This window comes from Dermacentor variabilis, unplaced genomic scaffold (assembly GCF_050947875.1).
Source record: "Dermacentor variabilis isolate Ectoservices unplaced genomic scaffold, ASM5094787v1 scaffold_16, whole genome shotgun sequence".
Lineage (NCBI taxonomy): Eukaryota > Metazoa > Arthropoda > Arachnida > Ixodida > Ixodidae > Dermacentor > Dermacentor variabilis.
This window is the reverse complement of record NW_027460324.1, coordinates 1486163-1630341: the sequence shown is the minus strand read 5'-3', so window position 1 is coordinate 1630341 and position 144179 is coordinate 1486163. Positions and strand designations below refer to the sequence as shown.

The 144179-nt window shown below is 47.3% G+C and overlaps 2 protein-coding genes across 2 annotated transcripts in view; both read right to left on the bottom strand.

Moving 5' to 3' along the window:
• LOC142568094 (uncharacterized) overlaps positions 1-5820 on the bottom strand; it is a 350446-nt gene extending 344626 nt beyond the window's left edge. The window contains exons 1-2 of the mRNA XM_075678185.1: positions 5518-5820; positions 470-594 (exon numbers count right to left, since the gene is read on the bottom strand). Coding sequence (XP_075534300.1) covers positions 470-594; positions 5518-5820 — 428 coding nt within the window. The remainder of the gene's footprint in view (positions 1-469; positions 595-5517) is intronic.
• A 17908-nt stretch (positions 5821-23728) lies between these two features.
• LOC142568093 (uncharacterized) lies at positions 23729-142434 on the bottom strand. Its single transcript, XM_075678184.1, has 2 exons — positions 142238-142434; positions 23729-23957 (listed from the first exon to the last, which is right to left on the bottom strand). The coding sequence occupies exons 1-2, from the start codon at positions 142432-142434 to the stop codon at positions 23729-23731; spliced, it is 426 nt and encodes a 141-aa protein (XP_075534299.1).
• Positions 142435-144179: the final 1745 nt, after the last annotated feature.

Sequence of the window (144179 nt, the reverse complement as noted above, 5' to 3'; positions counted from 1 at the left end):
CGTCACTTGGCGCTGGGTTTTCAGTGTGCAACACGTGTGGCAAAGCGTCATTGCACCACCGATAAGGCGCCGCAGCGGTGCTTGGGCTGGATGCCGTATCTTGGGTATTTATGTGTCCTAGTACTCCCACTCCCAGGGTTCTACTAGGACACATAAATACCCAAGAAAGTGGATGGGGAAACAGCACCTTGGTAGCTCAATTGGTAGGGCATCGTACGCGAAATGCGAAGGTAGTGGGTTCGGTTCCCACCTGTGGCAAGTTGTTTTTTCATCCACTTTCCTTTACATTATTTTTATCGTTTTTTTATTTCATTTATTAAGCACAAGCGATTTCCCCATGTTGTCCTTGGTGTCAGTGTTTGGTGGCTTCTAATGATGTGACTAAATAAAATCTGGCCCCTCTGCTAACCCCCTTTCTCCTCGTTTATATATGTATATATATATATGCGCATGGGAGGCGCCCTCTCACGTCTGCAGCATCGACTGCGGTCCACTCCAGGTGACGTTGCCGTCGTCCGAGTTGCACAGGCAGTTGCTCGCGATGAGCGGCACGAACGTGGCCATACCGGTCTCGCGGGCAGGGCTGCGGTACACCTGCGAACAGCGTGGTCGGTGGGAGAGAGAGAAACAGAGGCTGTTTATTTAAATGGATCACGGAGAGTTATGCCTTTGGCGCGTCCGGCATGCTACTCCACATTGTCACGATGAAAAGTAAAATGATGTGCACCATACACGTATAGCGCACGTCACAGGTACGCAAAAAGCACAAAATAGACCACCGAACACATACATGGCTAAGGTGTCTGATTTAGATCAGTGTCTCTAGGGAACTCGAAGGTGTTGGAGAGAGCCGGGTGGAAACAGGCGTCGCGGAGGCAGCGTTTCGCTGCCAAACATATGCCGTTGTTTGCCATCGATACCCTCGTATGCGCTCCACAAGAGGGCGAACCGAGAGAAAGAATTTTCGCGCGTCCCAGTCATATAAAGCCAATAGACAATGACTGCAAGGAAACGGAGATTAAATTACTTGCTTCTTTACTTGAAACGTACAAATCATTAAGTGGAAGAAAAAAAAGACTAATTGCCGCAGGTGAACACCGAACCAATAAGTTAGCATTACGAGTGCAGTGTTCTTTTGTCACTTATACATTTCAATTAAAAAGAAACATCAGTTTATTCATTGCCTTCCTTGGTTTGTTTGTCTGTTGGCTTCATTTTATTGTGACCTATTTTCCGTGTACATACTGCAACACACTCGGTAATATTTTACCAATACTACTGTTCGCAGCCATCCCCTGCTAAATTGTGTGTATAAAGGCTCGGATGTGGTTCCTCTGTAGCCTCCGTAGCGGTTGACCGAATCTGATTTCTTTTTGCGGTCACCGCCCGGACTCGAACGGGGTTCGCCTTCCGACGCTCGTCTGCCAAGCAAAGTGACTTTACGCTAACACGATGAGGCCTATAAGTTAACTCAAAGTTAAAGGCAGATAAAAGGAAAATATTAGGACCGTCTATATGTAAATATTTAGCTTATGTAATAATGACTTCGTTAATCGTAGCGAGAACGGAGCTTTTTGTCAGTGAGAAAAAGGCTAAAATTAAAAGTAGGAATGGCGCCACCTGCTTGAACTGCATGACCTCTCACATGACAGAAGTTGTAGCTGATTCACAGAGAGTGGCAGAGAGGAGGTGACGAGGAGATTACATCCACTTGTACCGTCTGCGCGGGTGGTTGATATCTAGAAGTAGCATCAGAACCTGAGACGGCAATTTTCTACGCAACAGTGATTTATTGGCACACAGGAAGCGATGATGGGCTTCTAGACGAATATGCCTTCGCCATAGCCTCGAACTGACATTTTCCTTTAGTGCCCCCTTAATATTCGGACGATGGGGTTACACGTCTCTATGAACGCCGTGAAGGAGTGCTCCAGTTTATTTTGGCCACATGGGCTTCTTTAGCTGCACGCAAAAGGACTTTACCAGACTGCTTTTTTTCGCCGTCCGCCGTCATCAAATGCACGGCCTCCGGCGCCGACAGTCGAAGCCTCGACCTCATGCTCAGCAGCGAGATGTCAGGGCGCATAAACTGATCACAGCCGCGGGTGTTGGACCCAACTCGACCCCCTCGTCGGCCATTGTGTGCACGAAAACACAGTATTGTGCCGATTGTGACAATGAGGTGCACGTTGCTTCGGATTCTAGGTCGTTCACGAGCAAGCATTTTGAATTTCAATCCAATTACAATTCAATTTTATTTTCCTTTGAGAGGTAGCTTTCGTGACTGAAAACCACCTTTCGCAGCTTGACTCGGTCCAAAAACCCGTTTTTAGGGTATACCAGTTGACGTTAGCCAAGCTGTTCAACGAAAAAAAGATATAGCAAATAGTGCAAGATGCGATTTTAAGTTCTACGGTGTTCAGCTGTCAGGCCTTTGAAGAACGAACACCGTAGGTCTGATAACTGTATCTCACATCCGTGTTCTTATTCTTTTGTTTTTTGCGAAGCAGCTTGACTAACGTCAACTGGATCACACGGTACATAGAAACACGACGTTCTCGGGCAAAACAAAAATGATGCCGTAAATACCGAATAAAAATCGTAAAGCGATAAATTCTTCAACATAATTTTGCTGCGTCCAAGGGTGAAAAAGAGACGCGGCGAACGGAAGGGGATGAAGAGAAAGACGGGGACTGGACTGCGTTCATTTGAACCATCATAATATACACAGAGTCTGTGGTTACACATTCTTGAGCATAGCATCCATGATGCGCATGCAAACTACGGCAGAACTCATCTCACGATGGCTGTCGACAGTAATGCGATTAGCACTCGTCTATGTAGTAACACACCGTATTAATGAAGCAATGCTTATTTTATAATCTGCAGTGGTCACTCTGAGATTTCCGTCGTTTCGCCCACATGTGGCATACTCTGACATTGTCTGCCCCCCTTTGCTATGGCACTCGATTGCCAAGGTTGCCGATGAGGATGGCTGGATCACGACGACGCCTGCGCAGGATCCACTCCTCCGGCGGCGGCCCGTGCCCCGCATTTTCGTCGCTCTTTGCGCTCATTGGACCGATGTCGACTACACTGCATTAGAAATCTTACTTTCTGCGCTATACAATGACGTCTACCATTATCGCCTAGCCTGAAGAGTTACCTGACGGCAATCAAAAAAGTGTGAGCAGAAAACGGTGTTCTTGCCGTTTTTACAAAACTGTCCAACATAACAAAACAAAGCTTGCTGTGACGTTAAGTGAAATATTATACAAGGCTTCTATGAAGAGATGTTCCGTGTAATGCAATTATAAATGGCGAATAAAAATTAGCAATGGCGAAAAGGGGCGAATAACCGGTGGTGCCGTGGCGCGACGAATTATAGACGAAGGTCACGTAAGGCAACGCCAGGTCCCAGTTACGGTGGTCAGATGAAGCGTACTTTGAGAGATGTCCGTGAGGGTGCGATTTAGGCGCTCGGTGAGGCCATTTGCTTGGGGATGGTAGGAAGTGGTCAACTTGTGTTGCAGTGAGGAGGAGCGCAAAAGATCGTCAATTATGCGGGACAAGAATGCGCGGCCTAGATCTGTGAGCAACTGGCGAGGAGCGCCGTGGCGTAGAATGACATCGTGAAGTAAAAAATTGGCATCGTTAGTAGCAGTGCTCTTGGGGAGCGCGCGAGTGATTGTATACCTGGTTGCATAACATATAGCAGTGGCGACCCACTTGTTACCGGATTTTGACTCAGGAAAATTATCGAGAGGGTCTAAATCAACACGGAAGAATGGGTTGGTCGGGATGGAGAGCGGATGAACAATCCAGCAGGGAGCGCGGCAGCTCGTTTGCGGCGTTGGCATTTCTCGCAGGTGCCACGTTACGTAGGACAGACCAGGTGAGACCGCGCCAAAAAATGTGCCGCTGTACGCGAAGGTCACCAGCAGTCGGTTCGTCGCAGAGCTCATGTAGGACCGTGGAACGAAGATGCTTAGGTACAACGAGAAGCAGCTCGGGGCATCTGGCTGTACGTTACGACGGTACAGTGTGCTCTTCAAGAGGACGAACATGCGCAGTGACGCGCTGTTAGGTGTCGATTCCAAACGGTCAATGAGCGATCGCAAGGAAGCATCACGACGTTGTTCGCTACCAATCTGGAGAAACTTAGACATATACATGCTACAGGGGCTAGGCTCAACGTCTGGTTGGCCAACAGGGTAACGCGACAAGCAGTCTGTGTAAGGATGAAGGTGGCCAGACTTGTAGGCAACTGATTAAAACTACTCCTAAAGGCGCAGCGCCCAACGACAGAGTCGTCCAGTAGGGTCCTTCAGTGAAGCCAACAGAGAGCGTGATGGTCAGTGACAACACGGAAAGGTTGGCCATATAAGGACGGAATTTGGAAACCACCCTGACAAGGCCAAGGCACTCTCATTCTGTAATAGAGTAGTCGCGTTCAGATAGCGAAAAGACACGACTGCCTTATGCAATAACACGATCAATGCCTCGTTGGTCGGCAAGCATTTTGGCCACTTGTTTGTGAATCACTTCGCGCTCTGATGCAGACACACGGTAAGGCCGACGGAAAATGGGCAAAATATTACCAGTGTTGATATGCTGGGTGACAATCTTAGTCTAGCCCAGGAGTCGATCACGGTTGTCCAAAATGTCGGTATGTGAGGCCAAAACCCAGCAGAGAGTGTCGGTCTGGTCAGGCGAAAGGCCTGATTCAATAATTCTTCGAAAAATCGTGTCGTCAGAATCTGTTTACCGGAAAATTTCAACTTAATCAATATCAGTTATTGCGACAACCTTCACGTCCTTGCCTGTTACAGTGTTGACTTGGGCACACGACATCTTGTGGGGCCACACTTGAGGGATCAGACTATAATTTAGGAGGGGAAGGACACACAGCTACCTCCTATTGTGGTGATTGCATGGGGCACAGTAATATTACGCGTCAGCCGTTAGTGACTAATCGGAGTGATATACCCGCTGTCTGCAACGAGAGGGGTCTGTGAGAAAGACACGTACGTGACAGCTCGAGGCGGTAGGCGAACAAAAGCTGTGGGGCTTAAGTGGCTGACGGGCGTGCCACAAGCATCTGATAGAAGAGGAAGATCGACGCAGAGTGTATCAGAAGAACAATAAGTTAAGGTCGAGTGGGCCGAAAGAAAGTAAAGGCCAAATATAAAGTCACGTGGGCAGCGAGCAAGGACGGCAAAAAGAACAAGAGTTCGACGACCGTCAATGCTGACACGGGCAAAGCACATTCTTTTACTTGAACAGCACCACCATCGGCCACACGTATTGTCTGTGTTGCACACAGTGTCATAATCTCCTGCAGGCGGCGGCGTAAATAGGCGCTCATAGCAGGTGTGCGCCAGTATCAATGAGGGCGGTTACAGGAACAGTTTAGATTATTACTTCTAGGAGGCTATGGCGAGTCGGTAGCACCAGTAGACGATTCAGAGGGAACAATGACATTGCAGTTTCACCTCTATAAGCTGCCCGATCTACTTTTTCGGCTGCGAGCGTCCAGAGAAGCTCGGCGAGGAAGAGTGGCGAGGCTGGCGGTGAGTGTGATCGGCGGCGTTGCGGTGACGGGGAGAAGCGGCCAACAGCAGAAGTGGCGTCAGAGGCGCACGGGAGGTCGAGGAATAGCAAGTAGAGGAAGCAGCAGCAGCTGAACGGCTCGAAGGGGTAGGGAGCATGGAGGTCGTCTGGCGAGGTGTGCAGGTCCAACAGCGAAGGCAATAACGAGCAATGTGCCCGGTCTGAGGCCAGACGAAGCATATAGGCTGATCGCCGGGCGTTGTCCATTGCGTAGGATTGCGGAAGGGCAAAGGAAAGGTGTAGGATCGTCGAGTGGTGCACGTGAAACAAGGCTGAGGATCAGGACGAGTCAGTGGGCACGTTGATGGAAGGCCGAGTTTTGCAAACTCCTGCCTGGTTACAGCCTCGATGAGGGACACCAATTGGCGGAGACGGGCCACTGGCGGGCGTTCTAAATGCGCGACGTTGAAAAGTTGCATGAAAGGCAGCTTCAATTTCGCGACAAACAATGCACGTGCTTCATACGATGAAGTTGCGGTTGTATTGGGCAACTGTGTGAATAGCATACACAGTGGCTCTTTGCATGTTCCCAGCATGAAAATTTTTTAGCTACTATTGGAAACATTGTTTCTGTACTCCTCCGATGTTTGTGATCTGCATAGATTTCTGCCACCAAACCTCCAATCGCCTGTTACTAATCTCTATTGCGGACATGTTTACTTCCCCCTGCTATCCCTGAATCTAAGGCTTCAAGGAGGTCAGAGGAGCATAAAGCGACAGCTTGGTATATATTTTTACGAAACCAACACAATTCAGCACAGTCGGCACTCTTTGATGATTGTGTCGACGGTATCAATGTTTCTATAAACGAGCAGGTTAAAAGCATCGTCGGCAATACCTTTCAACACATGAGAAGCATTCTCCGACTCAGGCGCGTCGACCTGGCGGCAAAGAGCGATAACGCCCTGAATATAAGCGACGTATGACTCGGTAGATGTCTGTGCACGAGTCGACAGCCCCTTCCACAAGGAAGCTGCCGACAAATGCTGTCACCGAAATGGTCGCGGATCTCTTTGAGAGAGTCCCAGCTTGTAATGTCCGCATCGTGCGTCTCGAACCACACCCGTAGTGGGCCATCGATGTCAAAAAGTACGTTGGCGAGTATAAGGCTCGAATGCCACCTCTAGCTGGCGCTGATCTGTTCGTAAAGGTGAGTGAGTGAGTGAATGAGTTTATTTCTCCTGTTTACAACAGAAAGGAAGCAGAAGCTAAAGGCCATGTGGCTTGACAGAGGCTTCTGCTCCCACAATTCGGCACGCAGGCCGTACGCAGCAACATGTATCATACATACGTACTGAAATCAACTGGAGAGTCGCGAGACAGAATATTATTTTCGTGAAGCGAAACATGTATACAAGAAGTATGAGAAACCAACAGGATACTCAAAGTACGATGCATTTTGTTTCAGACCGACCACAACCAGAAAACAAAAGAAAGAAAAGACTGACAATTTATACTGTGGTTCTAATCAGACAAACTCAATATTGTTCAGAATGAGAAAATTTTTGAATGATTTATTTGAATATTCTATAATTTCATCTTCAAAATCACGTAAGCGATTTAGTAGTGAAGGTGCCTGGTAACTGACTAGTTGTTTTCCGTAAATGGTTCTTATTTTTGGTGTTCTCATGTTATGTTGTCGAAGGCTGTAATGCGGATTGGTGGGTACATTCAAGATGTACTGTGATTTGTTTTGTTTAATCTATTGCAGGAACTTGTAGTAATACACCTGGTTTGCCTTAAACATAGAATGTTTCATAAAGAATGGTGCGGTTCTCAAGTTTTGTACAGGGCCCTCGCATGCGCGTAAGACTTTCTTGTAGCACTATCAATTTGTTATAATTTTTTTGCGAAGTAGTGCCCCAAATAATTATGCAGTAGGTTAATTTAGAATAAAAGAGTGCGTAGCATAATGAACTTTTTAACCGTGGAGGAACCAGAGTACTCAGTCTGTATAAGCAACCAACAGTTCTGCTTAGTTCGATAGCAAGTTTGTGGATGTGCATGTTCCAGGCCGAATCCTCTTGGAACCACACACCCAGAAATTTTTGACATTTTACCTGCTCTATCAGCCCATCTTCAAAAAGAATAGCCGCATTGCAGTTACGTGGTTTATTAGCACGAGCAAATATCATATATTTTGTTTTCGAGGAATTCATTTGTAGCTTATTATGTTCTAACCAGCAAGAGAGTTGCTTCAGGTAATTGTTAACTTTAATTTCGAGCTCTGTTATAGTAGCAGCGTTAAAGAATATGTTAGTATCATCTGCATACATAACTAATTCAGGAGACTCGGGGATGTCACACAGATCATTATTATATACTATAAACAGAAGAGGTCCAAGTATTGATCCTAGTAGAACACCCGTTACGATTTCCGCGTGAGATGAAACATCATTATTTATACTGAGATATTGATAGCGATTGGTTAAGTAATGTCGTAAAAGTTCCAATACGATACCTCGTACACCGCACTGTTCTAATTTGCTTATAATTAAGCTGTGGCCTACAGAATCAAAGGCTTTCTTTAAGTCTACAAATAAACCTAATGTGTACATTCTATTTTCAATATTTGTTATTATCTTATGTTTGATATTAAGAAGAGCTGCTTCAGAAAATTTATTGTTTTTGAAATCCATACTGCATGCCACTAATTACTTACTTACTTACTTACTTAACATACTTACTGAAAAATTTTTGTAGTCTAACATTCAGGGCACTCTCGAACACCTTTGATAGAACAGGTAAGACAGATATCGGCTGGAAATTTGTGATTAAATGTTTATCACCTCCTTTGTAAACAGGGCATACACGTGCTATTTTTAGAGAATCAGAAAATATACTGCTTTCAAACATTCTGTTTATGATGTGAACGATGACAGGTGCAATTAAATCGGCAATATATTTCATTGGTACTGGTTTCACATCATCATACCCAGCAGAGACGTTGTTTTTTACTTTAAACAGCAGCTGCACAACTTCAGCAGGTGTAACAGTTGTAAGTATCAGTGAGATAGAAAGACTGAATTTATTCACTATAGATGTGGCCGTGGGTTCCCCCCTGTCGGCACACTGGGTACTGGAGACGAAATATTCATTGAGAGCAGCTGCTGCTTCTCTGCCTGTCAACCCGCCAGTGGCTGTCTGTATGTTTATCTCCGTGTTCTGTCTTTTCGTAGATGTTAAGTCTTTAACTTCATTCCAAACTTTGCTAGGGTAATTTTTTATTTTAGCAAATAACCGTTCATAGTACTTAATTCTTGCTTCCTTTAATTCCCTGTTGACCTTATTTCTGTATCTTTTGTAATCAGTCAACAATTGAACATTCCTGCATTTCAAGAACAAGTTATACATTTTTTTTTCTTGTTATCATTTTTAGAAAAGCCGTATTTATCCAGGGTTTTCGTATTTTCTTGCTCCTCTGATTGCACAATTCCAACGGAAACGCTAGGTCGTAGCACGTAATCATTTTATGAAAGAACAATTCGTAAGCTGCATTTGGATCTTGTTTTTCAAATACCGATGACCAATCTGTTGATAGGTTCAGAGCACGAAAATTTTCTAATGCACTTGCGTGAAAACTGCGAAGCTGTGCTTTTTCTCCTCCTTCCCCTGAGCGCGTAAGGAATGAAACAAAATACAGGCAGATGATCACTTATATCAGCGGATAGCAGTCGCGCAAGGCAGTCAGTTGGGTGAACATTGGTTATGCATATATATATCAAGCAAGGTAGCCGTTTGCGCCGTTAGCCACGTGGGTTCCGAGATTACGTTTGTGCACATGAACGAATTGATGAGACAAGGGGCGCTATAACGTAAAACTATTCCAAACTATTCTATTCCATTTGTGCTATCAGCCCTCCGCGATTGGTAGAGTGAGTGAGTGAGTGAAAAACTTTATCAGCTCTAGATTCGCTGGTCTTCTGCGGTCTTCAGATGGAATCGTCCATCTTCTAGCACAACGGTCGGTTGCCCTTAGTCCAGGGCTCCGCTGGATGCTGCTGCCAGTTGTGCTCGCCGAATCAGACCTTATTGGTCGACCTGGCGATCGCTGGAGAGCACTCCCTCCCATTGCTCCGCACTCGCGTTTGGTATAACGGGTACCACGTCTATCTTCTGGCATGCCCACGTTATGTGATACAGCGTGGGTGTTTCGTGGCACCAGGGGCATTTGTCATTGTATGGTGTGGGATAAATTTTGCTGAGTACGTTTAGGTTCGGGTACGAGCCCGTTTGTAGCTGCCTCCACGCGACAGAGTCCTCTCTGCTAAGGGAGTTGTGCGGTGGTGGATACCGCTTTCTGCAGCCCTTGTAGTAATTTAGTACCGCCGAATAGTCTTGGGGTACAGGTTCGGTCTCCTCGAGGTCGCCTACGTTGGATGCTCGGTAATAAGTGTACCCTCGAGCTATCCTGTCCGCGTCTTAAAACTTTTTTGAACCGCCCCCACTTCACTTGTCTGTCACGCGACGTCACGAAAACCGCGATACCTCCCTATCTGATATGATGTCTACACGCTGATTATGCATAATTTGACCGAAAAAAGAAAAACAGTTATTTCTGATTCGACACCTTTTCGCCATTAGCCCCCGGCTATTGGTCAAGAGTTTTCGGGCCGCACCCACTTCACCTGCCTGTCACACGACGTCACAAAACCGCGAAAACTCACGGCGTCAAAGTGACGTGTACGCATTAAAGATGCATTAATATGCCGAACAAAACTGAAATTTCTTCTGAATAGCCACAGGTTGACCCGTTCCGAAAGGAATAAAAGATGGCTGCCGCCGATTGCTCGGGCGCTGGCTACTCGCACCTGCCGGAGAGCATGGGTTTATAATAATCTTCTTGCGTGGCCGTGTAACGTTTCCGAGCACTTTCGGAACGTTTGCGACCTCGTTCTGCCAACTCTTCTTTGCTGAGGATCCCTTTTAGAGTTATTCTTAGGCTTCCGTTGCATGCCGCCGCGATTTTCGACCAGCCACTGCAAGTTAAGTAAGGGAAAGCGGACCAATCGCAGACGCCGGTACCACCCTCTTCATCCGGTTATCGATTTTCAGTGCACTGGCTCTGCCCCATAGAATCCCTCTCCACTTGAGTGCTCTCCTCGCCTCTTGCCCGCCAATTAGATACAACAAGCCGCTCAGTGTAGGTAATGTTATTCGTTTTTTTTTCAAGCAAACAAAAGTGACCTCTTATGAACGAGGTGAGCGTTTGATTGGTCTGTTCAGACAACCCTGCGGGTGACTGCCCGGAGCTTGCGTCGGTGTTTACGCAAATTTGACGTAAGGAGATTGGACTAAAAACATATTGGAATAGTTCTACGTTATAGGGCCCCTGCATACTGTCTAGATGATATGTCGTCCGACAACATATCTATATTTACGTCACCCATTATGATAAAGGGGGAGGACGAATGGCTCAGGAAATGCAGTACCTGTTCTAGGAAATCAAAGAGCGTCAGTTTGTTTCCCAACGGTGGGCGATACATAACCCCAACTGTGACATATTCTAAGCGTACCATTACACTTTCTACATTGTTCGTTACAAGCGAAAATTCTGAAATTACCTCATGTACAAGGCACTGTTTAACATAGACAGCCACGCCACCTCCTCTGCACTTTGTTCTTACTAACCCATGGTATGTGTAATTTTCACAGTATGGGGGGGTTATCATTCACAATAAGCCATGTTTCACAATACAATAAGATGTCAAAATTGTGGACGATTGACGCAAATAAGCAATTCAGTTTGTCCTCATTGTTTTTTATGCTCCGCACGTTTAGGTGAAACATTTTTAGCAGTTTACTGGTATGAAACAATAAGTTATTGAAAGACCGAACATCATATGTGCAGTTCATACGGTGAAACTAACTGTAATAGAAAAGAAGAACGAGAAGCAAGCCATGACGCTCACGTTGTCATCTTATCAAAGTCTTCCATACGGGCGATTCGAGCAGCTGGCGAATTTTCGCCCCTGCGTACGAACACCTTGCCGCCAGCCGTCCACACGAACCGCCATCTCAATTCCTTCTTCCTTTCTACTGCGGCACCAAGAAGTTGTTTGCCATACCATGTGAGGTGTTCGTTTATGAACACATTTGAGGACGATTGAAAGCCCAGTGTCATTTATTTATTTATTTATTTATTTATTTATTTATTTATTTATTTATCATACCCTCAAGGTACGGTTGCACATTGCAGAGGGGAGGGGCAAAGTAAGTAAATACAGAGGCAATCACAAAATAAGGAGGGAAGGCAAACAACATGGCAAAAAACATCGTATACAAAACAAGAATGGTAAATAGAAACTTGTGAGCGTGGCAAAAATACATGGCGGAACAAAATAAAGAAAGGAAAGAACATACGATATAAAAATACAAGCAATAATGTAAAACAATGGCATAAAAGCAGTTATTATACAGAACAAGCAAACGCAACAATTGTATCCATTCTTCTTTTTTTAGCTTTGCTAAGGAAGGCATTCCTCTTGGTTCTGCGGACAAACCGAACAATGATATTTGTTTCATCTGTCGGTGGCACTATGTCGGTGGTAGCCACGAGAAGATGTGGCGAAGCTATCGATCGTGGTTGACGAATATGACGAAGCGGCTGACTCAAAATATGACGCTCTGCTGCTATTGTAGGGTCTTGAACACAGTTGGCCGCTATAGGAAGAGCTTGCGGACAGGGTTCTTCATCGCATATAGCTGGGACGGGCGGCGTGAATTGCGTAGAAGACAGTTCTGCTTCATTTTCACTGTCAGCAGAATCAGGTGACAAAGCAAGCGGGGTTGCTTGTAGGTTCACAAAAGCTTGGTGGAAGTACGGCGGCCGAAATGGCTTGATTTGGCTTCAATGTACGATTCTCTCATCTCTTCAAGATGTACTGGCAGCGGGGCAGTTGCTCGACGAACCAGGAAAGTGACGGGAGTCTTTTGATTGACAATCTTATAGAGACCTTTGAACGCGGAGGCGAGCTTGGCTGTGCCGTTTGTAATAGGTTTATGGCGCTAAAACGAGACGTATTGTTCAATGTGAAAAGTGGCATCCTGATGTGACTCATCGTAGTGACGTTTTCATTGTTGTTGAGCACGTACCGGGTTGTCCTGAGCTTCTGCACGACGGTCTGTGAGATTCAGTAACCTTGTTTCAAAACTAGTTATGTATGGACGGCGGAATTTGTCCGTAGGCAATCTGGGAACATACCCGTGCAATAGTTCAAAGGGCAAAAATCCTAAGTGTATTGATCGTGGTGTTGACGGCGAAGGTAGCTGCAACCAGTTTTGTTTCCCAAAGTGTAGGTTCAGCGCTAGATATTCTCTTGAGCACCGAGACGAGAGTTGCATCGCTGCGCTCAACAAGGCCATTACTTGACGCACGGTAGAGAACAGAGAAATGTTGTTGAATGCCATGAAGTCTGAGGAAGCATTTAAATTCATGGGGATCAAAGGCAGGGGCGTGATCTGACAAACAGTCATCATAGACGCAATACCGATAGAATACAGAATACAAGTGCTGAATTGCTCCATTTGTGTTCGTTGTGGAGACAGTACCAGGTACTATGAAGTGGGTAGCAAAGTCGATGACGTTCAGGATGTACTTACCGCTGTCGCCGATAGGCATTACAATGTGGTCCATGGCAATCAAATTAAATGGCACTTCAGTCGTTGACATAAAGCACATTTTCCCACGTTTCTTGCGGTAGGGCGGTTGTAAGCTTGACAAATTTGACAGCCTTGCACATATTGAGTCACCGTAGAGGGCATGTGTGGCCACCAATAGCGATCTTGCAGCTTCTTATGTTTATGCAACAAAATCAATAACAAAATCCCAATAAAGAAAGGCGTCAGGCAGGGAGATACGATATCTCCAATGCTCTTCACAGCGTGTTTACAGGAGGTATTCAGAGCCCTGGATTGGGAAGAATTGGGGATAAAAGTTAATGGAGAATACCTTAGTAACTTGCGATTCGCTGATGATATTGCCTTGCTTAGCAACTCAGGGGACCAATTGCAATGCATGCTCACTGACCTGGAGAGGCAAAGCAGAAGAGTGGGTCTAAAAATTAATATGCAGAAAACTAAAGTAATGCTTAACAGTCTCGGGAGAGAACAGCAATTTACAATAGGCAGCGAGGCACTGGAAGTCGTAAGGGAATACATCTACTTAGGGCAGGTAGTGACGGCGGATCCGGATCATGAGACGGAAATAATCAGAAGAATAAGAATGGGCTGGAGTGCGTTTGGCAGGCATTCCCAAATCATGAACAGCAGGTTGCCGTTATCCCTCAAGAGAAAAGTATATAATAGCTGTGTCTTACCAGTACTCACCTACGGGGCAGAAACCTGGAGGCTTACGAAAAGGGTTCTACTCAAATTGAGGACGACACAACGAGCTATGGAAAGGAGAATGATAGGTGTAACGTTAAGGGATAAGAAAAGAGCAGATTGGGTGAGGGAACAAACGCGAGTTGATGACATCTTAGTTGAAATCAAGAAAAAGAAATGGGCATGGGCAGGACATGTAATGAGGAGGGAAGATAACCGATGGTCATTAAGGGTTACGGACTGGATCCCAAGGGAAGGGAAGCGTAGCAGGGGGCGGCAGAAAGTTAGGTGGGCGGATGAGATTAAGAAGTTTGCAGGAACGGCATGGCCACAATTAGCACATGACCGGGGTTGTTGGAGAAGTATGGGAGAGGCCTTTGCCCTGCAGTGGGCGTAACTAGGCTGATGATGATGATGATGATGATGATGTTTATGCTTTGCATTCATATGTCCATTGTCGTCGTGAGCCATTTCAAGAATGGGCTGGCATAGCTTAGAGGGCGCAACAATGGTGTTCAGATCGGACGGTCTGCAATAATACAGGATGCCATCCACAATGAGGAAGTCAGCACCTCCTTCACTGTTGGTTAACAGCTGTTGTCGTATGGATGAGCATTCTTGGTCGTCTTGTTGAAGCTGATGCAGCGTTGTCATGGAATCAAATTTGACGCATGAAATTCGGGACAGCCTGTCGGCAACAACATTATATTTCCCTGGCTTGTGTTGAACTGTAAAGTCAGATTCGACCAGGTCCGTCAACTTGCCCGTAAACCGGCGGGAGGGCTTAATATTTGTGGTGATGCAGGCCACAGTCCAATTATCCATCTGGAGGAAAAACTTCCTGTTTATGAGGTATGGACGGAACTTCAAACCAATGGGACATGAACTGCCACACATTCCCAAATATTGCTGTACAAGTTCTTTTCGGTAGCTGAGAGCCCTCGGCTGGCATGCTCGATGACAACCTCATGAGCGCACTGGCGTTGAGCTAGCACAGCACCAAGCACCACGGCAGAGGCGTCGTTGTCACAGTAGTTGGGGCAAAAGGGTCATAATGACCAAGAATGGCAGCTGAAGTTAATGCTGTTCGACGGGCTTCGAAGGCAGATTCACAAGCTGGAGTCCACTTGAAGGTCGCACTTCTGACAATTGCCTGAAGAGGCGCTGAAAGGTTGGCAAAGTTGGGGATGAATCTCCTATAAAAGTTTGCTGTCTGTAACCAGGATAGCACTGACTTAGCATTCACGGGCACGGGCATCTTCAAAATTGCTTCAATTTTCGCCGTGTTTGGTTGCTTGCCTTCTTGGGAGAGCACATATCCCAGGAATGTCAAGGATGGGACTGCAATCTGGCAATTGGCGAGTGTGACCTTGAGGCCACTTTTCAGAAGGAGACTAAGAACTTCCTGTAGCAAGTCCTTAAGGAAGTTGGTGGCAAACAGAAGGATATCATCAAGGTATATGCGGACGCCACATTTCGCATGTCGCTGCTTCAGTAGTCGAAAGATGCTTTGCATGACTTTCTGAAAGGTTGCAGGGGCATTCTTTAGACCAAAGGGCATCCTAGTCCACTGAAAGGTGTCATGGTGTGTAATGAACGATGCCTTAGGCTGATCTTCCTTACGTACTCGAATTTGCCAGTAGGCAAATTTCAGGTCTAACGATCCGAAGAGGGAACATCCAGCGATGTCGTCCATAATATCCTCAGCACGCGTCAGCGGCTGGGCAACGCTGATGGTTTGCTTATTGAGAGGAATGTAGTTTACGCAGAGGCGCTTTTTTGGTGCCTCTTGAAACGACAACTGCAGGAAAGGCCCATGGGCTTGAAGATGGGATGATGATATTTTTCAGAGCTCATTGGTTTGTTGCTCAATAAATGTTCTACCATCAACAGCATAACGGTATGGTTGTCGGCTATACGGCACGGCTCCAGGGACAAGATCAATGGAATGTTCAGCTCCCTCAAAAACACCCAGGTCATTATTGTCAGTAGCGAGGAGCCGCATATGTTGCTCAAGCACTTCCCGGATGACAGCTGCCTCTCCTGTGGTGAGCTGTCTACCGATTTTTGCCCCACGCCGGATATAGCTTGTCTCATTTGTTATGGAGTTGCCTGGACAGTGGTGGGACTCGCCGACACTGTTCTCAAGTATTGGTTCACGGCATGCCAGGGACAGCCATGGCGGTTGGTTGTTATCTGCAAGGGGATCGAGCTGTAGGCCTCCAGTGGTAAAGTGCGTTGAAGCCAACAAGGGCTGGGTGTGTAGAAATACGGCATTAGACATTCTTACTAAAAGTTTTTCATGACAGAATAGAACCGTCTTTGTGCGTGGGTAGTGAAGTTCTGTGAGTTTTAGTGGCTTCACAACGAGTTCTGCCCGAGCAGCTTTAAACCAGTCTTCTCCGAGGAATCAAGGGTAGGAGGTTACGGGGAAGCACTGTCACATCTACAATCGCAGAGATGGGTCAAAGTGAAATGCAAATCGACATTATACCTGCGGGCATCACTGTACCTCCCGCCCCTCCGACAGAGGAGGCTTTGTCTAAGGTAACAAGGCAGACAGAAATGGCCGCAGTATGGGAATGGCTGTTGTCTGGGAGTCTCTAGCGTGTAGCTCGCTATGCAGGGCGCCTGACAGCCAGGTGGCCTAACTGTCGGCAATTGAAACACGTCGCTGTTCTAGGGTCTTGGCCACTACGGTATACTGGTGCACCCTACTGAACCGAGATGGCCGCAACCTTGGCTTCTCCGTCGTGCACGGGCATGTCGGCAATGCAATGGCGCGGGCGTGAAGGCGGTGGAGTGGCGGGCTGTTGCCTGGTGTGGAGGCCGCTGGACTGTATTCTTCGATGTTGAAGATCTAGGCGGCTAATCATGCTGCGACTTGTACTGGGGCTCGGCAGGCAATGGGCTGGAGTAGGGCTGCATCTGGGCATGCTGAGCGCATTTGTCGATGCACGTCGCCATAAAATTGCTTACGGTAGTGGGTTGGCTGGCAGCGATGGCGGCAATAACGTGCTGCCCACGTAAGCCTTGAAGACGCTAGTCGATCTTCTGGCCCTCGGAAAGCTGGACAGGGCATTGTTCCACCAGTCGCAATTTCGCAAAGGCGTATTGGCGGAGATTCTCACGGGCGTGTTAGCTAAACTTGAGGAAGCGCTCCTTCCACTCAAATGAGGGAGAGCTCTGAGGACAAAGTCTTCTTGAGCGCGTTGCTCCATTCCTGCCATGTCACATACTGGTGGCTGCATGTCAAGTGCCAATTGTGAGCTCTACCCTTCAGTTTGCTAGAAGCGATGAGGCGAGCAGTGGTGTCATCCCAACAGGCGAGTTGTACTCGACGTACTTCGTGAAGCCATGCGTTGACATTTTGTCTCGAGGATTCGTCAAAGTGTGGAATCGACACTGAAAGGTCGCACAATATCGTTACAACTGTCGGAGGCGGGGGCAAGTGCTCCATCAAAGCCGCGAGGGCTTGAATAGCGGCGGGATCAACTGAAAGGCTTGCGGCCGACGGCGTGTAGTCGGGAATCGGACTCGGTTCATGGTTTGCTTGGATATCGGCGTGCAAGCGCTGAATAAGATCGTCTTTCGTACCGGACGTGTTCAAGTTGCGTCTTTTGAGTTCTTCTCTGGGAAGCTCTACGCTCAGGCGAGACATGCTCGCCGTGTGCAATTCATGCCAATAAATTCCAGGCATAATGAAGTATGGTTGTGGCGACAGCTAGCTTGAGTCGAACGCCGGAGTAGGCTTAGCTTTGTTTCAGAAGTTTGGTCGGCATTGGAGGCTGACCGGGCTTAGATGTGTTTCAGAAGTTGTAACGGCGCCCTAGGTTTGGCTTAAAAAAACGGGTCGAACGGTGCAAAGGCTTAGAAGGCTGTTCATGATGATGTTAAATGGCTTGGAAGGCTTCGATTATCCGCTAATGGCTTTGGAGGCTTTGGTTACCCGATTATCGTTGGCAAAGGCGGGCTTGATGAGATGCCAAGATACAGATGTGCAGTTGCTGAGGCTGGTCGTCGACTGCGCCAGATGTGAGGCTCGAGGGCGAACGACTGAAAGCACACGGGCACTGTCTGTTGGTAATTACATGTTTAATAACGACAGTAACGGAAAACACGGCGGCGCAACTGTGCGACGCTCGCACACGCACACAAAACGGTCATTCCACAGTCAACGCGCCCAGTTCTCTGCAGTTTCTGCTGGCGTCTCACCAGGCGCCCTCTAGTAGGTTGAGGACGAAATAGTAAACGGAGTAGCTGCTGGTACTGCCATCTGTCTAGAGACACAGAAGATAGGCAGTGCGGGATGGCTGACACCTCACACGACGTTCCGGCACCGAGTGACATGATCGGAACCGTGGTGAATGAAGTGGTCGTTGCGGAGCTCCGTGATGGGTACAGGGAACAACCACTACCTCTACCACAACGTTTTTACGTGAAACTACACGGGTGACTATTTACAATGTATTTACAGTTAAGCACAGCAGCAACCAAGATGGTGGACAGCCTCCACACCAGACATCATCATCATCAGCATGATCAGCCTGGCTACGCCCACTGCAGGGGAAAGGCCTCTCCCATACTTCTCCAACTACCCCAGTCACGTGCTAATTGTGGCCATGTTGTCCCTGAAAACTTCTCAATCTCATCCGCCCACCTAACTTTCTGCCACCCCCTGCAACACTTCCCTTCTCTTGGAATCCAGTCCGTAACCCTTAAAGAACATCGGTTATCTTCCCTCCTCATTGTCAGTTATCTTCCCTTTCATGTCCTGCCCATGACCATTTCTTTTTCTTGATTTCCACTAAGATATCAGTAACTCGCGCTTGTTGCCTCACCCAATCTGCTCTTTTCTTATCCTTTAATGCTACACCCATCATTCTTTCCATCACACATACCCGTCTTCTTTGTCGTCTGCTACAGGCAGACGATTCTGTCTCTCTCGGATTGTGTTGGCTTCGTAAACACATCTACCCAGCTGTAGGTTCAGGCTGCTCTGGCTGTATTGTATCAGACGCGCATGCACTCTATGCATGTGCCTTGGCCAGCATGCTATCTGTAACACGTGGCTGTTATCATGCAGCCGCTGGTACACTATATATGTTGGGAAGCAATCCCGAATAAGCGGTCTTCTTCTGGTTGCTTTCACCCTGCGTGTTCATTGTTGGACGCCTGAACATGGTGTCAGAAGTGGGATCGCCCTCACGTATGCAGTAACACGCTGGTAGAAGAGGCGTTGCTGTGCAAGGGCACGATGGATTTAGGGAAGCCACCGCAGCCGCTGGTGCTGTCCGGTAGCACCGCGAAGAACTGGAGCCTCTTCAGGCAGCGGTTCGAGCTGTTCCTACAGGCCACGGAGCCGCCGAAAGAACCACGGACGCAGGGAGCTAAGACCGCACTGCTACTCACCGTGGCCGGAGAGGACGCCCTAGAGGTATTTAACAATTTTTTGTTCTCGAAGAAGGAAAACAAGGAAGATTATGAACCAGTTGCTAAGAAGTTTGACAGTAGCAGAACGAAGTGTACGAACGGTATATCATCCCCTCAAGAACGCAAGTTGAGGGCGAACCTTTCGAACATTTTTCACGGGACTTGAAGAGACTTGCACGAAGTTGCAATTTTGGAAGCCGAAGTGACTCCATGGTCAGGGACCAGATTGTCTTTGGAACAAAGAATGCGATGTTGCGCGAAAAGATGCTGAAAGTTAAGGACCTTACGTTACTGAAGGCGGAGGAAATTTGCAAAGCTGAAGAGCGTATGCGCCGAGCAGAACAATGTATGGGCTCAAGTGGAGAAGCAAGTAGCACAAATTAAAACGCGCCAGTAAGGCAAATGTTCAGCTTGTGAACAACCCGTACAAGGTTCGGAGCATGACGAGGCTCAAAGAGAACAGGAAGTGGTTCAGATCAAAGCACGCAGGCAGTTCAAGTGTTCTAAGTGTAACCGCGTCCACGAACGTGGCAGATGACCAGCATTCGGCAAAACATGCTTTCGGTGCCGTGGCGTTGGCCACTTCTCAGCCTGTTGCAGAAAAGGTTCTCAAGTGAGCGAAGTACGTGACCAGCAGGAAGAATTCGACATCCTCGACGTCAGCACAGGCAACAGAGCCGATTGGGTCGTCCACGCGAGAGTGGCTTCCCAACTAGTGTCTCTGAATGTAGACACAGGCTCGCAAGCGAATTTGTCGCCTTACTCCGTTTTCGAAAGACTCAAAGCGAAGTCTGCTTTAGGAGCAATCCCCTCCGTCCTCCGCTCGTACACCGGCGACGTTATAAAGCACATCGGGGTCGCTACGCTACAAGTGGCTGTGAACGACCGAAGTGGGCATTTCGACTTCTTCATTTTAAAGAAGAGCAGCCAAGCCATACTTGAGCTGTCTGCAAGCGAAGCGTTAGGACTAGTGTCTCGTTCTGTCAACGCTGTGCACACGAACAGCACTGACCAACTGGTCAAGGAATTTCCCGAGCTGTTTCAGGGCATCGGCTGTCTAGCACGCCAGTACCACATGGTTCTGCGGGAGGATGCAACACCGGTAGTCCAGCCGGTGCGACGGGTGCCTTTGGTGTTGCTCGAGCCCCTGTGAGAAGAACTGGATCGGATGGAACGTGCTCGAATCGTGGCCAAAGTCAGCGAACCGACGGACTGTGTGAGCCCGTTTGTTGCAGCACGCAAAAAGGATGGGGAAACTGCGCATATGCATTGACCCGAGGCGAATTAACGAGTGCCTAAAGCGAGGGCATTATCAAACTCCGCGACGAGTAGACATTGAGGCTGAGCTTGCCGGTGCCGCTTTTTTCGCTCGCATCGACGCGTACTCGGGCTTTTATCAAATCCCCTTAGAGGAGGCTACGCCAAAGGTGTGCACAATTGGAACGCCTTTTGGACGCTACCGTTTCTTGAGATTTCCCTTCGGCGTTGCTTCGGCGCCTGAAGTTTTCCAGAGAACTATGAATGAAATATTCGACCAGGGGTGCGCATCTATATCGATGGCATACTTATATGGGGGAGCACAAGGGAAGAGCACGATACTCGCCTCCGCACAGTCTTGCAACTAGCTAAAAAGGCTGGCCTAACGCTCAATGCGGGGAAATGCAAATTCAGTCTGACCGAAATTGACTTCTTGGGTGATGTCATAAACAAAGACGGAAAAAGACTTAACCCCGCAATGACCACAACATTAAGTGAAATGCCTCAGCCAAAGGACAAAGCCGGCTTTCACAGAATGCTCGGGGTCGTGAACTATTTCGGAAAATACATACCGCATCTAGCAGAAAGGACGACGCTCCTACGAAGCCTCATTAAAAGAGACACCGTTTTTGAATGGTCCGAAAACCACTCCAAAGAATGGCAAGCTGTCTGCGACACATTGAGCAGTCCACCTTTCCTAGCCATTTTCGATCCTGCGAGGGAGACGAAGGTCGTTGCAGATGCTTCCAAAAATGGGATTGGTGCTGCCCTTCAGAATTATGGTGATAGTTGGCGGCCGGTCGCCTATGCATCACGCACAATGACTGAGGCTCAACAAAGATACACGCAAATAGAGAAAGAAACGATGGGCATTACTTTCGGTTGTGAGAAATTTTTTCATTTCGTTTACGGCCGCAAGTTTGTAATTGAGACCGACCACAGACCACTGTTAGGAATTGCTTTGAAAGCCATTGGCGACGTGCCACCAAGACTGCAACGGTTCTTTCTGCGCTTGCTAAGGTACGATTACATTCTTTACTTTGTCCTAGGCAAACAACTGCTCCTGGCCGATATGCTATCAAGATCATCGCCGGCCGTTCCAACCGACAAAGATGACTTCACTGATGACGTTGACGTCCTTGCAGTGGGCGTGACGTCGGAGCTGGTAAGCAAGAAAATGTTTGATCAACTGGCAGAAGCGACGGCCGCTGACCCAGACTTGCAGACAGCGTTGCGGTAACTAAGGAACGGAGAATAAATTGAAGGGTGGATGAAACCATTCGGTCCTGAGATATCAGAAGTCAAGGGCATTGTTATGAAGGGGACCAAAGTCGTCATACCAAAGGCTATGAGAGCTGAAATACTCGGTCGCATTCGTGAAGGTCACTTAGGCATAAATAAGTGCAAAGCGAGAGCCCGTCACTTGGTTTTTTGGCCGCGACTGAATACCGACATTGAAAACTTGGTCAAGACCTGTTCTGTTTGTCAAAAATACGCGTACAAACAACAAATCGAACCAGTGGTGCTTAGGCCGATCCCAGACCATGCCTGGTACAGGGTAGGTGTTGACATTATTATGTACGGCGGAAACTCCCACCTGTGCGTGTTTGACGCGTTTTCAAACTTTCCTGAAGTCGAAAAGCTAATCGACACAACGACGTGCACTGTCATTGCTACACTTAGCTCAATTTTTGCAAGGTATGGAATTCCGTTGGAAGTCTGCACCGACAACGATCCTCAGTTTTCATCTCATCAATTTGCTTTGTTCGCATCCAGACACAAATTCAAGCATGTGACGTCGAGTCCGAGATTCCCACGATCCAATGGCCTCGCCGAGAAAGGAGTCCAAATTGTGAAAAGAATAATGAAAAAGACTGGCGAGCTCAACGAGGACTTCGGGGTGGGTCTACTCGGCTAACGCTCGACTCCACTAGCCGAAGGCCGGTCCCCTGGAGAACTCCTCCAAGGCAGGAAGTTACGCACTCGGTTACCAGACTTCGTGTCATGCTCCAGTCAACTGACGTCTCGGCGCCAACCACGCAGCCAAAGGCCATCCAAAGGGAAAAACCTGCCAGCACTCAAGAAAGATGCCGTTGTACGAGTACGAGGGGATGCATGGGACTGCAAAGCTCGAGTCATGGGCCTGGTGGCACCAAGGTCTTATCGCGTCCTTACAGAGGACAACAAGGTGCTTCGACGCAACCGACAACATCTTCTAGCCACACGTGAGCCATTCCGGCGTGACTTAACGGATGATGACTCTGAGAGTGAAGACATTTCCCAGGAAAGCGCAGGAGCACCACAGTTTATAACACAGCCCGCGCAAGCCCAGGAAAACGCTGGAGTATCGCAGCCTACAACCCAGCCCACCCAATATGTGCCAAGGCGGTCCACCCGACAAAAGCGACAGCCCAGTCGTCTTCACTACGACCAGGATTTCCACCAAGTTTCCCGTATTGTGCTCGCAGACTTTTAAATATTGCACTGAGGGAGATGTATTGTATCAGACGCGCATGCGCTCTATGCATATGCCTTGGCCAGCATGCTATCTGTAACACGTGGCTGTTATCATGCAGCCGCCGGTACACTATATATGTTGGGAAGCAATCCCGAATAAGCGGTCTTCTTCTGGTTACTTTCACGCTGCGTGTTCATTGTTGGACGCTGGAACACTGGCCTCCTCGAAGCATTAGGTTCAGGGATACCAGGGGGATGTAAACATATCCGCAATAGAGAATAGTAACAGGCGATTGGAGGTTTTGTGGCAGAAATCTATGGAGACCACAGACATCTGATGCGTACAGATACAATGTTCCCAACGGTAATTGAGAATGTTTGACGCTGGGAATTCTGTGTGTGTGTGTTCTTTGAAAAAAGAAGATAGGCAAAATAAGAAGACCAAGAACTGGTGGCGAAACCCACAGGCCCGTTTCAAAGGAGTCGCGGATAGCATTCATTCACCCAACTATCCTAGCTTTCTTGTCTGCCTAGCGCTGTACCTACCGTCATGGCCCACCACAAAGCTAAAGCTTCCACACTTCATGACGTGAGAGCGACACCGAAAGGAAGCCTGCGTTTTCAGGTCAGCCTATAAATGCTATTAGGCGGGTAAGGCAAGCTGCATACGCACCACCCCGAAGCCTCCGCCAGCGCGAATATTCTCTGTGCACCAAGGCCTTGGACGGGGAACCGCGGGTCGGCCAGCCAGTAGACGGCGGGGCAGCGAGGCGGCCGCCACCGCACCGCCTGGCGACCCCGCTGCTTCCAGCCCGCCCGCCTCGTCGTCCATCAGTGGGCCCGCGTCACCAAACCGGTACGCCAGAGCGCGCCTGCAACGAGGAATGCAAAGTATCTTTAAGAATGACTTACCCAAAGTTAGTGCCCACATGCACACAGACATTTCCTGGGGGCGGCCTTGCTAAGCGTACTGAAGCCGCACAATGACGGCAGATGGATCACAGTATGACCAAATCTGTAAAGGGCGCCTCACCTGGCCCCAAAGCAAATTTTGCTTATACGCTTGAAGTTGTTACGTGTCCTCTAGGGAGCGTTGTGGCGCAAAAATTCTTTAAATCGCCTTATTAATGGCCGATGGAAATATTTCAGTGTCGCGAACCCATGCTTTCATGAGGCGAGCTCGACTACCAAGCCAGACACTCTCTCCACGTGCCCCGTCTAACCTCTGCAATCGAAATTCCTTCCTGGCGTTCTCCCATATCGGACCTCGAGGATCGCGTGACGCATACAACACGGGCACCGCCTTCATTTTTTTCTACTCCCTTTTTTGCGGCGTCGTACACTTCAGCTGAAGTCCTCGCACGCGAGCTGCTGTGTTTGTCTCGTTTCGTGCAGGGCACGATTTTGCGCGCTGTGCACGAGGACACTTGACTAGTGGTATACGTCGGTGCTACACGAATACTGAGGCACACCCAAGCGGACCACAGAGCATGATCGTGCGCGGCAACACGGCAGAAAATTTAATAAAGCAATGAAGGGGGCTAGTTGGTGAACGTTCATGGTTATATTGCGCTCAGTTTTACAAACACGATACTAAGGAAGGACAGGACGTGGACGGACGAAGCGCAAACTACCAACTGTTTGATACTGTTAAAGAACGCGCTTATATACAAGGAGATATGGTGCGGGGGGGGGGGGGGGGGCTACATATAAAAAGATATGACAAGGTGACGACATGTGATTATAGTTTGGGTCAGGCATACATCCTTCACATGCACCCGTTCGCCCTGGCGAACTCGACCTCAGCTTTGATAAGCGCGATGGACGGAGTGCTTACGCACGTCTCTTTTTCTTTAGCTATCGCAAGCGCCTCCCATATTTCTCGCTCCGTTTTTGTTTTTGATGTTCCGATGACTGTGGTGCTTTCTATTAGCGGAGAGCATTTGCACTGTTTGCAATGTGCGGCCAAGTTGCTAGGTGCTGTCAGAAGCTGGCACGTGTATTTGTGCTCCCGTAACCTATCGTTTAGACAACGTCCAGTTTGCCCAATGTATACTTTCCCGCAGTCTAGTGGGATTTGGTAAACAACTGAAGTAGCGCATTCCACGTACTTTTTTGCGTGCTTAGTCTGACAGACCGTACCATTAGGGTTGGCCTCTTTGGATCCTGCGTTCACCTTCTTGCACATGCCTTTTAGTTTTTGCGGGGCGGAGAACAGAACTTGAACGTCATGGCGTTGGGCTGTCTTTTTTATCCGATGTGACAAGCCAATGTGACAAGCCGATGTGGTGGTGCAAATCTGTGAAAACTTGTTGCCCGAAATCAGAGCCAACAGGAAAAGGCAGAAAACACAGAAAAAATTGAAAAAACGCGTGGTGTTGCCTTACATCCATGGCTTGTCACATCGGATAAAAAAGACAGCCCAACGCCATGACGTTCAAGTTCTGTTCTCCGCCCCGCAAAAACTAAAAGGCATGTGCAAGAAGGTGAACGCAGGATCCAAAGAGGCCAACCCTAGTGGTACGGTCTGTCAGACTAAGCACGCAAAAAAGTACGTGGAATGCGCTACTTCAGTTGTTTACCAAATCCCACTAGACTGCGGGAAAGTATACATTGGGCAAACTGGACGTTGTCTAAACGATAGGTTACGGGAGCACAAATACACGTGCCAGCTTCTGACAGCACCTAGAAACTTGGCCGCACATTGCAAACAGTGCAAATGCTCTCCGCTAATAGAAAGCACCACAGTCATCGGAACATCAAAAACAAAAACGGAGCGAGAAATATGGGAGGCGCTTGCGATAGCTAAAGAAAAAGAGACGTGCGTAAGCACTCCGTCCATCGCGCTTATCAAAGCTGAGGTCGAGTTCGCCAGGGCGAACGGGTGCATGTGAAGGATGTATGCCTGACCCAAACTATAATCACATGTCGTCACCTTGTCATATCTTTTTATATGTAGCCCCCCCCCCCCCCCGCACCATATCTCCTTGTATATAAGCGCGTTCTTTAACAGTATCAAACAGTTGGTAGTTTGCGCTTCGTCCGTCCACGTCCTGTCCTTCCTTAGTATCGTGTTTGTAAAACTGAGCGCAATATAACCATGAAAGAAAATTTAAGTTTTGGAGTCTGCGCGCGCGAATGCACGATGTGGGAACAAGCAGACCGAACGGAAGTACATCTCTCTTGGTGCGATGCATAGTAAAACAAAAACATGCAAACATTTGGTTTTTGTGTTTTATTATTTCTCTAAGATTTGTTTCGTCTATTCTAGCAACATAATACACAAATAACAGATGTTGGCTGGAATAATCTCGAAGTCACGTGTCACCACGAACGACGTGACAGCGCGAACAAGTGTGCGTAAGCGTACTAGCACGTGTGCGTCATCCTCAGGCTTCGAGCGCAGCGGCCGCGAGGAGAAGGGAATACAGCGTTCGTTTTGAAATTTCAGATTTTTCTGCGGCGCGTAGCGATGCAGATACGACTTTGCAGATACGATCGTTATCGCGTACCGCATGTGCTGCGCTTGTCAGCTCAATATGGCCAGACCTGGTGAGGGGCCCACCGTGGCCGAAGATGTCTCTAAAACCAGCATTGCGGCAAGCGCACTTGTCTTCGAAAAGATTGCAACATTTCTTTGACTCCACAAAGAATATATATATATATATATATATATATATATATATATATATATATATATATATATATATATATATATATATATATATGAAGTTCAGACGGACAAGCTTTCGCGGGTTTCGAACCTACGGGCCCACTCTCACAAGGCAAGTGTCTAACCCACTGGGTTAAACGCCTACTTCTTTGTTTTGTTATTGCGTGGCAGTGTGTGTAGTGTCACAATAGGTTGCATTACATTTAGACACATCACAAACAGATGCATACATGCTACGTAGTCAAATGATCGAAAGCTCAAAAATTCAGGTAAACAAACACAAACGTCCAAATTTGAAATCCATTCAGGAACCGGATCAGTGGTTGCAACCACAGTACCCACTTGAGCAGCCTCTTCTCGAAAGACAGACCTTGTCGAGCTAGGTGGCTTGGCATGTGCGTCTATCGTTCGGCTCCTCCATAATGAACTAAAGCAGCCACACTTGCACAAGGTGAATATATCCAAAACACATTGACACGTGTACTTCTTTATCTCTATCGGGTGACCGTCTTTCACCGCCTAACAAATGTTATCGCACAGTGCAGGACGCGATTGCATGTATCGCAAGTTTCCCGAAAGTTATCGATGGTCTTATCCGCTGTCTGTTGTCACCGCACCTTGTGTAAATTGATTTCATTGCACGACGCGAATTATGTAGAAATAGAAATAGAAACTTTGTTGTAATGGAAAATATTTGAAGGAGGGGTGGTTGGAGCCTCTAAGTACAGGGCCCCACTGGCCTCTGCCGCCTGCCTCACCTGGCTAATTAGGGACCTTTGTCCTGCCAGGTCGGAGCGGGTGAGCTGTGCCTCCCACTGCTCCATTGTGTTGCTGGTATTTCGCCTATGAGGGTGCTTAGTACACTCCCAGGTTATATGTATTAGGCTAGGTATGTCTCCGCACCAAGGACAGTTGGCCCTATAACGAGTGGGATACATGGCGTTTAGCAATTTTAAATCGGGGAATACCCCGGTCTATATTTTACGCCAATCAGTAGCCTCTTCCCCGCTAAGTTGTGGGTGAGGCGATGGGTATTTTCTGCGGACTACTACTTTCAGCGAAATTACTACGCACTATCACCTGGGTAGGAGGACTTGTCCTCACCCTCACTGCAAACTGGCTAGACCTCTGGCGTCCACTTTACGCATGCTTCAGACGCAGTGCTATCCAAACCTGGCCCTTTTCCACACAATCACTCCAGAGGCTTTCAGCTGTACTTGCCCCGACTGTGGGGCTGTTAGCAATTTGGCACACATGCTCTGGCGATGCCCCTCGTTACAGGGACCCAATCGCATCACAGAACAAGAATGGAGCTCTGCCATCCGGAGCTCAGAGTATGCACGTCAAACTTGGGCGGTCCAGAGAGCCCACGATGCGGCGGTTAGGCTCGGCCTACCCGTCCCCACGTGGGAGCGGCCCGCAGCTCTGCCCTAGGGCAAAGCTTCTCAGGACCTTGTTATTAAAGTTCTTTGTCTGTCTGTCTGTCCGCGCTGATGAGCAAGGATCTCTTTGGCATTTAAATTTGGGGAAGTTTGTGAGGGATAGTGCGGGTTGTTGGGGTTAGAAGAGGACGCCGTCGCTCGGTTAGTGAACCCTCGAGCTAACGCGTTAGCCTTTTCGTTCCCCTGTACCCCCACGTGGCCCGGGCACCAGAGTAGGCGATGATGGTGGTTGAAGGATTTGGGGATTATCGCGAGGCTAGCCGCAGTCACGTGCCCCTTGAGAAACATGCGACATGTCTCCTGGGAGTCCGTGACCACGACCGAGTCCCTTTGCGAACGCTCCGCGTGAGCCAGTGCGATCGCCACTGCTAATATTTCAGCCGAGGTGGGGGATCCCGCCGTGGCTGACGCGGTAATTTGCTGTTGGCTGATAGCGTTCCCGACTGCCAGGGCGTACCTCCTTTGGTAGCGCTGCCCGGTCGCTTCTGCATACACCGCTGCGTCCGTGTTGTACGTGTTGTACTTATGGTTATTAGAGTACGCTGATTGAATGTGTTGTGCGCGTGGTTTGCGTCTTTCTTTGTTGTACTCGGGATGCATATACTTTGCAATTGCGGCTACTGTAATTTTGGATCTCATCGAAGGAGGTAGAGGTACGGCCTGCTCTGTGAGATAAATGGGGTATGGTGGGATATTGCGTCTAGCCAATATTGCCCTACCAATTTTTGTGAAGCTGAGGCGCTCCCTCTGTCGCATCAGGGTGGCCTGCCTCAGTTCGTCGAAAGTATTGTGCAATCCCAAAGCTAACATGCGCTCCGTTGAAGTACACTTAGGCAGGCCCAGAGCAGCTTTGAAAGCGGTTCGGATTATTGTGTTAGCCTGCTTTTCCTCCTCTCTGTTCAGGATTTGGTACGGTAAGTCATACGGGATTCGACTGACCACTAAGGCCTGTACGAGCCTTAGGGTATCGTCTTCTCGCATTCCCACTTTTCGATACGTCACGCGACGTATCATTTGGGCTATGTTGTGGGCTGTCGATTTGAGCGTCTTGAGTGTCTGTAGTGCTCTCCCGTCGCTCTGAAGCCACAGACCCAGGACGCACATCGTGGGCACCTCTCGGACTGATTGCCCCTCAACCACCATGGTATACGATCCTCTGGATTTGTAGCCTTTCGCGTGTATCCGGATGATCTCAGATTTTTCAGGTGCGCACTTCAGGCCACTCCATGTAGAAAATTTCTCCACCGCTAATACTGCGCTTTGGAGCGTATATTCCTTATCCCCTAGTGAACCTCTGCTCGTCCACAGCGTGATGTCGTCCGCGTAGAGCGTGTAAGGTCGGGTATCCGATCCAGATCGCGCTCGAGGCGACACATCGCCATGCTGAAGAGAAGAGGAGATAATATAGCTCCTTGAGGTGTTCCTTTCTCAGGCATCTTAAATAAATCCGAAGTGATTTGGCCAATAGTGATGCTCGCGTCGCGGTTGGAAAGAAACGCTCTTAAGTAATTGTATGTGCGCTCACCACAACCCGCGAGTTCGAGTTCCTCTAATATTGCGGAGTGCGAGACGATGTCGAAGTCTCCTTTGAGGTCTAGTACTAGGACTAGTCTCTCGCCGCCGTACGGTATATTAGTTAGAATTTCCTCTCTAAGTAGGAGGATAACGCGTCCTGGAAAGATAAATCCGTGCGAAATCCTATCATGGAGTCCGGGAACCAGCTCCGCCCTTCCAGGTATTGCTGCAATCTGCTATGGATAACCCTTTCATAGAGCTTACCCAGGCAGGACGTGAGCGACAGCGGCCGTAGTGTATCTATCGAGGGATTCTTTTTTGGTTTGGGGATCATGATTATTTTAGCCAATTTCCACTCTTGGGGCAAGTCTCCCATGGTCCAGCACTCGCTATTGAAAATCTTTGTTATTTTCGCTAGGGCTACCGAATCCATGTTTCGAACCATTGCATTCGTGATCGAGTCTGGGCCCGGTGCCGAGTTTTTAACTGCGGATTGTGCCGCCTCATACACTTCCGCGTACGTTATTTGTTCGTCTAATTTAGGGTTCGCCTCCCGCGTATTGTTTCTTCGCGTACAACAATCCCGTGGCAGGTGAGCGTCCTATGTACTTTTTCTGAAGAGCATGGACTAGATCTTGGTCTGTACCTTCGAAGTTGTCTGCTATAATTTGGAGCTTCTTGTTATTCTCAGTACGCGTGCTCATCGGGTCTAGCATGCTTCGTAGTATTCGTCACGTATTGGTCGTTCCCAGAGTTCCTGATAGGGTTCCACAGAACGTCGCCCACTCGTTCTTAGCGAGCTCGTTGGCGTGGCCTTGGGCTTGCTCTGCCAAGAGAGCGATGCGTTATCTGAGGTGTTTGTTTAGACGTTGTCTTTTCCACCTCTTGGCCAGTTTCCGCCTCTCTTCCCATAAGCTGACCAGGTGAGAGTCTATCACCGGCACCTCCGCTGTACGCTCAATGGCTTTAGTGGTGTCCCCGTGTGCTCGTCGAAGGAATTCAGTCCATCCTCGAATGTTGGTCGGGGCTGTATCCGACTCCTCCAGCGCTCTCTGGACTTCTCTATAACGAGGCCAGTCAGTTAATTTAGTCATTCCTATTGTTCTCCGTATGTTGGGCGTGGAGTGCGCTACTCGGATTATGTCGTGTTCGCTTCCCAGGTTTTTGTCAAAGGAAACCCATTGTGCGTCTCTGATGTTAATTGTAAAGGCACGGTCGGGCGCCGTGTCTCTGTTGACGCTGTTACCCGTGCGCGTCGGTTTGCCTATCTGATTGATGGCCCGTAAGCCCAAGGCCGTTGCGGTGCGCTCGAGTAAGAACCCTTTGGGCGACGTTTTCGCGTATCCCCATAGTATCCCCATAGACACGCGAGTCCCAGCGATTACTCTGGAACATTCGATGACGGATGTATAAAAGCCAACGCGCTTGAGCCGCTGATTAAATTTTCGACGATCGCCGAATGTGTTCACCGCTATCGTTGTTCTTTGAGTGTAACCTGCTTTTGAGGGCGCAAGTTAGCCCAATAAAACGCTAGTTTCGTTAATCACTGTTTTTCTGCCTTGTGCACCGTCACTATTACGTGAGAATATGAATGTGTTGTACCGGCGCTACAAAACAAACGTCAAACTAGAACAGTTTCTGTCAAGGCATTTTTGAAACATTTGGTGATGGCGGAATAAAAGCCGCGATCACCGAATGCGACATGTATAGCCAACTTGGAGCATCGTAGACATCAGGAAAATACCGCCTTAGCGAAAATTTAATACCAAACACGCCACGTCCTTGATGCATTTGGGCGGTCGCGGCATGTGCCTTCCGTTGGGGTGTTCCTTCACCTAACGAAATGCAAACCATCTCTAACGGCCCAAGCGCTTCATTACGCGCAACACACACAGATAAGCAGTCAGTGAGTTGATAAGGATGATAACGATTGATGAGGGGTTGTATGGATCTCATCGCGGTTGATAATGGTTCGAAGCGGATGGATAAAGTGATAAAGAGTGATAAGGGCTTATAATGGTCGGAGCAGTTCTCATAAGGTTAATGAGCACTGATAAAAGCCGCTGTGGTTGCTTAGTGACTATGGTGTTGAGCTGCTAAGCACGAGGTCGCGGGATCTAATCCCGGCCACGACGGCCGCATTTCGATGGGGGCAAAATGCGAAAGCACGCGCGGACATAGATGTAGGTGCACGTTAGAGAACGACAGGTGGTCCAAATTTTCGTCCGAAGTCCCGGAGTCCCCCATTGTGGCGTGTCTTATAATTAGATCGGTGTTACGGCACGCAAACCAGACAATTTCATCTTCAATTTAAGCACCGATCAGGCTCGGATCAAGCCTGATAAGGTTAATGAGAAGCGACAAGAGTTAGATCACGTCCTATAATGTTTATAAGGACATATCATCATCATTATCATCAGCCTGGCTACGCCCCCTGCAGGCAAAGGCATCTCCCATGCTTATCCAACTACCCCGGTCATGTGCTAATTGCGGCCATGTTGTCCCTGAAAACCTCCTAATTTCATCCGCCCACCTAACTTTCTGCTGCCCCCTGCTACGTTTCCCTTCTCTTGGAATTCAGTCCGTAACCCTCAATGACCATCGGTTATCTTCCCTCCTCATTACATGTCCTACCCATGCCCCATTTCTTTTTCTTGATTTCAACTGAGATGTCCTCAACTCGCGTTCGTTCCCCTACCCAATCTGCTCTTTTCTTATTCCTTAATGTTACACCCATCATTCTTCTTCCCATAGCCTCTTCTTCTTCTTCCGCAATTTCTTCTTCCGCAATTTAAGTAGAACCCTTTTCGAAAGCCTCCAGGTTTCTGCCCCGTAGGTGAGTACTGGTAAAACACAGCCGTTATACACTTTTCTTTTGAGGGATAATGGTAACCTCCTGTTCATTATCTGAGAATGTCTGCCAAAAACACCCCAGCTCATTCTTATTCTGATTATTTCAGTCTCATGATCCGGATCCGCGGTCACTACCTGCCTTAAGTAGATCTATTCCCTTACCACTTCCAGTGCTTCGCTACGTATCGTAAACTGCTGTTCTCTTCCGAGATTGTTAAGCATTACTTTAGTTTTCTGCAGATTACTTTTTAGACCCACCCTTCTGCCTTGCCTGTGCAGGTCAGTGAGCATGCATTGCAATTGGTCCCCTGAGTTACTAAGCAAGCCTATATCAACAGTGAATGGCAAGTTAACTCTTATCCCTAATTTTTCCCGATCCAGGTCTCTGAATACCTCCTGTAAACCCGCTGTGAATAGCGTCGGAGAGATCGCATCTCCCTGCCTGACGCCCTTATTTATTGGGATTTTGTTGTTTTCATTATGGAGGACTACGGTAGCCGTGGAGCCGCTATATATATTGCCGCGACGCCATCTGTGCCCAACCACGCTGACGACGAAGACGATGACCTTGTGTGTGCAAGCGAGGGTGCTAGAGAAGAAGCCTAGACTGAACGCTTGTTCTAATTGTCTAGATTAAATAGCGCTCTCCGCTCTTGCATCAAGTGAGCCGGGACACTGTTGGAGGTGCTGGGTATCGCATCATTGCCTAATGATAGGGACGACTCCTGCGAGTAGCCCTGCATCCAGCCCTTCAAGACATTATCCCCGCGTCGAGACACCTGTGCACCGCGCAAACCGCCGCCTACAAGCTCTGTGCCCGGAATTCGGTCTCTTACAACGAACTTCGTCAGCGACCTCACCGACTCAGGAAATGGCTCTTGCAAGTCCAACACAGGTGACTGTCCAAAACAATCTAGTCCCCACAAGCTTCCACGGTGACACGTAGGAAGACGCCGAAGACTGGCTGGACCAAAACGAACGAGTAGCTAAGGTCAGTCAGTGGCGTCGCGGCATTCACGTCGCGTCGCGGACCAGAAGCTTTCCAATGTGTACTTCGCTCTTGAAGGTAGCGCAAGGGCGTGGTTCCAGAACCGCGAGGCACATTTGACAACGTGGGACGAATTTTGCCGTCGGCTACTTGACACCTCCGGAAGCACTGATCGCCGAGATAATGCACAACGCCTTGTCGAGTTGTGCATTCAGAAGCCCAACGAAAGTGTCTCCATGTTTGCCGAGGACATGTCTCGTGTGTTTCGCCGCGCGGATCCCAACATGCCCGATTCGGAGAAGCTGAGCCATCTCATGCGCGGCGTCAAAGAACAGCTATTCGCTGGTCTCGTGCGTAACCCGCCTACAACAGTGGAAGAATATATTAAGGAAGCCACAGCAATCGAGCGGGCGCTCCAGCAGCGTTGTCGGCAATACGAACGCCTCACTAACGATGCGCCTGCAGGAGCCGCAGTACTCACAGTGACAGACCAGACCCCACTACGTCAACTGATAAGAGACATTGTGCGCGAGGAGATTGCGAAGCAAACTGTGACAGCGAAGTAGTTTACAGTTACTTCTGTCGCTGAAGTTGTTTGCCAAGAAATGCGGCAAGCATTAGCATCTCCAGAGCCACTCCCTGAACCGTGTCCCGAGCAGCGCTTCGAGCCACGCGCATATAGCTGCGCAGACGCTGCCCGTCGCCCGCTTTCTACGTGCCGGTGGACCAGTACCACCAGCGGCCACCTATTGCTGCCTGGATACAGAGGGAGCATTTCAGGTTACCCCAGTTTTGCAGGACCGACGTATGGCGCACTGCTAATCGCCGACCATTGTGTTTTCACTGTGGGGAACCAGGGCACATTTATCGTTTTTGCCCTCATCGGCAGGGTGGTATCCAGGAAATGTCACCTGCCACTCCGCGCCAGTTTCCAGAGAGACATCCACGCTTCGACGACAGTGTCACTCGGGAACAAGGCAGCTCAGCTAATCTTCGGTCGCGCTCGTCGTCTCCATTACGTTAGTCTTCGCCGAACCGTCGCAGTTTCGCCGGCGTGGTACGAGGCCGCTCTACAAACCCACGGCAGGGAAACTGAAATCAGCGACCTCTGGGGGGAAGGTTGCAAGTCGTGGAATCGCCGAAAATCCCCCATTATTACTGGGAAACGAGCAGAGCCACCGGGAGAAACGGGACGCCGATGAATTTGTAAGTGCCGACTTACTCTTAACGATTGATGGGCACGACGCGACAGCTTTAGTTGATACTGGCGCAGACTTTTCGATAATGAATGGGCAGTTGGCAGACCGGCTTAAGAAAGTCAAAATGCAATGGACGGGCCCTTATATTCGAAATGCCGGGCGCCAGATAATGGTACCTACAGGAAAATGTACTGTACGGCTCCAGATAGGAAATGCAGCTTTTGTCGCCGCTTTTATGATTTTAAGAGTGCTGCAGATCACTCATCCTTGGAATGGACTTCTTGCGAGAGTACGGCGCCGTGGTTAACATACGGGACGACGAGATTACCTTGTCAACTAGTACAGACACAAGCCAAGACGAATAGCACCGACGTACATCGTTACGTGTCGCCGGCGACGACGTCTGCATACCACCACTATCATGCAGTCTTGTCTCCGTAAGTTGCGGAGAACAGTTTAGCAAGGACGGTGTAGCCGACCAACTAACTGCACTTCTGCTCCATCAAGGTGTTGCCATCGCTCGGGGTATCGTCAACCTAATCAGCGGTCGCACAGAGGTACTACTGACAAATTTTACCCATGAACGTCGGCACATCAGTAAAGACACCGATGTGGCATAGTTTGACGAAATTGACCACGTCCAACACCGCTTTGCTGTAAAAGAGGAATCAATCACGGATACGCTGCCACATACACCCGTCGTCAATGTTGACCCAGGTTTAGCGCCGCAACAGAAACAAAGGCTCAGAGAACTGATTGACCATTTTAAGAACTGCTTCTCTACAACATCCCGAGTGCGCCAAACACCACTGACGAAACGCCGCATCATTACGGAGGAAACAGCAATACCCATCCGACAGTATCCGTATCGCGTGGCTGAGAAAGAGCGTGAAGCAATACAGCAGTAAGTCAAGAAAATGCTAGAAAATGATGTCATCCAGCCGTCGAAAAGGCCTTGGGCATCGCCCGTGGTACTCGTTAAGAAGAAAGATGGCAGCCTGAGGTTTTTTATCGATTATCGCAAGCTCAATCGAGTTACGAAAAAAGATGTGTATCCCTTACCACGCATCGACGATTCCCTCGACAGGCTACCACATGCACGTTACTTCTCATCGATGGACTTAAAGAGTGGATACTGGCAAATAGCGATCGATGAGCGGGATGAGCGGAAAGACTGCGTTTGTGACGCCTGATGGGCTCTGTGAATTCAAGGTTCTCCCTTTAGGTTTGTGCTCCGCCTCAGCCGCGTTCCAAAGGCTAATAGATACTGTTCACTCAGACCTTAAGTGGAAGACTTGTGTAGTATCCCCCATACCTAGACGATGTGATTGTTTATTCGGCCACATTTGATGAACATCTCAGTCGGCTACGGTCAGTTCTTCAAGCCATACGGTCCGCTGGGCTTACCTTAAAACCTGAAAAGTGCCACTTTGGCTACGAAGAACTACAGTTTTTGGGCCACGTTGTAAGTCACACAGGTGTCAGACCTGATCCTGAGAAAATCGCAGCCGTCGCAAAGTTTTCAAGGCCTACGGACAAGAAGGCAGTCAGACGCTTCCTGGGCCTATGCGCATATTACCGGCGATTTATTGCGGGTTTTGCGCGCATCGCCTCACAGCTCACCTGCCTAACCAGAGAAGATATCACGTTTGTGTGGGGGCGAGGAGCAGGAGGCGGCATTTCACGAGTTGCGGCACCGCCTACAAAATCCGCCTCTTCTTGACCACTTTCACGTGGATGCGCAGACAATGATCCACACCGACTCCAGCAACGTGGGTCTAGGCGCCATCCTAGTTCAGCGTTAAGACGGCGCTGAGCGAGTCATCGCTTGCGTGAGTAGAACACTGTCACGTGCCGAGTCGAACTACTTCACCTCAGAGAAGGAATGCTTGGCTGTAGTATGGGCCGTTACCATGTTCCGCCCATACATATACGGCCGCCCATTTCAAGTCATAAGTGACCACCATTCTCTCTGTTGGTTGACCAACATGAAAGATCCATCTGCACCTTTGGCACGCTGGAGCCTACGGCTTCAAGAGTACGACATGACAGTGGTCTATAAATCGGGAAGGCAGCACTTAGACGCTGACTGCCTTTCCAGTTCGCCGATTGAGTCGTCAGGCCGAGATGATGACGAATACGCTGGCTTTTTCGGGGTTGTTGGTTCGGCCACCATCTCTCAACAACAGCAAGAGGACCAAGAGCTCGCTTCACTAAGTGATTTCTTAGAAGGCCGCAGCAAAAACAAGCCCAGATTGTTCTCAAGGAACTTGTCATCATTCTGCATACGCAACAGTGTTCTTTTTAGGAGGAACTTCTCTTCAGGGAAGAGATATCTACTGGTCGTCCTACAACTCTCCACAGTGAAATCTTGCTGGCCCGTCACGATGAAGCTACCTCGGGCCACCTAGGCTACACAAGAACATTAGCACGGATCAAAGAGAAGTACTACTGGCCATAGCTCGCAACACAGGTGAAGCACTACGTTCGAACGTGCCTTGACTGTCAGCGACGAAAAGTGCCACCTACGAAACCTACCGGACTATCACATCCCGTTCAAATGCCGGAAAGGCAGTTTGCACAAATTGGGATGGACCTTTTGTGCCCATTCCCAATATCAACTGCCGGAAATAAGGGAATCAGTTGCGACAGATTACCTTACGCGTTATGCAGAAACCAAGGCACTTCCGAGCAGCACAGCAGCCGAAGCTGCACTGTTCTTCATTGAAACGTCGTCCTGAGGCACGGTGCTCCAGCGGTCATCGTAACCGACAGGGGAACCACGTTCACGGTTGAACTTTTGCGAACTGTACTCACCCTCAGTGGCACGGCACACAGAAGGGCGACAGCTTATCACCCGCAAAGCAATTGACTTACGGAGGGCCTCAACAAGACTTTCGCAGACATGCTGTGCATGTATGTCGATGTGGAACACAAGAACTGGGACCAAATATTACCCTACGTAACGTTTGCTTATAATACGGCTCGGCAAGAAACAACAAGAATGACGCCATTCAGTCTCCTCCACGGTCGAGAAGTGGCTACAATGCTGGATGCTATGCTTCCTCATGATTCCAGCGATTCCGCGACTGACGCCGCAGATTTTACAGAGCGCGCCGAAGAAACAAGACAGCTTGCGCGCATTCGCATAACTTGCCAGCAAGACCGTGATGCGCGACGTTACAATCAACGCCATCGATGCGTCGTCTGCAAGCCCGGCCATAGAGTCTGGATTTTGGCTCCAGTACGCCGCCGAGGCCTCGCGGAGAAACTTTTGCGCCGATACTCCGGACCGTACAAGGTTCTACGACGCCTTAGCGACGTCAACTATGAAGTCGTTCCTGACAGCTAATCCTGCTCCAGGCGCCGTCAGGACCTGCCTGAGACTGTGCACGTGGTGCGCATGAAACCTTATTTTGCTGAATGACATGGACACTCGGCTGGTCGGCTAGACACAAGGTGCCACTCGCCGAGCATCGGGACGATGCTCCTCTGAAGGGGGGCAAATGCGCGACGCCATCTGTGCCCAACCACGCTGACGACGAAGACGACGAGCTGGCGTGTGCAAGCGAGGGGGATAGAGAAGAAGAAGTCTAGACTGAACGCTTGTTCTAATTGTCTAGAATAAATACCGCTCTCCGCTCTTGTCTCAAGTGAGCCGTGACAATATCTTTCAGTGTTTTTACATATGGCTCGTTTACACCCTGATTCCGTAATGCCTGCATGACTGCCTAGGCTTCGACTGAATCAAACGCTTTCTCGTAATCAATGAAAGCTATACATAAGGGTTGGTTATATTCCGCACATTTCTCTATCACCTGATTGATAGTGTGAATATGGTGTATTGTTGAGTAGCCTTTATGAAATCCTGCCTGGTCCTTTGGTTGGTGGAAGTCTAAGGTGCTTTTGATTCTATTTGCGATTACCTTAGTAAATACTTTGTAGGCAACGGACAGCAGGCTGATCAGTCTATAAGTTTTCAAGTCTTTGGCGTTTCCTTTCTTATGGATTAAGATTATGTTGGCGTTATTCCAAGATTCCGGTACTCTTGAGCTCATGAGGCATTCCGTATAAAGGGCGGCCAGTTTTTCTAGAACAATCTGCCCACCATCCTTCAACAAATCTGCTGTTTCCTGATCCTCTCCAGCCGCCTTACCCCTTTGCATAGCTCCGAAGGCTTTCTTTCCTTCTTCCGGCGTTACTTGTGGGATGTCAAATTCCTCTAGACTATTCCATCATCCATTATTGTCGTGGGTGCCACTGGTACTGTATAAATCTCTGTAGAACTACTCGTTATCCTCGGGATGTTAGCTTTAAAGGGTTAGTGCAGTGAGGTCGCGTGCGGGTGTTGTCGGTGGCGGTTGGTTATAAAGGGAGAGACTTCAGAGGTAATGAGCGCTGTCGCCTGGCGTCTGTGAGCTTCGTTCCCAAGACGAGGGGACAAGAGTGGAAGAATGGGAAGGCGGTCAGAAAAGAAAACAAAGAAAAGGGAAAGAACAGGGGGACACCAAGACGAAAAAAAAGAGAAAGAACAAGAAAAAGAAAGAAGGGGGCATGGGAGGGCGTTGGGGAAGCGAGAGGTTAGGGAGCACTCAGGGGCGTCGTTGGCGTCGTGTTGTTGTGGCATCAGAAGAGCCGGTCAGACGACCAGTGCGCGAGTAAGACAAAAGACCAAAAAAGAAAAAAAACATGAGTTGAAAGAGTGACTTGAGAAGCATAGCAGCAATGCGTCGAATAATTTTGAAGTAGCTAAGATGGCGACAAGGAGTCGGCAGTGCAATGTATATGGTGACTGGAAGGCGGCGGCATGGTCTTTCAAGAGACATAAGCCCCAGTCACTCAACGTAGGTGTCGTTACTGCAGTATACAGAAATGGCGATACCCTGTGTGGCTGAGGCGCCGAAAACGGCATACTGACATCTGGGACTTCGGAATGTATGGGTGAGGGTGTTTCAAAAAACATATAAAAAAGAGAGTGGGGAACCGAAACCGGAACAACCGAAACCGGGATTTGGCGCCGGCACACTTGCCGACATGACGCTAATGCCGCTGTTGCTGGTGAAGGTACCTTTGGTCCTTGTCTCAGCGGTTCGTCTCGAAGCAGCGGAACACGGGGCATGGCCTTTTTCGTCCGAGCTCTGGATAACGTCTGCAATATCTCGGCTATCGTCGACCCGTGTGCATGAATCATCATATATCGTTGGCAGCATGCGTGGTGCGAACGGTGGATGGATCAGCGAGGACCAACAATCGACTTCGACCAACAGGCCCCACGTGATGCCGATAAAGGCTATATAGACACGGCACGATGGCTTCGTGGGATTTGGAGCCGGCCCACTTGCCGACATGGCGCCAATGCCGCTGTTGCTGGGGCATGTTAGTCATTACTATCCATCTGAATCGCAGAAGCTAGTGTGTGCGTTGCCGGCTCCTCCCACGATGCCAAGCGTTTGTAACAAAAATCGCGGATGCAGCATGCACAGATTGCATCTGAAGGGATTCAGTTTATTTTACAACAGAGTGCTCTACTTTATTTTGTTATTAATACTGGCGGGGGACGTTGAACTAAATCCAGGGCCTACTAACACGCCGGAGATGGAACTGCTGCAATGTTTGCACAGTGGGCAGGAAACTTTAATTTCAAAGTTAAACGGTATTGAAGCCAGGTTCGAAAGGAATAAAAACATGCTGACGGAAGTGAAAAATAATCTTAGCCGAACTCAGAACCAGATAAGGGACATCAGTATGATTGCTACAGAACAGGCAGCTATAATACGGCATCTCATGGACCAGGTAAAAGATTTTAAGAAGAAAACAAAAGATCTAGAGAATAGAAGTCGCCGGAAAAATCTTGTTTTTTATGGTGTTGAAGATAAACCCTCAGAATCATGGGATGAATCCGAAGCTATGGTAAAGAATATTTGCAAGACGAGCCTTGGAAATGAACTCGGGTCTCTGGAAAGGGCACACCGCTTAGGACGCTATAAAGAAAATAGAAAACAGATCGATTATTGTTAAATTTTCCTTGTACAAAGAGCGTCAGGCAGTGCTTCTTAATGGATGGATGGATGCAAACTTTAATGAATGTCCTGAGGTACGCGACTCAGCGCGCTGCGGGCCGCTCCCACGTTGGGACAGTCAGGCCATGCCCGACCGCCGCATCGTGGGCCCTCTGGAAAGCCCATAGTTGCGCCCCAGCATCGGGGCTCTTGATAGTGAAGAGCCACTTGTCCTCATTGATTTCTTCTGTGCCTCGTAACGAGGGGCAACGCCAGAGCATATTGTCTAGGCTAGCGATTTCATCGCAGTGCCTGCAAGAACTAGTGGCCTAGGTGTCGGGATAAAGCTTGTGGTATAAAGCCGGGCTGGGATACGAGTCTGTTTGTAATAATTTCAGCGTCAATGCGTGCGCTCTATTTAACTTCTTGTGTGGAAGGGTAAAGTCTCTCCTGCCGAGATAAAAGTGCTGAGCAATTTCTTTGTATGTGGTCGGTTGATCTCTGCTCTCCACCACTGCGGGCTGGCGTTGGAGTTCTCCATGGTCGCGGAAAACGAGACCTCGCCCCTTGGAGGGGGCCAGCTCGTTGAGGTTTGTGGGGCTTCCCATGATGGATCCCATGTGAGCGGGGAACCGCGTGAGGGTATAGGTGGCGATGCTTTTGCCATCGATGATGTGACAGGCTTCCTTCCACACAGCGCCAACGCTGAAGGCGCGGATGGCTGCCCTGGAGTCGCTGAAGGTATTAGCATGTTTGTCGTCCAGGAGGGCCAAGGCAATGGCCACTTGCTCGGCCGCACGCGACGACGTGCTTCGTACCGAAGCGGCGTTAACGGTCGAACCCCCGTGATTGATCGGCACTACCGTGAAATTGTTGCTCTTGCCATACTGGGCTGTGTCAATGAAGCAGCTGCCGCCAGGGAGTTCTGTCGCGTGGCGTAGGAGCGCCACCGCCCTGGCCTTCCTTCTTTCTACGTTGCGCTCGGGATGCATATTGCTAGGGGCGGGCGATATGATGATGTTATGTTTCTGCTTTCGGAAGGCCCTGGTAGGCGTCTTCGACAGTGGCCGGGGGGACGCCCATCTCTATTAGGAGTTGTCTGCCTGCCCTGGTGCAGGAGAGCCTGAGGATCTGTGCCCTATCTTGTGCTTCTGCAATTTCTTCCAGGGTATTATGAATACCCAACTGCAGGAGTCGGTCGGTGCGCGTGTAGTTTGGTAGTCCGAGCACGCTCTTGATCCCCCTCCTTATCATGGCATTTAGCTAGTCTCGCTCGGCCCTCTTCCAGACGTGCATGGCCGCTACGTACGTGAAATGGCATAACAAGAAAGCGTGGACTAGCCTTATCAGATTCTCTTCGTTCAGGCCTCTCCTTCTGTTAGCTATCCGCCTAATTAGACCGATGACGCTATCCGTCCTCTTTGCTAGTTTGTGAATGGTGATGCTATTCGTGGCCCGCCTCTTCGAGTGTCATTCCCAAGATTCGAATGGACGCGACTTTGGGAATGGTTTCTCCGCACTTGGTGTAGAGATTAATGTCAGTTTCAGTGGGGGGTTTCCAGTTCTGTGGCTTGCGGCCCTTTCTAGTTGGGCTGTAGAGAAGCAGCTCCGATTTCCTTGGGGAACACCGGAGTCCCGTGTCGGTTAGGAAGCGCTCTGTAGTGGCAACGGCTTCCTGGAGAGCGGCTTCGACTTGTCCGTCCCTGCCACCCGCACACCAGACAGTGATGTCGTCAGCATAGATCGTGTGACTGATGCCTTGGGCCTTGCCTAGGTATCTCGAGAGGTCGACCATTGCGATGTTGAAGAGGAGCGGTGAGATGACTGACCCCTGGGGGGTGCCTCTTCTGCTCAGCTCCATTTTCTCCGATTACAAATCTCCAGCCTTGAGGATGGCGCATCGTTTGCGCAAGGAAGACCTGACGAAAGCATGGAAGGACGAGCCTAGGTCGAGTTTGGAGATGGCGTCGAGAACGAAATCGTGACGGATGTTATCAAAGGACTTCTCTAGGCCCAAACCAAGGATGGCTCTCGTGTCCCGAGTGCAGCGTTCCAGGATTTGGATCTTGATAACCTTCATGGCGTCCTGGGTGGAGAGGCCTGGCCTGAAACCTATCATGTTGTGAGGCAAAAGGTCGTTGGTCTCGATATACTCGGCCATTCTGTTATGGATGGTGTGCTCGGCCACCTTCCTCACACATGACGTCAGTGAGATAGGGCGGAGGTTGTCCAAGCCCGGCGGTTTACCGGGCTTTGGGATTAGTATGACCTTCGCCAACTTCCATTCTTCCGGTACAATTCCCTCCTCCCAAATCCGACTTATCTCATCGGTGAGAAACTCCATCGATGCGTCCTCTACGTTTCTGAGAGCCTTGTTGTTAATGTGATCAGGGCCGAGCGCTGACCTACCATTGAGGTCATGTAGGGCGTGGCGGATTTCAGTGACTTTAAAGGCTCGTCCAGCGCGGAGTTCGGCTTCCCTTTGTATGCTGGGTATGCCGCCTCATCGGCCACAGTTTTGAGCGGCTTTTTAATGCTAAAAAATTTAAGGATTCGCAGTACAGCGTAGGCGAAGATTACTCACCTGAAACAAGAAGTACTAGGAAGAAGTTATGGGAATACGCTTAAACCTTGGCGGGCGTACAAGTTGTATCCATCCATACGCTAAGGCAAAAAGAGAGGATAAGAACAATAAAGTGAAACTGAATTTTGACAAACTGATTATCAACGGCAGGGCTTTCAGGTGGAATGAAGACAAAGAAGAGGTCATCCCATTGCGTAGGCCGTGGCAGACCAGAATAAAGCAGAAGTACCAATGTCGACGACTCGTTGCTGTGATAGTGAACTGCCGAAGCGTAGTTAACAAAAGCGCCGAGCTGTCTGGGTTGATAGAAAGTGCTGACGCTTATATAGTCTTTGGCACCGAATCTTGGTTAAAGCCTTCAATTGCTGATAGTGAGCTGTTTCCAGAAAACTACGCCGTCTATCGCAAAGATAGGCCCACTGCAGGTGGGGGGGGGTCTTTTTGCTTGTTCATTCTTCATTGCAGTCTTCAGCAATTGATTATAAGTGCAATGCACTCGAGTCTGTATGGTGCGAGATAGTCCTATCTGATAATTTCACGTTCACTGTTGGAGTGGTTTATCACTCGCCCAGCTCAGATATGAGCACAGTGCAACCATCATATGAAATTCTCACCGAGGCTTCAGCTCAGACGATACTTCTTGGGGGGGGGGGGATTTTAATCTGCCTGGGTTATCTTGGTGCAATAATACGTGTATAAGTTCTGGCGGGCGTATGAACCTTGCGATGAAAAATATCGTAGACACGTTTGGTCTTATGCAGTACGTTACCGATCCTACTCACAATGACGCTGTGTTAGACTTGCTGTTTTGTGACTCGCCGGATTTCGTAAGAAATGTGACTGTCATTCCGGGAATTAGCGACCATCTGGCTGCTGTTGCCGGGATCCATAAAGAAAAAAACCGCGCGAAGTTGTCTACGAGTAGAAGGGTCTCCTTTTATGACAAGGGTGACTTCGATGCAATTTCTGAGAAACTTCGTAATTTCTTTTCTGTTTTCAAGTGCTTATCTGAGGAGAGTAATGTACATGATATGTAGGACAATTTTAAGAATATGTTACTCGAGCTGGTAAGCGTACATATCCCCAATGTTGATTCTTCACGGCTTAAGAAGCGGAAACAGCCATGGGTAACAACACATATACTAAAACTTATCAATAAAAGGATGAGGGCATTTAAAGCACTCAAGAAAAGCAAAATCAGCTGCTCATTTTTCAAAACTACATACGATTACACGCGAATATAATCTAAAAATAGGAAAAGCTAAAGATGACTACTCCACCGAGCTGAGCAACAAAATGAAATCAAACCCTAAAAGGTTTTGGAAATACTTAAAATAGCGTGGTTCAGATTCCTTCGGAATACAGGAGTTAAATTATAATGGTAAGGTAATTATGGAAGACTGGGATAAAGCTGCGTGCCTAAAAGACTTTTTGTTCGGTATTCTTACCCAACCACACCTGTCATATTCATCCACCTACAACGAATATTTCGCCTATGCTTCCTGTTGGGCTCAGTGTTAACGGAATTGAAAAACTATTGAAGGATATTGATGTGAGTAAATCTAGTGGTCCCGATGGAATTTCCCCACGTGTGCTCAAACATTGCGCGGTGCAAGTTTCTATGTACCTTTATTTAATTTTTGAAAAATCTTTATCGACAGGTATTTTACCACATGACTGTAAAATTGCCCACGTTGTTCCGATATATAAAGGTGGGTCTAAAAAAGACGTTGGTAACTACAGGCCAATATCACTTACGTCTATCCCGTGTAAAATACTTGAACATATCTTATATAAACAAATACTAAATCATTTAACTAAGCGTAAGGTACTAATTAACGAGCAGCATGGATTTCTTAGGAGACTATCTTGCACAACAGAACTAGTAGAGTTTTATCATGACGTAATATCCAGTGCAGATGCAGGAGGACAGGTGGACGGTGTGTTCCTGGATTTTCGGAAAGCCTTCGACACGGTATCGCATTCACTCTTATTGTTTAAGCTTAATACCCGAAACATTGATGCAACTGTTTTTAAATGGATTGAATGTTACCTTTCCCAAAGAAGGCAATGTGTAATACTGAATGGAAAATACTCCGAATATGCAGATGTTACGCCAGGAGTCCCACAGGGCTCCGTTCTGAATCCGCTATTATTTTTCATGTACATTAATGATATTTCTGCCGGAATTTAATCTTCTATGCGGTTGTTTGCGGATGACTGTGTTATGTACAAAAATTGCCCATCACAACGATACAATTGAACTTCAGAACGACTTATCACTTATTCATGATTGGTGTACTAAATACTTTGAACATAACAAAGTGGTACATCTCTTATTTGCTAAAAAGAAGAAACCAATTAAGTTACGATATCATCTGAACAATGTACTATTGAAGCAAGGCAGTAAGTATATGTATTTAGGTGTGCTACTGTCGTCTGAATGTTCGTGGAAACGTTAGGTAGACAGTATCATAGCCAAAGCTGGTAAAGCTGTGAATTTCATTCAGAGAAACTTGGGATGTTCCCATGCGAATTTAAGACGTATGGGATATACAACTTGTGTTCGACCACTCTTAGAATATGACTGTGTTGTGTGGGACGCCCACGAGGTAACCTTCATTGCCGCTCTAGAAAAACTACAAAACCGTGCTGCCAGGTTCGTCTTGTGGCGGTACGGAAGGAGGGGGAGCTGCACTGCAGTGAAGGCTGAGCTAGGATGGGAATCCTAGCTCAGCCTTCATTGCCCTAGCTCAGCCCGCCGCAATAAACTGAGATTAAAATTTCTATATTCGATTTCCTATAATAAAGCTGGAATTAATAGGGAAATTTACCTACAGAAACCTTATTACATTTCAAAACGAACTGATCATAGTTGCAAAATCCTAGAGTGCCCTGCCAAGACGAACATGTATGCCAATTCATTTTTTGTTCGAACAATTAAACAGGGAATAGGCTGACTGAAAAGCAAGTGCATTGTTTCAATGAAGATGTATTTTATTCCTTGTTGTAACCCCCCAGATGTAACGCCTTTGGGCACTGCGGGGTAATTGATGAATAAAGAATAAAGAACAAATAGGAGGGTGACGTGCGCAGAAGCGGGCGGGGGCAAATGTACATGGGAAAAAGGGGTCCTACAGTTGATATAAACGTAAAAACACGAAAGAGTACATTAAACTGAGTAGTAGGCAGGAGAAAATTTTCGAAATAGAGAAATAGGTTAGGTTAAGAATTAAGGTTAGCTGGTTGCATAATGTCTTTTGTCTCTTGGTTCATGATATGAGAATTTCAGATTTTAGTTACCGCTTTGAAAGATTCTAAGTTGACACGTGCCAAATTAATTTCCGTCCGTCGAGTGTAGGCAATTAAATTTGTGTATGAGGTATGATTTCGTATATTTCCTTTCGCGAGGGGAGCGTAAATTTGTTTGTAGGATATAGAGCCTTGCTTTGTCAAATATATGACCATGTTCATTAAAGTGGCTGGCTACTGCTTAAGGTAAAGTGTGTTTTGTGTCCGCGTTTTTTGCCACTTATGTTTAGCGTTGTTCATATTTACGTGTACAGTTTTCTTTTAATTTATTGCGACTCCGCTTGAGATATTTTCCCTATTGTTTATACCTGATGTTTTCTATACAGTTTCTTATTTATTTTTCTGTTACCTTTGTTTTTTTAGCTGATGTATGGCACTTTCCCATCGCTGTCTCCCTCCCTTATGTAATCTCCCTGAAGGGGCCCTTAAGGAAATAATCATTGATGATGATGATGATGATGACGCCGACGACGACGACGATGATGATGATGATGCATGAGGCATAGAGTTTCTCACTATAACACATAGAGGGAATGATGATGATGATGATGATGTATGGGGTTTTTTGGCGCAAGGGCCAGGTATGGCCAAAGAGCGCCATGTCTGTGCTAATGGGTTTGCAATGTACTTATGATTACTATGAAGTTGGTGCGACGTGGCTGTAAAGGGGCCTTAAAATATACGCACTAAAGTGCGCAAAATCTACATAATAAAATTATGGCGATGACGTATGACTTGTACTATGAACATTTAGATGCATTTAAAGAGAATTATACGATAGGTAAAATATAGCAGATTATAAGAAATGATAGAGCACTACTGCCTCCTTAGGGCTCTTGAAACACAAGGGCCTGGAGGCATGTGCTATGCAAGACAATTATCGCAGCGGCATCCTCTGGAGAGAGGAGGCGCTACGAATGCATGGGGCTAATAACATCTAAGACTACATCTCTGATGAAACCTAATACTGTGTCTGCATTAAAAAGCGGCTCTGGACCAAGAAGCATTGCAGGATGAAGAGGAATGTGCTGTCGGTATGCTAATGAAAAATGTCTCTTTCTCTCAGATTCGGCTTCCCGACACTCCAGGAGGACGTGGAGTACGGTCAGCCTCTCCCCGCATCTACCACAAGTTGGAGGCTCACTTCCGGTGAGTAGAAAATTATGGGTGCCAAACGTGTGTCCTATTCTGAGACGACACAATAGGACATCTGTTCGGCACGATTTTGTAGTAGAGGGCCAGAATCCTAACTGTGGTTTTATCAGGTGGAGCTTATTATTCGTTTCCGCGTCCCACATGCGTTGCCAGTGGTCCCGCAATCTCCTTCGCAAGAAAGGCCTCAGATCTGTGACAGGCACCGCAGCGGTAGGGTTTACAGTTTGCGATGCGATTGACGTGGCCAGCTCGTCCGCCAGAACGTTACCCTCAATGCTCCTGTGGCCAGGCACCCAGCATATAATGATACGCTGGTTAGATATGTACGCTTTACACAAGACGGTGTAGAGTTCACTAAGTACAGGATTTTTGTGTGTATAGACTGACATCAAGGCATTCACGACGCTTAGGGAGTCTGTATAGATCGCTGCTTTTGGAAGTTTTGATTTTCTTATATGCTTCACAGCAGAGAGTAATGCGTAGGCCTCAGCCGTAAATATGCTTGTTTCCGGATGCAGTACGTCGGATTCCGAGAAGGATGGGCCGACGGCTGCATAGGATACCCCGACATTTGACGTCGAAGCGTCTGTGTAGAACTCTGCACAGGAATGCTTGTGCTGGAGTTCTAGGAAATGCATTCTGATTTCGGCCTCAGGAGCGTGCTTTGTAACTTGAATGAAAGATGTGTCGCATTGTATCAGCTGCCATTCCCAAGGAGGTAGCAGCTTGGCTGGATGCATTAGGCGAAGCTCGGGGAGTGGGACATGTATCTCATCACTAAGCTCCCTCACTCGAAGCGAGAAAGGCTTTCTTACAGAAGGACGATTATGGAAGAGTGTAGTGCAGGTCATATCGTTAACAGTGTTAAAACATGGATGTTGATGATTGGAGTGTATTTTTAGGAAATATGTAAGGCTGATGTAAGTTCTCTGTAGATGGAGCGACCATTCATTTGATTCCGCGTATAAGCTTTCAATCGGGCTTGTTCTGAAAGCACCAGTGGCTAAGCGGATACCTAGATGGTGGATAGGATCTAGGATCTTTAGTGCGCTCGGAGCGGCAGAGTTATATACGACGGCACCATAGTCCAATCGTGATCGAATTAGGCTCTTATAAACATTCATCAGACACTTCCTGTCGCTACCCCATGTTGAGTGGGATAGAACTTTAAGCAAGTTCATTGTCCTTAGGCATTTTTCTTTAAGATATTTAATGTGCTGTATAAAAGTGAGCTTGGAGTCAAGTATAATACCTAAAAATTTGTGTTCTTTGTTGATAGGTATTTGATGTCCACTCAGTTGAACACAAGGATCTGGAGCCAGGCCTCTCTTTCTAGTAAAAAGAACACAAGAGCTTTTGTGGGGGTTGATCTTAAATCCGTTTTCGTCAGCCCACTTGCAAACCTTGTTCAGGCCCTGCTGTACCTGTCTCTCGCATACTGCGAGGTTGCAGGATTTAAAGCCTATTTGTATATCGTCGACGTATACGGAATAAAAAATGGCCGGTGGCAGTGAAGCACGTAGTGTGTTCATCTTAACAATAAAGAGTGCAGCTGAGCACACCTCCCTGGGGTACACCAGTTTCCTGCGTAAAAGGGCGTGACAGTGCATTACCGACTTTTACTCGGAAGGTACGGTTGGACAAATAGCTTTCTATTAGGGCGAGCATATTGCCACGGATGCCCATTCCCGACAAGTCTCTCAAGATTCCGTAGCGCCACGCTGTGTCGTATGCCTTCTCCATATCGAGGAACACGGATAGGAAATATTGCTTATGTAGAAAGGCGTCGCGAATGTTTCCCTCAATGCGCACAAGGTGATCAATTGTAGACCGCCCTTCCCTGAAGCCACACTGAAAGGGATCAAGCATTTGGTTTAATTCCAGGAAATGTATGAGTCGCCGATTAACCATTTTCTCAAACAGCTTACAAATGCAACTTGTGAGGGCTATCGGGCGGCAACTTGACGCCAACGAAGGATATTTACCTTGCTTCAGAATGGGAATCACAATCGCTTCTCTCCATGCAAGTGGAAGATATCCAGCAGCCAAAATAGTGTTAAAAAGTGCAAGTAAAGTCAATTGTGTATCAGTGTGTACGTTCTTAATTATGTCGTACATAATTCTGTCAGGTCCTGGTGCAGAGCTCTTGCATGTGATCAAGGCAGCTCTTAGCTCGGCAATGCTAAAGGGACGGTTGTAAGGCTCATTCTCTCGACCTTTTCTTGGTAATGGCTTACGTTCTTCTGTTTCTTTGTGTTTGAGAAAGGATTGTGTATAATTTGTTGGACTTGACACGCTCTCAAAATATTCCCCAAGTGAGTCGGCCTGGTCTTGCAGTGTATCTCCCTGTGTGTTTACCAGGGGGAGTGAATGTGTTTGCCGCCCTCTAATCCTATTTACTCTGTTCCAGGCTTTGGCCTCATCCCTAAACGAGTTAATACTTGATAAAAACTTGTGCCAGCTTTCTCTTCTGGCCTGTCGGCGGGTTCGCCTGCCTTGGGACTTTATTTTTTTAAAGTTCATAAGATTCTCTGCAGTGGGAGAAGCGCGTCGCAACCCCCACGCCTTGTTCTGATTCTTACGGGCGATCCTACATTCGCTGTTGCACCACGGCACACGTCGTTTGCATGCCAGACCACTCACTTCGGATATGCATTTAGATGTGACATCTATTATGAATGCTGTAAAGAATTCGACTGCAGCATCAATTCCTAACGAAGACAATTCAGCCCATGAGATACTAGACAGAGATCGAAATTTCTCCCAATCAGCTGTCTCAACCTTCCATCTAGGAGCGTGCGGTGGATATTCATTTTCTTTCGGTGATCTTAGCAGTATAGGGAAGTGGTCGCTGCCGTAAGGGTTGTCGGTAACTTCCCATTCAAGTTCAGGCAGTACAGACGGGGAGACTATGCTAAGGTCTATGGAAGAATAGGTTCTATTTGCAAGAGAGTAATATGCGTTTCCTTTTTATTCAACAGACAAGCACCAGAAGAAAAGAGGAACTGTTCGAGAAGACGTCCTCGCGCATCTATACGAGGGTCGCCCCACAGGTAGTTATGTGCATTGAAATCGCCAAGAACAACGTAGGGTTCTGGCAATTCATCAATAAAGGACTGAAATTCATGTTTGCTTAGTTTATAATGTGGGGGTATATAAAGTGAGCAAATAGCGATAAGCTTGTTTAGCAGAATGACTCGAACCGCCACTGCCTCAAGGGCCGTTCGTAGCTGCAAACGTTGACAGGCTATGCTTTTTTGAATTATAATTGCAACACCGCCCGATGATGCGAGAGCATCATCGCGATCTTTGCGAATAGTAACGTGTTGTCGAAGAAAATTTGTGTGTATTGGTTTTAAGTGTGTTTCCTGTAAACACAGCACTTTCGGATTGTGTTTATGGATAAGTTCTTGCACATCATCGAGATTCCTAAGAAGACCTCTGACATTCCATTGAATGATTTGTGTATCCATATTTAAAGAAAAAATTGTGCTGTGTTTACGGAAATGGAGGTGATGCCGCTTAGGTTACTGAGCTCTTTCGAGGCCCTGTAACGGGGGTTGTGCCCTTTCTGGAGCGTTCGAGGGAGCCTCGCCGCTCCTTAGGCGCTTGGTGCGCCTTGAGAATAGGTGTAGTGTCCATTGCCTCTTGTGAGGCGCCGGACACGTGCTCTTGCGAGCGAGAAGTTACCAGGGAGAGTCCCGCCTTGGAGGGCAAGACCCCTGCGCCCGCCAGCCCGGAGGTCGATGGGGCTCCCTGGGGGATTTGGCTGCGCCGGCCGTTGCCAGCGCTGGAAGGGGCCTGGGAGGTTGAGGCAGCCCCGGCTGCGCCCACCTTCGGGGTCGATGATCCCTTCTCCTCGGTTTACGGAGCAACCCTAGCTGCAACCACCGCGGGGGCAGATTGCGTAACTGCCGACTCACTGACTGTGGGTCGGGCAGCCGCTGGAAGCCTTTGTGTCGCTGCCCCCTGGCGCGTCACATCGGCAAAGCTTTCCTTGGGTAGGTATGAAACCCGCCTGCGTGCCTCTTTGAAAGTGATATTTTCTTTTACTTTTATGGTTACTATTTCTTTTTCTTTTTTCCAAGATGGGCAGGACCGCGAGTACGCGGCATGCTCGCCGTCACAGTTGACGCAGTGTGGGGTATTCTGGCATGTTTCAGAGGAGTGTTCGTGTTCACTACACTTGGCACAAGTCATCCGCCCTCGACAGTTCTGTGAGCTGTGGCCGAACCTTTGACACTTGAAGCATCTCAGGGGATTTGGCACATATGGCCTAACACGAATCTTGAGGTACCCGGCCTCGATGGTGTCGGGCAGAACACTAGAGCCGAAAGTAAGTATTAGGTGTTTTGTCTGAATTTCTTTTCCTTCCCGCCTAATCTTAATTCGTTTGACACTGACGACGTTCTGATCACTCCAGCCCTCCAGGAGTTCAGTTTCAGATAGCTCTAGCAAATCAGCATCGGAGACGACGCCGCGCGTGGTATTCATGGTACGGTGTGGGGTAACTGTAACCGGAACATCGCCAAAGGACACTAGTTTAGGTAGTTTTTCATGTTGTTTCTCATCACGAAGCTCCAGTAGGAGATCGCCGCTTGCCATTTTCGACGCTTTGTAGCCAGGTCCAAAGACTTCAGTCAGGGTTTTCGATACCAGAAAAGGTGAGATTATTCTCACCGTCTTTCCAGATTGATCAGAGTGGACGACGTGAAAGCGGGGAAAGTTACATGTTCGGTTGCCCGAAAATTGAAAGACTTCGGTGCGCCCTCGTTTAGGGGGGCGATCAGGAAATGGGGGAAAAGAATTTTCCATGAATAGGCATAATAAATTCGGCAACAGCGCCGACCGCCCACCATCGAGCCCAACGAGGGGACGCGGCAGAGCTTGCATGCAAGTCTGCACTACGCCAGTCGTACGCCGCCACTATAACCAAATATGGTGTACCCAAGGTTGGATAGCCACACAGGGTTAACCCTTGCCGCCAAGAAGAAGGAAGTAAATAGAAGAGAGAAGGAGACAGGAAAGGTGGAAAGTAAGGGAAAGACGAAGGCTAGAGGGAGAGAGAGACAGGAAAAGGCAACTACCGATTTCCCCCGGGTGGGTCAGTCCGGGGGTGCCGTCTATGTGAGCCGAGGCCGAAGAGGTGTGTTGCCTCCGCCGGGGGGCCTTAAAGGTCCAAACACCCAGCATCGGCTCAACCCCCAGGACCCCCATTTCCCCAGACACGGCTAAGCCGCGCACGGCTACACGCGGGAGGGTCCAACCCTCGTGTGCTCGGGTACGTGGTGTCGCAACACACCAAACGCCTGCTGACGCAGACGCCCCTGCGGGGAACACATAGAGGGAAATCTAGCGCCACCGCCTATGGGAGTTTCTTAAGGAGGCACCGTGCCATCACGGGAATGACGGTATATGTGTTCGCGAGGCTCGTGTTGGCTGATGTTGTAAGAGGCTTCGTCTAAAACGTGGATATGGCTACACAAATTACGCGTTCCTAAAGCAAAATCTTAATAGAATGTTTACATTCACACAAATCGCATCCCTACTCACCTACAATGCATGACCAAGCGAAGGAATGCAAGACCAGATGACAAACTGTTTCAAAGCGAGCGCGAACCTTGTCGTCTGTTCTCCAACTTTAGCGCCCCTCTGATACTTTTTATGTAACATATTGTTACGGTGGAAAAGAGGACAAAGTCGTCGGCGGTAAAGCCGACAAAGTGGCAACAGCCTCTCGGGGTTCTGCGCTGCTGTATATATACGCATCGTGTAAATACATCGTGTATAGTTGATACCCATGAAAATTTAGTGGACGTGCGGAGTACGCGTCTTCGCCACGGAGCTTTGCAGCAGACGTCTCACCCAGCCTGGGACCATCCTTCCAGTGGAAGGCACCGCGTCTGCAGCTACAATGCCGACTACGCATGCCCAGTACGTTGCTCTACCTCAGCCCCATGACTTCAGCAGGTTCACCGGCCTTGAAAGTGTTGACATAGAAGAATGGTTGAAGATGTCTGAGCGCGTCGGCAAGGTGAGCAGGTGGCATCCGACCATAATGCTGGCCAATTTCGTGTTCTACGTCGACGGAACACCGCTTACGTGGTTTTACACACACGAAGAAGAGCTAACCAGTTGGGACTTGTTCAAAGAGAAGCTGTCGGACGTTTTTGGCAATCTGACCGGTCGACAACTAGCCGCCAAGCAACAACTCGCCACGTGAACCCAAACTGCTGCCAAGTCCTATGTCTCCCACATTCAGGATGTCCTAGCACTCTGTCATAAAATCGACACGTCCATGCCAGAGGCGGACAAGGTTGGACACATTATCAAAGGCATCGCGGACGACGCATTCAACCTTCTGGTCTTTAGAAATTTATCGACAGTCGACGCCATCGTGAAGGAATGTCGCCGTCTCGAGCAGGCGAAGAGTGGCCGTATATACAATAAGGTTACACGGCTTCCAAATACTGCAGCGACCTCTTCCTGTACCGACCCGACCGATCATCTCGCTCGCCACCACCAAGCGAAAACATCACCCGAATTGTACGCCTCGAACTCAAAGCAGCGTTTCCTGCCTCAACAGACGTCTTGGAACAACACTGCTGAGACGATATCGCTGATCCAGTCCGTGGTCCAGCAGGAAATCATTAATATGGGTCTTCCCAGCGCCTGCTCATTGAGTCGCCCTGACACCCCCCTACTCCTATGCCTTGGTCCTATCGCAGTCCACCTCACAGTGTCCATTATCCCTACACTACCAGGAATCCATCGGACTGGCGTACACCTGACGACAGACCGATCTGTTTCTGCTGTGGCCGAATCGGTGACGTTTCTCATCACTGCTGGAGCCGTTGTCCGTCCCCTCCTCGAACCACCTTCCGTAATGCAAGGTCGCCCCGAAGTTCCTCACCTCGTCGCTTCTATGGCGCTTCCGACGCCACTATGCTCGCTCGCCCTCGCCTCAACGTCGTCAGTCACGTCCACCCCAGCTTCACCGCTCGCCGCCGCCGACCTACCCAGGACCTTCCCAGCAGGAAAACTAGGCAATGCGGCACCTCGAGGTGGTGCTGTAATGTCGCATTCGCCGCAAAATCCTCCTTTGACGCTGTTTACGAGAAATAACCTTCTTGAAGTCCAAGTTGACGGCACACCCGTCACAGCCCTCATAGATACCGGAGCACCCATGTCGATTATGACCAGCCGCCTACGCCGCTATTTAAAGTAAATTGTTACGACTGCCGTTACTCGCTTCGTACGAATCGCCGACGGTAGCACGGTGACCGTGGTCGGAATGTGTACTGCACGTGTGAGCATTTCCGGCCGCCATACTGTCGTCGCTTTCACCGTGCTTGACGAATGCCCCCATGACCTCATACTAGGCCTAAACTTCCTCTCCGCACATTCAGCGCTCACCGATTGTTCCTCAAACATTGTGCGTCTTGACCTGCCTCTGTTGGTCGTTCCTCCGACACCACACGAAACTCGCCTAAGACCGACTGATTTTGTTCACGTTCTTCCATAGGTCTACACATAAATCGAAATGTCGCCTTCTGCGCCAGTACCCGATGGTGATTACATCTCCGCTCCCATAACTGACATCGTTCTCACCCACAACGTTGCCGTTCCGCATACAATAGTGCATGAGGGTCACAGACAATCACACGTATCTCCCTGTGGTGAATTACGGGCTCGCTAAGCAAATTCTGCCGAAAGATATCACCCTGGCTACAATCATCCTGTCGAAGTTAGTTGCGTCGAGACCTTTGCCATCGACGCGGCCTGTGAGCCTTTCCGGTCTGCTAAATGTACTGACAACAGCATTAGGAAAATGATCGCCCCGGATCTCACTCCTATAGAGGCTGAACAGCTCTGCAGTCTATTGCTTTCCTACAAGGATATATTTGACCTGAACAACCTACCCTTAGGCCAGACGTCAGTTGTCAAACATCGTATACATACAGGCGATAATCCACCCATCCATCGGTGACCCTACCGAGTGTGAGCTTCGGAGCGTCACGTCATCAAAACGGAACTTGACAAGATGCTAGCGAAAGACATCATTTAGCCATCGTCAAGTCCCTGGGCATCCACTGTCGTGCTGGTAAAAAGAAGGACGGTTCATGGAGATTCTGCGTCGATTACCGCCACCTCAACCGCATAACGAAGAAGGACGTCTACCCGCTGCCACGTATCGATGGCGCCCTCGATCGCCTATACGGGGCACAGTATTTTTCGTCCATCGACCTGCGGTCCGGATATTGGCAAATCGCTGTCGATGATCTAGATCGGGAAAAGACCGCCTTTATAACGCCTGATGGTCTTTACCAATTCAAAGTTATGCCTTTTGGGCTATGCAACGCTACGGCTACCTTTGAGCGTATGATGGACTCATTACTCCAAGGATTCAAGTGGTCGACTTGGCTCTGCTTTCTAGATGATGTTATTGTGTTCTCGCCCTCATTAAGCACACACATTGAGCGCCTTTCAGCTGTACTTGCCGTTTTTTGCAAGCCAGGTCTACAGCTCAACTGCGAGAAATGTAACTTCGGCCCCCACCGTGAGATTACTGTTCTCGGACATGTCGTCAATGCGACTGGCATCCGACCGGACCCAGAGAAAATTCGCGCTGTAAAAGAGTTCCCTGTTCCACAGTCCGCAAGAGATGTCCGAAGTTTTGTGGGCCTTTGCTCTTACTTACTTTCCTTCTTTATTTATTTATTTGTTTCCATTGCTAAAATACAATGTCGGAGGCTAAGATAAAAGCTGCAGTGAGGCAGCTTGAGGTGCCCTTAGCACCCGTGTTACATGGTGGCAGTGAGTAGCGCCATCGACGATACGCAAAGAACATTACATATAAATATTAATTGCAATCATCAATCAATTCAAGAGAATTTTCTATAACGGAACAAACAAAAAGGAACAAAGAAATAGGATAAGGACAAATAGAAGCAATGCAGATAGTACGCACCACCACATTACATACACTTGGCAATACGTAAATAAAAGTGAAAATCGCGTACACTTGACGATGCATAATTAAAGGTGAAAAGATACGATGGTCGATTAATATTGGAATAATTAAGGAAAAGAAAAGGACAAGCAAAAATTATGTCATTACAAACATTTAACAAGACACACATGTGAATACAAGTGAAAAAGAAATTACGCTAGATTCATTATTTAGGAGAAGGTTCTGATAAGTAACGACAGTTCTGAACGTGTTATGTTATTGATGTCAATGCCAGCGTCATGTAATGAATTAAGCAGTCTGGGTAATTTATTTTTCGTCATTTGCAAACCGTAGTTGGTTCTTGAGGGGGGTATAGACCAATATTCTCCGTGATGGGTGATGTAGGTAGCTGTATTTCTTTGCAGACAAGCAATTTCATTAAATATGCTGTTTTCATACGCTGTCTTCCGCAGCTTTGTTAAAGATTTTGCCACGATAGCACGCCCTCTCCCAGATCTCCTGAAGAAACGTGTGCCGTTTTCATGGGGATCCTCTCAGGCCACCGCCTTTTCTCGCTTTACCATCATGCTCACCAACCCACCGATTCAAGGACATTTCGTTACTTCAGCCCCTACAGAGGTGTGAACCAATGCCAGTGGCCACGGAATCGGTGCCGTCTTGGCACAAGTTCAACACGGCCATGAACGAGTCATCGCGTACGCTAGCCGTCTTTTGTCACCAGCGGAGCGGAACTACTCTATTACCGAGCGCGAATGTTTGGCCGTTGTGTGGGCAGTGGCGAAATTTCGCCCCTATTTATACGGCAGGCCCTTTTCTATTGTAACGGACCACCACGCCCTCTGTTGGCGTTCGTCCTTAAAGGATCCCACAGGGAGGTTTGGATGATGGGCTTTGCGGCTACACGCGTATTCCTATTCGGTGGTGTATATGTCTGGTCGCCTACACAAGGACCCCGACTGTTTGTCGCGTTGTCCTGTACACACGCCCGCCAACGCCGACATGGACGTTTCCGCAAATGTTCTTTCCATTCCCCAGCTTTTGGACGTGGCCAACGAGCAACGCCATGACGCTACTTTGAGGACCCTCATTGACAGAATGGAATATGCTCCTACTGAGCCATCGTTACGGTGGTTCGTTCTCAATGACGGGATATTGTACCGACGCAGTTTTCATCCTGACGGTCCACCCCTTCTCCTAGTCGTTCCTCAACACCTCAGCTCAACCGTGCTTCAGGAGTTTCATGACGCCCCAACTGCCAGACACCTTGGCTTTGCTCGCACTTACGACCGCGTGCGCCGCCGCTTCTACTGGCCCGGCCTCGCACGCTCCGTACGGCGGTATGTAGCTGCTTGCAAGCCCTGTCAACATCGCAAAAACCAGCAACGCTTCCTGCCAGGTACTTGCAGCCGATCTACATTCCACCTGAGCCGTTCTTTCGCGTTGGTTTGGATCTCCTTTGCCCTTTCCCTGAGTCCAGCTCCAGCAACAGGTGGATCGCTGTGGCTACTGATTACGCGACGTGCTATGTCATCATTCGGGCACTTCCCACGAGCTGCGCAAGCGACGTCACAGATTTCGTACTCCGGAATATCATTTTAGTAAATGGCGCCCCACGACAGCTCCTTACGGACCGTGGCCGAACTTTCCACTCCCAAGTCATCGCCGATATCCTACGATCATGTTCTACCAAGCACAAACTGACCACCTCCTTTCATCCCCAGACCTACGGCCTTACTGAGCTTCTTAATCGGACTATTACTGACATGCTATCGAAATACGTTTCACACGACCACAAGGACTAGGATGTGGCGCTGCCCTACGTCACCTTCGCCTATAATTCATCATGTCATGATACTGCTGTGTATTCCCCCTTTTACTTACTTTTCGGTCGTGACCCAGTATTACCATTGGACGCTTCCCTCCCCTTGATACAGGATCCGAGGAGCGAGTATGCCCGCGACGCCATCGCCCACGCTGACCATGCGCGCCAGCTTGCCCGTACTCGTCTGTTGGCATCGCAGGAATTTCAACGACAGTCTTACAATCACCGCCATCGTGACACATATCTTTTGCCAGGCTCTCGTGCTACTTTGGTCCCCTTGCCGCCTAGTGGGGCTCTCCGAGAAACTCCTCCCGTGCTACAAAGGCTCTTACCGTGTTCTACGTCAAGTGACCAACGTCACTTACGAGATGATCCCCGAGACCTCCGTCATGGCACCGGGTTCCACATCACCTGACGTCGTACACGTCTCTCGGCTTAAGCCGTACTATGCCCTTACCGACGGCCCTGTCTGAAGCACCGGGATGGTGCTTTTTCTGCAGGGGGTCGTGTTACGGTGGAAAAGAGGACAAAGTCGTCGACGGTAAAGACGACGAAGTGGCAACAGCCTCTCGCGGCTCTGTGCTGCTGTATATATACGCATCGTGTAAATACATCGTGTACGTAGTTGATACCTGTGACAATATAATCGTGCAAGCAATAACACGTTCTCATAGTTAAGCAAAGCATGTTTTTGTGTAATAATAAAGCAAGCCAAGACAGCTTTTCACGTGCTGTTTTAGCAGTAAATGTATCGTTCTGACAGACGGAACGGTGCTAGCCAAACGCGTCTTCAAGGTGTCCTGTCTCTCCGAGAACGATGCCAATCCGAAGTCACAATATACCGGCATTCCCATGCATACCACAGCGCAGCCGCGCCAGATTTCCCTCTAGGTAATGTAGTGGGAAACTCTATGGCATGAAGTGGCTAAAGAAAATACACACACAAACAACTTGTCACGAAAACAAGAGATCCTTCGCTAAGTAAAAAACTGGGATTATAGTTGGTCAGTGCTGATTAGGAACTTTTTGATGTCTTTCTTAAATTTCTTCTTAGGGAGATCAAACATGACACTTAAAGATGAGTTATTGAGAACGACTGGAATCTCGTAATCGAGCTTATCTTTGCCGTAATTTGTCCTCGTTTTAGGGACCAATTTTCTGTGTTGCCGAAGGGGGTATTTAGTAGGAGGGCGTTTTGGTGAAGCGGAATACAAACGATTACGATGGATGTACTGGACGACCCCCTTTTCCCATGTACGCTTGCCCCCGCCCGCTCCTGCACACGTCACCCACCTATTTATTATTCCGGTTTCGGTCCCCCCCTCTGTTTTCATTTTTTATAAGTTTTTTGAAACACCCTCACCAATGCATTCCGCAGTCCCAGATGTCAGTATCCCTCTTTCGGCGCCTCAGCCGCGCAGGGTATCGCCATTTCTGTATACCGCCGTAACGACACCTATGTTGAGCGACAGAGGCTAATGTCCTTTGAATACCAAGCCGCTGCCTTCAAGGCACCCCATACATTGCACCGCAGACTCATTTTCGCCATCTTAACTACTTCAAAATTACTGGACGCCTTGCTGCTATGCTTCTCAGGTCGCTCTTTCAACTCATGTTTCTTTCTTTTTTGGTCTTTTGTGGTACTCGCGCACTGACCGCCTGATCGGCTGTTCTAATGCCACAATAACATGCCGCCAACGACACTCCTGAGTGCTCCCTAACCTCTCGCTTCCCCAACGCCCTCCCATGCCCCCTTCTTTTTTTCTTGTTCTTTCTGTTTTTCCTCTTGGTGTGCCCCTGTTGTTTTCTCCTTTTCTTTCTTTTCTTTTCTCCCCGCCTACCCACTCTCTCGCTCTTGTCCCCTCGTCTTGGGAACGAAGCTCACAGACGTCAGACGACAGCGCTCATTACCTCTGAAGTCTCTCCCTTTATAACCAACCCCACCGACAACACCCACACGTGACGTCACTGTACTAACCCTTTAAAACTAACATGTCGAGGATGACGAGGCCGCCTTTGACGAAGATACGTCCTCCTATCGAAACGTTGGCCTGCCTTTCAGAGGCACCATATACCTGTTTACAATCTTTATACCACAGTGTGCTATTCCATATGTCAGCCTCTTTCTTGATTGTAGAACTCCTCAGTCACTTGAACTATCTCATCGATATTAGTAATGGTATTGCCGGCTTTGTCACTTAGCGCATATATCTGATTCTAGCCTATTGCTAGTTTCTTCTTCACTGCCTTTAGGCTTCCTCCGTTCCTGAGAGCATGTTCAGTTCTATCCATATTATACTTCCTTATGTCAGCTGTCTTACGCTTGTTGATTAACTTAGGAAGTTCTACCAGTTCTTTTCTAGCTGTAGGGTTAGAGGCTTTCATACATTGGCGTTTCTTAAACAGATCTTTAGTCTCATGCGATAGCTTACTGGTATCCTGTCTAACGAATTTACCATCGGCTTCTAGTGCACACTGCTTGATGATGCCCATAAGATTGTCGTTCATTGATTCTACACTAAGGCCCTCTTCCTGAGTTAAAGCCGAATACCTGTTCTGTAGCTTGATCCTGAATTCCTCTATTTTCCCTCTTACCGCTGTAAGATTTTGCAGTCGTAGTCGTAGGGATGAACTTGACCCTTCGTCGGGACTTAGGCGAGCAGGGTTTATTTGCAGGATTTACATCTCAGACAAGACATATCGACAATCTAGCGTGACTCCCATATAGAGCCCGCAAGACTAACATATAGCAAACAGCTTACGAGCACCCAGCTCACGAGTACATTTCGAGCATGAAAACGAGCACTCAGCTCCCGACGACGAGCACCCTCTAGCAGCCAGCAAACGCTGCTTATAAGCACTTGGTCCCCCCTCGATTCCCAGTGGACGGAAACGTTCGTCCAGTCATCGTTTGACGTCACCGTTCGACGTCACCGTAGATGACCCGTCCTTTTGTAGGAGGGCTCACAAACACGTGTTGCACAAGTTTCAGTGCCGCACACACAGGTGTAAAGGTCCGGAGCCGACGTCAGAGGGGTTTCGTAGAACTCTGCTTCGTCGCGGGTGGTGCGGCCGAGTACCACATTCCAGAGCTGACCCTGCGCCACGTGGCTGCCGGTTTATTCGCAGTTCTCTGAAGTGTGCCCCGTCCGGTTGGATAGGAACACGTGCAGCGGGCTGAAATAGCTAGCACGTTGTCACCCCATATGACCATTCCTAACAGCTCCTCCATGGCCCGGAAAATCTCGCCTGGCCAGTGCTGGCAACCGCTCGGCGGGAAGAGAATGGCTGGCGAGCAAGACGATGGCTTTGCTCTTAGCAACCACTGCGTACTTGGAATGCCTTCAACCATCCCACAACAACTGGCACAGAAGAGTCGACCTGGCAACACAATAGCGCTCAGCGTTCAAACGCCCGGAATTAGCTGTTAACCTACCAGGCTTCCTATCAAAATTTCAATGCAAGTCACTCAACTGGAAAACCCCAAATTATGCCAAAAATTTTGTGCCGCCAAAGCGAGCGTTCACGTTCCTCTTGAGTTCGACCAAACCCGACCGCCGCGCTGTGCAAGAGTAAAGGTTTACGCAGAATTAAACCGAAGGCCCTCAAACACCAATACCCAAACATAACTTAAGCAGCCTAACTTAGCGAACAGCCTGTTCTTATCCTATCACAGGGGCGACTTACCTCATGTACTGTTGCCACTGAACAGTCTGGCCAACTCCACAGGTACGTAGATACAATCGCGCTAGCTTTGTGGTCCCTATTCCGAACACGTGCTTGCGTCATACACAAAGTTTTTATCACGCTTACTGACATTTGTTCCTTTAGTCCACACCGGACACGTTCCTTAACCGATCAACCAAACTTGCGTAACTTACGGAACACAGAGGAACCTTTGAACAAATGTGTCTTCTAACAGCTAGTTCTATGCACGCTCACTAGCGAAGTCAGAATACGGCTGCCCTCAACACACACGAGCAACCCAGTCAAACATTCTGCTTCCTTCCGTCCACACAGGACACGCGCCAATGGAACTAAGAGCTCTTCTCAGTGCAAATGATGCACTAACTGAAAATCTACGCGCTTAACCTTAGAATATAAAAAACACATAAAGAAAGAAGGTTAACTAGAACACACACGCGCGTTAGGATAGGCCTCTCAACGATAACCTTGACACTCAGGTTACTCACACACACAAAAAGAAAGCTTATCTACTCATTAACTAACAACTCGCGATACTACATGTTTACAAAAAACGCGTCTTTCAAATCTCGAGCTTCTCTAACAAAACACAAACAAAGCTCATACTTTTACATATTGAGAGAAACTTAAATCGCGAAAATTATCCGATGCTCAAAAAATAAAACAAAACAACGTTTCCCTTCTACGGAAGTTGCCTTCGCCTCCCGTTTCAAATGTTTGCGACTGACTCATACTTTTGAGTCGTACTCGAGGTGGTCGCGGTTTGAAAGCTATTCTGGCTACCCATGAACAACAAAAGGGCTGACTCACTATCAGCTCCCGCCAGACGTTACAGCCTCCTTCCAATTTGCGTCCTCGCGCCCTGCTTTCAACACAAACTCGATCAACCGCGTCGCTACTCCATATCACTTCGTCTCGTCCTGCCACCTTGCGCTCCTTTGTACTACACGCAGAGCTTCAAAAAGAACGACGGAACGACGAGGAATTTAACTGCCCCGTACCCTTTGTCCGCGTCCGTGCAGAACATGCTTCTCGGTCTCCTTTTGACCGGTGGCTCGAACGTGTTGGGTGCGTCAACATCGTCAACGACGACCGCACCTTTCTTTTCCTCGCGCCCAGCCTTTTCGCGTCTGTCACCGTATTTGGCTTCGCTAAATTAGCCACCGCATTCCGATCTTTTCGGCATTTCTTTCTGCGGCGCATTCTCCTCGAACTCTCTTTCATGCCGTCATCTCGCTCCTCGTGCTGGCCGTTACACATCTCGTCGGCCCGGATCGGTCTCTTACCCGCACAGTCTGAATGATCCTTAACTAAATCATTCCTCTCTTGGCTACCTAGACTGGCGGAGAGCCGCACCGATCCCTGAACAATGCAGTTGTTCTCTCGTGAGCTACGGAGCTCGCCATCCCGAGAACTACTCTCAACTGTATCGTCCAGCTCGCACATCACATCGGCACGCAGATCTGACTCGACATGGGTGCTCGTGTCTATCGGGTCAGCAGTACTCTTTACTTCGCTAGCAACCTCGCTAACATTACAAGCGACGCACACGCGCGGTAACTGTGCCAATTTGTTCGCAGCTGGCCTAGCTGTCTCTTCAGTCCTCTGTTGGCACAGCACCTCGTCGCTCTCACTCTGGCCTTTAAAGAACTCTGCTTCCACTACGGCATTGTTAGCTGCTAGCACTTCGAGTTCACCTATGAACGTGCTGCTTCTCTCGGCTTTCGAGTGAAATCTGCTATCTACTTCCTCCCACTTTCGCTGCGTCCAGCCTACAGATTCCTCAAGCCGCTGTTGTCCTCGCTCGATTAACCGCTCAAAACCTTGAATCTGATTGTTCAATGCAGCAACGTACGGCCTCGTTACTTCTGTTAGGCCTTCTTCCTGTGAAATGCTTTTCAGTTTCTGCCTTGCTTTTTCCTGTTCTTGCTTAAATTCTTCCTCTTCTTGCCTAATTGCTTCCTGTTCCCGTTTTTTACTTAGAATTCGGTTACCTAGATGTTCGATTAATTTCAAATCATTGCCACTTTGGAGAATGGCCTTACGAATTTCTGATTCCGTCAAGTCCTTCTCTACGTCCACCTCGAGCTCTTCACACAACCACAACAGGTCGGTTCCCGTCAAACACATTGGGACCATGGTCGCTACTTTAAGCTATGGCTCTGCTGTCACACAATACTTGCTGCGATACTCGCGCAACTGAAAATGCAAGTAAAACATCCCCAGCGAATCAAATCCAAAAACACAGAGAAATTGAAGCCTGGTAAATCTTACACCCAAAGCCAAACGCTTACCCACTGAAGCAGCACCATATCACCAGTCCTTCTCCGCCGCATCCAGTCAGTTGCAAGAGGTCGTCGATCCCAAGTCGCCTCCAACTTGATCAGGATGCCGGTCGGTCACCATGTGCCAACGTCCGTCAGCTGCCGTTGCTGTCTGCCCAGTCGTAGGCCAATTTACGAGCCGTAGGCCGATCCCACCGCTGCCACCAGTTGTAAGATTTTGCAGTCGTAGTCGTAGGGATGAACTTGACTCTTCGTCGGGACTTAGGCGAGCAGGGTTTATTTGCAGGATTTACATCTCAGACAAGACATATCGACAGTCTAGCGTGACTCCCATATGGAGCCCGCAAGACTAACATATAGCAAACAGCTTACGAGCACCCAGCTCACGAGTACATTTCGAGCATGACAACGAGCACTCAGCTCCCCACGACGAACACCCTCTAGCAGCCGGCAAACGCTGCTTATAAGCACTTGGTCCCCCCTTGATTCCCAGTGGACGGAAACGTTCGTCCAGTCATCGTTTGACGTCACCGTTTGATGTAACCGTAGATGACCCGCCCTTTTGTAGGAGGGCTCACAAACACGTGTTGCACAGGTTTCAGTGCTGCACACAGATACAGGTGTAAAGGTCCGGAGCCGACGTCAGAGGGGCTTCGTATAACTCTGCTTCGTCCCGGGTGGCGCGGCCGAGTACCACATTCCTGAGCTGACCCCGCGTCACGTGGCTGCCGGTTTATTCGCGTTCTCTGAAGTGCGCCCCGTCCGGTTGGATAGGAACACGTGCAGCGGGCTGAAATAGCTGGCACGTTGTCACCCCGTATAGCCATTCCTAACACCGCTAACTCATTGATCGGCTTCTTATGTACCAGTTTATTCAGTTCCCTCCTCAAGTCTAGGCTAATTCGAGTTCTTACCATCATATGGTCACTGCAGCGCACCTTGCCGAGCACGTAAAAATTGGATCAATAGCGATAAGGTTGATGCGACGCGATGAATGACCGTCAGATGGAACTACCTCCAGGGGTAGTTCGCCTTGCGCTAAATACGCGCTTCCCGAAGAAATGCCAGCCACTAGTAGAGCTTTTGCTCTAATACATACGGCTTCACAGCACCAGTTTCACGGAGTAATAACAGCAGGAGCCGAGACTATGGGCCGGTGCCTGCGCGAGCGCGAGTCGTGATAATGTCACGCCGGGCGAGGAGGAGACGCCCCGCTTCAGAATACTTCAGACGTGCTATCGCGAGTTGGCGAACTTGGGGAACATTGGCGCGGCGCCCCTCACGGCGCCGCAAAGTACCTGTGTTGTCCCTCGGGGTCGGAGTGAAGCGCGCGCGCCCGCGGCCTTTGCGCTCAAGGAATAGAAGACCTGTAGACCGTTTTAGTACAAACAATACTTTCGAGATTTATATTTATGGTCACATGGTTTTTATCAGGTAATAAGGCGAAGAAACAAGCGCACTTCAACGATCAACCAATCTGCAGTCGTAGCCAGGCGCGTATAGAAAGAGCAGACGATCGACAACCATAACATTGCGCGTATAGAAAAGTGCACTTGGTGTTTTTTCAAATTTTTTGACGTTATGAAAAACAAGAATTTGTTCAACTTTATTATTACGCACCATAAGAAGTGCCGATCAGAGTATGCGATACATAGCTATATTGCGGCGAAACAAAATTTCATTAAATTTCTGCTGCAAGTGTGGGCAGACGTGGACAACCGGAACAGCAGAGTAGAGCAAGGTCTGCCGCTCGCTTCGAGCAGTCAGGAATCCCTTCATAAGTTCAGCAGTTCCTCAACTGCTCCTCTACTATGTAGGTGTTCACTGGGTGTGCGTTCACTGATTATCGAAAACGGGGCGCCGATGAATCGTCCCAAACTCTAACATCGAATATAAATCCTGTGCTCAATACGCCCGAACTTTGAAAGCTCCGAATGTCATCGAACGCCTGCAAGAGTGGGCGAAAGCTATAGAAAGCGAGGATTGAGAACTGACAACAAGCGACTGCGTCTGCTAAAAGCATTTCCGTGGCGAAATGGTCAGCAGGCGTAAATACTACGCTGACCTTGGAAAGCGCGGTCCTCTTGGCCGGCCGAAAAAGTAATTGCTGCTCCTTGGGGTCCGTGGTCGGTCCCTGTGTCGTGGCGCTCTAGCCAGCTTACCTGAGAGCACGTTCTAATAGCTCCCACCACGTTTAGCGACAGAGATCATGTTGAGCTAGTCTACCTGAGAAATACATGCATCTTGGATCTAATGCAAGGGCGATGCACTGGCATCAAGCAGCCGCGCGTGAGCACACAACAGCGCTCCCCGCCCTGGACGGATCGCTTCAACGGCTTTGACAAACCATCACGTGTCCACAAGTCAGATGTCCTGCATGCGGTAGGGGGCGCTGTCACGACGCCGCGCGTGACATGACGGCGTGGGTAGGAACCGAGTTGCGCCTCCTAAATTACTCCGTGACCAGGTCCAAAGTCGGGTCTGCTGAGTCTCTTCACAGCAGAGCTCAGTCGTGTCGCGCACAGCACAGCATTACTACTGGAATCTTCAGGAGATGCCACCATTGGAGCTCATTCGAGCCTAATAGCGCGTCATCATCAATACGGCATCCGCGCGAATATTAATTCATTTATCTATTTATTCATTTGAATATACAGCCAATCCTAATGTGACCATAGCAGGTGGGCATACAATGCGCGTAAATGCAGTTAAGAATACCACAAATTATAATACAATACTATTCCAAATACAATAATAGTCTCATTGCACTGATTGTACAATGAATGTCAATTACATCTGTGAGTATTACAAGCAGACAGGTACAGAATATAATATCGCTCTGTAATTTTAGTGAACTAGCAAGTTCAGCAGAGAAAAAGAAAGACTAACATGAGAAAATCCTAGACGACCAAAAAAAATGTACTATCATAGTAGAAGTTTGTGAGGCTAGAAAAAAAAAAGACATGAAATCGACAAGCATACTTCCATAAATCAATCAGGTGTAAAGATAACAACACAATCTTATATGTTTAGCATTTCGCGTTTAATGGCACATAAATACTGCTTGAGTGACGCACTTTTAATGATGTGTACAGGAACCTTAATCCATTCGCTTGTAGTTATTGGGAAAAATGAGTTCTTGAAACAGTCGGTACGGAAAGAGTATTCAGTAAGCGTTTATGAATCCTTGCCTGGTTGGATTTGTCTGTAAGCTGGCGATGTAGTCAGTTGCGTTAATAGTGGCTTGATTATGCATAAGTAAATGAATTTTAAGCGAGCTATCTTGGCCCTATGTTGCAATGCTTGTATTCTAGAAAAAAGTTTCCATCAACGTGGTAGGTGAATAACTTGGCCTGTATTGGTTAAAAATAAAGCCTGACTGCTTGTATCAGTATACCCTCAAATTCATTAATGTCATGCTTAGTAAATGGGAACCATATAATGCTGCACACTCTAATATCAGTCTAGCAAATACATTGTAAGCCAACAGTTTGGCACCTATGGGGGCTAATCAGAGACGGCGTCGAATGAAGAATTATTTGTGTGATGAGATAATTATGTGAGTGCTCTAGCTGGAGGTCCTCAGCTATTGTCAATCGAAGGGACTTATGTTGAGTGGTTGCAGTAAATCTCATGGTTTAATTTTATACGGAAATAATGGTTTATTCTTTTTCCTCTAAATTATGAGTAAGGCCGATTTTTTACCATTTAGTGACATTTGCCCGTCGGAGCACTACTTGCTCACTGTTTGTAAACCGTAGTCAAGGACTAGACGATCTTCATGCAAATTGTGTTATAAATATTATAATTATCTGCGAACAATCTAATGTTAACGCGTATATTAGTAAGCAGATCGTTAATAAAGTTTAGAAACAGGACAGGAGCCAGAGCGCAGCCCAGAGGAACGCCAGACACCACTTCTGCTGTGTCATATGACTGATCATCAATTTCTGCGAATTGAGTGTTATCTTTTAACTACACACTTATACAGCTAATTATAGCACTCTTACCTAGCATTGCTTCAAGCTTGCAAATTAATTTTTGGTGGGATACTCGGTCGAAGGCCTTCGAAAAATCTACAGGAATAAGAGCAATCTGCTTTTTACAGTCGATGCCGACACAGGTCGTCAATCAGTTCTAAAAGTGGCGTCACTTTTCATAATTCACATCGAAAACCTTGCTGAAAAGGCGTAAGTAAGGATGGATTAAGCTTTAAGGTAAGATGTCATATGTTAGAAAATGATGTGCCTGAGCATTTTAGAAAGCGCATGCGTTGTTGAAATAGGCCTGAACCTAGTTACACCTGACTTGCTTCCCGATTTGTGTGTGGGAGTGATTCTAGCTCTATTCTATTCTTTTTTTGGCAGTCTACCAGTTGACAGCGATTTCTCGAACCGTATAGTGCGAGCCAACTGTTAAACCTGAACGCATTATGCAGCAGGCCACGGGCTCAAATGCCCGATGAAACTTTTCCCCCAGTCCAGGAGCGCGAGCAGGGGTACACGGCAACACTTCGTGTCTCCAGGGTGGAAGGAAACGACACGGTTGAATACATCATAGCGAGTGTTTCCATCTTGTTGACTGCCGTCGGTGTTGAGGCGGGAACGGTGGTGCCGCTTAGGTTACGCGCGAAACTAACTGCTCGCACACTTGATGACGATCGCACCGGGACGCCAAAGAGAGAGACACGTCGAGAAGAGGGATCGCTTGAAGGCCATAGACGAGTAAAAATGGCGAGTACCCCGCAGTGCATCGCCCGGCGGTATTGTTTGCGACAAATGGCAAAATGGCATCCCAGTTGGTGTGGTCGGTGTTATTGATACCATGTCGGATAGCATGCGATGAAAGCGCTCTGTGAGGCCATCAGTTTGAGGGTGGTAGCTAGAAGTCCTTTTATGGATGGTGTTGGACGCACGGAGCACATTGTCGAGGAGCGTCGACAGAAAGGCCTTGCCACGGTCGCTCAAAAGGACATTTGTAGGTGACATTGAAGTCGTAGTCTTGTAAGCGGGATTTCCAACGGTCAAGACCTCCCAATAAATTCCTAAGCGTCGCCAACCAGCAGAAGTCGTGGTGAACAGTAACAACCATAAAGTGGCGGCCGTGCTGATGCTTGCTTAGTAACTCAGGGGACCAATTGCAATGCACGCTCACTGACCTGGAGAGGCAAAGCAGAAGAGTGGGTCTAAAAATTAATCTGCAGAAAACTAAAGTAATGCTTAACAGTCTCGGAAGAGAACAGCAATTTACAATAGGCAGCGAGGCACTGGAAGTCGTAAGGGAATACATCTACTTAGGGCAGGTAGTGACGGCGGATCCGGATCATGAGACGGAAATAATCAGAAGAATAAGAATGGGCTGGGGTGCGTTTGGCAGGCATTCTCAGATCATGAACAGCAGGTTGCCATTGTCCCTCAAGAGAAAAGTATATAATAGCTGTGTCTTACCAGTACTCACCTACGGGGCAGAAACCTGGAGGCTTAAGAAAAGGGTTCTACTCAAATTGAGGACGGCGCAACGAGCTATGGAAAGAAGAATGACAGCTGTAACGTTAAGGGATAAGAAAAGAGCAGATTGGGTGAGGGAACAAACGCGAGTTAATGACATCTTAGTTGAAATCAAGAAAAAGAAATGGGCATGGGCAGGACATGTAATGAGGAGGGAAGATAACCGATGGTCATTAAGGGTTACGGACTGGATCCCAAGGGAAGGGAAGCGTAGCAGGGGGTGGCAGAAAGTTAGGTGGGCGGATGAGATTAAGAAGTTTGCAGGCATGGCATGGCCACAATTAGTACATGACCGGGGTTGTTGGAGAAGTATGGGAGAGGCCTTTGCCCTGCAGTGGGCGTAACCAGGCTGATGATGATGATGATGATGTGCAGATGAAGCCGGAATTTTTAGATGGACCAAGCAACGGCAAGACGGTCTTGTGCTGTAATAGTATAATTTTTCTTTGCTGGCTCTCAGCGTGCGGCTTGCATATGCGACCACACGTTTCTCAGAATTTTCCTGACGTTGCAGAAGAAGAGCGCCGATACCAAGGCCACTGGTGTCAGTACGTCACAGAGCTGGCGCGGTGCCGTCGATGTGACAAAGCACAGGTTCGGACGTGAGGGCACGCTTGAGGCTGCGAAAAGCAGCTCGGCATTCGTGCGTGGGGAGCTCCAGAAGGGAGGAGTTAATGAAGCGGCACCATCATGATGGCAAAGCATTAAGCGCCGAAAATTAGAACCTAGACCAAAAAAGTTACGCAAGTTCTTGGCCCGTTGAGGTCTGGGGAAGCGGATAACAACGATAATCTTATCGGGTTGAGGTCGAATGCCTTCCTTGCTGACAAGGTGTCCTAGTACTATGATTGTTTTACCGGCTAAGTGTCAATATTTTTGTATTCACCTGGAGGCCAGCAGCTGATAGATAGGTCAGGTCTTCCGTTAGGTGCTACAGGCGCTCATCGAAGAAGACGAAAATATGAATATGCCATCCAGGTAACATAGGGAAGTTTTACACTTTAGGCCGCGTAGTACAGTGCCAATCATTCACTCAAATGTTGCGGTAGGGTTACATATAGGCTGAAAAGCACTGCGTTAAATTCGTAAAGCCCATGAGGCGTGGCGAAGGCGGTTTTTTTCCTTGTCGGTTTCGTGCATGGAGATCTGCCAGTAACCGGAGTGTAAATCAGGGCTGGAAAAATAATCCGCGCCTTGTAAGGAATCTAGCGCATCATCGATTCGGGGCAATGAATATACAGCTGCTCGGGTTATTTTGTTGACAGCAGGGTAGTCTACACAAAAGCGCACCGGTCCGTCTTTCTTACGCACGAAAACTACAAGTGACGACCAAGAGCTGTAGTAGGTACGGATGGTGCGTCGTTTCAGCATGTCGGCACCGTGGTTGTTGATGCTTTGGTGTACGGAAGAAGATACTCGATATGGTCGACGACGCGCGATAGAAGTTTTATCTGTGTGTATGCGATGGGCTACCAGACAAGTCTGTCCCAGAAGCGGAGAGTGCACGTTGAATGAGGCTGTATGCTTGGACAACAACGCCAATAACTTCTGCGTCTGCTGTGGCGTCAAATCGGTGCAGATGCAACTAGCGAGAACTGAAGCAGGAACCGCATCTATAGCTCTAGATAGTTGTCCAACTTTAGTATTTAAAGCGAGCACAGGGACAGGCTGAGTGTCGACGACGCACGTGAGAAAACTGGCTTTGGGAAGCAATACGGGCTCACTGGTTCCGTTCAGTCCAGCGCAGTCCCGTGGTGAAGTCAACAAGGCTGTGTGCTAGTGCAAGCTCTTTGGATAGGCGACGTGTTGACAGCCCAACTGTAACATCACTATAGGGTAACACTGTGGGCCGTCACGTTTGTTGACGTGAGGTGCGGTGAGGAAGGACTCGAAGTTCATAGTCGGACAGGTTGCACAGGTGGACATAGTTAACAACACTGCACTGACACAAAGCTACAAACTTAGCACGAATTAAAACTTTCCTAATACGGCGCGGGATACCACGACGCGGCACACTGTACAGTTGCCGTACTTCGCCCGCTAACGCGCGAAGTCCGGGCGTCGCGGCATACCGTCCACTGAGTTCGCTAACTTGTGCTTGTACTCGTCCCTGGCCCGCCGTAGGCGGCGGAGACGGTTTGGGTTGCGTAGGCAGTGACGGTGACACGGCGACACGCCGCTGAGGTAGCGGATCAGGATCCGTCGTAGTGCCGGAGCTCCGAGCACACAGGAACCCTAACAGCACCGGAACCGGCCAGGCACAGGACATGGAAGAACCTTGGCTCGATGGCCCGTCATGTGGCTGCCAAGCTGCATATCCCGGTTGCCCTCTCGGGACTCATTGTTCGAACATCCTGGACTCGTTTGTTCCGCCTTCGTCCCCGCAGCTTGTTTTTCCCTCAAAACATGGGTGGTACCCACTAGGGGAATCGGCGCCACTGGAGAGATCCGTCGTGTCGTCCGCTTCCTCTTTCTCTTCCGCCAACCCTCGAGCCTGCCCTCTTACATTTAGCGTCGTGCCGCGTCTGCCGTCGTCATCTTTCACCACATTAGCCCTCACAGAAGAAAGTTGTTTCAGTTTAAACAACTTTGCCATGCTGAGTGAGCTTGTAGGAGGAGGACTCGTTGCACTGACACATAACGCACACAGTTCATAGGTTCACAGTAGGCAGTTCACACTCCACACACAGTTCACGCGGTAAGAAACAGAAAAACACGCAAGTAGTAACAAAACATAGGTATACAAATATATTAGCTTGAAGAACTAAGAGACTCTGCTTCGGTAGTCTGCTCCAAAGTTGTCGCTGTCTTTGATGTATTCGGCAGTGAAGTGATATGTTATAATCAATAAACTCCTATGCAAGACTCGGTTGTTTACATGTTTGGCGGAGGTAATGTATGAGAGTGGATTATGGTCCGTTTGCAGCAAGAAGCGCTTGCCATAGTGAAAAACATGAAGCTTTTCGGTGGCCTAGACTAGGGCGAGGCCTTACCGTTCTATGGTAGAGTAACGTGCTTCTCTAGGCAGCTATTTCCTACTTGGGCACGCAACCGGGGGCAGAAAACCACCGTCGTGTTGTACAACGGCAGGTCTGAGACTTGTCGATGACTCATCTGTACGTAGGACAAACGGCTGTTCTAAATCAGGAGAACGTAGAATAGGTTGATCAGAGAGTAAGCGCCGTAATTTGTTGAAGGCTTCCTGGTGAAGTGGCTCCCAGACTAGTTTATTGGGCGTACGCATGCGGGTCAGTTTTGTGAGGGGCACTAATACTTTTGAATAATGCACGAAGTCTCGGTAGTATCCAGCAAGGCCCAAAAATTAACGAACTTCTATTTAGTAACTGGCTGCTTCGCAGCTTCAATTTTCTCGAAGGTCTCGATCTGCGGGCGCAGTGCAGTGTGGTCTACAATATGCCCTAAAAATTTCACGAAGGTAAAGCCAACTTCACTTTTGGAAGGCTTGATGATTAGACATGCGTTTTTGACTTGCGGAAAGAAACGCCGAAGAGTGTGAACATGTTCCCATGTTTCGGTGACAATAAGGACGTCGTCGAAGTAGTGGTAGATACTGGGGATACCGTGCAGTACTCTTCTCTTAAGCCTTGTGAAAACAGCTGGGTGGTGGTGGTGGTGGAAAAACTTTATTAATTATTGAGAGGGAAGAGGGGAGTAAGGAAAAGGGTAGGGTGGGAGGGAAGCGGTTGGGTGGGTCTCTATTTCAGGACACCAGTGATCCTGGCTACTCTCTCCGCCTGGTCCAAGAGGCCCCTTTGGGCCCCCAGCCCCGGCCGGGCGAGGAGGATCTCCCACGGCTCCTTATTGTAGGCAAGCATCTCAGGCGAGTTCGCTTCTCGTGGTCTTTTTGTACAGTCCCACGTCACATGTGGCAGCGACGGCCACGCACCGCACTATGGACAAGCGCTGGCATGTAGTGTGCGATTCATGTGGTGTGTTCTTCCCAAGTGGGGATAGGCGTGCGTCTGTATTCGTCTCTATGCGCGGGCTTCTTGTACCCCCAGTTGCCGATGCGGGGGGGGGGCAAGGCGCTCTCTCGTGCGACGTTGGTGTTCGAGGATGTCTCGGGCTGTAAGTGGACTGTCTTGGAAAGGGCTGTGGTTCCCCGCTCGGTTTGTGAGTTCTCGAGCTAGGGAGTGTGCCCTCTCATTGCCTCGGATGCCCTCGTGTCCTGGACACCATATGATTGCATGTTCTTCTTCGGTTCTCTAGCTGGAGGTGTAGGTTTGGCCTGTTACGGTAGTTTCGTCCATGGACTCTGACCCATTCCGACTTTTCTGGTGCACAGGCCATGCCGTGTTCCGCCATGAAGTTTTGAACGGTGTTGATGGCTTCTTGTAGGGTGCTTTCTTTGTGGCCTAACGATCCCTTGTGCATCCATAAGGTGATATCATCTGCATAGAGCGCGAATTTGAGATCTTGGATTTGATGCAACCTTCTTGCCAAATTGTTCATGCCCATGTTAAACAATAATGGTGAGAGTATAGCTCCCTGTGGAGTTGCTTTGTTGGGGAGATTGAGCTTGGGTGATTGCCTATCTTTTAAACCTATCGTGGCAGTCCTACCAGTTAAGAAGGATCTGACGTAGTCAAAAATTCTCTTTCCGCATCCCATTTCTTCTAGTTCCTCCATGATGAGCTTATGAGACATAGTGTCGAATGCGCTCTTTAGGTCCAACGCCACCACTATGTTTTCTTCACCAGTCGCCACGTTGTTTATTACGTCGTCTCTTAGCCTAAGAAAAACATCCTGTGTTGACAGATGTTTGCGAAAACCATACATGTACACCGATAGGAGGTTGTGACTTTCGATATAATCAGTTAACCTGGTGAGTATCACTTTTTCAAACAGCTTCCCGAGACATGACGTTAGTGAGATTGGTCTCAAGTTCTGAATAGTTTTCTGTTTTCCCGGTTTAGGGATTAGGACTATGGTGGCTTCCTTCCACTGCTGTGGAATGGTACCAGTTTCCCATATGCCCTTGTTGAAGTAGTCGACTAGTAGTCCGAGTTGCTCATTGCTGAGGTTGCGCAGCATTGCATAGGTGATGCCGTCCGCTCCAGGTGCTGTGTTTCGTCTGATATCCTGCGCCGCTGCATACAATTCGGCAACCATAACGGGCTCATTTAGAGGTTTGTTTGTCGGCCCTTTGTAGGTGAGAGATTCGACACTATCGCCCCCTGTGTTAATGTATTTCTCCCTGAGCGCTTGGATCAGTTTATCGGTGTCACCTTTGTATTCACCTACTAGGGTGCGTATCGTTCTCGCTGTTGCCATCTTTGTAGAGTCCGGGTCTATCATGCTACGTAAGATAGCCCATGTCTTAGCGGTGAATAGCGTCCCTTTCAGTGAATCACAAAATTAGAGCCAATTTTCCGCTTGTAGCTCTCTGGCATACTCATTTGCTTGTTCTGTTAGCGTTGCTATTCTTGCCCTAAGTTTTCTGTTCAATCTTTGAGTTTTCCAGCGCTTGGTTAAGCTGCGCCGGCCCTCCCACAGGTGCAGCAGATGTGGGTCTACTACAGGTGTTTTCGCGTTAATGGACATGTTTCGTGTTGTGGCTTCGTGCGCGACTTTGAGTTCCTTTGCCAAGTCCTCAGCTGTGTTGGGGGGTGTTGTGGACATTGGATATTTCCTGTATGCCGTCCAGTTTGTGATTCTGGCCTGCTTTGGTGGAAGTTTGAGCCGGGTTGTGGTCATTGAATAGCTAATAATATAGTGGTCACTACCCAGATTTTCTTCTAAATTTCTCCATTTCCCATCCGCTATGTTTAGCGTGAAGGTTAGGTCGGGGTAGGTGTCCCCGCACACGCTATTTCCTAATCTAGTGGGTGTTAGTGGGAGAGTTACTAGTTCTAGATCATATTTGTCTGTAATTTCTACCAGGCTTCTGCCTTTGGGCGTATCTCGTCGGTATCCCCAATGGGTGTGGGGAGCGTTGAAGTCGCCTAGGAGTATAAATTTGTCTTTTCCTCCCAGCTGGCCTAATGCGTATTCTATAATTGCCGCAAAGTCCGGTTGACGTTCTTTGGGAGGGCTGTATACGTTGCAAATAAAGGTCTTTGCTCTCGCTTTCTTCGATGTGTGTATTTCAATGATTTGGTGCTCGGTTGCGCATTGAGCGACATAGTGTGAGCTCACCGCTATTCCTTTATGCACTCATGTAGCAACCCGCGGGTACTGCTGATTCGTAACTGTGTAGCAATCCCTTAGCTTAACTGTACCCTTTCCAACTTCTTGGAGGCTGCCTTAATACCAAATGGCATAAATGGGAACTGACAGAGCCCCGACAAAGATTGAAAGGCTGTCATGTGCTTGCGATCGGACTGCATTGGCATTTGCCCATAGCCTTTCGTGAATTCGAAGTTCGAGAAGCACTCACTCTTGCCCAGATTGGCGACCATCATGTCAAGTCGTAGTATTGGTTCGTTTTCCATTATGACCATTCGATTTAGTTGTCTAAAATCAATGCACAAGCGCCTACTGCCGTGTTTTCCCATCACTGCCACCACCGGCGACTGGTGGGCAGTGTTCGACGGGTCGATGATCCCTTGCTTTAGCATTTCTCGCACTTCATCTTCGACAGCATTTTCGATTGCAAAAGCTACCGGATATTGCCGGACATACACCGGCGTGTCCGTTGTCACTCTTAGGTGACATTCTACGAGGTGGGATTTTCCAGGTACGTCCGAGAATATGTCTTGGAACGTACACAATGTTTCCTTTGCTTCTCAGGCTGGCTCAGCGACTAGGTGGCAATTTTTACGTCCTGAAAAGTTTCTTTCTGCTTCAGTACAATAAATCGCGGATCGTTCCCTTCACCTTCACGGCTGCTAACAGCTGCAGCGGCTTGGTGATCAGTCAACGGAAAGGGACGTCTTTCCTTACATTCTTTAAGCGAGATTATGAAAAGCACTTATTCGCGTTCCCAAGTCAACGACATAATCAAGGTCGCTTCTTTTCTTAAGGAGGGTGAATGGTCCCTTCCACCTTAGGATTAACATGTTGTTCTGGGATGGTAGCAACAGTAATACTTTCTCTCTAACGGCAATGTAACGCGCCGTTGTTTTGCGATAAGAATATTGTTATTGTGTAACATTCGCTTTTCGAAGCTCCTCGTGGGCGCGTTGACGTCTGTTACAGCCGTTCGTGCAGCTCTACTACGTAGCCGTACGCTGTTTTGGTCCCTTCGTCCAGATGTTTCCTTGACCAAAGCTCCTTGAGGACGGTCACAGGTCCACGTATGTAACGGCCACTTAATTTTTCATTTCATTTTATTACCTTAAAAGCTCCAATAAATGGAGTGTTACACAAGGGGTGGCAAGAATAAAAATACATAGTCAAAATAACAGGAAGTTTTTTACATTTTAGATGAACTTCAATGGGCACATAATGACAGCAACGTCGTTAGGAAGGCCGTTCCAGTCTGCAGCTGTGCGAGGAAAAAAGAATTTGAAAACGTGACAGTGCGTGAGCGTGGAAGGGCAACCTGTAGCTGATGGCTGGTGCGGTGAGACATGCGTGTAGGAGGAAGGATATAAGGTGCGATGCGCATAGGGCTATGAAAGAATTTGTGAAACTAAGCTAGGCTGGCAAGGTGACGACGGAGCGATAAGGGCGATAATGCGGATGCAGTTTTTGAGGAAACGCTGATGTCAAAGGAATATGACGAGTGCATGAAACGAGCGGCGCGATTTTCTACACATTCAAGATCAATAATTAGGTATGCCTGATGAGGATTCCAAACAAGCGATGCGAATTCTAGTTTTGACCTGACAAATTATTTGTAGGCTAACAATTTTACAAGTTGAGGAGCACGATGTAGATGGCGTTTTAGAAATCCTAACATCTTGTTCGCGGAAGATATTAGGTTAGTAACATGAGAATTCCAGGAAAGATCACTCGAAAGTGTTACTCCTAAATACTTGTACAAATGAGCTAGTTGTGCCGGAACTTCAGAGATTACGTAAGGAAGTGCGAGAGAATTACGGCGACGGTCAATGGACAAATATTTGCACTTACGCGGGTTGAGTTCCATTAGCCACTCGTTACCCTAGTCCTGGACAGCATTAAGATCACTTTTAATAGAAGATTGGTCAGCGGTGGAAGTAACAGCACGATATATCACACAATCGTCCACGAACATACGTATGCTAGATGTTACGTTTAATGGTAAATCATTTATGTATATTAGGAAAAGTAGCGGGTCGAGCACGGATCCCTGCGAGACGCCTGATGTTACAGAGACTGAATTAGAATTCCTATTATTAATGGTGACGAATTGTGAACAATTAGTCAAGAATTCTTCAATCCACTTCAGTATATTAGGGTCAAAATTTAAGCAGGAAAGCTTTATCAGAAGCCATTTATGGAGCACTTTATCAAAGGCTTTAGCAAAATCTAAAAATATTACGTCAGTCTGAAGATTACAATCAAGGTTAGAGTGCGGATCTTGTAAGAAAGCGGCAAGCTGAGCCTCGCAGTAGTAACCACGGCGAAACCCGTGCTGGGCAGGATTGAAAAAGTTATTCCAGTCGAGAAATGCTATGATGTGAGCATAGATGATGTGTTCCATGATTTTGCAGGGAATACTAGTTAGAGAAATGGAACAGTAATTTAGAGGCCAGTTCTTGTTACCTGATTTGTGGACTGGAACGACCTTCCCTTTTTTCCAATCTTTGGGCAGTTGGCCTGTGAGGAGTGACTAAGTGAATAACAAGCACAACAGAGATGAACACGTATCTTTGGTGTTCCGCAGTATATTAGCGTTGATGTTGTCCATGCCAGCAGAGGATCAAAGCTTTAAGTTTTCTATTAGGGACAAAATCCATTCGGAAAAAAATACAAGTGAAGGCGTTGTCTCCTGAATAATTGCGGGGTTTGGAGAAACAGCCGGATCGGTTTCATTAGTAAACGCGGATGAAAAAACTTCGTTAAAAATGTTGGCGCATTCGGATTCACAGATAGTTTCACCTAATGTATCGGTGAGGGAAATTGTGCGTAGAAGATCGAAAGGCAAAAAGCCCAAGCTTGTCTGTGGAACTTCTATTTATGCTAATAGCAGTTGGGCCTAGTATCAATCCAAATTTTTGGGGCTTTCTGCTGCAGCCTGCCTACAAAATGTTGGCCTGGTTTACAAATTTCAGGCTTGGCCTCTCGAAACTTGATTCGATAGCCATCTTCAGTACACGGGAACCTGAGCAACAGTGTTGTCTTAAGCTTTGCAAAGTTCGTTGTGTCTTCAGCGGACATACGTCCTACGACAGTGATAGCCTCCCCTGTTAAACACAAACTCCGAGACAGGGCCCACCAATCGCTAGGGCACCCTTGGACCATGGGCACTCGCTCGCACCTCTGAATATATATGTTCAGCTTATCCCGAGCTTCATTGAAAGCAGGAATTAACTTGTGGGGACTTCGGAAACCTTGATTGCATATTTCTTCATCACTAATTGACTCGGCTACGTCTGCTTTACTTGGCTGTTGCAATTCTCGCACGCGCAGCCATAGTTCTAACAACTAGCCTTCACCAGCTTGCCGCTCTGACTCTCGTGCATGGTCCTCTTGCAGCCTCACGCTGTTGTGCGCGGCACACACTTTCTCTGCTGCGCTCCTCATCCATCCACTGCTGCAGTACCTTTCCTGTGAGTTACAACCATTTACCGATGCCTATCAGTTTTTCGGCATCCATCCTTAACCACCTCACGTGAACAAATTGAGACTCTCAGAAGTGTTACGAGAGTTTAGTCATGTCGTGGACGCCAGATAATGTAGGGTAATAATAATAGGGCTTAGTTAGGTTAGGAGGACAAAAGAACCATATACAATGCTAAAAAGCGGGTATGTCCTGTGCTGCCGGGGCGTAGCGGAGAGACGAGAACAAGGAGTCGCATTCCTGATTAATAAGGATATAGCTGGTAACACACAGGAATTCTATAGCATTAACGAGAGTGTGGCAGGTCTTGTTGTGAAACATAATAAGAGGTACAAATTGAAGGTCGTACAGATCCACGCCCCGACATCTAGTTATGATAACCAGGAAGTCGAAAGCTCCTATGAAGACGTGTAATCGGCGATGGGTAAAGTCAAAACAAATTACACTGTACTGATATACTGATGAGCGACTTCAATGCCAGGGTAGGCAAAAAGCAGGCTGGAGACAAGTCAGAGGGAGAATATGGCATAGATTATAGGAATAGCAGGGGAGAGTTATTGGTTGAGTTTGCAGAACGAAATAATTTGCCCATAATGATAACCTTCTTCCGCAAGCGAACCGAAAGTGGACGTGGATGAGCCCGAATGTCGAGATTAGAAATGAAAAAGGCTTCTTACTCTGCGCTAGCCCTGGCATTATACAAGATGTGGACGTACTCGGCAAGGCACGCTGCAGTGACCATGGGATGGTAAGATCTTGAATTAGCCTAAACTTGAGGCGGGAACAGAAGAAACTGGTACATAAGAAGCCATTCAATGAGTTAGCGGTAACAGGGGAAATAGAGGAACTCCGTATGAAGCCACAGAACAGGTATTCGGCTTTAACTCGGGAAGAGGACCTTAGTGTTGAAGCATTGAACGACAATCTTATGGGCATCACTAAGGAGTGTGCAATAGAAGTCGGTGGTAACTTCGTTAGGATTCAGGTAAGCTATCGCAGGAGACGAAAGGTCTGATTAAGAAACGCCAATGCATGAAAGCCTCTAACCCTACAGCTAGGGTATAACTGGCAGAACTTTCCAAGTTAATCAACAAGCGTAAGATAGCTGATATAAGGAAGTATAATATGGATAGAATTGAGCATGCTCTCCACGGAGGATGCCTAAAAGTAGTGAATAAGCAACTAGGAATAGGGAAGAATCAGATGTATGCGTTGAGAGACAAAGCCGGCATAACTAATGTAGATATGATAGTTCAAGTCGCTGAGGAGTTCTATAGAGATTTATACAGAACCAGTAGCACCCGCGAGGATAACGGAAGTAAGAATAGTCAACAGGAATTTGACATCCCACAAGTAACGCCGGAAGAAGTAAAGAAAGCCTTGGGAGTTATGCAAAGAGAGAAGGCAGCTGGGAGGAGGATCAGGTTACAGCAGATTTGTTCAAGGATGGTGGACAGATTGTTCTAGAACTGTCCACCCTGTATATGCAATGCCTCATGACCTCGAGCGTACCGGAATTTTGGAAGAACGCCAACATAATCTTGATCCATAAGAAGGGGGACGCCAAAGACTTGAAAAATTATAGACTGATCAGCTTACTGTCAGTTGCCTACAAACTATTTACTAAGGTAATCGCACTTATAATCAGGAACACCTTAGACTTCTGTCAACCAAAGGACCAGGCAGGATTCCGTAAAGGCTTGTCAACAATACACCATATTCACATTATCAATCAGGTGATAGTGAAATGTGCAGAATATAACCAACTCTTAAATATAGCTTTCATTGACTACGAGAAAGCGTTTGATTCAGTCGAAAGTTCAGCAGTCAGGCCGGCATTACGGAATCATGGTGTAAACGAGCCGTATGTAAAAATATTGATAGATATCTATAGCGGCTCCACAGCCACGGTAGTCCTCCATAAAGAAAGCAACAAAATCCCAATAAAGAAAGGCGTCAGGCAGGGAGATACGATATCTCCAATGCTATTCACAGCGTGTTTACAGGAGGTATTCAGAGACCTGGATTGGGAAGAATTGGGAATAAGAGTTAATGGAGAATACCTTAGTAACTTGCGATTCGCTGATGATATTGCCTTGCTTAGTAACTCAGGGGACCAATTGCAATGCATGCTCACTGACCTGGACAGGCAAAGCAGAAGGGTGGGTCTAAAAATTAATCTGCAGGAAACTAAAGTAATGTTTAACAGTCCCGGAAGAGCACAGCAGTTTACGATAGGTAGCGGGGCACTCGAAGTGGTAAGGGAATACATCTACATAGGACGGGTAGTGGCCGCGGATCCGGATCACGAGACTCAAATAATCAGAAGAATAAGAATGGGCTGGGGTGCGTTTGGGAGGCATTCTCAGATCATGATGGTAATCATGATCTGAAAACCCAGTCAAAAAACACAAAGGACAAGAGGAGAGGTTCACACCACGACGACTGGACTATCAACTGAGCTTTATTAGAATCAGTGTAGTCCCAGCAAAGCCAACCTTGATAGTCCAGTCGTTGTGGTGTGAATCTCTCCTCTTGTCCTTTGTGTTTTTTACTGGTTTTTGCCTTCAAGTATGTACCAACTGGCCCGGATTTCAATGAACGAGCTGCTTGAAGGAAAAAAACAGTCAAAGAACACAAAGGACTAGAGGAGAGGTTCATACCACAACGACTGGACTATCAACTGAGCTTTATTAGAATCAATGTAGTCCCAGCAAGGCCAACCTTGATAGTCCAGTCGTTGTGGTGTGAACCTCTCCTCTTGTCCTTTGTGTTTTTGACTAGTTTTTTCCCTCAAGTATGCACCAACTGGCCCGGATTTCTATGAACCAGGTGCTTGAAGGAAAAATCAACAAAAAACACAAAGGACAAGAGGAGAGGTTCACACCACAACGACTGAACTATCCACAGAGCTTTATTAGAATCGGTGTAGTCCCAGCAAGGCCAAGCTTGACAGTCCATTCGTTGCGGTGTTAACCTCTCCTCTTGTACTTTGTGTTATTGACTGGTTTTTTCCTTCAAGTATGTACCAACTGGCCCGGATTTCAACCCTTCTGCAAACCGAGGTGCTGTCGGCACGAGATGAAAGCAGACGTGGAATAGCGAAAGTCCCATCTTAGAATAAGCATGTGAGCACAAAAAGTTAGCACTGCGAACTTAATATGATGACCTATCCTGTAGATAGACACTCTAACGGTACACTACGCCGGCGGCTGAATTACAACATCATTTGGCATACGTAGGAGAAGTCCGCTGTAAGGCGTAGTATCCTTGCGTAGACGAGAGCACAAGTCAGCATGAATAATGGAAATGGCAGCTCCCGTATTAACCAATGCTTGAACTTGCACACCCTGTACAGATGCTATTGAAGTTTTGGCCGGGCACTCTGTAAGCATTATAGCCTGTGCAAACCGTCCAGCTTTCTCTCCAAGAAAACTGCACCATCTATTTTTCTGATCGGTATTCAGGGGTGCGGGTTTCCGGTTGCAGGGGCGATGTCGAGCGTCGGAGAGGGGAGGGAGAGCATCGGCGCCTTTAAGGGTAGGTGCGAGGCGCTTCGGGATTGGGTGGCAGAGAAAAGGAGCGTGGTGCAAGCCGGTGCTTGTACTGACTCGGATGAAGCAACGGGTTTCTTTCGCAGGTATCATTGCCAGGGCGTTCGTCAAGTTGGCGTTTTCGACTAAATCGCGATATATGCCCACGAGTACGGCAATAAGCACAAAGTGGGGCGAACGCCAGGTAGGGTAAACTGCAGAGGCAGGTGCATCAGGTGTTAAAGACGCGGGGAAGTTATGAGCAGTACCAGGGGCAGAAGACACTGGCTGAATGAAGGCAGGTTGCATGGCCGCAGCCTGAGCATACGAGTCGACGGTGTAGGAGGAGTACAGCTCGCAGTGCAGGCCATGGAGGAGAGTGCCTCTTTGATGATGTCGAGCAGCCCAGGAGCCGAAGGTTGAGTGTGAGTGACGGGAGGAGTGAGCAGGTCCTGTGCTTGGAGCTCTTAGCGTATGAGAGCGCGATGAGCCTACGCAGGTCTGTGTCCGAGGAAGGTCGCATGTGAACGGCGTTAGGGTGTAAACGGATGGCCTGGAGTGCGTGCATGTGTCGGAAAGTCACTATGACATCGTCAACGGTCATGGGGTTTTTCATCGCCAGTGCGTTACATGCGACGTGTCCAATGCCTTTTAGGATGTCAGGAACGCTCTCTCATGATGGCGTCAACACGGCTGCAAAGAACGAGAACGTCTTCAATTTAAGAAGTGTATGTTCTGCCAGGAAGTTGCATACGCCCATCGAGCTTTTTCTTGGCGACCTCAGAGCAAACGTTTGGAGGGCTGAAAACGTGCTGGTGTTCGCATGCCACCCAGTGTGGGAAGGGGCTCTCATGGTTAAAGAAAACAGGTTTTGGCAACGTCAGTGAGGTAGAAGGTGACGTTTCGAAGCTTGTGAAAATCATCCCACCGGTTAAAGTTACTCACTCGGTCTAACTGTCTAGCCCATCCTCAACGTCGTCACCACGGAAGCCAGCGAACATGGTAGGGTCACACTGCCGAGTGGCGACAGTCAGAGTTGCGGCTGGTTGGGCCGAGACGGTGACGCAGGAGGCTCCTGCTGGCGCTTCTTCGGCCATGGCGGCGGAAAGGCGGAGCAAGCGACGACCTGAATGAAGCTCCAGAGCTGCTCGAAGGCGTACAGGAGCAAGGAGTCGAGGGCAACCTCCACCACTTGCGAGACGGCTGTTGAACCTCGACTCTTTATTTAGCAGGCCGCGCGCTGAAGTGCGTGACGCTGGCCGTGATGATGAATATACACAGGTGAAGAAGATGAAGGGGAAATATAATGATCAAAATGCATGCATACTTATCACTACATTCTGCACAACTTTTGAAAAACGTGTTGGAAATATTCTCAGCTCCTAAACATTTTTGGGGGATCTAGATTAAGTACTCGATTAAGGACACCTGAGTCAGTGGTTGTAATAGATTCTATGTGCTTCCTAGCGCATGTGTAGCGATGTGGAATATTGCCATCATCACACGTAAATACTGATATAAAGTAGTTATTAAGGGCGTTTGGAGCAGCTAAGAATTCGTTTGGAGTCGAGGCTTTTTCTGTGGCTGGCTTTGGATTAAGAGAGTTCCAGAATTTCGGTGGTGACGTTCGAATAACGTTATTGAGTTTATTTGTAAAGAAATCGTTTTTGGCAGCCTCTAAATTTAACTCCTAATTGGTCAATGCGTCACCGAGGCTCTTTTGTTGCCGCATTAACTGTTTTCTTAAGTGATTTCCTTAGAAGCTTTATTTTCCTTTTTTATATCCGCGTTATCCAGGGGCTACGTTTCCTTATTTTTTTGTTTTGGTGGATACATACTTGAGCATGCAGTTTGAGACTATGTTTTTGAACATTTTCCATAAGTTTTGAAAGTCCGTGGAGACCTGACAAGAAGTTTCCTGGAATGATGATAGTTCAAATGCAAGATCATCAATGCTGTTATCGTCGGCACTGTAGAAGCCAGGAAAGTATTTGATAAGCGAAAGACAGCCTTTGTTGTGCACTGGTATGCAAAAAAGTCACGATCTTGTGGTCAGATATTCCATCAGCTACGTACATTTCTGCTTGTTCAGAAGTGGCCTCTCGGAGAAATGGGGCCGAGTACGTTAGCACTGGAACGTTGAAGGCATATGTAGGCATTTTTACCACTTGGCTCAGGTTTAAATCTAACATAATGCCAAAAATTATACCGGCAGGGCGGAGCGGTGTGGCATTGTTAACCAATTGATGTCCGGCAGGTTGAATTTCACAGGCATGGTTAGTCTCCTCTATTGCAGACGGCGGTGCATGTAACGGTTTAATGAAAGCCTTATGTCATGATCCGAGGTAGAACTTCGATAAACACAGCCGAGAACAATTGTGTAGCAGCCGAGCATTAGCTTGCAGAATATTGCCTCGACTCACTCGACATCCGGTAGTGAGGTAAAGCTAATTGCTTTTATTCTTTAGTAGTGCAACTCCGTCTCCCTCTTCGTGTCTCTCTATCTTTACGCAAAACCGCATAATTCGGGGGAAAGACGGGGAATGCGGGAGATGGAAATTCAAGACGATGAGCAAAACGTGAACAAGGTGAATGCAGGAGCCAACGTTTCGAAAGGTTTCGACAAGTATCAGGAGCCAACGTTTCTTCCAGGCAACAAGACAAGTCCACTTGTCGCAACGTTGGCTCCTGCATTCACCTTGTTCACGTTTTACTCATGATTCGGGGGAGTCACTTCTAGATCTAAGATATCTGGCCAAAGCCACGTTATTTTAATTGTCATGAATTCTATGTCGAGGGTGATGAGCAGATATTCCAGAGTCCTTTTTGTTGAAGATGCAGCGCGCATTCATGTTTACAATTGTTATCTCTGATGCACACGTGAACGCATTGTCCTTGCCTTGTTTTGGCTGTCATTTGTGTGGGCATCGCTACTATAGGACAAGGTGCCGCACGAATTATGTCATTCTGTCCGCTGTTTCACACAAATCGCTCACTCCGTTTATGCGTAGTTTGTCGTAGCTGAGAATATGAGTTGTCCAGTGAAGCGATGCTGGTCACACGCATACTTTTGTTCTACTTCTCCCAGCAGTCGAGAGGTAGTAACCACTGCAATGCTGTGTAGGTCACTGACGTCACAGGGCTTTTGTTTTTTTACAACCCTGGTAACAGCTACCTTTAGTGCTTCCCTACTTGTCGAAAGGCTACGAAGACTGATAGTCCCCTCGAAGGAAGCATAATGTTTCAAGTCATATTACGTTGGTGCGCCCAATGAATCCCGCTAAAATTCTATCAGCTTATCGCCGTGTAACGTTTCATTCAGATAAGTAACTGCATTCGCAGTAAACTAATCTTTACATAGAAATATAAACCTGGTGCCTCAAGATTCGATGATTCCCCACTACATTTACTCGGCAAGACAAATCCGAGAGAAGAGGCAAATAAGCTAAATCCGTAGACGCTACACTTGTACGGTCGCGGCGTTCCTTTATCTTTATTTTAATCGGGTTAAACTGGCGCCTCCAGTGGCGGATCCCGCTATTCAATTTATGGGGGGGGGGGGGCAGTTGCACGAAGTGAAATAGAGGGGAAAGGTCGCCTTTCTCTGATTTATGGAGTTACTCCTATAACAAGATTCCCACGACAATATTAATATTGTTATTTTTGTTAATAACAATTCCGCTCATCTGTTCCAATCGGTTTTCCCGCTCGGAGAGAATTCTGGGAATTAAAGCTTTACAGGTGACGACGCTTCAGATGCCCCCATAATTTACTGCGCTAAATCTCTAAATCCCGAAGATTGGTTCACGAGGTGAAAGGGGGAAAGCAAACAGAATGTCATTGTTAGAATGAGTGAGCTTGTGAATGAGTGAGTGGTTCCTTCATAGATGCTATATTAAATGGATAATTTCACTGGGTCGAATGCGCAATTATTACATAACAGACAGAGTCTTGCAGTTATGAAGATTATTTTATTTTCGCACAATATTTGAAGTTTATGCAATTTTATTCAAATAATCATTATTCTACATTTGCTGAAGACATAATAATGACGCGGAAAGTTACTCGTACCTAAAGGAATATCAGTCTAGATCCTGAAGACCAAAGAAACGCAGAAATATCGCTACCGCTTGTAGAAGTGTGCAATGAAAAAAAAACATAATTCAAGTCATGTCCGTCGAACGAAGACTAGTGCACCCAATAAAACCACGGTAACGTTCTTATGCAAAAAACGTTGCGGGAGCAAGCCAGTGAAAAATCTCACATTCGTTATGTAGCATGTAGAGGCAGCATGTTTATAGAACATACATGCCATTTTATGATTGCTATAAATGCTAAATAATCAACATGATAGAAGCGCAATAAGAACCGCCCCGCCCCTCCCAAACCCAACAACATACTTAAAAGAGTCAATATGCATCGCATCAACCACAACTCGCGGGAACGAAGCGCAGGTGTAGCTATAACTATGCCACGCCACTCTCCTATTGCAATTGCATATGTATATCGAACTTGCTTGAAATTCAAAGGGTACATAAAGATCACGAAAACACTGCAAATCGTCGCTCACGTACGCGATGAAGACATATTCAACCCTTCCTGAATATTGACAATTGGTGAGGGCATGCGAAAATACTTGGACAACGGAGCGTTATTGTAAATAAAAACATAAAAATGTAAGTTCATGCACTAGACTTTCCACAACCAATAATGAAACTAAATTCATGGCCAGGGAATTAGAATGTTAGCCTGGTAGATTTAGGCAGATATATTAAAAAGCCAGTTTGAAATTGCGAATAGCAAGCTAGTGTTAAACCACAAATTCCAACCTGCGCCGTCCACTATTTCCGTTGGTGAAGGGATTTATAATTTTTTCACAGCCAACAGGGATGTCCGCCTGCGCATGCAGAAAGGCCGGACCGGTCCGTAGACTTCACTCGTCTGAGGTCGCAGCCACGTCTTTAAGCGACGGAGTCTGCTGACAGGCCTTTCGGCGCTGGCAACGCTGACAGGTAAAGTGGTCAGTATTCGCAGAAGCATCTGGAGCCAAGGTGTTACCGTCGCCGCTGTAGAGCTTTTCGACAGCAGTCGAAGGGATGTCCGCACCTTCTTTGCTTTCGCGCTTCCACTTTTTCCACGATAGCCGCTTTTCTGCTTCAATAACACGTGCAAGTTATCGGGACGTGCCTCGCAACGAGTGAGCCATACCATTGGGAAACATCCGTCACTACCTTTTCCCCGTTTCCTATTCTGATAGTACACAGCTGAGACGGCACAAAGACGAAGAGCCCACTGACTCCAAAAGCGAGGACGTGGCATATCGTCAAGGCTCTCATAGATCCGACCAAGACCAAGGCAGAAAACAACAAAACCATCTACCGGTTCATCCACCAGTTCGAGGGACCAGACTCGGAAATCCTGGAGAAGGTATGCGTCAAATGCTTCGGGAACACAAACCCAGCAGCTTACGCAGAGCGCTACCGAGGAAGAGAAAGCGTTAACCTGGACAGACCCATCACGCGAGAAGAGGTCTACGCAGCGATTCGAAACACAACCGGAAACACGGCCGCGGGTGCAGACAAGATCAATAACGCACTCATCCGCAACCTCAGCGAAGAGTTAGTCGCAGAATTAACAGACTTTCTCAACAAACACCGGGAAGCTGAGACCCGTCCCCGAGGAGTGGAAACATGCGGAGGTAGTGATGATTCCTAAACCAAGCAAGAAACTGCAAATTGAGAACCTCAGACCGATCTCGCTCACATCGTGCCTGGGAAAACTGTACGAACGAGTGGTGACGCTGAGACTACAACAGTACATGGAGGGCAACGAACAGTATCCCCACAGCATGTTCGGCTTCAGAGCAAAATTATCGACTCAAGACGTACTGCTTCAAATCAAAGAAGTACTCGGGAACGTCTTCAGGAGCGGGCAGAATATAATGCCATTGGATATCAAGGGGGCTTTTGACAATGTAAGCCACGAGGCTATCCTCATGGGCATGAACGACCTGAACTGCGGGAGGAGAGTCCTAGCCTTAGGACTCCTAGCCTTAGGACTACACAACACCTTCGAAGAATTGAAAGAGGCGCAACTAGTCTCTCAACAGCGCAGACTACAGCAGACCCCATCTGGCAGGGAGCTCCTGAAGAAACTAGGCTGCGCCGATCAACTTCAAGAGATACAGAGGACCGAAACAATTCCGTACGAGTATCACAACACACTAAACGTAGCACCCATACCCCGGAACATGGATCCCAACCTACACAAAGCACGCAGAGAGGCGAGAGCTGGATACCTACAAAAGACACTAGCACCCCAAGAAACGAAGGTATATGTGGACGCAGTCACATACGCCAGAGCAGCGGGGCAGGGCGACAGCAACGCGGTAGCAACGGTGATTGATTCGAACTTACGCGAGGTCACCAGCGCATCACTACAAGGCTGTACGATAGTCGAGGCTGAAGAAGCGGCGGTCGCTCTAGCGGCAGCGGAGGGATATCGGTCTAAACGGTCTTTAACAATCCTTACAGATTCACAAACGGCGTGCCGCAAGTACCTACGCGGCAGATTAGGGCACGGTGTGCTCCACATACTCCGCTCCGGAGACCAATAACACAACGACAAACAAAAGAAGAACCAATTAGGCATACGATAGTATGCTAGCCGGGACACACGGGAGTGGCACGGAGGCAAGAGGCGAACAGGATAGCTCGAGGGTACACTTATTACCGAGCATCCAACGTAGGCGACCTCGAGGGGACCGAACCTGTACCCCAAGACTATTCGGCGATACTAAAGTACTACAAGGGCTGCAGAAAGCGGTATCCACCACCGCACAACTCCCTTAGCAGAGAGGACTCTGTCGCGTGGAGGCAGCTACAAACGGGCTCGTACCCGAACCTAAACGTACTCAGCAAATTATAACCCACACAATACAATGACAAATGCCCCTGGTGCCACGAAACACCCACGCTGTATCACATAACCTGGGCATGCCAGAAGATAGACGTGGTACCCGTTATACCAAACGCGAGTGCGGAGCAATGAGAGAGAGTGCTCTCCAGCGATCGCCAGGTCGACCAAGAAGGTCTGATTCGGCAAGCACAACTGGCAGGAGCATCCAGCGGAGCCCTGGACTAAGGGCAACTGACCGTTGTGCTAGAAGATGGACGAAGCCATCTGAAGACCGCAGAAGACCAGCGAATCTAGAGCTAATAAAGTTTTTCACTCACTCACTCACTCACTCACTCACTCACTCACTCACTCACTCACTCACTCACTCACTCACTGACTCACTCACTCACTCACTCACTCACTCACTCACTCACTCACTCACTCACTCACTCACTCACTCACTTGTGAAACATTGATTTGAGGTCTGCCAGCACAATGTCCAGTAGTGGGACGTATACCGACTCCTAATCCAAATACCACTCTCCATAAAGATCACGGGTCTTATCAGGTACCCTATCATTTCATTCTGTGACTCAGCTACATGACAATGACGTGGCTGCCGTTTGCTGCAGTGGAGTATCAGATCCAAAGACTGCAGGGGCCCTGTATGTTGTGACCACACAGGAATTCCTGAAAGCGATTACAACATACACCAATACATATACGAACTTCATGCGCTACTTGATAACGCCTACGAGTCCGTCATGGTGTTCAGGCGCTGAAGTTTTGTTTAATGCGCAATATTTTACGGGTGTCTGCGTTTTACGCCACCAAGTATAGTTTTACGTGGTGTTTTTCAGAGGTGTACAATATACCTAGACGTGTGCAGTGTTTGCGTTGTTACTTGAGATAGGACCCTAGGAACTATCGTGAATCTTCCAGCAATCGTGAACTATCGTGAATCGACAGCAAAAAACTGTCGGGAGGTCCCCCCGACAGTTTTTGCTTTGGGACCTCCGACTGTGCAATTATACTTTACCTGTTTTTGTTTGCTACTGATGAAAATGCCAGACTATTTACGTATTTCGTGCACTTGAGATCACCTTGTCACGCGCACATTAACAGTGTATTTTTTTACCGAAAAAAACTTGGAAAGCAGCAGCTCTTGTGACTATGTGTGCGAAATCGCCATGGTCCGTTCGTTCATTGAGGACATATGCGAGTCACGGCAACGTGCGAGCTTAGTGTGCAATGAAGGCGAGAGCAACATCGTGCCGCGTGGGTTTGGCGGAAGCGCGCCGAGCATCGCGATAAAAGCAAAACAAAGCAGATGTACAACTGACGCAAAGCATGGCGTCGCAGAGAGAAAGACGAATATCTCGCGATCACTGTCGACGGTAATGCAATTAGCATTCGAGAACCGTAGCCATAATCATAAATAAATTTTCATTGCTTTGGCTACCTACACGAGGTACTCCGGTATTTAAGAATAATTGAATTATATTATGGGGTTCTACGTGCTAAAAGCACGGTAGCATTTTGAGGCATGCCTTAGTGCCTTAGTGGTGGGACTCGAGAAATTTGGACTACCTAGGAATCTTTAACATGCACCTAAATCGAAGTACACGGCCATTTTCGCATTTCGCCCCCATTTAAATGCGGTCCCCGGGCCCGGAGCTCGATTCCGCGACCTCGTGCTTGAAAGTCCAACACCATAACCAATAAGCAACCACGCATGCCAATGACGCCAATGAGCTTGGCAGCATGACGACGACTACATGACAATAATATGACGTTTCTTGACTGATAACGATTTTGGAACGACGAAAGCATGACGACAACTGCGTGCGCACTTCGGGATGACGACGAATGCGTGATGACAACCAGATTGAGAAGCTGGAAGAACGTCGATAGCACGAGCACGACGGCATCAAGACGACGGAATGACAGTGGATGCACACTAGCGACTGGTTGACTACGATGCAATGGCGATGATGGTACGATAGCTATGATTGAACAAGGACAGCAAGATTACGATAGAATAACGAACTTTAAAAGATTGACGAAGGCTATATGACGAAGATGGCATGGCGAAAATTGGATGACGTTAATGAAGTGATGACGTGTAGGAACAAGAGCGCTGCAGCCGCCAACATGCTTCAAACACATTTTTGTGTTTTGGTGAAAATATTTATCGGCTTTGCTGCGCACTGCGCATGCGCAAGTGCTGATTATTACGATAGCAAACAACGGAGGTATCAGCTCGCCCGACCGGTCGACTGAGGGCCCGTTCCACTGCGACGCAACCAAGGCCTTCTCACGCTAACGGACCACGCCTCGCCGAAGCGCCGTCATCTCCGCCTACCAAATCAACAAACGCATCAACGACGGCACGCCTTGTAAGCAGCTGCATTGCCTGACGCCTTTTCAGTGGGAAACGAGCCACTGCAGCCGCAACGTGCTTCAAGCACATTTTCGTATTTGTGCACAGGTGAGTGCAGCACCACAACTTTACTATAAAAATTTTGTCAATGTTTGGCAGCGAGTACTTCCCGGCCCACAACTACTGTTTCATTAAGATGTGACTGTGTTTTACATCGTAAGCTGTTATGGGCTCATTCCAAGAGAGAGAGAGAATCAACTTTTACTGAGCCCTTAGTAAAGGTTGGTGCGCTCTGGCACCAGACGGGGTGGAACCTTCTTCTCATGTCTCATATGCGTCCAGCAGTTCCTGGCCCCTAGCCGCCAGCGCAAGCTGGGTCGGTAGGTCGGGGCAGGACAACAAGGTCTTCCATCGCTCGGGGGGCTTGGGGCTGGGGAAGGTGGGGGGTAGGGATAGTGGGGGGTTCTTGAGCTTAGTGCACTGTGCAAGGATGTGTGCTAGAGTGCCTTTTGATCGTCTGCAAAATGGGCATGAATTGCCATGCTCTATTGGAAACATCCTGTGCAAGAGCACGGGATGCGCTAGCGACCCCGCTTGCGTGCATCGCAAGATCGTTTGCTACCTTCGGCTGAGTTGCTGATGCAGACGGGGAAGCTTACATCTGCCGCTTCTGTACATTTGGGTGATGTCTTTGTAATTTGTCACTGGGTGCGGTAGCTCTGGGCCGTCCTCGGCTCGGATTGACAGTTTTCGGGCAAAGTGGTCGGCTAGTGCGTTGCCTTCCACTGCGAGTGAGCCGGGACCCACACAAGCTCAACGGCCCGTCCCGGTGATTTGCGTTTGGTGAGGATCGCTAGTGCCGCGGGAGATATGTTCCCCTTGCGGTTACTTGCGTAGGCGCTCTTGGAGTCTGTGACCACGGCCCTCAGTGCCGGTTGTGTGATTGTGAAGGCCACGGCCACTTCTGCTTCGGCTATATTCGTCGTCCGTAACGACACGTCTGTGACCAGTTTATCGATGGTGGTGACGACTGCCGTTGCTCTGGTACCGTGCTTGGGAAGCGAGGCGTCCTCGTGAGGAACCTCGGGGTTCTCTTCCAGCTGTCGAGCCAATGCCTTGGCCCGAGACGCTCATTCCAACAGCCGTTTGGGTGGCGATGATGTCCGCCGCCACCGCCGGTGTACGGTGTACGTAGCAGCTGTTGCTGGGAAAGAGAAAATCCGGATCCCGGCGGGATAGAACAAGGGCCCGCTAGCTACTCTACCACTGAGCCATGCAGCTTTTCTTATAGTTATTGCAATGGTATAAAATGAACTACGTAATGTAAAATACATATGTTTCAGTTGTTTCACATGTAGCAACGATTCCATACGGGGCACACAGTCGGGTACACACTTTTGCGCTCTTTGTATTTCCAGAAACGAAATGAGAGACTCGCGAAGGTACTCTATAGCAGCAAGACGAGCATCAACGTCTGTATGGCTGTTCGCCATCCAGATACTATGCAGAGCCAACAACATAGTGACATTATAAGGAAGCCATCCTCGTTGTCAACCATTAGGTACCTAATTACCTGTGCATTCTAAGGGAAATGCTCCTTCAAGGTACTTTGCAGGACATCCTAGATATCCCTCCATCCCAGCATTCCAGGAAAACATGTTCAATCGTTTCTGGTTTGCGGCACAAGAAACAGGGGCCGCTCCATGAACGAAGAATCGCTTTTCAGAAAGCCATTTCTTAACTGGCAAAACGCCTGAATGTAATTTAAACAACAATTTTTTAACCTCGGACACGCAGGCGTGCTTTTACACGTTTCAGAACTTTCGCCACCTTCCCCCAGAGAAATGGGTCCCGTACATTGGGAAAACAAGATCACCTAAGTAATTATACATTTTTTTTACTCGACACAGTGCTTAAAACTTCAAAAGCAAATTGTGCCACCGGCATAGGACACGACTCAATACCTCTTTAATATAACCTTGTAGTCGACTTTCCAATTTATTGGACGAAATGACACACTGGGGCAAAGGGCTGGTCATGAAAGGATGCTGAACAGCCCCCCCCCCCCCAAAAAAAAAACGATTTACAAGCTGTCTCAGAAATAAATGCGATAAGCTCAAGCCCCACTTGCGGGCACGCCGAAAAAGGTTTGTCTGACTTGTTCGTTCCCATGTCCATCTCCATGCAAACGCAGCAACAACTTGATCAAGTCTGCACATTCGTTCGAGAACAGTGGAGCACTTGAAACACGTATCGCAATTTACTAATGAAAAACAAGTTGCAAACTGTAGCACGAGCAAAGATAGACAAATCGTTGCCCTTCAATTTTTCGGCTTTTTCTCGAATTTATTCTGTCTGCCTCGGCCAGTAAGAATCGCTGTCGGTGTGATGGTCTAAGGGTGCGCCTAAATATTTTACTGGTGTTGTTACCCACTGCACATTTAGGAAAAACTGTGGCGTGAGATCCCAATCCCCATTCCAAAAACTAAGACATTTTCCCCAGTTGAATGCATTTCTGCTTACCTCGCAAAAGCATTTTACAACCAAAATAACTTCCGCAATAATTCGAAGATTTGACCAAAATATAGCTGTATCATCTGCATAGGCCAGAACGCGCACTTCACAGGCATGAAGCCTGAAGCTACTAATTGTACTGCGGTTTATAATACTTAGGCGAACGCTTTCAAAAACATGCAAAAAGGAGAGGAGAGATGGGGCATCCTTGGTGAAATGAGCGCCGCGCTTCGATGAGATTTCCCAGATCTTTGTTAACAACCAACCGAGTTCTGCAACCATTGCATGCCATACGAACAGCTTCTGTTATTACCCTATCAACATTCGCATGTTCCAAGACAGCTACAGCCAAGTCATATGGCACGCGGTCAAAGGCCGTCTCAAAATCAATCTGGAGCATCGCGACTGCAGCCATCATGACATCGCAACACTCTAACACACGCCTCGCTTTTTGAATGCTGGTAAAGATGCTCTTGTGCTTTATTCCCCATGTTTGATGCGGGCCCGCTGTTTCTTTCATTACGCTCTGCAACTTTCTAGCCACTACGTTCATAAAAAGTTCGCAGTCTACGTTTGTTAGACTGACTGGTTGATAGGCTGACACCGACAGAAGTTTAATGGAATCGTTCGTTTACGAAATGAAAATAATATGGAAAGTGAGAAACCATGAAGACCGATATTTACACTCAAAGGCTTCGTTAAATAAGCGCCACAATATTGAAAATATTCCTGTTTTCAAGGTCCTATACAAAGCCGAACTTAGCCCGTCAGGGCCAAGGGACTTCACGGGATTTAGGTCATCGTTCGCCTTCCCTACCTCGCCTACCGAGATTGAAAGTTCACAGATCTATCCTTTGTTTCGTCATCTAATTGTGGCACGAATGACAAGATACGCTTTCGAAATGGTCGCTATCTGCCGTACCTAACGAAAACAAAGCACTACAGTACGCGTAAAAGGCTTGCTCAGTCTCGTCTTTCGAGCCTGTCACGGCACCGTTGTATACGAGTTCTGTTATTGTATTAGTTTGGCGCGTAACGTTTTTTCCGTGCCTAGTGCGCGTTTTGTAGGCTTTTCGGCCATTACCATTGTCTCTGTTCTCGCTCTTACAATTGCACCTCGAAATCTTTCAATGTCTAACAACTGAAATCTTTCTTTCAGCACACAGAGATCTGCCTGAAAGGCACCAGGCGTTATACTATCTTCTTTGAAAACAGTTAGCAAGTTCGAGCATAACAGTTGCTCATGATTTCGTTCTCCATGCTACTTCTTTCTATAGCTTTCATTTTAATACTTTGTTTAAACGTTTCTCAGTTCGGCCCGATCTCTGAGTTATCGTTTTGGTACAGTTCTCGTGTTACCTCAAGTGCTAAAGTTTTGCAAACATCGTCATCAAGTAGTTTATTAAGTTTTCATGAATCCCAGTTTCATTTTACTTTTCTTTCTTTCTTTACTGCAAATGATAAACATCACGAGGCAATGGTCAGTGAAGGATACAGGGGTTGCGCAATAATCCTTACGCAGAGGCACAATATCCATCGACACGTACGCAAAATCTACGCGTGCGTGACCAAAACCTTGAAAGTCTAAATCGGACGCCGTGCCCACTGGTAATACATTCTACCACATCTTCAAGAGCAATGTCGTTGATGTTATTCATTACCTTTAGCGTGCTACCTAGTCTCACGATGCGGCACAATACTGGTTTTGTCTCGTGATGGAGCATACACAATTAAAATCACCGAGAAAGATGAGCATACGATCGGTGTTACAATACTAACTAATTCTGCAGAAGAACTATAGACGCCGTACAAAGTCCATTGGAGCATACAGACAAGCCACGTGCCACTCCTCGCAGACAAAAACAAAATCACAGACTACAAAGCTGCCCACTGGACAGCTTGTAACCGATTGTACAACAATCCCTAATGAACTACGCAACAATAGAACTCAACCTCGCGACTTCCCAACTGCATGACTGACGCACACAACATAATGCGCGGGAAACGGGCTTAACATGCCGTCGGTCCGGCCTTCGCCTTCAACTTTTCTTTCCTGCACTGCGATTATATGTGGTTCGTGTTCCGTCGAAATACGATACAGCTGATTTTGCCTTCTTTTAGTAGCTAATCCGCACACATCAATCGTTCCTATCCGCAGGGACCTCTCCAACGACGCATTTATCCAGCCGGACGGACCGCCGGCAACACGCCCTCATTCGCCGCTCACTCGCCATAGCGGCGCCTAAAGGGTAGCCTGTTGGCCGCCCCTTGTAAGCGGCGGATCGCGGGCGTCCGAACGGCGCTGTGAGGTTTCTTTTAACCAATTCGCTTCTAGCGATGCTTCAACCGGACTCAGACGCTGCTCCTGCGACACCGCCACCACATCGTTATGCTGACGCTTGGCTAGGGTTGACTCCGCGTCCATTATTTCCCCAGGTGGTGGTGATAACTTTATTGCACACAGGGGAGTTGCGGACACGCAGGTCCTTGGGCCCCCGCACGGCCCCACTGCACTCAAATGTTCATGTCCTGGAGGCTCATGACGTTGGCAGCCCGGCCTGTGACGACGGCTTGCTTGGCCGGGTCCTCGGAGCGCAGTAGGGTCTCCCAACCCTCCCAAGTAGTAAGGTGCTCCAGGCCCCGCGGGGGAGGATCCGCCGGGCAGAGGAAAAGAATGCGATCGAGAGTGGCTTTGGGGTGGTGGCAGAGGGTACAGGAGGGGTCGGTGTGGACGTGCTGATAGCGCGAGCGTATATAAGGGGAGGGTAAGGTGCGTGTTTGGAGTCGCCTCCAAAGTGTCTAGTGATAATTGTCGAGGGAGGGATGGGGTGGGGGGTAGAGCCGACGCTCGGCTTTGCAGGCTCGCGTCAGTTCACTGAATGAATGCATGCGCTCCCGTGAGAACCTTGGATCGGAGGCCGCCGGTGCCCGGTTGAGAGAACCTCGGGCTAAAGCGTTGGCAGCCTCGTTTCCAGGATTCCCAGAATGGGCAGGAACCCATATGAGCTCCATGTGGCGGGGCGGGTGTGCAGCGAGGGAGTTCAGTATGCGAAATGCAGGGACGTGAACTCTCCCGCGAGCAAAACTTAGTATCGCAGTTTTAGAGTCCGATAATATATACCGGGCCTCCGTGCGCGTAATAGCTAGGGCAATGGCGGCCTCTTCAGTCTCCTCCGAAGTGGCAGTTGGGCATAAGTGAAAGGTAATAATCGGTTGTAGGGAGGGGTTCGTGATGGCAACAACCGCGTCCTCACCTGTGCATACGGGATCCACCCACACAGCATCCGGTTCCGTGCCATAGTGTTTGTAGAGCGCCCGTGCGCGAGCTCTGCGGCGGGGTTCGTGGTAGGTGGGGTGCATGTTTTTTAGGCAGAGGTTTAATAAGAAGTTCGCGGTGAATGTGGTGGGGGACGTGGAGCTGTGTGGAATGCGTGGCTGGTATCGTGATACCAAGGGTGTGTAGGATGTGTTCCCAGCACTTTCGTCGACCATTGGCTTTGTGCTTGCTACCTGCTGCGTCTGAGGGACGCTGGTCGCGTCCATGGACTCTCGTTGGTTCCTCAACCTGGAGCACCGGACCAACGCCTCCCGCGGTCGCCGGCCTCTCGGCGCTCAACCGGTGTGGGCCCCCACCATGGCCGACGCTTGCCGCCCGCAGACCGTGTCTGCCCCCTGATAGGTTCCGCTCTTGTTAGCTGTGGCGGGTGCTGCAGCTTGCTCTGCCTCGTCCATGACAAGCTCACTTCGGTCTACAACCGTAGATCTGCCGACTGCTTTTGCGTAGCTGCGAGTACATACTTCCTGTCGGTGGCCAGATGCATGACATTCGGTGCACTTAGGAACCCTACAATCTCGCCGTATATGACCCGTGTGCTTGCAACGAAGGCACACAGGCGCTCTACCTGGCGCCATAATGCGCACTGTATCGCTTCCAAGGTGCATTTGGTGCGGTATGTGATCCAGTGCGATACGCTCCTTTAAACACAGTCGCACAAAATTTATCATATATCAGACAGTCAGCATATTGGAAGCCTCCGTTATCCATCTGTCGTTGGTCACCTCCTTTAGTTCACAATATTCACTGAATGCCCTCCGAATGTTCTTTTTCATGACATCCAATACCACCCAATGCAGTTTCATTCGCACTTCTTGCCTGCTGGGGTCGATGAGATGTAAAGACTGTCCTTGACGACTAAGCGTCCTGCTTCTATAAGTTTCTTCTTAGTTTCATCCGTACGTAGGTTAACGAGCCATACGTGGGACATCTGGTAGGCACCTATCACAGCAACGTCATCGATGGCGCCGGCGCCTTGCAGGGGTTTTCGAAAGTCTTCGATGCGATACGGATGACCTGAAATGCCGCAGTGCAGCATGACCGCACGCTTCATAGCTTCACCCGATGAAACATTACGCAGAATAATCCTGCAGTCCTTGGGCACGAAAAATGACTGCTTATCATGGCCATTGACGAGCGCTATTGCAGCTCGATCGGAGCCAACCATGCCGCATCCACACGCGCCGGTGACCGAACGCAGAATCCAGTGAGCCATGCCAGCGCTTGCGAGCATGCAGCGGAAAAATACCCTATAAACGCGTACTAGCACGCGAAAAGAGACGCGATGTGAGATGCGTAGCATCGGTACCTTCACGTTTTCCATTTAACTTGCATATTATTACACGAGGTAGAACGCCATGTAGCGGATATACTTGTAGCGGTACAAGGCAGTTGAAGAATGTTTGAGGAAGAAAAAGAAGTTTAAGGAGATGTATACAAAAATGCTCGAAAAAATATGCATTGTGTACCTAACTAAACCAAGCTGGCTAGGTGACTGCCACCGCGGCATTTCACATGCGATGCCAATAAGTCATCATCATCATTAGCATCGTATCGTGCCACTGGCCTTGCAATGTGAGGTTTGCACCGCGTAGCGTCGATACGTGCGCCCTTTGCATTGCGCATTATTACACCACGTGACACGCCGTGTAGCAGTTGCACAGGTAGCGGTACAAGGTAGATAGAGAAGTCTTGAGGATAGAAAATAAGATTTATTTATGTTACCCTCAGGGTTTGCACATTACAACGAGGAGGCGCATATTACAGACCAAAATTGGAAAAATAGTTGATGCAATAACAACAAGAAGCATAAACAATCACCAGATTATTACAAAGATGAAATGCAGCAGTCGTAACTAAGATAAAGCAGACTAATTTGAACATCTAAAACTAAAACAACACGCTAAATACAGAATTACGAACTCAATACAAATAATCAAGCAATGTTGAGCCCGTTATTCAAGTAACCGTTAAAGCGCGGTGTATCTGTGATAGCTGGAGCTGCTTCTGGCAGCTGATTCAAGGTGGTTCAAGGTAAAAATGCATGTGAATAGGTCACAGTTCTACAACGAGGTACATCAACTTTTTGGAGGTGGTCAATCCTAGATTAAATGAAAGGAGGGGATTTAATGAACTGATTGCGGCGATGATTCTTGTGATAGTAAATTTTATGAAAAAGAGCGAGACGTGCTATTTTACGCCGAATTGTAAGTTCTGGATCGTTAAGTAGTAACTTCGTCACGGTAACACTGGCTGTACGGTCATAATTGGATAAGATGTAGCGAACGGAACGATTCTACACTCTTTCAAGTTCGTTTATCAGTGTTGTACCACCTGGATCCCAGAGAGATCATGCTTATTCAAGTGTCGGACGAATGTAAGTCGTGTAGAGAAGCTTTTTAAGTGATGGGGGTGCCATATAGAAGTTTCTTCGAAAGTACCCAAGTGATATGTTAGCTTTGGTGACGATGTGCCTCACATGATGGTTCCGTGATAGGTTACTACAAATGTTAACGCCGAGATATTTGTAACATGAAACAGACTCAAGAGGCGTATTATCAAGATGATAGTGTGGTGATGCTAAGAAGGTGCGGGATACGCGCATTGATTTGCATTTCCAAAGGTTCAATTCCATGTTCCACGTTTGACGCCAGGAATGTATGGTATTTAAGTCGATTTGGAGTAAGGCAAGATAGTCTTGGTTAGTTATTTTCTGATAAATTACACAGTCATCCGCAAATAGGCAAACCTTTGATGAAATGTTATCGGGTAGGTCATTCACGAAAATTAAAGAAAGTAGGGGTCCCAATACAGACTCCTGGAGAACACCCGATAGCACTGGCTGGACTCGGGAATCAACAGTATTTGCGGAAACAAACTGAGTACGGTTAAAAAGGAAAGCTCGAATCCAGTTAAGAACATTACGATCTTGATTTAACTGGCCGAGCTTAAAAAGTAGTAAATGATGACTAACCTTGTCGAATGCTCTAGAATAATCTAAAAAAATACAGTCTATTGTGAATCCAAAATCGAGTAAATAATACAGGTCGTTAGTAAAGACCAGAAGCTGTGTTTCGCAAGAAACATTCTTGGGGAAGCCATGTGAGCGTGTAAAAAAACTGGTTCGACTCAAGAAAATTAATATGGTAAGTGAAAATAATGTGTTCAAAAACTTTACATGGAACAGGTGTGAATGAAATTGGACGGAAATTTGATGGATTGTGTGTTACCCCAGACTTGTGAACTGGCACAACCCTACCTATCAGCCAGTCTTCCGGAAAGCTAGACAGCTACAGGGACTATAAAAAAATACATGCCAGAATGATAGAAGAATATTCAATAGTATTTTTCAAGAATTTCGTACTGATTCTGCCGCATGATGATGAGTTTTTTGAGTTTCTTAATGACTGCACGAATACCCTCAGAAGTAATAAAGATGGCGTCCATGGGCATGTAATGACGTAATGGCAAGGTATGTTGCGTATCGGTAGGTACTTCGCGAGAAAAAGTCTCTACAAACGCATCACATAAGACAAGCGTGCATTCTACGTCAGGCACGGGATGTCCTTCTGTTAGCAAAGCACTGCCCTCCATTGCCGCGTATGACATTCCGAAATTGTCTAGAGTTATTCTTAACATATCTGGAAGGTTACGATTAAAAAAAAGTTCACATCGTTTCAGTTCCAATAAGTAAGTTGTGGTGGCTGACCAACGTTTATCCGACCGAGATTTGATAGCAGCGCGATAGAGCCTTTTCTTACGGTTAGAAAGACGGTTTATGTATCTCTTGTACCACGGGGCGCTCGTATTCGAAAAAACTTTCTTGGTAGAAATATATTTATAGGTTATTTCTGAAATCATCATTTCATATAAGTCCCAGTTGCTTTGCACAGATCGTTCAAGGTAATCGGACAAGAACTCATCTAAAAAGGAGCATAATTCAAGAATTTCGTCGGAAGCCGCTTTAGCGTCGAATGCCGCTTTCTTGTAGCGGCGTATTTTTTTGAGATGCTTTCGCGCGCGTAAGAATCGCAGTGAAATATTTGATTGAATAATTACATGATCACTGATACCAGGCGTATTAGATAAACAAGATCAAATTTCTGGCGATGATGTCAAAACAAGGACAAGAATTGAAAATGTATTATTTGTAACGCGTGTAGGAAATGGAACCAGCTGTGTCAAACCGAATTCAGAGCAGATGTGTAGGAAATGGTCCGCTTCAGCTGAATGAGGCGGTGAATACGAGTACGAATTTGACCATATAATATTAGGAAAATTGAAATCACCTAATAGAATGACTGGCGCTCCGGGAAACAAAATGTTTACATGATTCAGGCTATCCTGAAGGTCGTCTCCAAAATTGGAACACTCAGAAGGAGGGCGGTAGCATACACCAATGACAATTTTTTAAAACCCAGGTTGAGGAAACATCATGTTGCCTCCAAACTAGACTTTATAACAACAGCGTAGCTTTCAATTTCCACGTTTACAGCAAGAAGAACGCCACCGCCACATCGATTAGGCCTATCACAGCGAAATATTTTGTATTTCTTTTCACAGCAAAACAACTCTTCGTTTGGTATTTTATCAGAAAGCCAACTTTCAGTTAACGGAACAATATCAGCGTTAGAATCGTTGATCAATACACACATTTAAGCTTTCTTTGACAAATTGCTGCGAATGCTAGTAGAGAGCACAATCACATTGCTATTGTTAGCGGAAGCGCCGCCCCTGGCTTTCTGCTAGATTATGGAGATGTATAAATATTGGTGTAACAAACGAAATCTATGGCATACGTGAATAATTCAAGCAGGCTACACTCTTAAAGCGTTGCGTCCTCTGGAATGTATATTTGTCCCACAACAGTAGTCATCTGCCGTGCTTGCGTTTCCTTTTATGCGAAGCATATTACTAGAGCTCAACAGCTCCTCAGGCGCGGCGGTGTCGCCTTCAATACCACGTGACACCGTGACGTCACGACAGAGGAGAAACGGGGCTCCAACTCGCGCCGTCGCTCGCGGCGTCGCCTTCAAGGCTGACCACGTGACACCGTGACGTCACGACAGAGGAGAAACGGGTCTCCAACTCGCGCCGTCGCTCGCGGCGTCGCGGCGGTATATAAGCAGCTGCGCTTGTTTCTAGGTGGCTTTGGCTCAACTCTTGCAAGATGGGCTGGGTGGGAATCGAACCAGGGTCTCCGGAGTGTGAGACGGAGACGCTACCACTGAGCCACGAGTACGATGCTTCAAAGCGGTACAAAAGCGCCTCTAGTGAATGCGGTGTTGCCTTAGAAACGAGCTGTTTCTAAGGCTCAGGCGTGCGTCGCTTGCTCAGGCGCACATTTCGTTGCCGCGACGAACGCTCGACGCTCACCGCGTCCAATGCGGGGCGCGTAGTCGCTGCGCCGTAGCCCATTGTCTTACACCCCTTGGCGGGTCGACGGGAACGCTGTCGCGTTCCACTCTTGAAGGCGAAGCAGAGTAACGCATGAGTTGTTTCTTCGTCTAGCCGAACCAAATATAGCCAAGCAACAGCAGTTCACCAGGCTAAACAGTGGTTCAACAACTAAAATAAAGGCTAGTATGCTTCGCATCCTGGGCTTAACCTTAGCTAAGCCACAGCCATTTTTTTTTAAACTCGGCGCTCGCTACTTTCCTGTCGAGAATGCTCTGTCACGCTGATAACGTGCGAGTCGTTCATGACGTGAAGTACCGGCTCGAAGCGTTAAAGAAAGGAAATGCGGGCGAGACACATGACAAACTTGAAAAAGGGGGTACCAGCGAAATACAAAGGCCGCAAGGCAAAGGCGTGAGGCACAGACGAACACTGGCCGCGTCCGTGCGCGTCTCACGCCTTTTCCTCGCGTCCTTTGTGCTTCGATGGTGCCCCCTTTCTTCAAGTTCGTCATGCACCAACTGGCGCAAGAGCTTGCGCTAATACACATGACAATTATTGTTGTGGGACAACATAAGCCCCAAGGGGTGTAGATTTTTTGAAGAGTGTAGGTGACTGTTTTTCACCGTGTCGTTTCAAGAGAACGCCATTAAATCAGCATCATCACCACTGCCATCGTATTGTGCCATCTGACATGCGCGCTGCGTTGCAGCGATACGTACAAACCTTCCATTACAGTTGTTTTATATTGCACAAGGTATCCCGAAATGTAGGATTTGCATAAAGCAGTTGCACGCTGCGTGTAGCTCACCCTGGATGAAGCAGCCTAGGTGACTGTTTGCCACCGTCCGTGTTTCGATGCCGTCATCATCAACAGCAACGTAACGTATCACGGGTCTCAAGCGTCCGTGTTTAAGCTCAATGATTTCGAAGACCGTTCACATCGAGGACATTCAATATTTCACGGCGTAGCAGATAACCTTGCTGCAACTTGGGGACAGTCAGAAGAGAAAATTTGTTCGGTTTTAAATTCAGCCTTAAGGCCGAACCCAAATAAGAGCGAAGACCGCTTTTTCTAGCCGCAGAGATTTGGTCGTTTTGGTACCTAATAAGTCCAGTGCACTTATGGTTATATTTTTATCGTCTGACCTATAGAAACGATTCTTTCTTCTAAAAACAAGTTAAAATGAACTGGTAAGTCAACATTTTTGTAAGTTAACTTGAGCTATGAGAACTAAGCTGTAAGAACTTGGCAATGAAAGCGGCCAACTTTTCACTGTGAAGTACAAGAAGCTGTGCAGCTACAAAAATTGTTACATTTACTCCCTTGAAACCGATACTGTCTATGAACTCGAAAAATCTTTTTCGTTAGTGGAGACAATAAATTGGGCTACAGTGTATGACTGCAGTGATCCTAATGATGCTTACGAGAAATTCTACAAGTTAAAAGTAAGTTATGACGATAATGCGTTTCCTTTATAATCTGGCCGAAAGAATAAGAAAACCTTGGATTAACCCTGCACTATACAGTAGAATAAGAGAAGAAAACAAGAGCTATCATACTTTTATTAGTACGCGCGATGTAAACCTATTTAAGCAGTTCAACGAGCTTCGAAATAAACTAACTTCAGATCTAAAGAAAGCAGAAAAAGTTTACTATGAAGGTTTGTTTCTTCGCCATCAAACTAATGTAAAAAGATATAGGAAACAGTAAAGAGATTTACAAGCAGAAAAAATGCAATAACCAGCGTACAAGAAATTGAGATAAATGGAAAAGCGATAGCAGGGTAGTGTTTGGATCACACCTTCCATGAGTATTTTATACAATCGGGGATGGCAGATAGCGCAATTATAGGGAGTCAACAACCAACAAGACAAATCAGTTCTTCACTAAATTCGTTTGTTCTGTATCACGTCTCCCCGCAAGAGACTGAAGAGTTACTTAATAGAACAAAAAATGGCGCCGCTGGTTATGGCGAATTTAGGGCTGAAACAGCAAAGTATGTTTTCAAGTTACTAAAAAATGTTCTCACCCATATTATTAACCTAATGTTCGATTCGGGTAACTTCCCTGACCAACTGAAAATAGCAAGGATTGTTCCGATACACAAATCCGGAGACAAAAACGCCGTTACACATTATCGGCCAATATTGGTATCACCTTTTTTATCAGAAGTCTTTGAGTGGTCAATTAATAATCGCATAACAAAGTTCTTAAAGAAATGTAATACCATATCTAGGTCGCAATTTGGATTTCAAAGACACAAGTCAACTGAACAAGCGCTACTTCATGCAAAGGAGAAAATCATTCAAGGTATTGAAAATAAGGATTACACATTAGGGCTCTTTCTAGGTTTGCGAAAAGCGTTTGGTTCAGTGAATCATGGCATTCTGCCTCTAAAGCTGCAATGTTATGGAATACATGCCATGTCATGGAAATTAATGACCAGCTATCTTGAGAAATGCTTCCAATTTACAAATGTCAATAATTATTCCTCGATATCGTTAAATGTAACAACTTGAGTGCCCAAAGGATCAGTAATAGGTCTTACCCCGTTCTTGTTATACATTAACGGCATAACTATGATTGACAACACCCTTGCTATAGTAATGTTTGCGGACGATATTAATGTGTTTTTTACTTCACGGACTAAAGTGAACTTCAAGAAAAGACTAATCATTGTCTACAAAATCTATCCCAATGGCAAAATGATATATCTACAATGAAATGCCTCTACAACCAAATACATCGTTTTTCCTCCATCAAATAAAAGCGACCAACATTCCGTGCATATTACGTATGGAACCGAGAGTATTCAGCAAATACCTGAGCAAAAATTCCGTAGGAGCTTGGTTCCAAGAGTCTTTGGCATGGTCATGTCATGTGGACCATTTGATAGTCGATATAGCTCGATCAATAGGAGGCATTAGAAATATTTCTACATTTATGCCTCTTCGGCTAAAAAAACTCTTTATTAAACTCTAGTATACTCTAAGATTGCCTTCTGTTGGCTAGTATGGGGTACCACCACTCAGCGCAACTATAATAGATTAACGATGCTAGGAGCGCGTGCTACGTATATCTGAATATTATGCAGGAGATGTCCGTGGCTTGCCTACCAGGGAGTTATTTGCGAAACACAACATGCTTAATGGCTAATCAAGTTTATCTTCATAAATTAGTGCTACATTTAGACGCCACAAACATATGCAAAGATAGTGCTATAGTAGTTGAACACCAGTACGGGTTTAGGCAGCATTGGAGGAGGCTTCCGAAGATTAGGACAAATTACGGGAAACAATCGGTAACATATCAAGCTGTAGAGATTCTAAATAAACAGAAAGACATAATAAATTAGACAGATAGCCATGGTAAACTTAAAAGAATGTACAAAACATTTCTTGTCACAACAGCATGTGTATTGTAGACTGTTTTACATTATTTTCTACTTTATTTATAGAATTTCATTTTTCTTATTCTATTTATTTTTTTGCGCACTATGTGCTGCTACATAATTGTTTTCTACAACTCTGTAACGTGATTAAAGGGCCTAGTAGCTATCTAACACATGAATACTGTGTGACCTCTTTGTATATGTATATCTATCTGCGTGATCTTCGTGCATATGTAGGCATCTCATACTTGTTATCTGATGTATTAGAAGCCACTTTCTTTTTCTTCATCGGCTGTACAGTGAATGTAACCACAATTTTTCATATAATGTGCACCTTATTCTATACGTTATTGTACGCGTAAATGCTGTAGGGACTGAATGGGGGCCCAGTCAAGCTGTTTCAGCATTTAGTCTCTTTCTCCGCAGGAAATGCCCTGAAACAAAGTCATTTTGATTTGATTTCATTTGAACTGCTATTGGGCGATATGCCCTGCACTGCTAAAGTATCGTCTACCGCTACGAACTGCCTTTATGATGAGTCTTTTTCTTAAGAGAAATTGGGCACCGGCAGCGCAGCCAATATTGTCAAGATTTATCATTTTCATTATCGAACGTACCAAGTGCAGGTAATAAACGTGTATTTTGATTCATGTGCCGCTCACATGTTTGTATTCAAGGGGATTTGACTGACTGTTAAAATTTTCATTGAAGAGCTGTTCGTCTGTGGCAAGAATTGTGGTTGCCGCAGAATTGATAGTTGGGCGAGTTGGTACGAATTCATAGTAAAATATTTTTGCGCGCACAATTGACAAGGACACAGTGAGTGTGTCCTTGTCGCTAGTGTGTCCCCCTTCACTGTGTCCTTGTCAAAGCGCTAGTGTGCCCCCCTTCATTGTGTCCTTGTCAGTTGTGTGCGCAAAAATATTTTACTATGAATTATGGTTGCCGTCATGTCCGCGACCTAAAGTCATGCGGTGTTGCCGTAGTAGATGTCACCGACGATATCGCGCCTAATATTTCACTTCCAACGTCTTTGGAATTGGCTTATAGTGGCGTTGTAAAGCTGCTCAGGTGCAGCTTTACTAAGTCCGGTCTCCTGTGTTGCAGTTTAGCAAAGAGCAGCATTGACATTACACGGTACAATACAGCGTAGTTGGACATTAATCTAGGCACTGCATGACAGACACAAAAAATGCGAAGAAGGAAACTTGTGAAGTCGAGGTTTTGACGGAAGCCTGTCTGGTCGGGAGGCACCTACAAGAGGTACCCCGTAATCTCTCGGCATATGGCTACCCGAGGTCATTTGTGAACTCGGTGGAACGCCATCTGTCTCAGCCCCCAAGGCCTGACTGTGTGCTCCCAAGAAAACGCGCCCCCGTACCGTATGTGCCCGGTGGGAGCGAGGGCTCAGCCCGCGTTCTGCGCGGCTATGACGCCCAGGTAGCTCACGTGCCATCCCGAAAATTGCGCCACCTGCTGGTAAACGTGAAAGACAAGCTTCCGAAGACAGTTTCCTGGCATCGTCTGCGGGATTCCATGTGAAGACTGCGACTGCATATATATCGGCGAGACAGGAAATTTCGAACAGCGGTCGAAGCAGCATGTTAACGATGTCAAAAAGAAAAAAAGTCGCCTCAAACGCCTTGGCAGAGCATGCAGATCACTTGAGCCACAGGATTGATTGGGATAACGCCAAGATATTAGAAAAAGAAAGAAATATGACGTCAGGACACCACTTGGAATCCCTCCTAATCCAAATGACAGATAGCACCCTCAACCGGAATGACGGAACCCTCCCCCCCATCTACACGCGCTGCTTACGTCATATTTTAAAGCCATATAAACATAATATCGCACGTCCTTGATTTCATTGTGAACAAGGCTCCCGTCAGGGGAGCCGAAACGTCTTTTCTTGTATTCATTCGGTGGTCGGTGTCCTTCCTTTTACCCTTCTTCAAGAAAACTTGTGTTACAGATTTAAAAAATGTACAAGTGGGAGCTATGACAAAGTTACTAGCGCTAACAAGACTGACGGAAAAAAGGCGGGACAAGACACAGTGCATCGTATCCCACCTTTCCTTCCGTTAGTCTTGTTAGCACCTGTAACTATGTCGCAGCTAACGCACCCGACACCAACTACCCCAACTATCTGCGTTACTGTACAGGTAGAAGATAGGTTCTGTTAAAAAGGAGAATGCTCGATTTAAAATAGTAAACAAAAATAAATTGAAATATCGACAGAAGTACACAAATAAACTCTAAATATAATCACAAACTAAGAAAAAGAAACACCACCAAACGCATTGCGCTGTGCGTGTTATCGGCCGCGAAGTACAGCATCTACTTAACATTACGAACTGCGTGACGCTCTTCTTTTTATCTTCTCAGAATTCGAACACTCACCATTTCCCGTTTCAGGCGACTTTAATTTCCCTTAAATAAAGTGGAGTCCGCAATGACCCTTCATTGTCGGCACGTCCGCCGAAAGCCAATCATTTATTAATTTTTGCTTAAGTTCGAATGTTATGCAACTTCTTTCTGGGCCTACTAGAACTGGAACTCCTTCTGTATAACACTTTAGACTTCATATTTGTCACTGAACAAATTATTTAACTTGTTTCCGATGAATAAGCTATCACTGTTTTTTTTACATTTTTTTTTCGTAAGGGGCGTTAGATCTCAGAAGAGCAATGCAACATTTATCAGAGGTTAAGCGAGCGGCAATTACACTGCAATGAATAATGATTTTTCAGTATTCGGTAACGACTGCATGCAGGAATTTATTTAAAAACAAAGCCACGTCAGTCGTCGCTAAATATGTGCCACTGCGCAGACTTTCCGGAAATAAAAGCTCTCCTTCGTTTTCCACAACAGTAAAAAGACTGTCATACAAGAACAAGACGCCTTTTCCATCTTGCAAAACGCAGGCGAACATCTGCTTGTTGAAACGATTATTTTAATGCACGGCATACTTATCGTACTGGGCTAAAACAAGCAAAGGACGTTCTTTTTTCTTTTTTTACTGCGATAGCGATTATCTAGATATCTTATTTTGTTATAGAGCAAGCTTGACGCGGACAGCAGAAGGCACATCTGACCAACAAGCCGCTATTGCCATCCTCATCGATTATCTGGACACTCGAGGCGCATACTTACCGTCACTGTCGCCAGGTTGTTCCGTGAAAGGTCTAAGGGAGACAACACCTTCGCCGTGCGTCGCATTCTCCATGTGCGAGTGAAAGCACGCGCCTCAGTCTGGCACGCGCGAAGGAGGAAAGCGGAGAGCAAATTCGCGGTCTTCCGTTGCGCAAGAGGCCGGGGGGGGGGGGCTCGGAGGGAGGGAGGCAGGGAGGGGAGTGGGCCGCGTTGAGCTCCGGCAGCAACCGCTTATTCAGCGACTGGGCGCAACGGGAACTGACGCTCATGGCTCATGGCTCGATCTCGTGCCCGATAGGGAGGATAGGGGGAGGCAGCGCGGGAGAGAGGAAGGAAGGGAGAGAGGGAAGGAGGGGCCTCGGCTTCGACTCCGCGAAGTGCGTACTTAGCATGGCCGAAACGGCTCTGCACACGGCTCATACCTTTGTGCGCGCTGTGCTCTCGCCGCTCGATTCGCGTCAAAGTGATAGACGAAACGAAGGGAACTTCGCTCGCTGCTGCTGCCCCGCGTCCTCAAGCCAGCGTTTTGACAACGAGTGTCGGCGGTCATCGAGTGTGATATGTTCATGTTTGCCTCTGCGCACTGACACCATGCTTGTTCATTGGTTTATAAGCGAATGTTTCCACGTTTATACGGCTGATAAACCTAATGTCCTTACTTCACATAGCTGTCTACTAATTTTCTATCGTAATCGATGATTTGCCTTATGGGCGATGGTACGTTTTTTAATACCAATGAACGCTCACTTCTTTCTTCTAATCCGTCCTATTTTAAAGCACTGTTTAAAAAAGACACCCGAGACAGATTGTCCGCCCCAGCCAATATATCGCGAAATGAAAACATATATAAAGTTGCACTAAAATTTCCCATTAGGAAGTATCGTAATCATCAGTTTTTTTTTAATTCCACTAAGTGTAAAGTTATGCCTATCTCGTGTTGCCCAGTGTCACATACTCCTTTCTGCTATATTATCAATCGATCCAACCTTGAACATGTGACTTCCACTAAATATCTGGGAATCTTACTCAATAATACCCTTTCGTGGCATGTGCACACTGAACACATCACTATTAATGTACACAGATCCCTTGGCCGCTTTCGCAGGTACCCACCGCGGATATTTAGTGGCTATGGTGTTGGGCTGCTAAGCACGAGGTCCCGGGACCCAATTCCGACAACGACGGCCGCACTTCGATGGGAGCGAGAACACCCGCGTACTTAGATTGAGGGCCAAGCTGCGGAACCCCAGGTTGTCCAAATTTCCGGAGTCCACCATTATGGCGTGCTTCATAATCAGATCCTGGTTTGGCACGTAAAAGCCCATAATTTAATTTTACATTCGCAGGAATTTCTCTAAAGCCCAACTACATTTAATGTTCCTACTATTTAAAACTCTAATTAGACGCAAGATACAGTACGCGTCATCAGTTGTTGCCCTGGTCAAATAACAGCAGATACCATTGAGTCAGTTAAGAAAAGGGCGCTTCGTTGCATCATTTCAAATTATTCTCGCACAGCTAGTATTTCTTTTGTGGAATCAGACTTTGGAGTTATTAGTTCGTAGCTTCGCAGAAATATTTCTCGCCTGTGCCTTTCTCAAAAAATCATTTGTCAAAATAACTCAATTAAACACAATTCATTTCAAAACCTTCGTAAATGTCGTGGCGTCTTGATGATCGGTTTAAAAATTTTGCTCCGTCTGTCGCGTAGAACCAGGCGGCGAACGCCACGACTCGAAATCATGCAAGCCGAGCCATCTCCGACACGGGGAGAACACGTACCAACGACTGGGACGAGGATGATGAACGGATATCCAAGAAGTACTCGGATATCTTCGCGTACTACAGGAAGCAGAGGCGTCGCTACTCCCCCCCCCCCAACCCGGGCATAAGACGATATGAGTAGGGAACAAGTGGTAAGCTGGAGAAGACTCCAGGCTGTAACCTACCCGCTTGGAACACTGCAACACTGCTGCACGCCATGTATCCGGGCACCTACGGGCGAGACTGCAAGTTCTGCCCGCCGGACATGCCCAACAGCTTCCGCCATATGGCGCTAGAGTGCAGGAATAACCGAGAAGTACCACCGTCATCATCACCACCAGGCGATAGCATGCAGGAAGAAGCGAATTCAGAGGAAGAATCGGAAGACCGGTGGGAGGCTCTGCTGGTGACGCAAGACCCTGACAACGAGCTACGGTTGGTGAACAGGGCTCGGGTGGCGGTAGCGAGCCATCGCTACCTGGACTGAGGAGGCCACCCTTTTTTGGTCTCAAGGAGGCTGGTCTAGCAATAAAGTTTTTTTTTTCTCTCTCTCTCTCTCTGTCTGCCACGCAAATGCTTTCTCAAATTCTTTTTTGCCAGAGACCAGTCCCGAGTGGAATCGCCTTCCCCTCTCCATCAAGTCTATCCAGGGTGCATCTTCTTTCAAGACTGCAATAACGGATTGTATTTTGAGTTTATCGTTCTAAATAATAATTTTTTCAACGCACAGTTGCTCTATTGTTTATTGTATCCACCCCCTGCAACGCCCTTCTTGGCCCTGAGGACAATGTAAATAAACAAATACGTGATGGAACGACAGCGTGAAGAAAACGTCATGGCGGCAATGACATGTCGACGACTGTGTCGTGAAGCCTGCATAACGAAGGTAGAGTGACAACCACGGCGCGACGACGACATCATGACCAGTGTCAGATGACCAAGCCGGAGTGGTGACATGGTAAGACCACGACAGCAAAACGACAGTCTAACAGCGTATGATGCATGATAGCGACAATCTGATAACAACGCAATGACGACAATGACGTCACAATGCCGGCACAATTTGGAGATGACAGCATGATTACTATAGAAGATGATAGAACGACGAAAGCAGTACGTGCAGAACACGCGTACGCGTACGTGCGACGAAAGCAGAACAATGACGTGACGACGACGGCATTACGAGAATCAGATTACGAGGTTAGGGTGACAATGGAATGACTGCGTCGACATCGCCTCCACGGTAATACTACGTGTGATGTCGACGATGGCATGCCGACAATGGTATGACGACCACTGTCTGACGACAATGGCGTGAAGACGATGGCGGGATGAGAATTGATTGACAAAGTTGGAATGGCGACAATGAAACGCCGCGACGGATCGTGACGACCATATGACAGCCTATGCATCACGACTGCACGGCAACCGCATGAGAGAAATGGTATGATGTCGAGTATATGACGACATTGGCGTAATGTCGACTGTACGACGACGATGGTGACTGACGGTGATAGACGCCTGTGTGACAATGGCATAAGGACGATGGCATGACGACAGTCGGATAACGAAGCTGGAGTTGCGACGATGTTATGAACGTGAGGGCGGGGACAACGAATGCATGACGACTGCACGACGAATATGACCTGACAATGATGGCATGACAAGAGTCGGACAACAGAGCTGGAAACACCACAAGGCAATGAATATGACGGGATCATGAGGACTACCACATACCTAGGGTGGCCCAAGTCATTGGAGAACTTGGGCACTGGGTCGCCGTAAAAGACGCGCGACGGAGAAATGATGAGAGTCAGGTTGCGAAGCTGGAATGATAACGACGGAACGACCACACCGGTAACATGAGCACGAAGACAAACTTTGTGGTCTAAGCTAGTAGACAGCTGCACCCACTGGGTCTACCTTCCAATACAGACAGACAGACAGACAGACAGATGACGACTTCATGACGCCGACAAAATAATGAAGGAGCCACAAATATGCAACGACAAAGGAGGTATGATGACGACAGCACGAGGACAATGAGATGAAGATTCTGAAATTATGACAGTGCTATAATGGCGAGAGCGTGCCACCGACGTAAGGACTATGGGTTGACGATGAATGTATGACGACGATGGCACGATGACAATTGTTTGAAGAAAAGCCCATGACGGACCTGCAATCACGACGATGGCATGGCCGAGATAGTATGACAACGTATTCATAACAACTGTTTGACGACGATGGCATGACAGCGGTAGCATAATTATGCCTAAATGAAGATATCACGATTACGATAAAATTACTAATAAAACTGACGTCGTTGGATCGACCAAGCCGGTATAACGACCACGAAATGACGACAATGGGAGGACATCACGGAAGGTTTGACAATGGTTCAACAACAGCGTGACGACGCTGTCATAACTACAATAGTATCACGACGACTGTGCGATGACATTGGCGTGACGACGATGGTGTGACGAGAGTTAGACATCGATGCTAGAATGATGACGATAAAATAACTGCGGCGGAATCGCGACGACGGTATCACAAAACATGCATAACGACGCCCAGCGAGCCCGCGATCGGGCAGGCAGACTAGCCTATATCCAGCTTTTCCGGACACGTACCAACTAGCGCCCCAAGCGGCCCCGGCACGAAGCTAGCGCGTTTTCAATGGAACGAGCGGGTTTTTCGCGAATAACAAAAGCTGCAGGCCGATTATTGAAAAAGGCAGGTGACACACGTGTTCTGGAAGACAATCCACACGAGCCAAATGCAGTGATTTAAACGGTTAAAGTTTTAGCAATGGAAGCCTATGGAAACGACGAAAATTTGTGCTCCATTTTTGAGGCAAGAACGATGACTGTAATAAAACTAGCCTGTCTATCGTAATACGCAGTGCAGCGTATGTAGTCCGGAGACTCAGCTTTCGATTGATGCCTATCTCGACTCTCCACATATGGCGCAAGACTGTTCCTGAAAGCGATTTTTGTAACACTGTCGCGAAAATTGACGTGGTATGTATAAAAATATGAGCGTACCGCCTGGCGAAGCCTCGGTAACCGTCGCCGAGTGGTTCAATAGCGAGCACCTTTATTCCCGCTTCGCAGTTTTTTTTAAACCGCATAGGACCTAGTTTTGTAGTCTCTCCCTAGATGGCAGAATCACAAAACTCAAGATTTACTTTCGGTTCTGGTTTACCAGTGGTGCTCTTGAAATATTATGCTTTCTATTTTTCCTTGATAAAACGTAGCAGTATCGTGTTCTTTTGTTAAGTCATCGCTTTTATGAAAATTTGATTCATTGGATATCATAAATAGAAGCTTGCGCATGGCTTTGTGTTCTGAAAAAAAAAAACTTTCGTGCTTTCTAGCGTGGAACCTGGGAGAACAAAATAGCTATTCTTATTGCGTTCTTCTGGAAGGTCCGTTTTCTTCGACTTTCGGCTGTCCTTAATGGCACACACTCCGAGCGAATCACGTCCACCTGTGCCACAATGCCACCCGGAGGCCAGTGCCATTCCTATGCAACATTCCTGTGGAACAAAGGGTCTGCTAGGCTGAGTCGCTGCCCGAACGTTAATTATTTCGAAAGATTCATCCAATAAGAAATGCACCAACTAGGAAAAGATGTGCAGCGTCTGGATTAATAGCTACTGTTAATGTGTTCCCTACAGCCAAGTGGTATCAATCCGTAGGTGTGGCTGTAAAAAAAACATTTGAATAAATGTCCCGTGCTGTGTCTGCCCCGCTCGCTCTACAGAGAAGCTAGCTTGGCTAGCCCTCAGCATTTGGGATCAACATATGGTGTCCTACGTTCGGTGCATTTGCTTTTAATGCGCAGCATTCTTTGGCCAGTACCCCAGCAGTTTGGTAGCAAAATCGTGCAAAATCGTGTCTGTAACGCCAAAAGCTTGACGCATTTCCCATATATATATATGGGTCTTCATAAAAAGGCTTGGGGTGGCCAACTTGAAATTGGAAGTGGCATCAGCATAAATTTGGGCGTGATACAGAGATGGGTCAAGCTGAATTTGGTAGTGATATGGGAGTGGCCCTACCTAAATTTGGGGTGAAATGGTAGTGAGCCAAGCTGAATTTGAGGCTGATATGGGGGTGGCCCAACCTAAATTTGAGGTGATATAGCGGTGGGTAAGCCTAAGTTTGGGGGAATATGGGGGGTGGGCCAGCCTGGATTGGGGATGATATGGGGGTGGGAGAACCTAAATTTGAGGCTGATATGGGGGGTGGGCCACCCTAACCATGGGCGTGATATGGGGTTGGGCCAAGCTGAATCGGGGGGGTAGGGGGGGGCTAACCTAAATTTGGGAGTGATTTGTGGTGGGCCATCCTAAATGTGAGGTGATAGAGGGGTGGGCCAGGCTAAGTTTGGGGCTGATATGGGGGTGGGCCAACCTGGATTTGGGGATAACATGGGGACGGGCTAACCTAACCATGGGAGTGATGTTTGGCTGGGCCAAGCTGAATTGGGGGTGGGTGATGGGTGGACTAAGCTATATTGGGGGATGATTTGCGGTGGGCCATCCTAAGTTTGAGGTGATCGAGGTGTGGGCCCGCGTTAGTTTGGGGCTCATATGGTGGTGGGTCAACCTCGATTTGCAGGTGGTATTGGAGTGGGCCAATATAAATTTGGTGGTGTTGTGGAGGCGGGCCAATCTGTATTTGGGGGTGATATGGGGTTGGTCCTACCTAAATGTGTGGGCAATCTCGGGGTCGGCCAATCTGAACTTGGGGGCGATATTGGAGTGGGCCAACCTAAATTTAGGGGTGCGTCAACTGGAAATTTGGGGGACGATTTATGGAATTTCGTCGATGGACCAACTTGAAAATTAGGGGTGGCCCAAATGAAACTGGGGATTGGGCCAACTCCAAGTTTAAGGCTGGGTGAAAAGAAAATCGGGCGTGGCCGACTTTAAATTTCGGGGTGGGCCAATATAAATTTGAGGGTGTGCCAACTTGAAATTTGGGCGTGGGCCTACTTAATCTTTGGGGGTAGGCCAATTGAAATTTGGGGGCCTGTTTACGAATAGTTAGACAACACCAGTGGTTTTTCTGCATCTTTTTCATCATCGCAAAGTACGTAGATTAATAAATGTTACTTAATAAGGGTTACTCCTCAGGGTGAGCTACCACTCGAGCCTTCCCAGCCCACTGGGCTAATAATGTCACAGAAGTACTCTCATCGTGACAGCTGCGACGTTCAATGTGGAGATCACAAGAACAAATCGCAGACCGAGTTGACCATTTTCACACCAATGTCATCGCTAACACTACTCGCTCGCGCTAGAGGCAACACAAGTTTACAACGTTCATAATTCAACTTTCACTCGCACGCTAGTCGACATGCGCTGAGTGCACAATTTCGCCAATCACTGGATAGAACCTTGCTGGATGTTTTACTGTCATGTTGCGTCGTTTTTCACGAAGGCCGTCTCCCGAAAGGAGAATACATTTTTGAGACTGACGAGGCAAGCTAGTCTATAACTCATACGAAGCAAGTGTATAAACGGTTATAGTGATTTTTCAAAAATGAATATAAGTAAATAAGATTTCAGATGGTACTGTTTCGACCAGGCATGACAACGAGTTTTTCCCGCCTGTCACAGTGCTTTGACCAAAAACCTAATCATTTTGCTCAAACGTGTTGCCACAATACTACATGTGCTAAATGTACAAAAGTGCGGTGCGTGGTCAGAGATTCAAAGCCAGTCTATTTTGTGTACGGTTGTTGATATTGTAGTAATGTGGAGTTTTCTTCTTTATAAGAGCACAAAAAGAAAAATATCACAGATGGTAGCTAAGCGCAAATTACATTGGAAAATCTGAAACCAACAATTATATTTAATTTGAGGGTTGGTCTTCTCCGCCGGTAGATCACTGTCCGATCACTTCAAAGAATTTTGTTTGTGTGCAACTGCAGGAAAAAACGAAGATACTACCATTTCATTGCCAGAATCTTTATGCCCTCCACACACACAAGAAGGACACCAAATAATTGGCAATATCAGTTTAAAAATTGACATTCTTTTGCTAATTTCAGTGTAGCGTGGTGCCTGCGGACGGAGTATTTTCTTAGTATCAGTCCAGTGTTAGCAGTGAGAAGCAGTTCGGTCTACCATTCCCCTGAGGGCATACTAGCCATTGTAGCGCTTTACTGTAGGACAAGTTAAGTGCTAAAGCTTGGTGTGCCTTGTCCTTTCCGCAGGTCGTCCATCCATTCTGTTATGGTGACGATCAACGTTGTGTCCGTCAGGCCTCCTCCGCATTTTTAGCTTTACCATCGCGAGAGTGGACAGAGAAAGGAAGCTTTCTTCACAATCAGCCCCAGCGGGATTCCACCACTCGTAACTGCTGCAATTTGCATTCAGTGGCTGGGCATGCTAACCACATCCTTAGTTTCACAATGACTAGAGTACGCAGAAAAAGCAGAGCTTTGGTCGCTATCACTACCAGGCTCATGTCAATGCAGATATAAGTACGTGCAGGGGCTGGGTACGCTAACTTCTCTGCTACCACCTGCTTCGACCACCTTAGATTTTCCAGGCATACCTGCTTCTTGTTTTCAACGCAGACGCATGCAGGATAAACGCGGATAAACAAAAAATCTCAATGCCCTTCCACTCTGTGAAGAAACATGACCTGCAAAGCTGTGTATGTGGGCCCCTTAATGGCGAACTGCACCTCCACCGTATGTCAGCCCCGCATTGCACTGTATTCGGGATCGGCCGACGTATGGGGAGTGCTTAACCCCTGCTTCATCTCCGCCGCGGGTCTCCCCGGCATGGCGTTACATTCGGGATCAGCCCACGTATGGGGAACGCTAAACGCATGCTTCACCACCATTGCGGGTCGGGCCGGTATTACGCTATCTTCGGGATTTTGCTCTACACGCGGACGCGATAGTGGGGTAAGTAGGCCTTAAGAAGAAGCTTTAGCTGTGGTGGTCCTATCTAAATAAATGTAAAAGGAGAATTCGTTTTTCCAGACAGCCACTGCATATAATTTGACAAGGTTTGTTGCATTTAAAACAAAAACTTAAAATCTAGTGTCTGTTGGTTTCGAATTCTTGATTTAGATCATCATTTGTTTATTCAAAATTGTCAAAAATCGCAAATTTTAAGAAAACGAAACCATCAAGTTTACAACTCTGTTTCGGCAATGAAAACTAATATCAAAATTATGTACATTGCATCTAACAGCACATCTAAAGCAGACAAAATTGATATATTACGCGTGAATCTCAAAAAATTTAGTAATATGGAAATACAGCTTTTCCATAACCCTTGTTCACAACGTAAAGACTTCACGTAAGATATAAATCGTCTTATTGAATTTGTCCGCTTTGAATTGTCTAATGAATGCTGTTTACAGAACCGCGATCTCAGTTCTTGATATGGAGTTAATAATTTGTAAACTTCGTGCTTGTGTACTTTTCGCACTTTCGAATTATTGAATATCTTTTGCCTAAATTCAGGCCCTAAATAGAAATTCCGCTTCCGATAGTCACTAGAATTTACCTTTCTCTCCCGAATGCAACAAATTTCATTAAAATCAGTCCAGGGGTTATCTAAGAAAAACGTTTCGGCGTTTTACATCTATTTGAATAGGCCGAGTCGGAGCTTCCGCTTAACGACTTCTCTGTAAAAAAAAAGAATAAAAGAAAAAAAAAACGCTGCAGCCATCAATATCGCCGTCTCAGATTTCGTCATGATGGCGCCGTCACTATCGGCACGGCTCCGTGAGCAGCTACCAAGCTGTTCACTTTCGTTATCTGCCTTCCCTTGGCGGTCGCGCATTGTCTTGATGCCAGCGACGCGCTTAATCTGCACCATCATTCCGTCCTGCATCGCTTCTGCGACCAAGCAAGCTTTCGGCGGCACACGTACACTGCCGCATTGACACCAAAACTTTAAACTGCTTGCCTTCGAGAAAACAGCCCGAATAAAAATGGAACGCGACTATAAGGCCACGGGGAACATGTTCGCGGAGCCATACTCTTGATGACAGCATCCCAAAAGGCTAGATGTGGTCAGGTTGACTTTACAGATTTGGAAGGAATGACTGACGGTCTAGTTGCTTCATTATCACATAAAGAACAGCGCTTGAAGTTGTTAGCACAGTTTGTGTGTGGGTTCCTCCTTTGTGTCCCGTCGTGAACTGCTGTTCTTTCTGTGGCTTTACATATGTTCCTTTTCTGCGTCAGTTACGCCTTCCAAGAGTGTTTACTTGGAAAATTTTTCTTCGCATGGCTCTTACAGAAGCATGTTTAGTCGAAAGTTTTTCGCTTGGCTGCATAATCTCGAGGACGGGCTCCAAATTGCTCATTTTCTTTAGCCACGTAAGAACCATTACTGAAAAATTAATTAACGTAGCTTTGTTAATTGCGCAAACAATTTCTCAACTTACTCCGCATCTAGAGATTACCAATCTGAACACTCGAATGATAAAATGATGTTAACATTGTATCGTTTCAATAGTTTTGTTTCGTGCAGTTAAAAGCAGCCGGCATATTGATGGTGCTGTAGACTTTTTATAAAGTAAGTGTGAAAGCTTGGACAGGTTATCTTGGCACAAATCAACTTCATGAGCTTAAGCACATGTGCCCAAATTTGCACGACTGCCTTTACAACCGATTCTCATACATTATACAAAAAGCACCTTCGCGCTACGGTACATCCCACAAGGTGTGCGAGAACATTGTGCGCGCTCCCGATTAGGTTTCTGGGTGTTGGTGGCATCAGGCTCTGTTTTCTGGCATCATAATGAATAACAACAGCTGCCTGGAGGAAAGCATTGCGTACATTTTCAGTACTTTATAACATATGCATCAGCACGGATATGCACGTTAGAACGAAAAGTACTGAAATATTAAGATGAGGATTTCGCTGGATGTATTTTAGCTGTCTAATGATAAGATCTAAAGAAAAAATACTGTGATTTTGTGACAATTAATGCTGACATGAAATATGAGCTCCGACACAGTACCCGTGGAGGAACTGGCCCCTGGACTACTGGGCTACATTGAACCACGATACGCTGGTTTGATAAATACCAGTAATTGGAAAGTGGTTCGCGCTTGAATTTCCTGTATGTCGGCACCGCTGTGCAGTGTTGGAGGCCCTTCTTAAACCACAAGCACTATTTTTCAGCTAATATTGAAAGCAACTGTATTATTTTTCTTTTTTTTTGGGAGGGGGGCTTTCTTTAGCGTCTAACCACAGTTTCAAAGTTATCAGTTAGCTCAAGATGCGCCTGCACGTGTTTCTAATATCCAGTATGTTGTCACGGATTCAATAGCGAAAGAGCGTTATCTTATCAGATTGCACGCGTGAAGCGAATACTGGCGTACATTTTCCATCACATTTGAGGACCCGCGATTGCGCTGCAGTGTACGAGCATTTCAATCTCACGAACTGACGCATTGATCCGTAGATCGGAATCAGAGGAAGCACTTTGCGCGCAGCCATCGTTTCGCTTTGAGCGTTTTTTTTTTTCCAGCGCAAGCTCACCTTATAATGAGTTATATTCGTGACTCACTCTATTTGCGAAGCATATTACTAGAGCTCAACCCAGCTCCTCAGGCGCGGCGGTGTCGCCTTCAATGACCTTTAGTGACCCCATGCCATACCACGTGACACCGTGACGTCACGACAGAGGAGAAACGGGGCTCCAACTCGCGCCTTCGCTCGCGGCGTCGCGGCGGTATATAAGCAGCTGCGCTTGTTTCTAGGTGGCTTTGGCTCAACTCTTGCAAGATGGGCTGGGCGGGAATCGAACCAGGGTCTCCGAAGTGTGAGACGGAGACGCTACCACTGAGCCCCGAGTACGATGCTTCAAAGCGGTACAAAAGCGCCTCTAGTGAATGCGGTGTTGCCTTAGAAACGAGCTGTTTCTAAGGCTCAGGCGTGCGTCGCTTGCTCAGGCGCACATTTCGTTGCCGCGCCGAACGCTGCGTTGCTCGACGCTCACCGCGTCCAATGCGGGGCGCGTAGTCGCTGCGCCGTAGCCCATTGTCTTACACCCCTTGGCGGGTCGACGGGAACGCTGTCGCGTTCCACTCTTGAAGGCGAAGCAGAGTAACGCATGAGTTGTTTCTTCGTCTAGCCGAACCAAATATAGCCAAGCAACAGCAGTTCACCAGGCTAAACAGTGGTTCAACAACTAAAATAAAGGCTAGTATGCTTCGCATCCTGGGCTTAACCTTAGCTAAGCCACGGCCATTTTTTTGGAAGTGTTTTGTTCTTGACATCCCTACAATGTGAGAGTATAGAGGCGCTCCGTCTTCATTGAGTGAATACTGGGAAACGGACTAGGCCTTTTCTTGCGTCTGCGTTTACACATTTACCGCACCAATTTATTTTTTATAACCTCATTTGGAGGCTGTAAAGCACAGCAACCTTTTATTAACAGGATGTTTTGATAACACAGAAAATTTAAATGCTTATTAGTGGGCTTTCACCTAATGGTAAGGAATTTCAATAAAGATATCCTTATGATAATTAAAAGCCTATCCTCTTGACAACGTTTAATCTGAGCTCCTCTTTGCAAGCTGATACAGACTTGCAGGTGGTTCGTATCGGGGGCCCTCGACATATATCTAACCGTCAAACAAAGAGTTCCGAATGTTTCATTTCAGGAAGGCGTGTTACCCTCCTGTCTTTCATTCCCGTTCGCAAACACGCATAAGACGAAAGTGCTGCATGAAGAGCGTCGTTAGTCCAAACCAACGAGCTACCGTAACTGACCTCGCTTATATCGCTGTCATTTAGGCTTATATAAGAAATATATATATTTTAAATCAACGTATCACGAATCCAAAAAGAGCTGTCCGTGACCAGCCCAGCTAGATTTCTTTCATTTCGTACTTCGTAGTAGCGGCTAATAGTAGCTCACGAAGCAGAGCACTGAGTGTGGATATGGCAGAGAAGGTGTTCTATATACTGTCTCGTCACCCACCGAAAATTGCCCGCCGTGCTACTGGCCATTCCTAGAAAATTGTATATGTGACGCCCAGCCATTTGCAACACTGCAACTTTGTTTTGCGATTGGAGAGTCCAGGTGAGAGAAAGGGTGGTTATGGAGATAAAGACACGCTATTTTCTGCGGTAACATAGGAATGCATGAATGAATGCCTTCATTTATTGAGAAAAAAGAAGAGCAAGCAGCAGTGGAAGCCCGTCTCAGCAGATTGGGAAAGAAGCGGGGACAAAGAGGAAAAGCTGGAGCCCGGGTGGCAGGCGAAGTCGCAGTTTAGGGGGGAGAGAACATAAGCAAGAGTTGGTGAAACCAGTTGAATTCCAGTGTATATACATGTGTGATGTGGCGAGTAAATGATTGGAGTCACCGCCCAGCATTCGTCCTTTGCGGTAGTATAAGCACCCGCCGTTTTTGGTTACAAACGTTTACTGAAAACCAATCTTCGCAATTAATTATTCGTCAGCCATACCTCGCCACGTATTTCTTAGTGCCAGGGTCAGTGGATTTCATCTACGCTGTCGCGACAAGTTACGACCATAACGTGACGCTTGCGGTTACGGTTGCCATACTCGTGACTCTTACTATTGCGCGAATACTATAATCATGGGTTTACTGCACAAGTTAGTGAACAGACATTTTATAACCGCGTTTCTCACCTTAGGTACGCTCAACGCAAGCACCATTGCAGCATGTTACGGTGCGCGTCCCTTCAAGACAGAGACGAAAACAAAAGAACACGTTAGAAGACAGAGTACCGACTTGGGCCCCGTACCAAACATATCCAAGCCAACAATATTCATTTTATTTCAATAGCCTAAAGGCCGAATGCCGGCATTACATAGGGGGGGATTCATCAAAGAAAACTTAACAATATACAACACAGAACATAAACGGTTGAAGACAGGAATAAACAAGTTAATAAGCCAGGTACAAGTTAATAGGGGAAAAGATGGCTAAAAACAGGTACTGAAAAAATGCACATGTAGCAAATCTCACAAAACAAAACAAAAATCGCACCTTCAGAAGTTACAAAACATGTCATCTAACATTCCACGGAACGTTACGGCTCACACGCACACACTGAAAAAAAAGAGAAAAAAGAAAACGCACATCCTTCTACAGTGGAATTCTCTAAGTATGACCAAAGAGCTGTTTGAAATGATGATGTTCCAGCGATAGCCGCAATGCTAGAAGGAAGCGAATTCCACTCTTCAATAGCCAGGACCAAAGGTGAGTATTTGTATTGTTCTGTCCGAGCGAAAATGGGTTTAGTCTTCTTCATGTGATATACACGAGCCCATGTGTGCGGCACCGGGAGATGTGAACTTGCGAATGGTGTGTTGCTGTGGTAGAGAGTATGGAAAAAAGATAAACGGCTGAGTTTTCTGCGCATGACCAGAGGCGAGAGATGGAGCGATATTTTCAGTGCTGTTACACTTTGATACCGAGAGTAACGGAAAAGGATGAATTGAGCAGCCTTGTTTTGTATAGATTCCAACATGTTAACAAGATAGGTATAATGAGGGTTTCAGATCATGGACGCGTATTCTATCACAGGCCTGATTAGCATGTTGAATGTGTGCAGTTTTGTGTCCTGGTTGGCTTGGTGTAGTCGGCGTTTCAGAAGACCAAGTTTTTTTAAGTCTTTGGTAGTAATAAGTTCAATATGAGTGCTCCAGGATAAATACGAGCTAAAATTTACACCAAGGTATTTTACCGACGCTGAAGTTTCAATGATAGTATTATTGACTGTGTAAGCATTAGGAATCGTCTTAGCAGCGGAAGTAAACTTGAGATGTATAGTTGTGTCTGCGTTAATTACCATCTGCCCTGCCGCACCAATGAGTTAGTTCATCAAGTCAGTCTGGAGAGCAGTGATGTTAACAATCATGACGTCGTTTCTATGCAAAGAGGTTATGCATTTAAACTTCTGGAGTGACAGTCCAATCCGCCACGTACGGGAGCGCGTGAAGCCGCCGGCGGCCATATTGTTAGAGGAAAAGGAGCACAGCTACAGTATGTGGCTGCGGTATACGCGCGAGGCAACTATGCTTGCGGTTCTGCGATGAAAAATAAATTGAGACCCCTTTAGAAAGTATATCAGTCCGGCATTGTGTGTCGCTGTTGTCAAAAAAAATGCCATGGTGGCGAGCGCCTTGTGTTCTGTGTGCAATATGTTGCGAGAACTGAAAAACAGTCGTTTCCTGTTTTCTTCGTTCAATAACCTGCCGCATGCATCGGCACTGTGATGCCCTTTCGTCGATACGTGGTGCCGGGCCGTATTGACAAAACATGATTTTGAAATATAGTATCCTTATGCCCATTCTTAAAAAAATCACTATTTGTGTAAATGAGCGTTTTTGCTTGAAACCTAGAAAAGAAGAAAAATATTCAACGGTAGGTCTAATTTTTGTCCGGCGTTTAAGTTCTAGCTGAAGAGAGTTGGTGAAAGCAAATTTACAATAAAGCTAAGGCGACCCACAGTCTGCACAAAGCCGCAAGCCTACATGCGCTCCAATGAGGGTGACCTGCCAAAGTTAATGTAATGCGTCACTGGTGGCTCAAGCAATCTTTACTTTTTTTTTTCGTTTCTGCATCCGTTCTTCCTGCGTCTGCGGCAAAAACGAGAAGTGAGAAGGCAGATAAACAGAAATTGGTGGAGGCAGGTGGTAGCGTAATTGTTAGACTGCCCATCTCCCAAATGCAAAATGCTGCATTTGGGAGATGGGCTCGAATCCCGGTGGTTTGTTTGGGAAGACAGCTTTTTGTGCTCTCTGGTGACTGCGACGCTCAGAATTAGGCGGCAGCCTGACGACAACGGTCGCCGTCAACGTAACAGAATAAGCGGGCGTGCAAGGTCACACTTAAAGCCGAAAGTACATTCAGAGGAAATACGCTATGCTCTTGTCGACAAAAAAAAAGTGATGAGTAACGAGCGGTGTTGTTGAGCGAAGCTGTAGCCCAATAATGTCACCATAGACAGGACCAAGCTCCAATCTCGGTGCTCAATGGAAATATACGTCGACAGCATGTCAACTAGCGTGTTATTGATACTTCATTAAGGTCGTTGCGTGTTTGTGTTGTGTCTAGCAGGAGCGAGTAGTATAGGAGATGACATTGAAGAGACGGCGGTGAGCGAAGTCCGCGGAAAGTAATTGAGGATAGCCATATTGAACGTCGACGCCGTGTTGAAGAAAGCCTGCGACTTCAGTTGCTCAGCCGACAGAAAGGCTTGAGTGGTAGCATACCGCTGGGCGTATTTGGTAACCACAGCGATAGACACACACTTTGCGGAAGTAAAGAGAGAAAAGGGACGTAGTGAGTTGGCCGCCCTTTTAGAGCTCTGGTATAGTTTGAAAAATGAATGTGGCGAAGTATAACGCACCAAATAGTATATGCCAACCCAAATGAATCAGCGTGGTCATACTTGCGCGACATGCCATGGTGGCCTGCCACCAGGACATCATGAAGTTGCAGCGATGACAGTTTTCATTGGGTACTTGAGAATAAAAACGAGCACATCAGAGACGTCCGAGGGATGTTTCTACGGTATAAGAGCACATCGCCCCCCCCCCCCCACTGCCCAAATAACCAAATCACGAATATAAGCTTACGAATAGGGGCATCGTAAGATCGAGCACTAGGGCGCTTGTTGATCTTGTTCAGGATGACGTCAGCGTTTCATTCAGCGTTTATTTCTGAGAAAATGAGTTGGAGTTATGTTTATTTGCATCACAATGGCGGGCGTAATCACGCAAACATTCACAGCATTTCATTAGAGGGTGCCTGACTACTCTGTGGAGATTACGTTTAACATAACAACAAACACAGAAAGCTTTGCTTACATCGATTAGCACATACGCGGGATCCGCATAATTTTGTGACTATCAATTTAGATGCTTCAGAATGGCGCTCATTAACGCAATATTTCCATCCACAGTGAGCAAAAGCAGCTGTCGTATCTACAGTAGAATTGATTTAAATGGCTTTAATCCCATGGACATTATATCGTCGCCAACTTCTGTGGGCTTGGAGTCGTCAAAATGGGATACAGGTGACAGGGAAATCAGGAGCTTGATGAACGGCAAGAAGGCAGAAGCTTGCACAAGACCTCAGGGATACAAAATGACTTTTTGAGCAGCTTGACCAGGGGGCCACGCAATGGTTTCCACGTCTAATAAAGATCCTCCGAAATATGGACAGAGGCCGACAAAAATGCGGGAATTTTGGGAAAGGTGAAACCGCTGAAAATTTCAGGACAGCATTAGTCTAAACATAAAAGATGACTTAAAAATAAGAAACCATAACGTTGACAGGGTGGCCAAATTTTGGCACAAATAAATTGACTGTTGAAGCAGTTCAGTTGAAACGCAACGGTGCGAAATAAGGCGAGAATGTCGGTAAGAGTTGAACAAAGGTCAAGTATAGGTCCTGTGGCCGACGCCAGCGCTCGGCAGCTGTCAAGCGACTGCGCGTATTAGCCAGATGCCTGGTCTTCAGTAGTTACAGCATGATTCGGGTCTGAAATATTGGACGCGGACTCCACCACATTGAATACAGTGCATTCTACGGTGTCACTCTTCGACAGCTGGCACCGATTCTCGCGCAATGAGGGTGGGAACAAATTGTCTCACGTGCCGGCTGTCACCTTCCTCGAACTGCCAACTTTCCTTGCCCTCCGTAGTTGCTTAGCTTTTATTGGGTTCGGATGCTAATCACGAGGTCTCGGGATTGAATCCTAACCACGGCAGCCGTATTTAAGTGGGTGTGAAATGCGAAAACACCCGTATACTTAGGGTTAGGCGCACGTTAAAAAATCCCAAGTGGTCTAAATTATTCTCGAATCCTCAACTACAGCGTGCCTTATAATGAAATCGTGGTTTTGGCAAGTAAAACCTCATACTGTGTTATGTAACATTCGTTAAGGATATCCTGGGCAGTCGCACAACTCCTGAATACAATTAAGTGTCAGGAGTTGTGCGCCAGGTCTTTGAGTATGTGGATAGCCTTCACGGCGTTCGATAGCTGCGAGTCTACGTTGCGGCGGAACGGTAACATGGTAGAGAATGTGGAGAACATACACATCCCGCATATATTACTGCACAATAATTTTAAATAGCGTTCTTGCTTCACGCACGTGGATAACCGTCATTGGAGACTACTCTGGAAACTAACTGCAAGTATTGTATATGTAATATCCAAAGGTGTACCTGGCCTGGTGGCCAGTAAATGTGACGTAATATTGCGAGCAGCTTCACCCATAGCGTGCTAACGGATGACTACACAGACTGAAGTGACTAGCGCAAGAGTGGACAGGGGACACTAAAGAGGCTAGAAGGACAAGCGCCCAGTTGGAAGTTTGCGCTTATCCTTGTCGCCTCTTTAGTGTCCCGTGTCCACTCTTGCGCTAGTCACTGCAGCATGGAATACCAACTAGCCCGATCTCACACCCTGCGACGACACAGGGACAGTTTGCTGAATTATTGGGTCGTGACTTTTGTGTCAAGGTGAAAAACCAACATATCCATGTATATGTCTTAATACTTAAGCACATCTAGATGTGCAGCTGCGGCGGTAGCCCATGAATGCGCATTGCAAAGTCGCTAGTGAAATAATTGTGTGCACCTTAACGAATTCGATAGGTGAAAATCAAGATCCGTCCGCGACGGCGTCTCTAGTAAACGCTGTGCGATGTTCGGACGTTAACAATGCGTGCCGACTGACGAAAGGCTCCCACGAAGAGCTTCTGACGGTTGGCCTAGCTTCTTCACTACGTAGAAGCAAAAGAAAAAGAAAAAAATAACAAGAAGAAAAAAGATCAACCATTGCTCGTCACGACTAAACGCTCTTAGGATCACGAGTAATTTCCAGGCGACGAGCGGCTACGCTTTATCAAGAACACTGATAACGCCGGCGGGACAAGCATTGTGGCGAAGTTCAATGCGCAGGGAAAGCTTTTAATTATTTTATTTTTGTTTTGTTGTCGTCATCACGCGTCACCGCGGGAAGTTTGAAAAGCTTAAGGTCAGTACGCCACGTGGTGGCACTCACGCGAACTAAACACTTGCGTCCAGAAAAGCTGGATATATGATCTGTCAGTGCCGTCTTGCGACTAGCCGGGTGCGCGTTTTATCGCGTTTTAGCGGACCCAATAAAGTTTATTCACTCACTCATAACGACGACGGCATGGCAGCGGTACGAAGGCAATGGGGTGACAAGAGTGTGACGACAATGTCGCGGCTGCGCATGTAATATGTGGCTTTTATGACGACGATGGTTTGACGACGCATCATGACGATAGGCCCATGATGAAGCTGGAGCGATGCCGATGCCACAACCGCGACGGTATGATGACCTCACTACGTTCAATGACGAAGGTGACCGCAAGACGACAACCGTATAACGACAATTGCATGACGACAACGGCATGATGACAGTCGTATGACGAGATTATATTGACACCACTCGAACAACCGCGACGCCAACAGAACGATGGTAAGACAATTAGCGCATGATGAGGGCCGTATGATGGCACAATGACGATGATGGCAGACAGCGGCGTGGAGACAATGAAATTACGAGTGTATGACGACAGCAGCATGACGATGCCTGCGTGACGAGGATGACATAACGACGGTGACATGACGAGAGTCAGATGACGAAACTGGAGTAACGAAGATATGATTACGAGAGTCAGATAACGAAACTGGAGTAACGAAGATATGATTACCACAAAGGCATCACGATGGTGGTGTGACAAAGAATGCATGACGGCTTTATGACGAATGTGCGACGACGGTAGCATGACGACGATGACACGAAGAGAATAGGATGGCAAAGTCGGAATGACGATGATGCAACAAACATGGCGTCATCACGACCACAAACACCTCAACATATTATAAAACTTGGGTCACTGGATTGGCGTAGGAGGGGTGACGACGACTCAATGACAAGTCAGATTGAGAAGTTGTAATGACGATTATGCTACGATGACGATGGCATCACGACCTCGAGCGCATACGTAGTGGCATAAGGTGTTAGGCAACATGGTCCACTGCGTCGGTGTAAGAGGCTAGCCAGCTGTGACCCGGCCTAGTTAACTTGGTCTTAACTTGCACAATTTATTTATTTATTTATTTATTTATTTATTTATTTATTTATTTATTTATTATACCTCAAAGGCCCCAGAGATGAGGTGTTACATGAGGGATGGGCTTAGTTTAACAGAACAGTGATTCGAGAGCAGCTTTGAAGTGATAAGTGTCGCAGTGGGCCGTGACGTTGGTAGACAGACCTTTCCAGTCCCTGGCGGTTTTCACAAAAAAATTATCGTAGATGAGAGGTAGTCTGCGCCGGGGGAGGATACACGGCTTTGCTGTGGTTAATGCGGCTGGACTGACGATGCGCTGGTAATATAGCTGAAATGTGGAGTAGTGAATGATAGAATTTGTGAAAAAGACAGTCTAGAAATAAGACATCGCGATTCGGGATTAGTAAGACAGGCACGGGTTTTTAGTTCAGACACGCTTGCATGATCAAAATATTCCGAGTAGATAAACCGAGCTGCACGGTTTTGAATCGATTCTAGTGTATTAGATAGGTTATGTTGATGAGGATCCCAGACCGAGCATGCATATTCTAACTTAGGGCGGACATATGTAGCATAAGCTAACAATTTTACTGATGGGGGAGCAAGTCTAAGGTTCCGGCGGAGAAAACTGAGGGTTCGATTCGCGGCATTGACTAAGTTAATGACATGATGTGACCAAGTTAGGGTAGTTGAAAAGGTTATGCCGAGGTATTTATATGAGTCTACGGATGAGATTTCGGCGCCGCATATGGTGTATTTCCCTGATTGGTGCTGTCTGCGATGGAAAGAAACTAGCGAGGTTTTTCAGTATTTAAAAACACCAACCATTCGTTACACAATAATTCAATGCGTTTTAGGTCATTTTGAAGCAAATCCACATCTGAAGTTTCAGTTATGCGTCGATAAATTACACAATCGTCTGCGAACAATCGAATGTTAGAAGAAGTCACAGTAGGAAGATCATTAATGTAAATTAGAAAGAGTAGTGGTCCGAGAACTGTGCCTCGTGGTACGCCCGAAAGGACAGAAGATCGTTTAGATGACTGCGTGTTATCAAATACAAACTGCTGTCGGTTAGTGAGAAAGCTACGTATGCAGTCTAGTACAAATGAATTAATCTTGAGACGGGAAAGTTTTAGTGTAGCCGTTGGTGTGGAACTTTGTCAAATGCCTCTTCAATGTCTAAGAAAATCGCATTACAGGTACGTTCAAGTCGAGGTTAGAGCTTAGATCATGAAGAAATGAAGCTAGTTGGGTGTCACATGAAAGACCTTTACGGAAGCCATGTTGAGCAGGATGAAATAGGTTATTGGATACTAAAAAGTTTACGATCTGAGAGTAAATACCATGCTCCATTAGTTTTTAACAAACACTGGTGAGTGAAATGGGACGACAACTAGAGCACAACGATGGAGGACCTTTTTTGGGGACTGGAACAATCTTTCCTACTCTCCAGCCTCCCGTGCTGTTGTGATCAAGTGCGGGAGGTTATATACTCATGCTTAGTTGTAATGAATGCCGTTTGAAAGTCAGCGCTTGACGATGTCCCTTCATTTTGTGGTCCATGTCAACTCAGGCGCTTGTTATATCGTCAACAGGCTCCCAAACAGACAGACAGACAGACAGACAGACAGACAGACAGACAGACAGACTCTAAACGGTGGAAGTCGTCAAAGAATATTATTCACATTATTATTGCTGTAAAAGCTAGGCTAAAACAATGTGGTCATAGTATTTGAAACAATGAGAGGGCTAGATATTTATTGAATTATGGTGTTTCACGTGCCGAAACCACTTTCTTATTATGAGCCACGCCGTAGTGGAGGACTCCGGAAATTTCGACCACCTGGGGTTTTTTAACGTGCACCTAAATCTAAGTACACGGGTGTTTTTGCATTTCGCCCCCATCGAAATGCGGCCGCCGTGGCCGGGATTCGATCCCACGACCTTGTTCTCAGCAGCCTAACAGCATAGCCACTGAGCAACAACGGCGGGTCGGCTAGATATTTATAGATGTGTAATCACTAAAGTACATTTCAACCTAGAGTGTAAATATGCGAAAGTGCATGTAATTATCGCAAGCCCATCTGTATGCCTTCGGGTAATTTTCCAAAGGCTACGGGGGCTCGGGCTCACATTCGTTACCCATACTAAGGATAACACTGGTGACTATAGAATGGTAAATAATACAATTCCAATAGTTTACTGTTTCAAGGTATGACTGGTGGGTGTGGCATCGGTGTCTCACCATGCGAAACTAACGAGGGAGAGGGGTCTTCCACAAAGCTGTACGTGACATGGAGGTGCCTATCAGGAATAACGTTTAAAGGACGTTGAGGAAGAAGGACCTATTCGAAGGGCAAATGTCGTCTCAGCCGATATTCAGAAGGGTAAACGTCGTCATGGTTGCATAGGTCCCGTGGAAAATGTGAATGACTCGCGAGACCTCAAATAAAGTTTTTTCACTAACTCACTCACTCATCACGTGTTCTACACTGAGCTTTAATGCGTTCTTTGGTGAGTACCCCCCCCCCCCCCCCCCAGTTATCTTGTTAGCAAATCGTGTCCGCAACCTGATAAGCAAGACACGTTGCCTATAAGGATACATAAGGCTCCATACAGAATGCATGGGTAAGGCAATAGTAGGGGTGGGCCAACTTTAAGTTTGGCGTGCACGAACTGAAATTTGGGGGTCGGTCAACTTGGGACATGGGAGTGGGCGAACTTGAAATTTGCGAAACAAAAGAAAAAGCTAAGTAACAACCGAGCCAAAGAACGCTTACGCATTTGTAGACAATTCTCAGAATTTCTGTATGATTTCTTCACGTGTACCGTACTTCTGAGCACATACATCTCGGCTCACAGAGTAACTAACATCTCGGCTCACGGTGACTTACGCTCGTCCTGTTCACTTCTTCGTCTGAAGTCCCATCTGAAGTCGTAGTTATTTTCCTTTTCAAACATGTCGGACCAGTTTGCCCACAGTTCCCCCTTTCGAATCTGAAGTGAACGAAGTGGAGGCAGGGTGGTGGGATGGGGAGGTTACTGGCGAGCAGCGACAGTGTCAGTGCCGGGAGCCGCCATTCTGTACGTACAACATACATTGAAAATATATTTTGTTCTTGCATGTAATAATTTACAACAGAAAATGCGCAGCAGATCTGGAACATAGACACGAATACGGAGAAACTCCTCGAGCTCGGCGTGCACAGCCCGCTAGAAGAGATCGCCGAGGCTCAGGAGCGAACGAAGGTGGTCCGACTCACGACCACCAAGGCGGGGCCACCACAGTCTGCACGAGCTCGGCTTTTTCTCGATGACCAAAGATCCAACAAAGCTGACGTGGTTCCCCGCTAGATCCGAGACCTCATGGCGATCGCTCCGCGGAACGTACATCCTTACCACAACAGAGCGAGGCGCCTTGCCCGGGCCCTCCTCCAGCGCATAGACATCAAAGCGGACGACGTCACGTTCGTGGACGCCGCCACCAACAGCAAAAAGTAAGTCTTTGGCGCTGTCACATCCACGCACCGGACTCGACTCCGCCACGGTCCTTACCGGAGACCCCGAGGTGGCGGAGCAAGTAGCCTTAGCGCTAGCCGTGCTCGACGACAAACGGAAAAGGATCTATAGCGACTACAGACCGGCCTTCAAAGCCTTCGAACGTGGCGTCATCTCCAACCAGGCGTTACGCATCCTCCATAGCTCAGATCCGAGCACTCACAAGCACCACGCTGTTAAATGGTTCCCCGCGCCTATCTTTTTCGGGTTCCTGGCACCCCGCCCAACCTCAACGAGTTCGCCTACGACGCAGCGTGCGCGCTTACCGACCACGCCGTCCCCGGGCAACCCCATCTCTTTGAACTAGAGGACCACCGGGAAGCACTCACTACGTACAGTGCAATCACAAAATACTTCTACCTGCGTGGGGCGCCGCAGCTTTCCGCCACCACACTGGAAACTTAACACTACGCTTACTATAAAGACGGCGCATGTACCCAAACCCCGCCATATTACACGTTTTCTATCCCGACGCGTAACTCCAGCAGCACGTGCCCCTCGCGCGGAGACACGGCGACGCTCGCACACGTGCTCTGGAGTGTAGAAACGCTCTTCCCGACTCCAGCTCGGGAAAGTGGGAGAAGTCCCTCAGAAGCTCGCTGCTCGCCGCCTAGCAATGGGCCGTTCAGCAGGCCCGCCTAAGCGGCCGCCAGCTGCTCCCTGTCGCTCCCTATGAGGGGGACGCCTGCTACGCCCTAAGCACATCCTGCAGAACCACAATAAGGTTTTCTAGTCAAGTCTAATAGAGATAGAAGTACTGTGAACTGTTAGGGCCGAGGACAGAGCAAGAACCACGAAAAAATTAAATCGCGTTTATGTTTACAAGAACGGAACAGAACACAAAAAAAGAAGGATGCACACACGAGCTGTCAGCCAATATAAGGAGAAAATCATTTTAGTATTATTGTGTAGAAAAGAACAGAAAAGGTCGGAGACAAAGGCCGTGTCGACTGGCGCAAGCCTGGACACGGTGCTTTTACTCGAAATTCGGGACTGGGGTGCTATGCAGGATGCGCCGAGTTTGGCGAAACTCGGGATCTTCACGAGCTCTGGCGACACCCCAAGATGAAAGCACGAATGGTACCGAGACACAGTTTATCTTTCGACAAGCCTCCAGTTTCATTGGTTTATCTAGATTCACTCTGGCTGGCTATCATTCCTTGGGCGTTGCCTTCTGGGCGGTCGACTAACTGGGGCTCACGTGATCATACCGTCGGTGCATGGTCGTGCCTTCTTTCACTTGTTTGTCGTTCCACCGAGTGCATTACATGGACAAGCGAGTTATAATACAAACGAATTTAGTACAATATTATTAGTTAGTTTAACGTGGTTTAGAAGCATTTTAAAGCTTACAACATGTACACTGAATGTGTATTAGACTAGTTTGTAATTTAGTACGCTTCGCATTATACCACGAGGGAACGCTGTGGTGGCGTCATCACATCCATTCACCGGGCGAGCATGGCGGCTAAGCATCGGAGGCGCCCAGTGTAAACAAACTCGTACAACGAGCTTGCAGTGCGCGACGTAGTGATCAGGCTCGACGATGACCACTATTTCTTGGATAGTTCTGTTCCTCCGTGAGCAATCTTTCCGTGCACCCCGAAAGACTGCCAATAGCTTCGGCGATTTTACAGATCGCAACGCGCACCTACTGTTCACGGCGCAGTGCTGAAGAAACAACTTGTCCGGTGCTGCTTCTGCGAGCGTCACGAACATTACATAGTGTTACATTACATCTTATATAGCTATGATGCGACAAGGAGGTGGTACCGACGATGGATCTCGCTACCAACACAGTGAAGGAGACATCGACAAACTGCAGATAAGTATATTTCTACTGTTTGATATTTAGCATAATAAGAGTGCACGGATTAAGTCGCTTTCGTAGTAACGAACTGAATGTCCAGCAGTTTAAAGAAGGCAGTGAAAACCAATGAGTGTTCGTGCTTCTACATGCAAGTGGGCCCGCGAAAATATGGAAAAGCTGAAGGTAACCTTCACTAACTTGGTGAGATAACAGAAATTCATGAGTGACATTAAGCCCGCAAAATTTATAGAAGAGTATCTTTATCCAGGTGAAATATCAATAGCAGGTACTGATAAAAAGCAGGAAACTCATACAAAAATTTCACGGGTTGAACAGCGCATGGAAGGCATTACCGAATCGTTATCGCCACGTTACCGATATCCTTGAAAAAAATTTAGAATCATTGCATTCTACCGGTTATGCAATATGGGACATAAACCTGGAGGTCAACAAAGAAACTTGAGATGTCAATGACTGTGCAGAAAGCGAAGTAACAAAAATTGTTGGAGATAGCATTAAGGCAGGAAGACAGTGGTGTAGTAAACCGTGGCAACTGATATGCTAGTTGAGATTAAGAAAAAAAAAGGAATCAGCAGGTAGGCCATGCACGTAATCGATCACTTGTTGCCAATTCATAACAGGTGAGAACATAAGCGTGACAGAGTGGATGTCAAGGAGAGAGAACTACAGCCGAGGGTGGTAGAAAATTGCGTAATGGGACAAAAATATGATGTTTGTAGGCATAGGATGCAATCAGCTCGCATAAGACGGGATTGTAGGGTGAGGCATTTGTTTTGCAGCGAGCAAAAATAGGTTTGTGGTGCTGACAGTAGAGACTCGTGAAGGTGCAGGGCCACCTTAGCTGCTGGCACACTAATCAACATGACAATTGGCTCTGAAAAAGAAAACCCCAGTTATGAAAAATAAAGCAACGTTGTCCCAACGCATTGTTTTATTATGCATACTACACTAGAGGTGTCCACAGTTAAGGGAACTTAGCACTAATAGTGCAACGAGCATTTTTCTTTGTAAATAATGGTTTGTATGCGGCTGATTCATTCCAATACACTTTTTTGCAGCAAAACATTCTGCTGCTGGAGGCACTCAACCGCCTGGTGGCAGTAGGCGAGCACCAGGCACGTGCTGTTGAGAGTGTGCCAGAGGTCCAGAGGGCTGCTCTGCAAGAGTAGTATCGGTGCCCTCACTGCTCTCCTGTCGAGCCCACAGAAGGCACCTTATAAAGGAGCTTTCAGTTTAATATTTTGTTTATTATTCAAGAACATGAATAAAATTATTGCAGTAAACATTGTGATGTGCATATTAGGAGACTTGTAACATGCATTGGTGTCCCTTCAAAATAGGCAAAAACATAAGACAACCTGTGCCACTCTTGGACCATGTAAATAAGAAATACACTAATGCAGCATACACGTCATTGTGCTGTTTGTTCTTTCTATGTGCAACAATACAGTGCGTGTTGTTTAGCCACAAGATGAACGGTGTGTGTAATTCACAATGAAGACAGGAAACAGCAGGAGCTTAATAATGCTATCACCTATAGACTGTGCATATGACTGCAACACACCCCGATTCAAATGTGCCATTACATGCATGTTCGATACCACATATTCTTTAACATTGTCTATATTGTACTATATTTCACACATCTTAAGCCCTTGCATAGCACACTTCTGATGTATCCATTTCATAGGCCAAATAATTGTACACTTTGTCCTTTTGTGATGTATAAAAAGCAGCATCCTTTACAGTCGGAAAAAACTTCAGAAGACAGGAGGGGCCCCGCCCAGATGACCAAAACGCAGCAGCCTATTGCCTCCATGTCTAAAGAAATAGTCCCTCTCCAACGAGCAGGTATTAGTCTGTCTGGCGGCACGATGTCAGTCTAGAGTGCGTGCCCATCGGTGCAGGCTTGTGTTCACCTGCCTTAAAGTGCAGATTCCGCAGCCTCCTAAAGTTGTATCCGACTATAGAAACACGTAATGCCTTGCATCAGTTGCATAGACTTCTGCAACTTGATAGCACACAATGATCAGGAGCAGAAATCTATAAAGGCATCCAAGCAAAGCTGGCTGGCCACACTTCCATTATGAGGGGCTGCAAAAGGTCTCGCCAAATATTCCCATGACGTCCTTGAAGAAGAGGTGGTGTTTGGCACTTCTTTAGAATCAAAAACAGATTACAGTGAATGTTGTGTAGCACGTCAAAACAAACTGAGCTTGGTTGTCTGCACAGCATGTAATGGGAGGTTGTGCTTCACATAGGAAACAAACTGCTCTGTGCAGTACAATTTTGAGGCCAGTATGGCACCTGTTATGTCAACAGTGTCTATATACAAATTACACTTTTCACAGGCCATTCATTTCACCATTATTTTGTATGATGGTTCTTTCAATCAGTGCTTGTATAACATGAGCAGGTGGATTTGAAAGCAAAGCTTTGTTTGCAAACCTTCCGACTTCCATAATTGTGTGGCAACACACTGGCATGTTGTCGAATAGCTCACACTTCCTCGGTCCTGCACCAAGGAAGCCCAATGCTCTATTTGAAGTTGGATCGCACAACAATTCAACGGCACAAAAAGAAGAGTAACACACACAGCAAAGCATTCTGCTGTGTGTATTTCTCTTCTTTGTGTCCCGTCGAATTGTTGTGCAATTAAACTTCAAGCTACTATACCAATACACCCAGTCTTCAACATCACCAATGCTCTAGTTATTAGGCCACAATGGTGCACATATTTGAAATTTCCCAACACAAATTCTCCAAAAAATCACAAATGTTAAATTTTGCAGCACAGGTTTATGTATGCACGTGCCATATTCTTTACCACTAAACTCACAGGAATCAAAGGGGCAAGCATTAACCAGTCTTGCTGCTGCAAAGCTGGTTAATGCTTGCCCCTTTGATTCCTGACACCAAAGGAAATACAGTGTACGTTTAAGTAAAGGGATTGCCGGAGGGAAAGGTGTGACAGCGAGGGCTTACAATAAAAATAATGGTTACGAGACATGTTCAATGCCAATATACGCTGCATGTCGCTCAGCCTACTTTGGCATTGCAGCAAGTGTTTACTCGTTTGAGCATATCACGTTTTGTGCAATCATTGCTCTAAAGCTGCACAAATGGTCTATTTGCTCTGCAATTTTATTTTTATCATGGTGGGTTAAATACGCACTTTTCATTGGCATCTGCACCACATTTCTCCCGATGTGTAATTTTGCCTTGGTGGTTCATGACATCATGTACAGAGAGTTTTGCAGAGCATTGGATGCGCATTATTCTACTGCTTAAGAGTTAGAGCCCCATTATGAGACGAAAATATACAATTTGTCCATCCAGAATAACGCCGCCCCTCCAAGATAAGAACATACACTGAACCTCTGGCACATGCATCGACGGTGAACAGAGCAAACAATCTGAAGTATTTTCTTCATGCAAGCCAACACACTAAGATTCTCAAGGCATTTTCATTTCGCCACAAATGCATAGGCACAACCGGCTTGGCGCAACATCCACATCTCGCGCTGCAACAAATTGTGCAATGCCTCGCTGTTTCATAGTGCGGTCGATAGATTACGCATGACCAAAATTCAGCATTGTGCATACTAAGTAACTTCACCAATGAAGAACCCCCAAGTTCTTTATGAGATTAGGATTCATAGGTTACTTCACACAATTTGTGATATCCATTTATCTATACTTAATTAACCTCTTTCCCAAGAAAGTGAGCCATTTGGAAGGCACCCTGACAGACAAGTAGAACAATCGGCAAAAAGTCATCAACCAGCGAAAAAGTCAGTATCGTTAGCAGCCGCATGTCAGATGTCGCTAACACAAAATTTAAGTCGGCTACACAGAAGTGACGAATTTGGCAATATGGCGTGTCTAAACATTGCTTCAATGTTAATCACACTAACGCTGACATTGAAGGCGCCTTAATTCCTACGTACGTTCCATCGACACACCCGACTACGTTCGTAATGTTCCCACGAAGTAGGAAGCATTCTTTTATATATGCCCGCTCAGCCGCAGTATTCTGGAAAGCTAGCCACCGCTTAAGCACTGCCGCATCGATAAGCGCGTCAGACACATCTCTGACACAGTGGCTAACAGTAGTTTGATGGCGTCCTATGTAACGCTCGGCGCCGACGCTTCTCTGAAAACTCCCAGTCTCGTAGAAACGAAGCGCACAGATGACTTGCTCTACGACGGTGAGCGAATGAAGCCCGCCAAGCTGTCTCCGCAGACGAGAGTCTTCGCCTAGCTCGCCGCACAGCCAGCGCACTGATGTCTTCGACAGGCGAAAATGACGCTGAAACTCCCCGTCGGTCATGTAGGTGAACGGGTCCAGACACTCATACTGACGCTTGCTGCCGCTGGATGCAATGAAACAGGCTGCTGCTGCCGCCGCCATGTTTCCGAGTTGAATTCGGAGGGGGTTTCGCGATGTACGAGTTTAGCACGAGTTCGCCTGTCAATCAAAACCAGAGGTCACGCCCCGCGCGAGGCATGTAACTCTTGTGCGCGCACCCACTACAGTTGGGCCACGCCCAACTTATCTTCCGGCAAGAGCGACGCGGTGTCGAGCTGAGAGGCATCAACAATCTTGACCGCCGACATAAAACGCGCACAACGCACTGTCATCGGTGATGTACTGAGCACCACTATCGAAAACAAAGCGTTGACTGTCGCTGGCTTATACATCTTCTCGGGCTGAGATGGCCGCACAACACGGTTTCATGGCCTGCATTGTGGCGCGTAGCGCACAGTAAATAATTATCGGCACGTCACTGTGCTTACAAGGCGTCGATGCGGCGAGGGGGACGACGATGCTGAGGAGTGCGTATTGCAGCAGTCGTCTGAGATGGCTGCTCTGTCATCGGTGATGAAACGCAGCCACAGCGTCGTAAACACGATCAGCGTCTGAGAATCGCTCGCTCTTCTAGACCCAGTGCAATGGCATTTCTTCATCACAAGCACTGCGCACTCAACAGTTCCAACACCTCTCTCCGTTCGAAATCTGATTTCACAACTGCACACAAGAGCCCTCACCTGCCAAAATGCGAGTGCTACGGTGTCTTTACGATATCCATCTGCGATCGCTGCTGGCTCCAGCAGAGGTAATCTGCAAGCACCTTCGACTGCACAACACACTCATATACTGCGCACATGCGCTCAGAGGCACCTTCACTGGGCAAGCGATGAATTGTGTCGCTGGGGAAGCACGCACTTTTCGCATTGTATCGCAGAGGCTTCGCGCACAAAGATAAACTGGTACATTTTCACTGAACTGCGTCACTACGCACTCTACAATAACATACCGCCATTTCGCAACGACAGCCGTTGTGTCGTTTTTAGCTGGTAAACCGGGAGCCTTAATGGCCTAGTGAAGCGCCTGCGATGAACAGCCGTACCGCGGAGCTGCGTTTTTATTCCCCTAATAGAGAAAGAGTGGCCATGACCCTCCATGGATCATGACCGACTTTATTGAGAATAGCACTGCAGCGCCCCTAGGCGACTTATCACCGTATGAACGCCCTCGTGCGCGCGACCCGCTTCAATGTACCGCTTCTGAGCTTTCGCCTCACTGTCGCCACTCGCGGCAAGAAGTGCAAAATTTAATAATTTGTTCGATCTGCGTTTGTCATCACAAATTTCCAGCGTTGAAAACAAAAAAGAGATACTTAGAGAAATAAAATGTTCATTATTTTATTTGCTGTACTTTAACGTATTCGTTTGAGTGAAAGTGTGGGTGCAAGAATGCGCCGCATGTACCCTGTTCGCATTCGATGGAGGAAAGAAAGATAGCGGCCGAAAGAAAAGTCACGCCCTTGACGCGCCCGGGAAAGGCGTGGCAAGCGGCTCACGGCAAGTGTGCAGACAGACAGCGGGACAGTCACGGTTTCGCTAAGTTGCGATAATCCGTTGATAACAATACGTGGCGCTGGCGCGTTTCGTTGTGCAGCCTTCTGCGCTTGAAACGTGGAAGCAGCGTGCCGCGCAGGGTGCGCTCATGTTGTCATACGCGGCTTTTTGTCTACATATTTTTTTGCCTGCACCTTCAGCGCGTTTCGCGCTATCTCCGTTCACTGACTGCCGTCGAGCAAACTCGGGTAAAACTCGGGTGTACGAGAAACTCGGCGCATCCTGCATAGCACCCCTGTTCCGTTTAATTCGATAAAGTTAACAAAGTGAAGTTTGCGCAACAGCTAGCCGTGACGTCATGTATTTCGGTGGCGTCTGATCGTGCCTACTTTAGTTTTCTTCAGTGAAGGTCAGGTGAATGGTAATTCAAGTGACCAAAGCATTGGGTATTGCAAGTCTGGAGAAATATTACTGCGCCACAGCGGCTGAAATACGAAAAAAATATTTCAATATACGTGGAATCACACTGACGAACGGGCGCTGTGGTTCCGGCTCAAATTTCAATAAACGGAACTTTGATACTCATTCTCTCTTCTAATATTCAATCTCAATTACTGCGAAACGAAGTAAAATAGTCATTTTAAAAGCATATTTACCGGTTGGAACTGTTTCATTCGGCCTCGTTAGTGTCCCCCTAAGAGCGTAGATACTGTCGTCATTCACACACATGCGCTCACTTGTTGTCGATGAAGGCCGCCAGCGTCCGCCGGTAGAGCGGGTCGGCGTGTGCCAGCGCCCAGTCCTGCGGCGTCGCGCAGCCGCCGGTCACCGCCGCCGTCGAGCAGCTGCTGCAGCAGGCAGCCGCGGCGGCACGCAGCGTGCACCGGAGGGACACCGCCGCTGCAGTGGCTGCGTGCGCGAACAGCGCGAGCATGAAGGCCGAGTTCACCAGAGTCTAGAGGTGCTCACGTACACCCTTCTTGGGTTCTTTACTTACGCCTAATGCAGTAAACGTTTCTCGTCTGCTTTAGTTACTTCTATTTTGAGCGTCAAATTAAGCGACAAATGAGGCGTCCGTAGCAGCGACGCGGCACCAAAGTCCCATCGGTCGCGACACCGCGTCACGAGCGGGCCTGGACCTAGAGCTAAGCTGTGAGGTCCTAAAATATTTTACCGTACAAAAACAATGCATCATGAAACAAAGTAGACTTCTTCATTTACAATAGTATAAAACATGATGGCGTTTGCAGTGATACAAGCAGGCTAACACAAAAACAGAAGTATAAGGAAATACCATATAATGAGCAAGAATCAACAAAGCATCAAGTACGTTTAAATACCACATCCGTCAAATGTACCGATTATTTCTAATGTAATGGTACATAGGCGCATTTACCCAGCTTTCCAAGCATCTGGAGGCAGAATTCAGAAATACTGCAGTACGTCAGAATGAAACCATAATCGCCCGGAGTCCTCGACTATGGTATGTCTCATGTCCTACGTGTCTGTTGTGTTAAACTTAACAATTTGTCGAATTAATCAATGACATTTTGTGCGGAAGGAACATTTTATTGCTCACTGAAGAATAGCGTGGTGGTACAAGCTTAGCACGAAGCTCGTAGCTTCGTGCAGCTTGGGTGGCAATTTTCCCCCTTTCCCCACTATTACTCCATCTTGTGGGCTTCCGCAAAACTGAGTCGCCATATTCAATAATTACTTATTCTTGTTCATTATTTAAGCCTCGCTCCGCGATCTCTTCGCCTCATGGTTGGATCTGTGGCTAGCCTACTTCTCTAAATAATTAACAGTCACTTTAGCATAAGCGAAAGAGGGTGAAGGCGAAATCGTGCCCGCTCGAGAGACAGCCATTACACTTCTTGACTTTCTCATTCGAATGCTCTGTTACATCTTATTACTTTTTTTCTCTCATTAAATGTCGTGGATTCGAGTGCGTTATTTAAAGCTACCTTCATTACCTGTGCCTCAATCAACCTCGCCCTAATCAACACCAAAAGTCAAGGGTTGACTCCCACCAGAGGTCGTGTGTTCGAGTGCCTCAATTAACTGAATGGTAATTATCTGTGCGTTTTCTGGCATGATTAAAATCATCGTTGTGGCAGCGATGTGGATGAAGCAATGTGGAAAAAATTTAATGTTAGTTAGTTAGTTAATTCGGGTTTAATGGCGCAGAAGCAACTAAGGCCATGCTGCGCCAGCCACAAAATATTAAGAATTCAAATGTTAAAGCAGTGCAAGCTGCGTTATTTTAGAGTCTGAGTAAAAAACCGGTTTCTTCTAGAAAGCTGAACAAGTCAGCGAAAGGCACTAGCGGTTCATCTCCGAGTATTGAGGAGGGGTGTAAAGGTATGTGTAAGTTATAGAGATTCTGTAAAAGCTTTTGTCTCTGTGTTTCAATATTTGGACATGTCATAATAATGTGCATTACGGTGAGTGGTTCATGGCACTTCTCGCAAGTTGGCGGGTTTTCGTTTTGAAGTAGAAAATTGTGTGTCAGGTGTGTATGGCCGATTCGGAGTCTACATAGGATCACCTCATAGAAGCGTTGCTGGTGACAGGACGACTTCCATTCTCTAAGCACGGGTTTTATTGTGTGTAACTTGTTATTTGTGCATGAGTCCCATTCTAGTTGCCACTTTAATCTCAGGGCCTTATGAATAG

Excerpts from the sequence above, each read along its gene's own strand:
- LOC142568093 (XM_075678184.1), bottom strand. The coding sequence starts at position 142,434 with ATGCTCGCGCTGTTCGCGCACGCAGCCACTGCAGCGGCGGTGTCCCTC. Across the intron at positions 23,958-142,237 it reads GCGGCCTTCATCGACAACAA|GCGCGCTCTGGCGTACCGGT; the intron begins GTGAGCGCATGT and ends TCCTCGTTGCAG.